This window comes from Mastigoproctus giganteus, chromosome 8 (genome assembly GCF_048544385.1).
Source record: "Mastigoproctus giganteus isolate SK-2022 chromosome 8, ASM4854438v1, whole genome shotgun sequence".
NCBI lineage: Eukaryota > Metazoa > Arthropoda > Arachnida > Uropygi > Thelyphonidae > Mastigoproctus > Mastigoproctus giganteus.
This window is the reverse complement of record NC_143582.1, coordinates 20,456,465-20,600,643: the sequence shown is the minus strand read 5'-3', so window position 1 is coordinate 20,600,643 and position 144,179 is coordinate 20,456,465. Positions and strand designations below refer to the sequence as shown.

The following is a 144,179-nucleotide window of genomic DNA, read 5'->3' as shown; positions in this document are numbered from 1 at the left end:
ACATCCTCTATTTTTCTTAACAGATCAGCAAATGAGAGATCAGCAGAAGTGACCATGATGAGCCTGTTGCCACTAAGAACATCAGATCTTATATGATTGATTGTATTATTAATGTATTGAAAAAGAATATAACATATCACATCTAACATCAAATGCTATCCCTTGTAGAGGAATAGAATGAATGTTCATTTATGTAATTTTAATATGGCTAGAACTGCAACTGACCACTGACATCTTTGAGCCTTGTAAAGAAAACTCTAGCTTGCAAAACATTAGTTACAAAATTACATCTCTACCAGTGAGGAAAACAGCTGGTCTGGAATAAGCCATTGGCTCTCTTATGTGCACATCCATCATATTGCTTACTTGTAGGAAAATTTATTTTAAAATAAAAGTTTCCCTAATCGTGACTTCAAATGAGTTGTTTACTTCACAGGTCATTTCAGTTTAGAATTAACTACTAAATAATACACTAAGCTTACTATGCTAATTGTCTATATTATTGGCGTCACATTCCATGATAGTGCTGAACATGTTGGTACTAACGATATCAGATCTCAGAACATACTGAATGATTACAGGGCAATGTTGAGAAAAAGTTGCAAGAAGTGTCTACAATTGTATCAATACACAATAGGAGGGAGTACATGAAGAGAGCCTTGTCAATTGATTCTGCCATAGAGACACTGTGCAAGGCTCATGAGGTACAATTTTTTCTCAGCATAGTCTGTACTATTAATGGGAGAGACTGTTTTCACAAGAATGGGAAAAACTAAAATAGAAGCAGTGCAGGAATATTTACTGATACTTTCAAGACAGTGTTAGATGGGTCAGAAGACTGCTAGCTTGGGAGGGAAGAATACACAGACTAATAGATTAACAACAACTGTAGGCAGAGTGTAAGTGATTCTTGTACTGCTTTTATTGGAACATGCTAATGTTCCAATAAAATTCCAACTTCTATGGATTTATTGGATAACTGTTTTCTATAGTTGCAAGAAGAAAGAGTAATACTCCTGATCTTTTTGTCAGCAGTGATTCTTCATAGATTAAGAATCTGCAGATAAGAGAATCACTTGATGACAGTGATCACAATATATTGACATGGTATTTACTTAAAGATGTAACTACCATCAAAGGTAAAGAGAAGGCCATTTGCTTTTGTAAAGATGACCAACTGATGATGTTACCAACAGCAAATTATGAATGGGATGCATTCAGGGAAGCAATCGTAGAAGCCACTCTTTTTATGCCAACAAAGAAATACTGTTCAACATTTAGACCTAAATGGATTTAAGATGAACTAATAAGACAGAAATAAAATGCATCAGATGCATATAAATTATCAGGTGATACAGAATTCTACATTACCTATAAACTAGTCTGCAATCAAGTCACAAAGGAGGTTTGGCAAGCTAAGGCATATTATGAGAGGACTTTGACAGAGGATTCCAAAAAAAAAACAGCAAAGAATTCTGTACTTACGTAAACATTAGAAGGAAGGAGATGAATCGTTCGTCCACTTGTTATCGATAGACTAACTGTTGATGATTCTGTTCAGGTTACTGACAAATTGAATGGGTATTTTGCATCTACATTCACACATGAGGAATTCTTTAAGGAAGGAGATGCCACTTTATCAAACTGTAACAGGGAGTTAAATGATATTGTGATAACTGAGAGGAAAGCAGTAGAGAAATTGTTGAAGCTAAATATAAAAAAGATGCCTTGAGTGGATGGATCTATCCAATTATATTTAGGAAAGCTGCAAAGGAGTTAAGCAAACACTTAGCCATAATTATGAGAGCATCTTTGGTGACATGAGCAATTACAGACCTGTTAGCCTAACTTCTGTTCCAGGAAAAATAATGGAGTCTCTGGTTAAAGAAGTAATGCAGAATCATCTAGACAGGAATGAACTTATACCGCAATCACAGCATGGATTCGTTAAGGAGTGATCTTGTCTGACCAATCTGATTGGATATATTATAATGAAGTAATAAAGGAACTGGACACAAAAAATAATATCATATAATTGGGTTCAGGAAAGCTTTTGATAATGTTACACATAAAAGATTACTAGTAAATTAATAAGAGGAGTTTATCTCAATATAGTACGTGGAACACTTCGGTATGATACCCTCCAGAAATTAAAACGGAAAAAACGAAAAAATCGACAACTTACCGGTACATTAAAGTAAAATACAAAAAATTAAATAATTAAAGTAAAATATAAATAATTAAATAATCAATTTAACACAACTCAAAATCAATTTAAAACAATTAAAATTCAAATTAACGCAATTAAAAGAATCTAACGAAAATATTCAAAACGATTTTCCTTCCTTGAATATTTTTGTTAGATTCTTTTAATTGCGTTAATTTGAATTTTAATTGTTTTAAATTGATTTTGAGTTGTGTTAAATTGATTATTTAATTATTTATATTTTACTTTAATTATTTAATTATTTGTATTTTACTTTAATGTACCGGTAAGTTGTCGATTTTTTCGTTTTTTCCGTTTTAATTTCTGGAGGATATCATACGGAAGTGTTCCACGTACTATATTGAGGTAAACTCCTCTTATTAATTTACTAATATTATTATCAACGTAGAACATATTGAGTATTACAGCTCTGATTCATACCATCTAATTAATTTTCAAACTCTTATTGACTATTTCATTCACTTCCTGTCTCTCCAGTGGTATACAATCCATACACACAATTATGGGAGATTTTTTGAATGGCTTGGTACAAAATTACATTAAATCTACACTAAGGTACTCGGCCCAAAGTTACCATATTTCTTTCCTAAAATATTGCCTTCAAAACAACATCGTTCCGAAGTTTGCCAGGGTGAATTTAAATCAAAAAATTTCAGGCATAAAACAACTATCACTGGCGACATCACGTAATATTGTTAAGCTTGCCTTAAAATCTCGATATTCGGGAAAAAAAAGGAAGGAAGGAGGGAGGAAGGGAGGAAGGAAAATCATTTTGAATATTTTCGTTAGATTCTTTTAATTGCGTTAATTTGAATTTTAATTGTTTTAAATTGATTTTGAGTTGTGTTAAATTGATTATTTAATTATTTATATTTTACTTTAATTATTTAATTATTTGTATTTTACTTTAATGTACCGGTAAGTTGTCGATTTTTTCGTTTTTTCCGTTTTAATTTCTGGAGGGTATCATACGGAAGTGTTCCACGTACTATATTGAGGTAAACTCCTCTTATTAATTTACTAATATTATTATCAACGTAGAACATATTGAGTATTACAGCTCTGATTCATACCATAAAAGATTACTGTAGAAATTATTCTGACATTAAGTCTAAGTTACTGCTCTGAATAAAGAGTGGTTGAGTGGGAGAAGACAGAGTGATTATTAATGAACAGTGCTCTTTGTGGGCTAATGTTATTAGCAGAGTCCTGGCTTCAGTGCTGAACCCATTGTTGTTTTCTGTATTTATTAATGATATTGATGAAGATATATCAGGCTGAATATCTAAGGTTGCAAACCATACAAGGGTTGGCAGGGCAATTAGCAACAGTAATCAAGGTATGCTAATGCAACAAAATCTTGAAAAATTAGGCAATTGAAGTTTAACATTGATAAATGCAAAGTACTTCACATATGTGTAACATTAATTCCAGAATAACATACCAACTATGTGGTACCACATTCAGGATAGTGGAGAACAAAAAAAAAAAAAAACTGTTGGTAGTTGTGCAGTCAGATATGATATTCTGTGAGTAGTGCAGACAGGCTGCCAGGATAGTGCATGTGGTTTTGTCAATGATATACAGGAATTTTGCTAGCAGGGATAAGGAGGTGATTATCCCATTGTGTAAAGCAATGGTTAGGTTACATCTTGAGTACTGCATAGAGTTCTGGAGGCCTCATTTTAGACTATATCTAGAACATGAGGGCATGAATTCAAATTTAAGAAGGATGGTTGCAAAATAGATGTGTGGAAGTTTGCTTTCAGGCAATGGGTAGTTGATTGTCGAAACAAACTTCCATTTGTTGTAGCATTGGGTTTAAATAAATTCAAGAACTAGACAAACTATTGGTTGGGATGGACTGTGATGTGGGATGTTTTTTTGTTGATGCTGTATAAGCTTGCTTTCTTGCATCATTTGCACCACTAATACTAATACTTCTGTTCATTTGTCGGCCACATAAGCTTATGCAACAATTTAAAAAAATGGTCATTAAACCCACTGTTAATGATTGGCTTCAGACTTCTGTTGCAAAACAGTGCTGGATCACTTTTGGCCTAAAATCAGCCGTCATATCATGTCTACAGCAGTTGTTCTACTAATTAAAATTTGTATGCTTAACTATTTTCAATTTTTATCATACAGATCTTTATGCTTCACACTGAAGACCATGGGTCAAGTATTCATCCGTAATGCTTGTGCTGATGTTCAATTTATAGACAAATGATGTTAGCAATGGTTCTGCTTAAGTTTCTAATAACTTTTTAAATTGTATTAGCATCACCTGAAATTATGAATCTGCTCTGCATTTAAATTCTAAGGCATTGCCACATCTATTTCAAAGCATACTTCCTTCACATCATATTTTTAATGAATAATGTATTTTTAAGTGAATAGCCAAACAGTGTGTAGAAGTAAAACTTCCATTTCAACACATTAACCTCATACGACCGGTGAATCTCATGGCATGAGATTCACCGGTCGTATCTGCAGTTTAACATGCCTCAATATCCACCTGCCATATCAGACACTGTTTATTCATTCAAATTCTGTGAGACAGCAGATACTTTCTCTTGTGCATTGTATCATACAGACGTTTCATGTAAGTGTCTTGCAGTTGTGTGCAACTAGATAATTAGGTTGCTTTTTGTTGATTGCCTCTTTTTATGTTTCCTTCATTATATTTTAGAGCTGCAGTGGCAAACCTTTTCCAGCCTGTAGTGAGCCAAAAACAAGCTGAAACATAAATATAGCTATTTTTATGTGCCATAGGGGAAAAAAATACTTTTCAAGCAAGCTCAATGCTGATCGGATTCTTCCTCTTACTCTGACTGAACACATAAATTCAAATTGAGGAAAGATGGTTGCAGAAATTTTCATTTAGCCAGCGGGTGGTTAATTGCTGGAACAAACTTCAGAATGGAATGGATACGCAGAATGGAAAGTGATATATATATATTTTTTTTTTTTCCACAGTCCTATCCTTTCTGTACACATACTTGTGCTGCAATTTATATTTCTGATTTATATATTTGTATATCATATGAAGCTGTATATAATACAGTGGCGAACAAAAAAAAAAAGTCACATTTGTAGTGAAACATATAAGATATTGTTTGATTACAGTCATTTTGTTTATTACAAAGCAAAGGTATTGCATCAGATAACACTTCTGTCGCATCACAGAAATTGCAAGGTATTGCATCAGCCATTTCTATAAATATGACGGAAGAGTATACATGCTCATTAGTATCCTGTTTTGCTCATTAGTATCCCGTGTATTAGCTTTATTTCTTGCATCATATGCCACTACTAATATTAATCATCTGGTGTTGGTTATCTGTGTCGATTATTCACTGAACATTGAGAATGACTGAAGTTGGAAATATTGATCATATAGTTCTGATCTCGATGATTCAAATTTCCACCTAGAGTATCTAAGGCTTTTTACTTTTTCTGACAATCGATTATTGATTGCCTCAACCACCATTAATCTCATTTGTCCTCATTCTCTCTACCATCCCTTCCACATTTAAAATGGTAACAATGCATCTACATCCATTTCTGATATTCCTTGTTGGAGATTTCCCAATCTCGAATCTTCTCTCTATTTTATCTCTTTTTGATCAATTAATTCACTATACGCCTCTATTTTTCTCTCAACTCGGCAAATCACCTGGTCTGGTCCAAGGCGTATATGGTATGTACACTGTGCAAGGGTACCAAGCGTGATAGGGGCATAATAGACCTAAACTTCTGCAGCAGCTGCCCTGGACATCTTAAGTCTAGTGTGCACAATGTATTAGATGAAATCAATGTAGATAAAAAAATGTTTGCTTCTGCAAAAACCACAAATTGCAATTTTTGAAATATTTTGTTAATTTTATTGTACTGTTTTTCTTATCTTTATTAATACACATTTTGTACTATTTATATTATGTTCATTTTCAAGTAATTTAATAAATAATTTAAATATATGCATTTGTAGTAAAAATGTAATTTGCATGTTCTTCCTTGCAAATTACATTTTTACTACAAATTTTTCCTGTGGAGATTTGGGGCGCCTTTTTTTTTTTTTTTCCACACTGGTGCCAAATATGGATGGGTCCAGCAAATCACTCAGAACATTTCGATTTTCTAGAATATAACTTTTCTAATAAAGCATTACAGCAACTCCAGGTGGATCCAGCACCTGGAGTTGCTGTAATGCTTGTTGTTACCAATCATTCTACACAGTTTGTTCAATTACCTATTGGAATGACAGTCCTATCCATACACCTTAACACTTGATTTTTTCTCACCAACATTTCAAATTAAATGAACATTATGTCTATAAAAAATGTCATTTGTGAGGTGTTGACTCATCTCTGGCTGCAAGGCAGAGATGAGTCAACACCAAGTGTAGTTGTCAGTTAAGCTGAAGTGGGGAGGGATAAAGACAGCACTCTATTCTAGCATTTCCTTTGTTTCCAGAGCTGTTCAGTAGGATAATACAAATCAACTCTCTGCACTGGCCAGGCTAGATATTAGGTATCATGTTCCTAAAAGCAGAAATTTATACCACTTTCTGTAGCAGAAGGAACAAGAGAATGAAGGACCCAATTCCTTAGAATGAACAATGTGGAAATGTACTGCTTGAATTTAAAATATTCTGGCCCAACAGCAAACGGTACAACTGGAAGATTCTTGCAGCTAGCATTAGTAGAAGCACATGATGCAAGAAAGTGAGCTTATACATCAGGCAAAAAAAAAAAAAAAAAAAAACCTTCACATTTCACCCATCCATTCACTCCAAAAGTTTATTCCAGCATTCAACCACCCGCTAGCTAAAAGCAAATTTTATACCTAGATTTTATGTGGTTCTTAACTAACAGCATAGCCTTTCTATGCTGTCTATCCTTTCTGTACACGTACTTGTGCTGCAATTTATATTTCTGATTTATATATATGTATATCATATGAATCTGTATATAATACAATGGCGGACAAAAAAAACTACATTACCTTAAAAAAAAGTCACATTTGTAGTGAAACATAAGATATTGTTTGAGCAGTCATTTTGTTTATTGCAAAACAAAGGTATTGCATCAGATAACACTTCTGTTGCACCACAGAAATTGCAAGGTATTGCATCAGCCGTTTCTATAATGGCGGAAGAGTATACATGCTCATTGGTATCCTGTTTTGTGGAGGTGTAAGCATGGCTCCATATGTTCAGTTGACACCAAGAAAAAAAAAGTGTAACTGTTGCTCTGTCTCAGGAAGGGCTTTCTACAATGCTAGCGCTGATTAAAAATTTATTTTATTTTATTTAAAATAGGTTGCTACCAGTCAACAGTATCGCGGGTTCTGAAATTAAAGTGTGAAACTGTTGATGTGAAGAGAAGACCTGGATTTGGCCTAAGATAATAACTATGCCTTCCCAAGATCGATATTTGAAACAGCTATGGCTGTGTAATCACCATGCTAGTGCTTCTGATCTAAAACTGGACTTTGAGATGGCCTCTGGTGTTGAAACAAGTGCACGAACTATCCAAAGACAGCTTTTGGAATGTGGTCTGCATGCTTATCAGCCCAAGAAGAAGCCTTTGTTGACCTAACAAATGAAGCGACTTACATGGGCTAAAACGCAAGTTTCATGGACAGAAGAGCAATGGGACACTGTCATCTTTTCTGATGAATCAAAATTCGACTGGCTCGGATGTCCAGCTCAGCCTTAATTCGCCCCTCCCATGTGGGGCAAATTAAGTTTATTAACGGAACGGTGAATGCAGAAACCTACACTGCTGTCCTGGAGGACTGCCTGAAACCCGTTATTAGGGATCACACAGATGTCCAAAACTACATTTTTCAACCTTGCCCACAGCAAAATTGGTAAGTTTTATGCTATTTAGATTTAATGATGAGTTTGTCTTGTCCCACAAGGCTTAAAACATACATCAATTTCTCCCTTAAGGCGCAGTCGTACCTCAGAAATGCTGGCATTACAGTGTTGGACTTGCCCTGCAACAGTCAGATTTGAACCCTATTGAAAATTGCTGGTACATAATGTTGTCTAAAATTGCTCAGAAGAAGCCAACAAGTAAGATTCAGCTGCAGGAGAGCATCGTAAGGGTGTGGTACCACAAAATTGGGCAACTGTATATCCAAAAGTTGATTAACTCTATGCCAGATCGTTGCAAGGCTCTAATTGCAGCTCGAGGAGGAAGAACAAAATATTGACTTATTTTGCTGATTTACAGTACATAATACTTGTCATTTCAGTTTGTACACGTAAATTCAATAAAATGTATGTTTGGTTGTCAAGATTGCAATTTGCATGATTTCTCATATTTCCATTAATTACGAATTTTACCCTTTGGGAAGATGTATATGACAATTAGGTATATCAGATGGAGTCTTTATTGGGTTTCATTCACAGAGATATATATCTCCCATCTAACAAATGCTTTCAAACATTTCTGAAACTCAATGCAGTGCAAAACACATTATTTGCAAAATTCACAAGTGATGCAGTTTTTTTTTTTTGTCTGCTACTGTATATATATATATATGTAGCGGAGTTGACAGTTTCTGGCCAAGGGCCACTTGCTAATAAAAAAATGAAAGTAATGTATGCATTGTGCTCAAGTTCCAATTCTGCATTTCTTATATCCGTGTGACACCATATATCTGATATCCCAACAAAATCTGCCTTTGATATTTCAAGCAGCACTTCAAATTCATCAATTTTTTTCTGTACTCCTATCATTGGTGTATATACAACTGATCTTACTCTTAGTTACCCTAACACAACCCATGTATTTATTTGTTCCATGATGACTCCCAAAAATCCTCAGCACCCTGCTTTCCAGGTTGCTGCTCATTCCAATAGAAGCAGTGCAAGAATTTCACCTCCTCTGCCTGTGGCTGCTGTTAATCTTTTTGTTTGTGAATTCCCTAGCAGTTTTCCGACCCACCTAACACTACCCAGATAGCATCAGCAAATAATCTTGCTCCCTTTCTGTTCTCCGTCCCTGTAGAAGCAGTCTCTCCTGTTACAAGCAGAGACCACGCTCAGGGAAATTATACCCCATGAGTCTTTTACAATTTCTCCAGTGCCGAACATCATGTACTCTCTCCTATTCTGTATTGGCAGAATTGCAGACACTCAAATTTAACCCTAACTCGTGACTTTTTTTTCAACAATGACATGTACTTGCTAAGAAATTCTGCAGATCTACTCTTAATGTCGTTAGTGCCAACGTGTACAACAATATCACCCTTTCTGCCCCTGAGTAGCTTGTGTGTTTGTGTTTTTTTTTTTTTTTTAGGAGCATTAGCAACTAAGGCCATATTGCTCTGGGATATGCAGTGGCCATTCCCTGACCTTTCCGCATCCTCCGTATTTGGTGGCGACGGGCTCGAATCCCGGACTAATCAAGAAGCGTGTGCTACGCACTGCTGCTCCTTCCCACCTGGCTATGGAGGCGCCTCCCTGAATAGCATTAGTAGAGGCATACGATGTAAGAAAGCAAGCTTATGCAGCATCAGCCAAAAAAAACCCCTCCCATTTCACCCCTCCATTCGTTCCAAATGCCTCTCCAGCTCAGCCTTAAATTTATTTAGGCTATTAGCTTCCACAATAAAAGATGGAAGCCTGTTCCACCAATCAACTACCCGCTGGCTAAAGGCAATTTTCCGCACATCTGTTCTACAACTATCTTTCCTCAATTTGAAACTGTGCCCCCTCAGGTTCTTAGTCTAAGAAAGAGGAAGAATCCCATCAGGAGAGTAGCACATTGATTATGATTACTTCTTTCCACACAATGTGTAAAACTCATTGGTTTGAAATTTGTTAAAACAAGTTCTGTACAACAAAAAAAAAAAAAAAAAAAAAAAAAAAACCGAACTACAATATTTTATACTAAGCAGCAGCCCTATTCTCTGACCTCGCCTCTTTCACAATTCACTCTGGGCACAAATACAGTACAATGGATGATATGAGCTAGGCATTCTTCAGTCTCACATCTCCTCTCGATGATGCGAGGAACTTTTATGGATTTTTTTTTTTTTCACTCCGTGGCTGAGTTAGTCGCTCTCAGGCGTAGATATCGAAGTTTTTCGTTCAGAAAAGCAGGAAATCGACCAGAGGACATGCAATTTACAGACACAGTACACATGGGTAGGTGAATTATCATTCTAGGTGACTCTAATTTAATAATATAATAATATATATCCACCCTCACACGCGACTGTCTGACCTGAAGGTTATATTGCAGGACTCATGGCTCCACAGAGGACCTAATTTTACTACTACATAGCTCCAGCAAGGTGGGCTCAGGGTCGCCCCGTGCAGGTTGTGCCCCACACAAAGGTGCCTGATCAGGAGGGCCGCCATTTCAAGACGATAAATAATAGTAAATTTTTATACAATGCTCTTATTCATGAAGTAAAACTTTACTGGCGCCTCCATAGCCAGGTGGGAATGAGCAGCAGTGCGTAGCACACGCTTCTTGATTAGACCGGGGTTCAAGCCCATCACCACCAAATACGGAGGATGCGGAAAGGTCAGGGAATGACCACCGCATATCCCGGAGCAATATGGCCTTAGTTGCTAATAATGCTCCTAAAAAAAAAAAAAAACTTTACTACATAGATTGCACCACTTAAAATAAACAGTAAGGCAATAAAAAATGAACAGTAAACTGAACAACCGATTAGCCGCTTTGCTTTGATGTACTGCTTCATGAGTGGTCCGTCAAAGCAGGTTTTAACATGTTCAGTGCATCGATATCAGTGTGTCGATATGTGATCCGCATTCTCAGAAACGACTTTTGTTTTGACTATTTTCAGTAATGCGAATAATGCCACGTGCCACGCCACTTTCGAGAACGGGTCAGCGCCAGTTGACCCGCAACATTGTTGAATGTCTTAGCACGCGATAACGATGTTTGGGTTTTACCGAAGAATGACATAAAGACAATATATTATTATTATTATTATTATTAGCCATATGGTGCAAGGAAGCCTGAGGCTTATGCTGAACCAGCCAAAAAAAAAAAAAAAAAATTGAGTACCCTGAGAGAGAGAGAGAGAGAGAGGAGGGAATCGCCAAAAGAGAGAAGAAGAAGAAGAATGATGATATCCAGCTCAAGACCCTGGGTGTGCCAAGCCCATACTCACCAGATATGAGCCCTGGGGTTACAATAAAGCTGGCATTGTATGATTTTTAGTTCGGGGATAGATTTAAACATGTGTTAAAGTATTAGAAAGGCATTCGATATTTACCCCTACGACTGTTCACTTGTATTTCTTTGGTTCTTCACAAGTATGCCTATTATTCTTAAATATAAATAAATTATATAAGTTGTATCGTGTTGAAACAAAGTGCAAGTTACTTCCCGGAATTTATAGAATAAACACTAAGTATGTAAAATTTTATATTTTGTAAAAAAAATATTTTTTGTTGCAAAAATGATGTATTTTGTGAAAAAAAGAAATATTTTGTTGAAAAAAAAAATATTTTTTCTTAGATAATATGTAATTTAAATCCTAGACATCGGAAAAAACGTCAAAGAAGTTATCTGTAGCTCAAAACAGAAAAAGACGATTACAACGAGAACAGATCGAACATAAATTAGCCGGATCACTGGACAAATTTCTGACTTCAATGCCACCAACAGCAACTGTTACGAATCAAAGAACGGAACGTTTTGACAAAGCAAGCACTTCGAGCACCTCTACTTCAAAGGAGAACACTGAAGAACGAACATACAACAAGATAAGTTTGAAGAAACTGATATATCAAAGGAGAAGAGGGCCAAATAGCCCTGAAACGGTGCCGTCTGGGTGATGGTGGTATCCGCTGAGAATAAGTAACAACAGTCTTCTCCTTTGGTGAAGCGTTACTTATTCGAAGTAGTGTAATTTTAAGGGCACAAAGGGTGATATAGTTGTACACGTTGGCACTAATGATATTAAGAGTAGGAGACCGGCGGAATTACTTAGCAAGTACAGGTCACTGTTGAAAAAAAGCCGTGAATTAGGGTTGAACTTGAAAGTGTCTGCAATTCTGCCCAGACACGATAGGAGGGAGTATATGATGAGAGCCTTGTCGATCAATTCGGCCCTGGAGGGATTGTGCAAGGCTCAAGGGGTAGAATTTTTTTCAGCCTGGACTGTACTTGTTAACAGGAGAGATTGCTTCTACAGGGATGGGATACACTTAAATAGAAAGGGTGCAAGAATTTTTGCTGATGCTATCGAGGCAGTGTTAGGTGGGTCGGAAAACTGCTAGTTGGGGGGGATACAAGGACTAATAGATTAACAGTAGCCACTGGCAGAGGTGGAAGTGATTCTTGCACTGCTTCTATTCAAATGAGCAGAAGTCTGAAAAACAAGATGCAGGATATTTCAGAGACTGCTGGTAGTCATTGCGTTACAAGTAAACACATGGGTTGTGTTAGGGTAGCTAAGAATAGAAACAGGTGCATGTATACCTGCGTGTACACCAATGCTAGGAGTTTGGTAAATAAATTTGATGAATTTGAGGTATTGCTCAAAACATCAAAGGCAGATATTGTTGGAATATCAGAGACATGGTGTCACACAGATATAAGTAATGCGGAACTGGAATTTGGGGAATACAATGTATATAGAAAGGATAGACAGGACAGGAGGGGAGGAGGGGTTATGCTATTAATTAAGAAACACATAAAGTCAAAGGAAGTGAAGCCAGTTGACATCGATGGACAGGGCAGTGTCGAGTCAGTTTGGTGTGACATAAGCATAGGGAAATCAAAATTGAGAGTAGGAGTGTGCTATAGGCCTAATGACTCTGATGAGTATAATAATATATTGTACAGGGAAATAGAGTGGGCCAGTAAATCAGAGAGTCTTATAATGGGGGATTTTAATTTCCCAGATATTGACTGGAATTTGTGGGTTGGTCACTCGCACACTAGCAAGGCTTTTGTGGATTTATTGGATGATTGTTTTCTACATCAGCATGTTCGTGAGGCAACAAGAGGGAGCAATACTCTTGATCTGATTATCAGTAGTGATTCTTCATGCATTAAGAACCTGCAGATAAATGAACCACTAGGTGGCAGTGATCACAGTGTGTTGAAGTGGGATTTACTCAAGGAGGTAACTACCATCAGAGGTAAAGGGAAGGGTTTTTGTTTTCGTAAAGGCGACTATGATGGTCTGAGACAGTATTTAAATTCTATACAGTGGGACCAACTGATGATGTTACCAACAGCAAACTCAAAATGGGAAGCATTCAAGGAACTAATATTGGTGGCTACCAGGCTTTACATACCAACTAAGAAATATTGTTCAAGGTTTAGGCCTAAATGGTTGTCAGATGGACTAATGAGACATGTGGCAGAGAAGAAAAATGCATGGGATACATACAAATTAATGGGTGACATGGAAGCCTATGATAGATATAAGTTGGTCTGTAACCAAGTCACAAAGGAGATTAGGCAGGCAAAGGCAGACTACGAAAAATCCTTGGCAAAGGATGCAAAGAAAAACAGAAAGGAGTTCTTTACATACTTGAACTCGAGAAGGAAAGGGATGAATCAGATTGGTCCACTGGATATTGATGGTTCAACAGTTGAGGATCCTGCTCAGGTGGCTAACAATCTAAACGAGTATTTTGCATCTACATTCACGCATGAGGAGTTATTCAGGAAGGAGAATGATGTAGGTAAAGTAAACATTGGCAGTGAGCTGGATGATTTTGTAATAACAGAGAGGAAATATGAGGAGAGATTGTTGAGGATAAACATAAAAAAGGCACCTGGGGTGGATGGGATCTATCCAGTTATATTAAAGGAGGCAGCAAAGGAAGTATGCAAACCCCTAGCCATAATTATGAGAGCTTCTTTGGACTCAGGGGAGGTACCCATAGACTGGAGATGTGCAAATGTAACCCCAATTCACAAAGGAGGATCAAAGGCTGACACAAGTAATTATAGACCTGTTAGTTTAACTTCTGTTCCAGGTAAATTAATGGAGGCACTGGTTAAAGAAGCACTGCAGGATCATCTAGACAAGAATTCAGTTATAGCTCAGACGCAGCATGGTTTTGTTAAGGGCAGGTCTTGCCTGACCAATTTGATTGGATACTATGATGTAGTCACAAAAGAACTGGATGCAGGGAATAACTTTGATATTATATATTTGGATCTTAGAAAGGCTTTTGATACTGTTGCACATGGAAGACTGCTGCACAAATTGGAGCAGTGTGGCATTGGAGGCAAATTGCTGCTATGGATAAGGGGATGGTTGAGTGGCAGAAGACAGAGAGTGGTAATCAATGGACACTGCTCAACGTGGACTAATGTTATTAGTGGAGTTCCTCAAGGTTCAGTGTTGGGTCCATTGTTGTTTTCGGTGTTTATGAATGATATTGATGATGGGATATCAAGTTTAATGTCTAAGTTTGCAGATGATACAAAGGTTGGCAGGGTCGTTAAGGACACTACTGACGCTATGCTGCTGCAACAGGATCTGGAAAGGTTGAACAGATGGGCTGAGAGGTGGCAAATGAAGTTTAACATTGACAAATGTAAAGTACTACATATGGGTAACAGTAACCCCAGAGCAATGTATCAACTCTGCGGTACTACACTGACAGTGGTGGAGAATGAAAAGGACCTGGGGGTAATTGTGCAGGCAGATATGAAGTTCTCTGAGCAGTGCAGACGAGCTGCAAGAGTAGCTCATGGTGTCTTGTCAATGATATACAGGAATTTTTCTAGCAGGGATAAGGAGGTGATTATTCCCTTGTATAAGGCAATGGTTAGGCCACATCTTGAGTACTGTATACAGGTCTGGAGGCCTCATTTCAAGAAGGATGTAGAGCTGCTGGAACGGGTACAGAGAAGGGCAACAAGATTAGTAAATGGAACAAAGGGTTGCTCTTACGAAGAAAGGCTTAAGTTTTGCAAATTACAGAGTCTGGAGACTAGGCACCGGCGAGGTGATCTGATAGAGGTGTATAAGGCTTTGAATGGTTTGAGCATGCTCAATGCCAATGGGATTCTTCATCTTTCTCAGAATAATCACCTCAGAGGGCATAAATTCAAATTGAGGAAGGACGGATGTCGGATAGATGTGCGGAAATTTGCCTTTGGCCAGCGGGTGGTTGGTTGGTGGAACCGACTTCCATCACTTGTTGTTGAAGTTGATAGCCTAAACAAATTTAAAGCTCAACTGGACAGGTATTTCGAACGAACGGAGGGGTGAAATGGGAGAGGGTTGTTTTTTTTTTTTTTTTTTTTGGCTGATGCTGAATAAGCTTGCTTTCTTGCATCATATGCCTCTACTAATGCTAATGCTAATGCTAATGCTAATATCATGGCAACTCGTTGTGAAGGTATTCACAATATGAGATATAACTTAAACGATGTTGCATATTTTTGCTAATTCAGAGTTTAGCTGCGTACTAATATGATGCGTTTGCACTAACTTGTACTTTGTCTAAATCTCTCGCAGCCTGAGGCTAAAACCCTTAACATATTTCAGTTCAATACAGCGAACTTAAAAGGTCGTTAAGTAATAAATGTACGATTGATTCAACACAAAGATTATACGAAACTGAGAAAAAATATTGGCAATCTGTTATACAGTAGAACGGTTAATCTATATAATACAATATTTGTGAAGACAGTGTATAGCTTTTAGAGGTTCCTCAAAGAATCTATTTGATAATGATAACGGTAACTTTTTAAAATTAGTGGAAACTGTCGCTAAATTTGACTCGATAATGGCAGAACATTTGCATCGTATCCAAACATCACAAAAACAGAATCATTATTTAGGTGACAGGATACAAAATGAAATCATTCATATTATTTCTGAAACCATAAAACAAAAAACTTTAAAAAAGTGTTAAAGAGTCAAAATACTATTCTTTAATTATAATTACACTGGTTTACAGTGTAACTAGGGTTTGAGTAAAAGTATGTGGCAGTTATTTATGCATGTTTACTGATTACTAAACCGAAGTCCGTTTGTTTCTATCACGTAAAGATTTTTCATAATTCAGTAACAAAATATTACCTAGGTATTATACGTAAATGTGTACATAACTATAGTTTCTGCAAGGGTTTACAAGTTTTATACCCCAATATTCCTAATCAGTATTAAATATTTGCCTCAAATACAACAGATTGTGCATGTTTAACCCGTAACTACACATACTGCAAGGTAGCCAACCTTGACCCAGGAGGTAGACAGCCCCCCACCCCACTCTTCCGGCCCATCTGTGATTCCCAGAATTTTATTTTTCGAGTGAAGTCTGGGAGACTCCTGTGTGTAGTTACTGGTTAAACTTGTCTGAGCATGCACTCACTTGTTTGTACAGTCCACTCAACCACAGAGCCTATATAAGTGGCACATCCCTTATGCGATCACAGTACTCCTGTGAAAACCGTCGTGAGCTCACATTGTGTGTTAGTCTTCTTTTAGTATGGCAACGAGAAAGTGTATAAACAGTCCCGACATATTTTGTTACATATGTAGTTGTTTTGTTCTTGTACAGCAGAGGCGAAATATTACCGATTTTGTAAAAAAAAATCGTATTATGCATACTTTGTTATAAAACTAGGCGATCAGGATAAATCGTGGGTACCGCATAAAGTATGCCATACATGGGTCGAACATCTTAGAAAATGTAGTCAAGGAAAAAATATCGCATTTGCTGTTCCTATGGTGTGGCACGATCCAGTAAGCCATGCGGAATGTTACTTTTGTGTCTGCGACGTTAAAGGTTACAATTCAAAAAATAAAAAGGACATCAAATATCCAGATCTACTGTCAGCCATAAGACCGGTTCCGCATGGACCTGATCTGCCTGTAAAACCTCCACCAGAAACTTTGGAGTCCACATCTTCCACCGAAGCAGAAGCTAAAGAGGTTAGTAAAGAGGAATATTATCAACCAGAAAATATTTTAACGCCACATCAATTCACGCAAGTCGAACTGAACGATTTAGTAAGGGACTTAGGTGTTCCAAAGTATGCTGCTGAAATTCTGGGATCCAGACTTCAAGCGAAGAACTTACTTGCTCCAGGTACATCATTTTCCTGGTACAGAAATCGTGAAAGGCAGTTTATAGAGTATTTTTTACAATAAGGTCCTCTCGTATATTGCAGTGATATCGCTGGTTTAATAAGTGCCTTAGGAGCTTCATCATATGTTCCTATTGAATGGAGACTATTTATAGACTCTTCCAAGACAAGTTTAAAAGGTGTTCTCTTGTATAATGGAGATAAGGTACACATCTGTGCCAATTGCTCATTCAGTCTACTTAAAAGAAACTTATGACAATCTAAAGTTGCTTCTGGAGAAAATTAAATATCAAGATCATGAATGGCAACTATGTGGAGACTTAAAAGTGTTATGTATGTTGTTGGGGCGACAGGGTGGGTACACTGAAATGCCATGCTTTATTTGTGAATGGGAATATGCCCCGCAAGTAGGATGTGGAAAGAAGAAAAGGACAGTTTTTGGATGGAAATGGATCAAGTGGTCATGGCAATACCTGAGAAGGAGAGGTTGATTGTTGGGGGTGATTTAAATGGACATTTAGGAAGAAGCCAGAGAGAGGAAGGAAGAGTGTATGGAAGGTGGAGATTTGGGGAAAGAAATAGAGAAGGGGAGAGGATAGTAGAACACGCAGTGGCATTCGACCTGGCGATAGTTAACACCTACTTTGAAAAGAAAGAAAGCCAGCTGATAACATTTTTTCTGCTGACCCCATATAAACGCGGGAAGAAGGCGAAGATAAAGAAGAAGATTTTTGAATGGGACAGCAGAGCCAAAAGCGCTGCATTTGACAAAGAAGCAATGGCCTCGGAGGTACAATCTTACACCGGGATATAAAATATAGTGTGCCCGAAAGTTTGATCAAGCCAGATAAAACACTTTTACCTCCACTGCATATCAAGTTAGGCATAATGAAGCAATTTGTTAAAGCACTGAATAAGGATGACAACTGCTTTACGTACCTTTTCAGTTAATTTCCCAGTTTATCTGACGCAAAAATTAAGGAGGGTATCTTCATTGGTCCCCAAATTAGAAAATTGGTTTTAGACGGTCAGTTTGAAGCTACTATGACGTAGCTTCAAACTGACGTTGAAAGGGAAGTCTGGATTGCTTTTAAAATTGTAATGGAAAAATTTCTAGGAAATCATAAATCACAGTGTTATGAGAAAATTGTTCAAAATATGTTCACAAAGTTTCGCAATTTAGATTGCAATATGAGCATCAAAATTCACTTTTTCCATGCCCATCTTGATTTTCCCCCCGAAAATCTTGCACAAATGAGCGAAGAACGAGGGGAGAGATTCCATCAGGACATAAAGGAAATAGAGCTGAGGTACCAGGGAAGGTGGAATACAAGCATGATGGCCGACTATTGCCACTGTTTAAAAAAAGAGAAACCTGGCACTGTACATAAAAGAAAAACGATTAAACGTTCTTTTCAAACAAAGAGACGAAGGTCTGATTAATGAAAGTTTCAGAATTTTAATTAATACTTGTTAGTATTTTCGTATTTTTTGATATATGAAAATGTAATCCTATCAATTTGTCATTACTAAATATAATAAAGTTATATACTTTCGTAAAAAACAACACTTTTTTTATTTCTTAAATTGTAATGTATCTGTATGTGATATAAAAAAATCTAAGTCATATTTGAAATCACAGCAACATATTTCGGCAGTAGGACCTATTGAAATTCAAACCCCAGTGAACAAACTTAAATTTGTAAACTAATGTTATTGATACTACCCTGGACTTGAGCCACACAGAACAATTGACTATAGTTATTAGATTTGTTTATCGTAATAAAGATACAAATATCGCAGAAATTCGTGAACATTTTTTGGGTTTTCAGTCTGTAGACGATACTTCTGGTCAGGGATTATTCGAATTTATTATAAATCTTTTAAAATAAAAATAAAATATTTCGGATATATGCGGACAAGCGTATGACAATGGTGCCAATATGCGAGGTAAACATAACGGACTTCAACAAAAAAATCATTGAGATAAATTCAAGAGCTTTTTTCATTTCATGTGCTGCTCATTCTTTAAATTTGGTAATTAATGATGCAGCTAAAATTTCATTTGAAACAGTTAATTTTTTGGGGTAATACAGGAATTGTACAATTATTTTTCAGTATCTGTGAAGCGTTCGGCTATATTAAAAAAACACATTCAAAATTTAAGTTTAAAACCGCTTTCTACTACTAAGTGGGAAATTAGAATTGAAGCAATAAGGCCGCTAAAAAAGTAACATCAGAGAAATTTATCAGGCTCTTTTAGATATTACGGAAGATGATACTAAAGATATCGATTCTAGGTTTCAGGCTGACAACTTAATTTCTAAAATTTGTTCATTTAAATTTGTTTGCTCTATTAATATTTGGTACAAGATCTTAAGTCTGGTAAATTTTGTAAGCAAAATGATGCAGAATCCAACATTTAATTTACAAACAGTTACAGAAAATCTCGATGTCAATATAAAAGATTTGAAGAATCGCAGGACCGATCAAAAATTTGAAATCATTATTACTTCTGGACATCTCAACATCGATCCTGTTTTTCCAGAAATTCGAAAGAGAACAAAAAAGAGAATGTTTGGACACGAAGCATCAGATGAGTCAATAAATGATGCTAAACAAAATTTTAAAATCCAATTTTTTTTCACCGTTTTAGACACCACAATATCATCAATTACAGAAAGATTTGCATAGTTGAAACAGCACCACGAAGACTTTAAACTTATCCACGACATAAGCAAATTAAAAGGATGGAGTGATGAAGATTTATTGAAACACTGCAAAGATATACATACATGTATAAAACTGAGCGACAATAAAAATTCGCACGATCGGGATATTGACAGTATGACTTTGTTTCAGGAATTAAAGACTTTGCAATGTTTTATAAAAAAAATGTCTCCTCACGATGTTTTAAACTATATATATGAAAATAAATTAACCGATACGTTTACAAATACTGCCATTGTATTGTGTATTTATTTAACATTACCTGTATCCGTAGCTTCCGGGGAAAAGAGTTTTCCAAAGCTATAATTAGACAGTATGAATCAGAGCTGTAATACCCAATGCGTTCTGCTGTTGATATTAATATTTGTAAAATATTAATATTTGTAAAATATTAATATTTGTAAAATATTAATATCAACATTAAACACTCAATATAGTACGTAGAACACTTCTGTATGATACTCTCCAGAAATTAAAATGAAAAAATTGAAAACTTACATTAGAGTAAAAAATAAATAATTAAAAAGCAATTTAACACAATTCAAATCAATTTAACGCAACTAAAAATTAAAAAGAATCTAACGAAAATATTCAAAACGATTTTCCTTCCTGAAGCTGGCAACGCTTTGCGACCGTATGTCATGATCACAGGAATGAAAATTAACAATAGGGTTGAACCTGAAATTTAAATAGTGATTATTTGTCTTTGCGCATGCGCGTAAAGGTACACGCATCGTAGATCAAATATGACCGCGGTACATTAACAGAATTCTTGTGTAATTTAATTTCTACGGTTTCTGCAATTAATAGTCGCATATAATTACGTTGAACATTAAGTATTTTAGCCTCGTTAAATAAAAAATTGTTTTTCGTTAATGGCATGAAAGGCTAATTCTGAAGCTGCTGAACGACAAGCACGAACTCAGGCTTCATGTTCATTTACACGAATATTCAGAGAAAATCGCGTCGAACCTTGGTAAGAAAAGTCGCAATCACCGCAAGAAATGTATACCAGATCATTAATTTGTGTTGCGAACGCGAAAAGAACCGACCGATTGTTCAGTATAGTGTGTAATTTCCGTATTGGCCTGGCCACAATTTTAAATTCGGTATCTTTAAAGAATCTATTAAGCTGTTTGTGCCACTGTTCAACATATGGGACAGAAATAAAGTATTTTTTTATATTACTATTGTTGGTTGGTGTAGTATTTTGTATCCTATCCTTAGCCTGTACCCTAATTCGGTTTATTGTGGCAAGGGGACAACCCCTGTTTAAGAACCTGCTAGTTAATATTTGAATTACAGAACCCAAAGCAGATTCCGTCGTTGAATATTTATAGGCATTTAGAAATTGATTAAAGATAATCGATCTTTTGTAGGTGAACGGGTGATAGCTATTATAATGTAGAAGCATATCGGTGTTTGTAGGTTTTCGATAGATGCTAAATTGGATTTTATTCGAGTCCCGAATAAGCGTGAAATTTAGAAAGTTTAATGACTTTGTATCCGTGTCCCCCTTTTCCAACATAAATTTGAGTCTAGAATAAATATTATTAAAAATGTAAAATGTCTTTAGCATTAGTAGAGGCATATGATGCAAAAAAGCAAGCTTATGCAGCACAAGCCAAAAAAAAAAAAAAAAAAAAAAAAAACACACTTCCATTTCACCCCTCTGTTCGTTCGAAATACCTGTCCAGCTGAGCCTTAAATTTATTTAGGGTATCAACATCCACAAAAAGGGATGGAAGTCTGTTCCACCAACCAACCACCCGCTGGCTAAAGGCAAATTTCCGCACATCTATCCTACATCTGGCTTTCCTCAATCTGGATTTATGCCCTCTCAGGTGATTATTCTGAGCAAGAGGAAGAATCCCATCGGCATTGAGCATGCTCACACCATTCAAGGCTTTATACACCTCTATCAGATCACCTCGCCGGTGCCTAGTCTCCAGACACTGTAATTTGCAAAACTTAAGTGTTTCTTCGTAAGAGCAACACTTTGTTCCATTCACTAATCTTGTTGCCCTTCTCTGTACTCGTTCTAGCAGCTCTACATCCTTCTTGAAATGAGGCCTCCAGGCCTGTATACAGTACTCAGGGTGTGGCCTGACCATTGTCTTATACAAAGGAACAATCACACACCTCCTTATCCCTGCTAGAAAAATTCCTGTATATCAATGACAAGGCACCATGAGCTACTCTTGCAGCCCATCTGCACTGCTCAGAGAACTTCATTTCTGCCTGCACAATTACCCCCCAGGTCCTTTTCATTTTCTACCAGTGTCAGTGTAGTACCACAGAGTTGATACGTTGCTCTTTCCCGTATGTAGTACTTTACATTTGTCAATGTTAAACTTCATTTGCCACCTCTCAGCCCATCTGCTCAACCTTTCCACATCCTATTGCAGTAGCATAGTATCAGTAGTGTCCTTGACAACCCTGCCAACCTTTGTATTATCTGCAAACTTGGACATTAAGCTTGATATACCATCATCAATATCAATTATAAATACAGAAAGCAATAATGGACCCAACACTGAACCCTGAGGGACTCCACTAATAACATTAGTCCACGATGAGCAGTGTCCATTGATTACAACTCTCTGTCTTCTCCCCCTCAACCATCTCTTTATCCATTGCAGCAATTTGCCTCCAATGCCACACTGCTCCAATTTGTGCAGCAGTCTTCCATGTGCAACAGTATCAAAAGCTTTCCTGAAATCCAAATATATAATATCAAAGTTATTCCCTGCATGCAGTTCTTTTGTGACTGCATCATAGTATCCAATCAAATTGGTCAGGCAAGACTTTCCCTTAACAAAACCATGCTGTGTCCGAGCTATAACTGAAGTAGTGTCTAGATGATCCTGCAGTGCTTCTTTAACCAGTGCCTCCATTAAGTTTCCTGGAATAGAAGTTATCTCACAGGTCTATAATTACTTGTGTCAGCCTTTGATCCTCCTTTGTGAATTGGGGTCACATTTGCACATCTCCAGTCTATGGGTACCTCTCCTGAGTCCAAAGAAGCTCTCATAATTATGGCTAAGGGTTTGCTTACTTCCTTTGCTGCCTCCTTTAATATAACTGGTTGGATCCCATGCACCCCAGATGCCTTTTTTATGTTTATCTTCAACAATTCTCCTCTACTTTCCTCTCATTTATTAAAAAATCATCCAGCTCACTGGCACAGTTTAACTCACCTCTGGCATTCCCCTCCCTGAATAACTCCTCATGGGTGAATGTAGATGCAAAATACTCATTTAGTTTGTTAGCCATCTGAGCAAGACCCTCAACTGTTGAACCATCAATATCCAGTGGACCAATATGATTCATCCCTTTCCTTCTAGAGTTTACATTGGTAAAGAACTCTTTTCTGTTTTTCTTTGCATCCTTTGTCTGCCTAATCTCCTTTGTGACTTGGTTACTGTTCCACAGGTGTTTCCGTTATAGTGTGTGCCTGCCAATCAACGTTCTCTGTAAACCACTCGGCTTCAGCAAGATGAGACACAAATATTTTCATCCAGAAAACCTGGGTTTAATACGATTGTCTAGCAATTTATATTAGGACAAAAAATCTTGTGCCCTCAAGGTCCACTCAGATTGATACTGAGGGCTAGCTCGCAGCATCGAAGATGCGTTGTGCCTATACTTTGGCTCCTTTCTATATGATTGGGCTCCAAAGCACTGCATAACTATGGTTCTTCTTCAACAATTTGTTCAGTGAGTTATGTGTAGCAGAGAATTGTCACAAGGCAAAATCAATAACAAAACAAGGTTTATTAAACATACTAAATTGTACAATTAATCATTAAAGAATTGGTCATGATTTGGGTAACACTTGTATAGTCTACTTGGGTACAAACTAAGCAGGTTAAAATATTGCTGCTATTGATATAACAAATTAACAGTGTTCTTCATGTGGGCTTTTCCCTCATTGCTCTCACAAGTATTCAAAATGATTGGTGCCTGTCATAACATACAACTGTTCTAATGCTAGAATAGGAAAATATGTCAACTAAACAGTTATAATTAGTATTTTTTACAACTAGGTTGACAAGTCACATTATCTGTTAAATCCTCATTACTAAGAGTTTATAAAACAATGGTCAGAGTGTGTCCATGAGGAGAGATGGCTTTAGATGCGAATAAAACAAGAGGAGGGTAGGTTCCACTTTGGGCAATTTAGTACAGTTTGTCGTTAAGCACAAGGGTTGACTTACCCGAATAATTCAACATCGCCTCGGGGGGCCGTAGTTCTAGAACAGCGGTTCACCATCGATTCTTTTCTATCTCTCCTCTTCTGATTTTTCCCTTCTTCTCTTCTCAGATCTCTAACCCTGAAATCTCACAAATCTCTCTTTGCTATCATTATGGACCAGCTTATATCTATCATAGGCTTCCATGTCACCCATTAATTTATATGTATCCCATGTATTTTTCTTCTCCGCCATAGTTGTTTAGGGTATTTAGGTTTACGGTGACCAGCAATCAGCGTAATCGAAATAATGACCCGTTTGCACGGCGGTACCCTTCTGCCATTCGGCGTGCAATAGTTCCACAGATTTTGGGTGACAGCCAGCTGATGTCACAGCTGGTTGGATGGTACCCACAGCTCGTTGAAGGATACCAGGACATGATATTCAAAATCTGGACGTCTGGTTACCCTACCTTTGACCAAGGCCAATGTGATTACTTTAGTCCAGGGACACAACTTATATTCAGGGATACCAAATATAGGCACTAGGGCCGCTCATTATCTAATTCCGATATTTGTCATCTTAATCGGGATTTTCGAAGATTCCTTATCACGACAAAGATATGATCGAAATAAACTAATATCAAAAATACTGACTATTATTTTCTTGGCAGCGGCGATTTCTTCCTTTCCTACATATTCCCCCGCTTATATAGAAAAACTAAAAATTACCAACGTAAATCATTGGTTTGCAACTTTGGTTTTATAACATACAAGTGTCTGCGTGTGTAGCACAGTGGTATCGTCACCGTCCTCCCCACACCTGGTGTGGGGAGGACGGTGACGACACCACTGGTGGAAAAAGCCCTGGTTCGAATCCCGTCGATGACGTGAAGAACTTTAATGGGCTTTTTTTTCACTCCGTGGCTGAGTTAGTCGGTCTCAGGCGCAGATTATTATTAGCCATGTTGTGCAAGGAAGCCCGAGGTTTATGCTGCACCAGCCAAAAAAAAAAAAAAAAAAAATTTCTGAATTACCCAGAGAGAGAGAGAGAGAGAGAGAGAGAGGTAGAAGGGAATCACCAAGAAAGAGAAGAATGATGATATCCAGCTCAGGACCCTGCCAAGCCCATACTCATGATGTGAGTATGCTATTAACCTTGCTATTAACCTTGTTAATAGCAAGGTTTTTTCCCCAGAAGGGTTTTTCGTCCAGCAAAACAGCAAAATCGACTACAGAACACACACAATATAATATATATATATATCTTTTTTTTTTTTTATAACATGCAAGTTGCTTAACAAATTGAATCACAAAAAGGATCATAATTAAAGGAATAAAAAATAAGCCAAACATATCCAGAATAACATCTGGATATGTTTTTTGTTTTTACTGGCGCTGTGTAAAGATTAGTACAATACTTAGTTGGAGAGTATGAGTATGCCACAGAGAAGTCTGTGGAGCATGCTCACAGCGTAGTAAGATATTTCTTGAGCATGCTCACAGCGTAGTAAGATATTTCTTGAGCATGCTATAGTGTGTTGTACTTGTTAGTTGTGTGTTTTTCGGCGGTCATTATGAAACGTCATGACGTTAAATATTTACGTTGCTTGTCGATTTTGAGGACTTAACATTTGAATTCCAAATCAAACATTTTGTTACACACTAATTGTACATGCTGTTCATCACGTTGATAAAATGAACTATATGTGCAACTAGTAAAGGCTTCATTTATTACATGTTTGCCAAACTGTTGCAAACTTGTATGATATATGCTGTTTATTACATATTTATTGTTTTGCAAATTTTTGTAGTATTCTCAGAATTTTCCTTTTGCAGTTGGACAAGCCAATCATTTTTCATAATACCTTCATCTATAATTGAATTGAAAGGTACTCGGTGTGTATTTATTTTATTTTTTTATGTACTGTAGTCAGTTATGTTGAATGTACTGCTGTTTTTCAGTTAGGATTCAGGGTAGTTGTATACCCGTCATAAACATGGGACCCTGAAAACGCCTGATATAAGTTCTGTTACATTATGGCGCATTATAGCCTTAGTTGCTAATGCCCCAATAAAATCCAAATCAAATGTTACATTATCTTTTGTGATTGTGTGTATAAGTGGTTGCTGTAGAACACAGTATATGCTGAAACCAAAGTCACTTTTAAAACTAAGAATTCAGTAATAAAGTCTTTTAATTTGTGAATCTTATCTGACAATTTGTTTGGAAATTAATAAAAAAAAGTTGATTATATTAATTGCATAATCAACTTTTTTTAATTTATGAGTTGATTATTGCATAATCAACTCAAATATTCTCAAAAGTGTCAAGTATCATTATTTGAAAATTTCCCCTGGTGTTCAAATAAAATATTTCTATTAAACAATTCTATTTGGTGTTCAATAAAATATTTGAACACCAAATAGAATTGTTCCCAAAATAGATGAATAAATGCAGAAACCACAGAATTTTAAATCTGCTTCCACCCTTCCATTGTGATAAAAGCCACTTCTAGCAGTGAAAAAGATAAAACCATGGATTTCTGATTTCTTTTGGGAATTAAACATTAAACTGTGCAACTAACAGGGTATTGTTCTTTTCTTAAATTTTATTAGAGAACATTGTATATATGTGCTGCTCTTTTTATTTGAAAGTGGTGTTATTATTATTAAGTAAGTGATTCGTAGAATAGGGAATTTTTAGACGTGAACAAAGTTTAGTGATAACTCAATACTAACATTTTTAATAATTATTTATTGCCATTTTGTTTAAAACCAACCGTGAACGTTCTTTTTTTGTTGTTGTTTTGTTATTTTGTAAGAAAAGAAGTTCAGTAACCATTAGCTTGTAGGAATAAAGAATTTATGTGTGTGTATATACATAGTGTGTTTTAAAATTGCAATGAACAAATGCAGGAGCATATCCTACAGCTAAAAATAAGCAAAAAAAGTTCTTGGAAACATGTCCCTAAAATCTTTATTTTTAGATATTAATCATAGTGAAGTCATTAATCAAATGACTCTCAATTTGTTTAATGTAGCATTAGGCACAACTAATCCACAATTCCCTGAAATGTCTTGTGACTTTCCAGGTGTTTCTGGAAAGAAGGGGTTATGTTTTATAGTAATTCCCACAAACTCTTCACAAAAAATGTTGGTATGCCAGTCCTGAAAATCTTGCTGATTAAAAAAAAAAAAAAAAACAAGGATCAGTAAGATTGTCCCCAGAATTACTACACCAAACATTAAAGAAAAAGGTATGTTAATAATAAGTACTGACAATCACATGCAGGATATTTTTTCAAAACACAAGTTTGGTATTTTGAAAGTGAGAATTCCATTTCTTGTAATACATAGTACATCTGTAACCAGAACGATTGAGAAATTGAGGATCATGTATACATTGCAAGGTGAGCTACTGATAGAAGGTTCTGCATTTATTCATCTATTTTGGGAACAGTTCTTGTACAGGAACACTGTGAAATGGATACAGTTGCTGCTCGTGTAATGGTGAAAAATTTACGTAACCCAACTACCTTCTGGTAGTTGCGATAGGAAATACTTGTACAGTGTGAAGTATTTGCTCTTCAACACTTACAGTTCATCAGATCTCCCTCTACCAGTGTTTACTCGTAATGATTTCAGCATATCAGTTTCTCTGTCATCTCTCCACAGTAGGAAATGTTTTGGGATTTGGTGTACTTGTCAAATTGAAAATTTTTGACTTATCTGTGAGCAGCAGCTATAGATGGTTGCAGGATAGATGTGCAGAAGTTTGCTATCAGCCAGCAGGTGGTTGATTGTTCGTACAAACTTAGATCTGTTGTTTTGGAAGTAAATAGTTTGAATAAATTTAAGGACAAACTATTAGAGGTGGGAACAGTTTTTTTTTTTTTTTTTTTTTTTAGTCAATGCTTTATAAGCTTGCTTTCTTGCATCATGTACCACTGCTAATACTAATAATACTGATATGACGTAGCCCAGTGGTCAGGAGTGCGAGTGCATAGCATGCGTTTCTTGAGTGGACCGGGGTTGAAGCCTGTGACTACTAAATACGATAAATATTTGTATTGACGATTTATTGTAAACTCTACTGACTTGATTGTCGTGCCGGAGTATAAACAGAAAATTATTATTATATTAATATCTTTAAAAACCATGCCAAACCCACTGTCAGGTTCTCTGATCCCTTTACACTGGTGTGCATGATAAAAAATGGAGGGAAGTGGAGGCCAGAAGTTTGATAAACTTCTGGTCTCCACTTCCCTACAGAATTCCTCATGGTGAAGTTAGATTCTAAATACTGATTCAGTTTGTCAGCCACCTGAGTAGGATCATCAACAGTCGAACCATCGATATTAAGTGGAACAATCTGATTCCCCTCCCCTTCCTTATAAAATTTACCTAAGTAAAGAAGGCTTTGCTGTTTTTCTTTGCATTCTTTGACAAAGATTTTTCATAATCTGCCATTGCTTGGCTAACCTCCTTTATGACTAGTTGATTACAGGCTAGCTGATATCTACCATATGCCTGATAATTTATATGCATGTCATGCATTTTTGTTCCCTGCCTCGAGTCCATTTGTTTATCTGACAACCATTTATGCCTGGTGTTTCAAGTAAACAAAGGCACACTGACCTATTTCACTTATTTTTAGGTTTAGGCTATTTTCCACCTTTTTTATCATATTTGGCTGAAATTTTTGATTCTGATGTTAAAATTTGACTAAGTATTATGATTTAGATGTTATGATTTTCTGAATTAAAAATTTGCCTAACTAATTGCTTTTTTCTTGATGGAAAAGTTGTTCCCAATCTGTGGTTTAGGCTAAAAAATCACTGGTATACTTCTGACACAAACCTAAATCAATTTTGTTTGAAGGGATAAACAGAACAGTGTTATGCAATGTTCAATCTTCAGTACATGTGCATTTGGTTGTCATGTCTCATCTCCATGTGCTGCGACCATTGTGTTGTTATTATTATTTTTTTCCTTTTTCAAATGAAATGGTTTATATTTGTTTCAGAAGGACACTGATGATGTTTGTCAATTAAACAAAGAGCTGGGAATGATTTTTCCAACTGAGAAAAAAGTTTATTAGGTAGCATTTTAATTTAGAAATCATAAAATGGTAATATTTAGCCAAATTTTGACATCAGATTCAAAAATTTCAGCACAAATATAACAAAAAGGGAATCAAGAAGACAAAAACCAAAAATAACTGTAATAGTCTCCAGTGCCTCTTAATTGAAACAGTCTGTATTATGCACTGTTTGTGTACTTTTTCAGTGTTCATTTTTTTTCAATAACTGTTCTTGTTGATTATTGTTTTTATTAATTAATGTTAATGTGACCACATCATATTATCCAATCAAATTATTTAACAATATAATATAATTGCACATGCATTTATGATTTGTTTATAATTTTATTGATGGGATTTTGCATTTTATGAATAGGTTCTCTCTAGTTATATATAATGACATCCCCTGGTAAAATAAGAAGGTTAGATGATATAGTTGTGAATAGAATTGCAGCTGGTGAAGTTATTCAAAGACCTGCAAATGCATTAAAGGAAATGATTGAAAACAGGTAATGAGATCTTAATAAATATGCACTCTACTAAATAGATAGCTATTTAAAGAATGTGCTAACATTTTTTATGAACTTCCTTAACATTATTAATTTTCTTATAAAATTTGACAAAGTTATTTTTATTAAACGGACAAGTTAGTGCAGTTGCATCATATTAGTACATAGTGAATCACTGAAGTAGGTGAAATGGCATCGTTTTTATTATATCTCATATTGTGAAACTTGTCCATTTATTGAATCTTTTTGTAGTTGGAGGCTTTAGTTCTAAAAATTGTCTTTGTTATTATTTTATTTTATTATTATATTATATTATTTTATTATTATTATTATTATTATTGTTTGGCTGATGCTATATAAGCTTGCTTCCTTGCATCATTTGCACTAATACTAATATTCCATATTAATGTTTTTCAACGAGCTGGCTTCTCAACATTGCTTAAAAGGTTTCAGTATACTGTATATTTTAATGATTAACAAAAGATAAATATCCCTTTATTGGTTTTTAGTATGTCATGTAATTTACACATGTTTAGGTGGCCTGTAGTATTAATAATGGTTGAAAAGTGCTGTTTTAAACTACTGTTTTGTTTTTTTTTAAATTACCATATCTTGTTAGACGAGGATTAGGCTTATATTTCAGAGTCTGCTGAGCAGTTATTGTTTAACACTTTAGAGAATTTTGAGAATTTCAAAATAATAATAGCATTTTATTTATTTGGCTTTCAAGCACAAAAGATTGTGGAAACTTCCTCTTTGTGGTGTGCAAGTATCGTGGGTGCATAGCTGATGTGATCATCAGAAGAAACATTAAGTGGAAAGAGAGGAAAACTTTATTTGATTTTTTTTGGAGATGAGCTTGAATGGACTTTGGATAATTTCTGCTTGTTGTCTTAAATGGCTTTGAGTAAAGTAAATAATAGTTAATATGAATTTTGTGAGAGAGGAAATAGTTGAATAATATGTTCTTACCGGCGCCTCCGTAGCCAGGTGGGCAGGAGCAGCAGTGCGTAGCACACGCTTCTTGATTAGACCGGGGTTCGAGCCCGTGACCACCAAATACGGAGGATGTGGAAAGGTCAGGGAATGACCACCGCATATCCCCGGAGCAATATGGCCTTAGTTGCTAATGCTCCTAAAAACCAAATAACAATATGTTCTTACCATCTTTTACAACTAGTTGATTTACGGAGAATTGGTTTTTTTGAGGGCTCAGAAGAAGAAAAATTGGAGAAGGTTTGTACAGAGATATTTAGGTGGTACGATCACTCATCGGTGAAGACAGGATATTAGAGCTGGAAAAGGAATTAGAAAATATGAATTGGAATATCATCGGTTTGGCTGAAACAAGAAGAAGAAATGAATCACTTATAAGTTTATCAAGTGGAAATCTGCTGTACACCAATGGAAACAGTGAAAGGAGTGAAGGTGGAGTTGGGTTTCTGATCCACAAAGATTTTAAAAACAACATTTTGGAATTCAAAAGTACATCACCAAGGGTGTCAAGACTAATACTGAAGATTTCTAAGAGGTACAAGCTAAAGATTATAATGATTTATGCCCCAACATCGAGCCATGATGATGAAGAGGTTGAAGAAATGTATACCGAAATTGAGAGTCTTCTAGATGAGCAGAAAACCCACTACACTATTATTATGGGGGACTTCAATGCTAAGGTTGGAAAAAGGCAAAACAGCGCAGAAAGAGGAACTATAGGAAATTTTGGAATTGGTGAAAGAAATAAAAGAGGTGAAAGACTTGTGGAATTTGCAGAATCTCAAGGACTGTCAGTAATGAACACTTTTTTCAAGAAAAGGGTGAACAGAAAGTGGACATGGAAGAGTCCAAATGGATTAACAACTAATGAAATCGATTTCATCCTCACTAACAGAAGATATATTGTGAATGATGTTACCGTCCTGAATAAGGTAAATGTTGGAAGTGATCACAGAATGGTAAGATGTACACTTGATATAGATGTAGGAAAGGAAAAAACTGACTCGAGTAAATAATACAAAGGTCTTTGAGATAACAGAGGAGGAGAAAAAGTAGTATGTACTGGAACTTAAGAACAAGTTTGAGCTTCTGCAGACTGCTCAGGACCAAGATATCGACGAGGAATATTACAACTTTCTGAAAGTGATAAAGCCCAAGAAACCTATAGGGAAACAGAAATCCAAAGAAGAAAAAATTAGTCAAGAAACACTTGTCATGATGAACCGAAGACGACAAATTAAGAGCAAGAAAAACACTGACAGGGAGAAAATTGAGTATTCTGAGTTATGCAAAGCCATTAGAAAGAGACTCAAAGAGGACATAAGAAGATTTAACACAAGAAAAGTAGAACAAGCATTAAGGGAAAACAAAGGATTGAAATCAGCAGCCATGAGCAGTAATACAGAAAGACAAATGATACTGAAACTGAAGAATAGTGATGAAGAACTTATAAGGCAGAGAAGGCATAACTCAATAAGCAGAAGACTACTATAGAGAATTATACAAGGAGCAAGGGAATGATACAAGCAGTGGGGAAGATGGATTGCAATGTAGCAACACATACGACATACCCGATATTCTTCCTGATGAGGTAGAATATGCATTGAAGAAAATGAAGAATCGGAAAGCCCCGGGGGGGGGGGGGGAAGATGAAGTTACTATAGAGTTGTTAAAATTGGGAGGAAGAGACATAACACAAAAACTGGCAAGGCTCTTCACAAAGTGCATTAGAAAAGGTGTGATGCCTAAGCAGTGGAATAATGCAATCATAGTTTTGCTGCATAAGAAAGGAGATAAATCAGAAATTGGAAATTATAGACCAATTAGCTTGTTATCCCACATCTACAAGTTGTTCACAAGGGTCATTACTAACAGATTAGAAAGAATACTTGATGAGAATCAACCGAAAGAGCAAGCTGGCTTTAGGATAGGATTCTCAACTATGGATCACCTTCATGTAATATCACAGCTAATGGAAAAAGCAAATGAATATAAAACACCATTATGCCTGGCATTTGTGGATTATGAAAAGGCATTTGACTCCATACAGCATAAGGCAATCTTTCGGGCACTGGAAAGACAAGGCATAGATACCCCATATATTATGATTTTGAAGAAAATATATGAGAGTGCTACCTCCTTTATTAGACTAGACAAAGACAGTAGGAAATTTAAAATCGAGAAAGGAGTTCGACAAGGAGACACAATATCTCCGAAGCTGTTTACTGCTGCCCTTGAGGAAGCTTTCAGAAGATTAGACTGGTTGCAGAAATGAGTCAATGTGAACGGAGAGTACCTAAACCATTTACGATTTGCAGATGACATTGTAGTCATAAGCCACGATCCCAAAGAATTAGAGGAAAATCTTAATCAGTTATGCACAGTTAGTAAGGATTTTGGACTAAAGATGAATATGGCTAAAACAAAAGTAATGATGAACAAGTATGCCACGGAAAGGGAAATAATGATTGAAGGAGCAGTAATTGAAAAGGTGGAGTCATATACTTATCTGGGACAAGTTATTAGCTGTAATAATGATAAATGGCTGGAAGTCAAGAGAAGAATAAATTTTGGATGGATAGCATTCAGGAAATATAGTCACATACTGAAGAGCAATATGCCAGTTTGTCTGAAACGTAAAATAATGAACCAATGTATACTCCCCACCATGACTTATGGAAGTGAAACTTGGGCACTCACCAAAAGAATGGAGGAGAAGCTGAGAACTACACAGCGAAGAATGGAACGAATCATATTGGGGATCAGACTGTTAGATAAGAAGAGAAACACATGGATTAAGCAGCAAACTCAAGTAAAGGACATTCTTATCAAAACTAAAGAACTAAAATGGTCTTGGGCAGGACACATAGCTCGAAGACATGATGACAGATGGACTAAGAAAATAACAGAATGGTACCCAAGAGGAGCTAGAAGAAAACCTGGAAGACAAAGGCGGAGATGGATAGATGAAATTCATGAGTTTTTGGTTAGTAAATGGATGGCCAGTGCTCAAAACAGAAGGAACTGGAAAGTTGCTGGAGAGGCCTTCATCCTGCAGTGGATTGAAAATGGCTGATGATAATGATAATGAATTAGGTGGTTTCCTTCATCAGGAAATCTTGGTGATATCTTTCCTCTGGGAATGATGGGGAGAAAACTAATTTTATGGATATAGAGAAAGTGATAATTACCATTTGTTTATGCCCAAAAATATTAAAGATACTTTATTTTAATTAAAGAATTCTACTGCTGTCTATAAAGCTGGGTATTATTGAAAATGAACATAGGTAAATCATGTTCTTTTATACTGTATTTAGACAGGATTGTTGTATGCTCCATTATAGAAGGGATTGGAGCTCAGAATGTAAAGTTGGTTATGGAAATTTGAGTAGATCTGCTTGTCTATGCAGTACACAGTTTGACCACTGGGAAAGACAAGTGAAGTATTCTGTCATCAGGAGAACTGTGGATTGAATTTCCACACTAAAAGAAGGTTAGTGATATATAATAGAAAAAGACCTTAACTTGGAGAAACTCCAGATTGGTTGAGGTGCAGTGAGTGATGAGAGAGGATACTGACTAACAAATACAAAAGACTGAAGATAAATAAATGGGTAGAGTATACTTAAATGGCCTTTCTGCCAAATCTGATCAAATTCTTTAGAAATATTTAGAACAGCTTTTGAATTTCTGCAAACATTTTCATTGTACATGTCTGAAGATGAATGAGCCAAAAAAGCCAAAACATTCGATGACAAATCCATACAGACAATCATTAATCAGATAGAAATGTTTCCAGTTAATGTAAGAGTTGGTAATTAATGGAATTCTCTGTTCAGGATTGAAATAGGGACAGTAATTGGAGGAAAAAAGATTTACTTTTTTCCAGACTTCACGGCTTGCTAAACTGTTCTCTCTCCTTATAAGAATACCAATATATATTTATATATATTCTTCCTAATTGATATTCCTCCTAGAACTAACTATTGCTATCTGGGAGGCCAAAATGTACGAAGCACTGAGTCAAATATATCAGTCACATATATACCCACACACGAATGGAAATTTTGAAACACTACCAAAAATAGCCTTGCTCTTTATATATGTCCTTAATAGGCAGTTTTATTTGTTCCAGTTTGGTTGGAAAACATTTTTGCTCACAGTTCTGAAATTAGGCTTTTTTATCCATCTTTTTAATCCAGTCATCAGCTTTATCCCCGCCGTCCCACTCACATAAAAAATAAGCAAATTTTGTGCAATTTTAACACCTTATTTTTTTGTAAAAGTCGGTAATTCTTTGTCTCTAATTTCATGTTGCAAAATTTCCACAGGTGAAGCAGAAGGAATCAGGATTGTTGACATCAAATAATACATTATCTGAAAAAGTTATATTATTAATAACAATAGCAACATTAATTAAAACACCTATAACACTTCATTCATCACTTGAAAATGAATTCATAGTATATTCTGTATATCAATTGTTTACACTGCAGTAAATGCAATTTTTGAAGACAAAAAATGACACTGGTTTTGGTAATCCCATTATGTAGGGAATAAAACATGTTTTTAGTCAGTAAAAATCATGTATACCAGTATAATTTATCCATTTTGTTTTATCAGTTTTGTTGAATCATGCTGTGCTATCCTTGGCAGACTTATGGCAGTTGTAATGCACTCGTTGGTATTAGTGGCAGATGATGCAAGAAAGCAGGTTCATCAGCTTCAGCTAAAAAAAAAAAAAAAAAAAAAAACCCATCTTATTTATTTAGACTACCCACTTCCACAACTTCTCTGGCTAAGAGCAAATTTTTTATCCTGCATCCACCACTTTTCAATTTAAGTTCATGTCCCCTTGTGTGTTGTCTGAGTAAGATTAAGGGTACCTTCAGCATTTAGTTTACTCAGTCCATTTAAAGCCTGAATACTTCAAACAAGTCTCTTCATAGGTGCCTAGTTGTTTTCAAGTGCTTAAATTGCAGAACCAAAGCCTTTTGTGGTAAGAGTACCCTCTTGTGGCCTGAATCAATCTTTTAGCTCTTCTCTGCACCTGTTCTGACAGATTTACATCTTTCCTAAAATGAGGCTTCCAGATGTAGCCTGACCATTGTCTTATATGATGTGATAATCACTTCCTTGTACCTGCAGAAAAATTCTTATACAGTAGGGCGTCAATAAACCGAACTAATTTGGACCAGGAGTAGTTCGGATTTTCGAACTTATCAAAAATACTGTTCTGGAGACTAAAAAAAAAAGTTTAGTAAGTTTAGAAATAAAATAACTAAGTTGTATTTATGTATTTTTATTTATAGATAACAAAACAAATGGAACTTTCAGCCACAATAATGCATATGTATAGGCTTTAATGAAAATAATTACTTATTTTTTGCTGCACCATTTTTGAACTTTGTTTCTTTACTTTCTCACTCTCTTTTGAGCAAGAGTAGTTGAGTTGGACAGCATTCAGTTTGTTGCCTGTACCAAGCCATCACAGTCTCTTGCACGGCGAATGCATCAGCATGTGCAGACCCAGTGTTGATGTCATTTTCTCTGTCATTGTCCTCGTCCGTATCATTTTCAGGAGCTCCAGTTTCTTTTACATTCACAATTTCGTTTTCACTTAAAACACGAAAGAAACCCTGTAGCATTAATATCATTTTCCATTCATGCTCTTGCATCATCTTCATTGCAATCTTCAAACCCAGGGATTGATTGAAACAAGCTGATTATCTCGTTCAGTATTTGTCCATCATCTTCTGCAATAGGCCACAGTTTTTTCCAAGCACTTTTTTTCTGTGCAGTGAGTGATTCTCACTTCCTTGCTCCTGCAGCAAAATTCTTATACAGTAGGGTGTCAATAAACCAAACTAATTGGGACCAGCTGCTAACATGTAGCAGCTTGAGACTAATTTTCGAAAAAGCTACAATACTTACTTCGTTGCTTTCTGCTAAAGGTAAATGAAACAAGACTTGCTTTTTGTAGATTCTCTTCAAATGTACAATGACTCCCTGGTCCATTGGTTGGAGTTGTCCGGTAATGTTTGATGGAAGAAACATGACCTCAAATCCATCGACTATTATGTTTAATGTTTCCACTGAAGGATGTGATGACGCATTGTCTAGGATAAACAAGCCTTGTCCATTTTGTCTTCTTGTTCACGATAATTCTTGACATTCAGAATAAAATCGTTGGTAAGCCATATCAAATTACAAAGTGTTGTGTTTAGTTAGTACTGTATGTGTATTGATTAAGCTATGTGCATAAGTGTAAATTTATTTTTATTTTGCTAACCTGTGGATAATCTTCTTCCAATTTTCATGTATCATTTAATTTTGTTAATTGGTAAGGTAATAAAATGATCACAATTACCGGCACTTACTATAATTATTGTATGGCACCAGCCTAAAAAATAAATAAATGCTGGCTGGTTCAAATTGCCAACATTTTGAATTATTGACGTTTGGATTTTTACACTCTACTGTACATCATTAAAAAAAAAACCCATGAACTGTCCTAGCAGTTCATCTGCACTGCTCAGAGAACTTTGTGTCAGACTGTACAAGTAACCTTAGGTCTCTTTCGTTGTCCACCACCCAAATGGCATGTTATTCTAGCATTACTGCTGTCCATGTGCAGAACCTTGAATTGATCATTGATAAACTCCGTTTGCCACTTTTCAGCCCACATGTCCAATTTTTTTAGGTCTCGTTGCAGTAGTACACCTTAATATCTGTTATTAACCACCCTGCCAACCTTTGTGTACATCTGAAAACCTTAGAAAATAGCTTGATATGCCATCATAAATATCATTAATAAATATTTAAAACAGTAAGGGGCCCAGCACTGAACCCAGAGGGACTTTATTAATAATATTAGTCCAAGAAGAGCAGTGACCGTTTATAACTACCTTCTGTCTACTGCTCTTCAATCATCACTTTATCCATAGTAGTAAGTTGCCCTCCGTGCCACACTGTTTCAATTTGTTCAATTCTCTCGTGTGTCAAAAGCTTTACTGAAATCTAAGTATATGATATCAGAATTATTTTTGCATCCAGTTCCTTTGTTACTGTGTCATAGTACGTAATCAGATTGGTCAGACAAGATTTCTCCTTAGCAGATCCATGCTGTGATTTTGATATAACTGCATTTGTTTGAACCTGATCCTGCAGTACTGCTTTAACCACTGACTCCATTATATTCACTGTAACAGAAGTCAAGTTTACAGGTCTGTAGTTATTCACTTCACCATTTGATCCCCCTGTGTGAATAGGAGAGACATTTTCACATCTCCAATCTGTAGAGACCACCCCTGAATCCAAGGATACTCTCATAATTATGGCCAAGGATTTGCTTACCTCTCTTGCTGCTGCTTGTAATATAATTGGATGGATTCCATCATCCCCATGTACCTTATTTACTTTTAGCTTCAGCAATTTCTTTCTTCTCATTTATCACAAAATCATTTAGCTCATAGTAGGGATATTAGGATACTTTTACCCTTGCCTAAAAACTTTTTCATATTGAATGTAGAGCCAAAATATATATTCAGTTTTTCAGTAACCTGAACAAGATCATCAGTAGTTATTACATTCATAATCCAGTGGGCCAGTATGTTTCATTCTTTCCTTCTACTGTCAGCATAAGCAAAGAATTCTTTGCCACTTTTTATTTTTATTTTTTGCATCCTTAGCCAACAACTTCTTTTAACCCCTTTAGTGACTTGATTGCAGACTAGTTTGTACTTACTGTAGGTTTCTGTGTTACTGTTCTAGTTTACTTTACAAGAACTCAAATTAAACCTGAAAATATAGCCCCCACTGAATTCCATGAACTGTTTTTGTGTAATGAAGCAGATGAACAGATTCTTGGGTTTGAAAAGGTGAGGTGTATATTCATATGAAAATATATATGTAATTAATTGTAACTATATTGATATTTCTGTCTCTTTAAGCATGTGTCTTTAATTCAAGTTTAGGATATTATAGGGAGAAATGGAAGTTTAGGAAGAAAGAGATGTTGATTTTTTAGTGCTTCAAAGATTGTGTATATACTGGCATATATGGTACTTGTATTTGTGAAGTGAATTTTAGGATATTCGACTTAAAGATTTAAACATTTTTGACTTAAAACATTTTTAGTATGTTTGATTTAAAGTAATATAATAATATAATTTAATATTTCTTTCATAGTTTAGATGCCAAAGCCACTAATATTCAAATTGTAGTGAAATTAGGAGGTATGAAGTTATTGCAGATCCAAGATAATGGAACAGGCATTAGAGTAAGCCTTTATTCCTTTTCATCAAATACATTCATACTTTCGATTTAATAATGAAGTGTTTGAATATATGATAAATACTGTATACAACTGCCAGTCTTGAGAATAGTTATATATTTTTTATTCCATTTATTAGTTTTTTGTTATATCCACACATTGTTGCTTATTTGATCTATTTAGTATTTCATCTGTTAAAAGAGATTAATCTAATAAAATCCACAACAGATAGATACAATACATAAATATTTGTATCTATCACTGTGAATTTTGTTACAGCTCAGAAATTGGTCAGTTTTTGAGGTGGATGAGTAACAACTCTTTCCAGTGCTTAGTACTTTTAATTAATCGATGATAAAAAAAATATATGTGCAGAACCGTAGTTTTTGTATTTTTTATACTTGTTGGCATTGGAAAAGAAATTAATTTAGAGCAATAGGGATTATCTGAGCCATTTAGAAAAGGGAACCAGCTTCAAGTCATATACATCACAAGCAAGTACAATGTCCTTTTATATCATCAGGTGAAAATCCACAAATTCAGAGATCATTAGCAAATGTTTTTCTTGTATTATGGGCAGTCATTCAAAATATAATAGGTACTTATGTCTTTTAAGATGGTATATAAGTTGTGTCTACAGCACATCAGATAATGGAAACAGAAAAATGATATCAATAATACATAATCAAGACAAATGGATCAGGCTTTATAACTTCAACATGGATCACAAAATTTTCTGTAACTAGTTGTTGAGTGCAGTTGCTAAAGGTGGAACATGGTTTGTCATGAAACTTTTTTTTTGAAGGAATTGATGAATGCTGTAGATTACTGTGTTGTGGACAAGCTAGAGGTATAGAGAGTAGCCAAATATATTAAAGTGGACTGTATATTATCAAGTTTATGTTCTAGAAACAAGGTGAATTAGCTATCAGGACTTCATTTTCAGCAGTTGCCTATCTGCAGCAGCATATAAATAAACTGAGTATTTATGCCACTCCTTCTGAGAATATTCCATGGATTTTTTTCTGTATTTCAGCTGTTAAAATGGGTTCTACAGTTGCTGTTACCTGGAATGCAAAGTGTTCCAGAAGGAACAGCTTTATTATGATGTCATCTTCTGCATTGGAAATTACACTGAGCATTATTAACTGAATGCAAAGCTTCAGGTAGAACTTGACTGAACATGGTGCCATCATTTAAGTAGGTGATTTGCTTGTACCATCTTTTTGAAACTACAGAAGATTGCAACCCTTTATATAGTGTCTGTAATATCAGCTGTTCAGTTTTAATTTGATTGCATTATATTGCTAATTATTTTATACCATTCCTTCATTCTTATTATTGAAATTTATTTGCTTACAAAAATTATATGTAAAATATTTTTATTTATATAGAAAGAAGATATGGAAATTGTATGTGAACGATTTACCACTAGTAAACTTCAGAAATTTGAAGATTTGAGTGCAATTTCAACATATGGATTTCGAGGGGAAGCGCTAGCAAGCATCAGCCATGTTGCACATGTCACTATTACAACTAAAACTGCTGATTCAAAATGTGCTTATAGGTAAAAATACTTTCCCAGTATTATAAAGTATAATTTTTTAATGGATCATTCCATTTGAAATTATCAAATTGATTTTGGCTAGGAGTTTTTAAAATCTTTTTAAAATGAACTATTTGTAAAAATTTAATCCATTACATTCCTTTAATATAGTTCCCTCTTTTTCAGTGACTGATATGCATCTTCTTGGAATGCTTGGAATGCCTGTCAGCGAGTATTTTTTTTTTTGTTTTAAGTCGTTATAACACCATGGCTTGAAGTACAGCAGAAATCAGTTGAAAACATTGTCCAGGTTTGAGGTATTTTCAGTTTTGGGAAGGCATGTCTTGAATGTAGATTTGGTGGATGACCTCCCACCTTATTTCCAGTAAATTTCAAATAATTCTTTCAAACACTTGGTAACATGAGGTTTGCATTGTTGTGTAAGAGGATTATGCTAGTGACAAGTGTTTCAGGTCACTTTTTCCCTCCCTCAAATATCGCTGTAAATTCTTTTTAAAAAAAAAATTGTAATACTGACTGGACATAGCAGTATCTTGGGCCACATAGTCAATTGCAATCTTGCCATCCACACTGTGTAGGCCATGATCACCATTTTCTTTATTTTGGTTGTCGTGGGCAGAATTTTTTTGAATGAGATGGTGACTCCACTTGCAGATTGAGTCTTGATCTCAAACTCAATCACAAATTCAGGATTCATCAATGGCTACTGTTTTTAAAAAATCATTTCCTTCATTTTCATATGTTAGAAGTTTCCGTGCAATTCATTTTTTGGTTGCTGTCTTATAAGCCATCTGAAAGATTGGAAGATAGAAGGTTAAAATTGAGTGGGTTGGTTCCCATCTCAATGACACTTCCCCATTTTGAAGGATTTCAGTTAAAATTCAGTACAATAAACAGGTTCTTCATTTTTATACTTGTTTGTTTTTTAATATGGTATTTACCAGGGCTATGCAACCTATTTTGGCTAGTGGCCAAAACAAAATGCTGAAGGTCTACAATAACAGTTCATTAACACTAATTATACATTTTTCAAAATGGGATTTAATATTTGTTGATCAATATTTATATTTACAGTTTAATTTGTTTATACACATTGACTAAATACAAAAATTCAACACTGTTGTTACATAACACTAATTAACATTCTTATTATTGTAAAATGGTAGCCAAAGCCATATTTGGTACATATAGCATTCAGCAAACTAAGTTTTCTGCTTAGTGTGCTAATCTCATATTGTGGAGTCACCTTCACCATGAGTTGTTTTGGTATTGCAGTACTCTAAATAAAACTTGTTGCTCTAGTGCAGAAGAGGATTGGGTTTTTATATATTTATTTTTTTTAATTCAAAGTGTTTGCAACTGCCCAGACTTGAGTTTTTACCCTGAAGTCTCACTAGTGAGCAGATAGGCAATGTGAAGACCTTAGCAACCCAGTGATGAAAAGTATTCACAATAGTACACTAATCTTTTAGCACTGGTGGAAGCCAATACTAAAAAAACATTATTGTAAGTGGTGGCCAAAGATATTTTTTCTTGAGTAGCATTGAGCAAACTAAGTAACAAACTTGGTTTGCTCAATGAACTATATAAACAAACAATATACTTCTCCACTGTTCAAATGGAGAAGTATATTGTTTTATTTAAAATGTTTGCTTCTGCCCAGACTCTAGTTTTATTTTTGTTTTTACTTAATTTTGTTGCTTAATTTTATTTTTGTGCACCCCCTTGCATCCAATATACAGTGGATCCCTGCTTCACGATTGGTTCACTGTACAATCAAATCACTTTACGATTGATTCCCCTTAACAAAATACCATTCACGATACGATATGTAGTAAACGCCAGTCATTGTGATCATGTTTGTGAATTGAATTTTAATTCTATAAAACAGCGATTCTAATAAATGAAAATGGGAGGAATATTATCCACAGGCTATAAAAGTAAAGATATAAAGCACAAATTTACACTTTGTCTTACCAGTTAACAAAATTAAATATGTGAAAAACAGAAGTATATTTTCCACAGGTTACCAAAATAAAAACAAATTTATTTTTTGATATACAGTATCAAAACTGTTCTTGAATATATGTTTGTTCATGTTATTGGCCTCAAGTTTTGCATTTACAAAGATATATCATTTGTGATATTCAAAATATCACAAATCAAAATGACTGTAGCTCACCCATGTTAGTTAGTCACCTCACCAGCAGCATGCCAGGAATATTTCATTTCTCTAGTAATGAGAGGAGGAGGTGCCACATCATAGTGATATAGGCTTTAACTCATATTCTTATGCTTTACTATATGCACATGGTTATACTCAAGTGATGGATATTATGAAAATATGCAAATGGATAAACTGGCATCTGTATCAAAGAGGAAAAAGGAAAATCTTGTACCTAGGTAAGAAAATTTCTTATTTTTAAGTTTACGCATAGTAAACTTTTGATATATCAGCAAAAAAAAAAATAAAAACAGTATTTTACCCTTCTCGTAGTCTGATCCATCTGAGCTTTGAATTTCCCAAACTGTTGGTTACAACTTATTCCAGTAATTAACAACTCAATTAACATGATGAACCCTCGTGTTGAACTTTCTTCCCTATTTCAGATAATGGGAACAGCTGATTTGGTCATGCACAGAGAGGGTTCAGGGGACTAACTGACATGGGTGAGCTGTACTTTGCATATCATAGAAGTATGTAAATATGTAATCATAGTACTGACTCTTAACATTTATAACCCTCAGTCTCAAATATCTTTGAATACACTTGACTTTGCAAAATATTTATAACCAAATTAAATTGTCATTCACTATAACCTAAAATCTCCTCTCTCAGGGAACTTTATTTCCATATTAGTATAGCCATATAGTGCAAGGAAGCCACAGGCTTTTGCTGCACTGGCCAGAAAAAAAAAAAAAAAAGTAAATAATAAAATGCAAATTATGAACTTCCCTCCAAAGGTCAGGTGGATAGATAACTATCCGTTGACCTTTGAATTTCTCTCGGCCTGTGGATGCAACTACCTGTGGATGCAACTTGTTCCAGTAATCAACAACTTACTGTCTAAAAGAAAACCTTCTACAGTCTAGTCTAAACCTCTTCACCTGTAATTTGAATTTATGCTCCCGAATTCTGGAATTATTTATAACAATGAAAATTTCACCTTCATTCATTTTACTTGCCCCTCTCAAGCCTTATAAACATCAGTCATGACCCTTTAAGGTCATGACTGAGGTCCTGGTTGCAAAGCTGAGTGGCCCACATAATTGAGTCTCCTTGTACTGTCTCCCTTTTGCCAATCTCACTATGCGAGTTGCCCAGCTTTGGACCCTTTCAAGAAGCTCATTATCTTTTTTTTAGATGAGGTCTCCATACTTGGACACAATATTCCAAAAGTGGCCGTACAATTGCCTTATACATGAGGTTATCACCTCCCTATCTCTATAGGGTAATATTCTATAAATCATCGATAGGACACCATGGGCTTTCCTGGCTACCTGTTTACACTGCTCAGAAAACTTCATATTTGCTCATATCACAACTCCTACATCCATTTATTCCTTTGCTGTTTTTAATTCAACCCACCAAGTGTATAATTTATTTTCAGGTTGCTATACCCCCAGGTGTAAGACTTTGTCTTGCTGCATTAAAACATAGTTGCCATTTTTCTGACCTTTCTTGAAGCCTGTTCAAGTCATTCTGAAGGAGCACTGTTTGGCACTGATCATTAATGACTCTCCCAAACGTTACATCATCTGCAAATTTTGACATCACACACTTGATCCCTTCGGTGATGTTTTTTATGAAATCAGAAACAACAGTGGTCCAAGAACCGATCCATGAGGGACTCACTTCTGGTGGTTAACCAATCTGAAGAATATCCATTGATCTCTGCCTTCTGTCCTGCAGCCATCCTACAATCCATCTTAGAATCTTTCCAGTAATCCTAACTTAATCCAGCTTATACAGTAACCTCTCATGAGGTACTGAGTCAAATGCTTTGTTAAAATCCAAACAAGGTATGTCAAAATTGTTCCCTACATCCAGCTCATGAGTAACTGTGTTACAATAGTTTACCAGGTTAGTTAAACATAATGTTCTCTTAACAAAACCATGTTGTGTGACCTTCAGAATGCCATTTATTTCTAAATGCCTCTTGATTGCACTCTTAATCATTGCCTCTAAGACTTTCTCTGCCACTGAAGTCAGACTATAGTCACCAACTTCACTCTTAGAACCACCTATATGTATTGGCAATATGTTGGCACTTCTCCAATCCAAAGAAATCTCATTCGATGATGCCCTTATAATTAACCTCATTGATTCCATATGCTCTCTGGTCATCTCCCTCAAAATTACTGGGTATATGCCATCAACTCCAGGAGCCTTACTTACACAGCCCCTTCTGAGCATGAAGGGTCTTTTTTCAGTAAAGACCGATGCAAAGTACCTATTCAATTCATCCACAGCATTAGCTGGGTTATCTAAGACTTTCCCACACCCATTACACAAGGGTCCAGTCTGGTTAATTTTCTTCTTTGTATTCAAATACATGAAAAATTCCTTGTCCATATCCTTTGCTCTCTTAGCCAGTGCTTTCTTACACTCAGCCTTTGCTTCCCTTACCTTATCTGTGGTACTTTTACAGATCAACTTGTAACTGTTGTAGGCTTCAGTACTTTTCACTGCTCTGTAACTTTCTTGTACTCTCTTTTCTTCTCTATTATACCAGCCAGCTCCATATTCATCCATTTCAGTGTCCTCCTCCTGAAATATTTTCTTAATGGTACTTAATTTTCTTAATAGTTCTTGTATTTTAAGCTCTGTTATGTCATGATTCGTGAGTAATGATGAAGTCAAGAATATTCTTATCCATAGTATTATCTCTGACATGCTGTACAAATAATAATCTAGTTTATTTAGAAAAATTTTTCCTCAAGGTGAGTTTCCCTCCAATTATTCCAATCACTCTGGGGCAAATTGAAGTCACCCATAATAAGACATTCACATTTGCTTTCCCATTCTATCTGCATGAGAGACTATCCATACTCTTCACAATCCTCTGCTCTGTAAATTAATCCCATTCTCATTATACCATTACTTTCAACTAATTCACACACACAGATTCTATGTGGGCAGGTGTAACTTCTGACTTGGTAAAAGCTCTTTTCACATTCAGACTACTTTTGATAAGCATGACTCCACCACCCCTTCTGTCTTCTCTATTTTTCCTTAATACATTATATACACCTTAGTGGAACTCGTCATCCCCAATTTCCAGGTGGCACCACATTTCTTTTAGCCTTGTTATGTCAGCATTAGTCATCATCTTAACCAGGAGTTCAAATTCAGCCATTATTGTCCTGCTTATTTGAAGGTGTACTGAGGGTAGCAACCCTCAGTACACCTTGCCAACATTAGCTGTTGCGGCAACAAACCAGAATTGTTGAGGTGGGTGCAAGCATTACATTGATTCATATCACCAGATAAACATGGATCTGTATTACCCTTCTCTCCCTCCCTTGGTGCCTCTGTAGCCAGGTGGGAAGGAGCAGCAGTGTGTAGCACACGCTTCTTGATTAGACCGGGGTTCGAGCCCGTCACCATCAAATACGGAGGATGCGGAAAGGTCAGGCAATGACCACCGCATATCCCGGAGCAATATGGCCTTAGTTGCTAATGCTCCTAAAACCCAAATAACAAACAAACAAACAAACCCTTCTCTCCCCTAACTAGTAGTTTCTCTGAACCCTTGTGAGGTATCCTTGAAGATGCTGGAAAAAATCCTTGCACCACCTTTGTTCAAATGAACACAAAATAGATTCCTTCTACCAAATATTATAATACAGTACTTTAAATCTTAAAATCTGTCAATTTTATTGACTGATTTTTATTTCTTACCTTTTATGTGGTTTGATATTTCCATATCAGAAATTTTAAAAGTTGTTGCAAGATAGAACTGAAATTATTAGTTCAGTTAATACACATAACACAGTGATTCACATGTTGCATGCATAATATTACTGACAAAAAAAAAAAAAAAAAAAAATCTGTGTTTCTATACAAAAAATTAAAACTTATTTATTGTTTTTTTTTCTTTTTTTTTAGAGCATGTTATTGTGATGGCAAACTGAAAGGCCCAATCAAACCCTGTGCTGGCAACAATGGGACCCAGATAGCTGTATGCCAATAAGTGTTTTTCCATTACCTTCATTATTTCTGTAATATACAGTATTGCTAGTTTGATCTGGATTGAAACTGTGGCAAAAGAGCAATGATTTTTATGTTTGGTAAATCTTTTAAAAGGGGGGGGTGGGGAGAGAAATGACACATTTTTGCATATACAGTGGATTCCGGTTATTTAGGACACACTGGGACTGGTGCACTTTGGCCTGATTAAACAACTGCCCCAATTATGCAACTTTTGATAAGAATTCCAAAGAAATCTCATTCGTTAAAGTTTCACATAAATAGTTAAAATACAATGGACCCATGTTATGACGGACTTTCCATAATAAAATACTGTTCGCTATGCGATATGTAATAAGCACTGGTCATTGTGATCACATTTGTGAATTGAAATTTAATTCTATTAAACGGCAATTCTAATAAGCAAAAATAGGAAGAATATTATCCACAGGCTATAAAAGTAAAGATATATTAAGCACAAATTTACACTTTATCACCTTACAAATTAACAAAATTAAATGATACGTGAAAATCGGAGGAATATTTTCCACAGTTTTGCAAAATAAAAATAAATTTATGCTTATGTACATAGCTTAATTAATACTGCAGTATATACATACTAACTAATTGATATTTCTGTTCACTGAGATTTTTTTTTTTGGATTGTAAAATTTAAAACAATAAAAAAGATAAGCAATGAATAACAGAGAACACTGCACGCAATTCAAACTAACACAATATGCGCAAGTGAGATATGGGGTAACAAGTTTACGATGCTTAAAAAATAGGAATGAAGAGCACATTTTGAAAATTTATTTATGTTTATTTATATGATTGAAGATTTCAATGAAGGGGAAACACATTTTGCCATAATAAATTAAAAACCTGCATTAAAAACCAGCTATTGGTATTATCATAAATGTAATAAGATCAAGTTTACTACCTGTTTAGAGTAGATTGCAATAACATAAAAGCCCAATAAATTGTTTTATTGTTGTTACCTCCAGAAATCTGACCAGACCACATGGTCTAGTTGGAGACAATTGTAGGGTAATCTCAAGTTTCCTGCCCCGATTAAACTGCATGTTGTCCCAATTAAGTGAAGAAAATCTTAACTATTTTCTCAATTAGGTTCTGTTCTTTGTCTTAAATAAATGGCTGTCCCTGATTGACTGTGGCCCAAAAAACAGGAATCTACTGTATATACAGGCACCTCCGTAGCCAGGTGGGAAGGAGCAGCAGTGCGTAGCACACGCTTCTTGATTAGACTGGGGTTCAAGCCCATCACTACCAAATACGGAGGGTGCAGAAAGGTCAGGGAATGACCACCGCACATTCCCGGAGCAATATGGCCTTAGTTGCTAATGCTCCTAAAAACCAAACAACTACTGTATATATACATTTAGGCACTTTCGCACATATATACATGCATGTGTGCCTATTGTCTTTGCCATGTCTATCTGTCTGCATGTTACAACTATTCTCAATGGATAAATTTTCATTAAATTTTATATTTGAGAATTTTAAAAATATTTGTCGAGCCATTCCAAATTTCATTAAATTTGGACAAATAGAAATCAGGCAATTATTATTTCTTTTTTCCATACAAATTGTGTGTAAAAAAATAAATTCATAATTCATAGATTAAATGTAGTTTTAATGCAGTATTGTTAGCATTAGACAGTTCATGCACACTTCACATGTAAGACTTATGAATGTAGCATCACTTGTGAAGTGATATATATATATATATATATATATATATATATATATTTATAATTATATTAGTGATAAAAAAGAAAAGAAAGTTAAAACGACAGTAACTGTAACTAATATTTATGGATCAATGCAGTTGCAAGCAATCATGCAATACACCCATAATGTCTATAAAATATTAAGGATAATAGAAAATAATAGAAAAAGTAAATCAATCAAATAATAATACTATCAGGGACTTAAGAAAACGCAAAAAAAAAAAAAAAAAAAAAAAATATCGCTTTTTACCGACAATCTAGATGACTTCAACTGGGGCCAACCACCCAGACTGAAGGCAAAAAACAACTACTATCAAGAGGTTCTCTGTTTCTGTAATGATCAATATATGCTAAGTAATTTAAATCTAAACAAAATATAAACCAATATAGGCTAAATATAAATCAAATGTAAATAAAAAGTTAAGAAATTTTAGAATTATTAGAATCAAATGTAAGAAATATAAGTAAAATATAAATGTAAGCATTATTAATCATCACTGACCCGACAGAGAACGTAATTTAATGATTAAAATAAGATTAAATATATAATACATACTACGTATTTACTGTATCTAGGACATAATGTAATAGTCGTCAAAATATTATGTGGTGCCCCCTATGTGATGGATATGATAAAAATAAATATAAATAAATAATTAAATATAAGCTAACGCAAAGAGAAACATGCAGATAGTAAGAAGAAAAACTAAAGGAGTAGGAATAATAGAACCTGAATTCCACAAAGGCGAAAAATAGTGGTATGGATAAGAAATAGTTTCTCCTTCATCCTCGGATTGCCCTAATAATTTCGGAGAAATAAAAATAAAGAGTGTAGGACAGTTTAAAGACATTACAAGATATAAGTTGTGGCTCGGGTATGCCCGGGATCACAAACCCGTTCCTATAGTAGGACCCTGAGCTGAATTTGCATGTTACCTCAGCGTGAACTTAAGTAAATTTAAATGTAAAATTTATATTTTACTTATATTTCTTACATTTGATTCTAATAATTCTAAAATTTCTTAACTTTTTATTTACATTTGATTTATATTTAGCCTATATTGGTTTATATTTGGTTTAGATTTAAATTACTTAGCATATATTGATCATTACAGAAACAGAGAACCTCTTGTCGTTTTTTGCCTTCAGTCTGGGTGGTTGGCCCCAGTTGAAGTCATCTAGATTGTCGGTAAAAAGCGATAATTTTTTTTTTTTTTTTTTTTTGCGTTTTCTTAAGTCCCTGATAGTATTATTATTTGATTGATTTACTTTTTCTATTATTTTCTATTATCCTTAATATTTTATATATATATATATATATATATATATATATAGAGAGAGAGAAAAAAGAGACTTAAAAAAAAAGAGTATATGGGAGAAGGGTAATACTATTACACAGTTTTAATTAAACTGAATGGCTAAGTTTGGAGAACATAAAATTGTAGAGTTTTATAGTGTTATAATTTTAGTAATTGATAAAGAGATAATTATATTCACTTTTCACTACTATCAATCACAGAGATAGGAAAAAATTCATTTAATTTAAGAGAAAAAAATCAAATGTGCCTTAAATGTAATGCTTACCCTCATGTATTTGCATGTACCCTGGTGTTCAAAGAAAGTGCATCGCCTAGGAATTTCACATTTTTAACCCTTTTTTTGCAATGGTATGTTACATTAATGACTAACATCACAAATAGAAATATAAACAAAAGATATTTATTAATAGTTAAGGCAAAGCTAAGTAATATTTGACAGGTGCTCTCAAAATATTCCAAAATGAGCATTTGTAACCTTTATACAACAGTTTTGGTAAACATGACAATTATGGCTGAAATGTTATCAGAAGCCTTCAGTTTGAAAATGAAAATTCAAAATGAAAACAAAATGAAAAGTTCACTAGGTGCAAACTAATATTTAGTTGAACCGCCTCTGGCCCTGATGACAGCAGCACACCGTCGAGGCATTGACAAGATCAATTTCTGAAGATAATCAGTTTGTGGTTCCAAACACGAATTATAGCTTCCTGAAGTTCACGAAGGGTCTTTGGTTTCTTTCTGGCAACAGTTCTCTATAGGATTCAGGTCCGGGTTGCTTCCTGGCCAGCTAAGAATTGTAGTGGACCGTTCTTCCAACCATTTTTTCACCTGTAACAAATGTAAACACATTACTGTCAAACCTCTAATGCAGAAATGAAGCTAAAGTAACTACAGATGACAAGGAGCAGAGTCGTTCTGAAAGATGCAGTTACTTGGCAGGTTGAAATGGTCTCTAATGGTTGGCAGCAATTTGCCTTCCAACATAGCCAGGTATCCATTGGCATTTACGGAACCTTTTATAAACTGCAGGTGACCTACTCTGCGATACAAAATGCACCCCCATATCATTTGGCTGGTAGGGAATTTCACTGTAGACGCCATACAGTCTGGATGGTATTCTTCACCATGTCTACGGCGAATCGTTTGTCTCCCATCAGAGCCATGAAAGTTGAATGTCTTCTCTTCCGAGAAAATAACCGACTTCCACTGCTTGGGGGTGCATTTGACATGCTCCTCACACCAAGTTAATCGGGCCTTTTTCATTTTTTGTGTGAGGGGTCTTCTTCTTAGGATGACGGGCTACAAGTCCATTTTTGAAGAGGCGTCTTCTGACTATTACTCCACTTGCTACCACTCCTCTATGTTCTTCCCATTCTCTTTTCAGCTCAGACGAAGAAGCTTTATGGTTTTTAAGGCATAAGCGCTTCAAAACGCGGTCCTGTTTTGGTGTAGAGATGCTCTGGTTCTACTGATGGGAAAAAAGGAACTGTGGTTCCTTTTTTCCCATCAGTAAAACCAGGGGCCTCCGTAGCCAGGTGGGAAGGAGCAGCAGTGCGTAGCACACGCTTCTTGATTAGACCGGGGTTTGAGCCTGTCACCACCAAATACGGAGGATGCGGAAAGGTCAGGGAATGACCACCGCATATCCCGGAGCAATATGGCCTTAGTTGCTAATGCTCCTAAAAACCAAATATACAAAACAACAAACAAACAGTAGAACCAGTATTCTTGAGTTTGGAAAGAAATCTACTCACTGTCAACTGATTACAAGACACACTATAAGCAATATGACAGGAAGAACATTCTTCCTCACATAAAGCAACAATAGAACTCTTTCTTCGTTGGGTCAACTGCACATAACTCGCCATGCTGACACAAGCAAGGAATGACTCAACTCTTGCAGAGCGTGCTTATGTAGATGAAAGTAACAGCTGATGCAATATTATGTCATCACCTACACGCGTCAATCTTGTCTGATGCAATCTGTAAGAAATATTGCCATATACTTACGTTATTCAGACGACAATTACAATTTTAAGGGGTGATGCACTTTCTTTGAACACCAGTGTATGTGCATATGCACAAGTATTTTCACACAAAAATTAAATTAATGAAGGTAGTCAGTCATATGTATCATAATTATATTTTTGCATAGGTATATGTATTTCATAATACAGGTATGAAATTACTGTGCTTCATTGATATTAAGTAAACATTCTTGAGATGCAGTTTTTGTAAATAAACTAAATATGTAGGCCAGCAGTACCCAGATTTTGTTCAGGTGGAAAAATACCTAGAAGTGAGATTACTTGTTGAAAACACCATGAAATATTGTATTTAATCCCATCATATGAACAGAAACAATTTTACTAACAGATAATAATACTATGTTAGTAGTGGTAGTAATGGCAAATGATGCAAGAAAGCAAGCTTATATAGCTTCAGCCAAAAAAAAAAAAAAAAAAAAAACACTTCACCTGTCTCTACCCTCCAAGAATTTGTCTAGTTCTCCCATGAATTTTTTTAACCCATTTACTTCCAACAGATGGAAGCAAATTATACAAGCACATATTATATATGTGCAAGTCTCCATAACTCAAAAAATAATAATACATAAAATATTTTTTAAAAAATCACATTCTAGCAGGACAAAAATAAAGAAAAGTGCCTTATCAAATGTCATGTGAAGGATGCACCTCACATGGTGAGCAGATATGCTTAATATCAAGTGTGATATTTGACAATTGAATATACACTTCTGGCTCTGCATTTAGTTTATTTTTGCAATTGGTTTTGTGGAGAAAACTGGAGATGTAGTTGGAAAAGATATAGCTTTTTGGATTTAGTGACCTTTTTTTGTTGGTTGCTAACACTTGTTAACAGATAAGTAGCAGCAGGTGACAAAGGCTTAAGAAACGTTTGTGGCAGAAAAACTTAAAATTAAGAAAATTCTATCTGTTAACTTAATTTTTTATGGGAAAAAATTAGGAAAAAACTGTCATTATTTGAATTTAGCAATGGACTACCATTGTTTTATGAGAGAACAGTTTGAGAACCAAGGATATAGGCAATTTGGGTGTACCATCCACATTTAAATGATTAAAATAAAAGAGATAAGGTCAGTTATAGGTTCCTACTCTGTGTGCATATATACAGGGTGTCTAAATCAACATCAATATTTATTAAGGGAATGGTTCATTAAAATACAAGAAGAAAAGTCTACACTCAGTTTGAAGTAGGTGCAATGTTTTGATTTACAGCATTAAAACAGATTAATAATGTCATTTCTGCTTCTAGTGTTTTGCATACTCCACTTCGTGATGTGGAGTATGCAAATCAGATTGTTGCGCAAAATGTTATGTAAATTGTATTGTTTTTTTTTATAAAAACGTGATGAAAATGTAAAGCTGCGACAAACAGATTGTTGCTGTGGTACATTAATTTCTTTACATGTATGGCAAAATAAGAGTAAAAGAGCATTAACATTAGCAGAATATGCAGATATGTGAAGGAAATGCTAGAGCTGCAGCCACCGAATACCAGCGTCATTTTCCAACAGGGCGACACCCTAATTGGCATGTGTTTGTCAACATCCATCGTAATTTGAAGGAATGGGGTACAGTGAAAGGGCCTCACAACCAAAGTCAGCCCTGGTCATATTCTACACAAGCAGAGGAAGAGGTGTCGAATATCGTGATATTACATCCCTCCACCAGCACACAAAGAGTTAATAAAAAGATAAATCAATGTGCAATATATCACAGCACAATATATAACAGAGAATGAACTTTATGCTACCAGTTATGTTTTCTAAACATTTTTCACTTCTGTTGTTTGTTTTCTTTGTTAATCTTTATTAGAAAATCCAAAGAGCAGGTTGTTCTTGAAAAGTACATACTGGAAGTTACAGTTGGGTGAGCAACATATAGAAAAAAATTAGTTTTATATTATTGATGACTAAAAAAGACTTCATGCATCTGCCTACAATTTAAAATTAGAATTTTCCACTTCAGCTCTTAGAATTACCTTCTCTTTTTAGTATTTCTTGTTTATTTATTTAATTCTTTGCATACTTGATATATGTTATTCTTTATAATTTTACATTAATCCTTGCTTTATTTATATAATATGGTACAATATTACTTTATGTACTGATAGATTAGTCATAAAATTAAGGTCTGCTGTTACTGTTTTCAAATCTGACAGTCCAGTAGTCCATTTCCATGGATCCTTAATGAGTTGTAGTATTGTGTATGATATCACTTAAACATTCTGCATGCTCTGAAAAAAAAAGTGGACTTTGCACATCATGGCCTTTAGTCACCCATGCGCCATGAAAACCAAACCAAAGCTGTGAAAAAATAAAAAATGTTCATTTTTTTTTTTTTTTTTTTTTTTTTTTTTTACACAGATGGACTCAGTATTTGAGACCTGCTAATCCAGGAGAACACCATGTAGTTTTCAGTAAATTTGTTTCTTATGAAGTTTATTAAGACTGGTATATTTTGTGCCTTTTTGCTAGTAGTTTGCTTAGTTTAAATGAATTACTGGTATTATAGCCACTATTAATTAGCTTCTTAATCAGCTAATTTTCTGCTTTCATTTTGCATATTAGTTTTTAATTTTTTCATTATTTCAAAATTTCTTCACAAATGTAATGTTTAATATTCAGTAGTTTTTCAGTAACAAACTGAAATTATCATTTCAGTTTGCTACTTCAAGGCCCTCACTTACTAGAGATGAGCTGAAATTAACGTATAAGTTCCATAGTAATGTAATTTGTTCTTCTTTCTTTTAGCTTTTTATTATTTTTATTTTTTACTTCCAAAGCTATTAAATCATTTGAGGATTGGATACATTTAATTTTTTTCTTTTTGTTGTAATATAATTTCTACTTTTTAATATTCCTTCCATCCCCTCCCCATCTACTACTTAAATTGGTAGCTCAGTTTAGGTTTTTACCTGGAGTTATGTTGTAATGGTATCCAATGCAATATATCACAAGTGCTTCCAGTTTATTCTATTTAGTACTGAAACTGGGAAGTGTATTTGGTGTTCATTTTAGATATTAATGGATCTCAGATATTGAAGCATTTGCCCATATGTGAAGTTTGAAGTTTATTTATATATATATATAAATGAAGTTTATTGAGACATCAATTCCTTTTTTTTTTTTTTTTTTATTTACTTGTAATTTTTCCACATCTCAGTTTGAAATCACCAGATTTTAGATAATAGATATTTATTAATCAATTGCATTTTCTAACAATTATTTATTTATTTATTTTCAGGCAGAAGATTTATTTTATAATATGGTGACTAGAAAAAATGCCTTGAAAAGTTCTGCGGAAGAACATGCAAAGATTTTTAATGTAGTTGGTCATTATGCTGTACATAATGCCAAAGTGGGCTTTTCACTAAAAAAAGTTTGTAAAATATTTTTAGTAAAACTTAATAATAAACAACATTATATTTATAACATTTATACTTGTCTAAAGAAAACTATGTTGTGGTTTAAAACAAAATCTCTTAACTCAAATCATGTTAATCCTTATTGTGCATTATATGATCATTGTATATATTCATTAGTATATCATCAGTAAATGTTAATCGATTAGTGCATCATCATTAATAGGTACTGATAATATTAAACGTAGACAATCTGAGATCTTAATTCATAGTTGTCAGGTGATGAAGAGAAAAAGCTACAAGTTAGGGCTCAACATAAAATTATATAGAATTTTAATCAAGCATAAAAAAAAAGAGGGAGATATGGCCCAAGAAATAGGAACTTGTAGAAATAGGACACATAAATAGAAGAGGTGCAAGAATAATTGCTGATGATATTGAGATGGTATCTATTTCAGGAAGCTGCTAGCTGTGGGATAATACAGAGATCAAAAATTTCAATGTGGTTAGAAGCATAGGCTGATTTGATTCTTGCATTATTTCAAACAATATTCTTGGGATGTGCAATAATTTGCAAAGTAGTGTGGAAAGTTCATGTCCTGCTAGGGTACTTATAACGCTATGGCTCTCACTGTGGCGCCTCTGTAGCCAGGTGGGCAGGAGCAGCAGTGCATAGCACATGCTTCTTGATTAGACCGGGGTTCAAGCCTGTAACCACCAAATACGGAGGATGCAGAAAGGTCAGGGAATGACCACCGCATATCCGCGGAGCAATATGGCCTTAGTTGCTAATGCTCCTAAAAACTGAACAAACAAACAAACAAGCTCTCACTGTAAGATTATGGGACTACAGAAAAATAATTGGAAATTACTAAACAGTTGCAGAGAGAGAGTGCTAGAACTAACCAAATATTCAAATGGAAAATTCCTTGGGAAAGAACTATTATACAAAACAACATGGGATGTATTGGAGATAATCTATTAGAAGAGGCACCTCCATAGCCAGGTGGGCAGGTGCAGCAGTGCGTAGCACATGCTTCTTGTTTAGACCGGGGTTCAAGCCCGTGACCACCAAATACGGAGGATGCGGAAAGGTCAGGGAATGACCACCGCATATCCACGGAGCAATATGGCCTGAATTGCTAATGCTCCTAAAAACCAAACAACTATTAGAAAATAGATTATCTCATGTTTCTGTACTAATGCTAGGTTTATAGTTAATAAATTTGATGAATTTGGAGTATGGTGAAATCTGCATAATAGGAATATCAGAATGCATTCTGATATACTGGATGCATAATTTGAATATGGTTACCATATTCAAATTATGTATAGGAAAAATGAACATAACAGAAGGGGAGAAGACTCTGAGCTGAGATGAAAATGTCTACAGAGATCATATGTCTCTATCTGCCAGCTCAGAGTTTTGCTTTTAATTTTGAAAGACATTGATTTAAGAAGAGTATGTCTTGTATATTACAATTATTGAGGTATTATTGAGTTTGTCTGGCATGACATGGAGTGATGGAAAGCAAAAATGGGATTTCAGGTGTGCCACAGACCAAATAAGTGAATATGATGATAATTTATATGGGCATGTGATCATAATCGGACAGTTAGTTAACTGCTTCTTATACAGTATGATGTTAGAGAGATGCCACTCAGGAGAACAGTACTGTTTTCTTCCCATTAGCAGGTAATGATTATAATTTTATATAGATTCCCTATGGTTAAGTATCAAAATGTTCTTAGAAAAATTTGTTTCTCACCAGCCTAAACCAGAAATATGGCTGTAGTGAAGACATCAGAAAAAACCTTGCGTGAAAACCTCAAAACGTCAGCAGAGATGATATGTCTTTATCTGCCAGCTCAGAGTTTATCAAAAAAAAAGCAATGACAGTTTGAAGAGATAAAAAGTAAGGTCTAAAAATCATATGAATGAAATACAATAAAACCTCATAATTTGTAATTTGGACTATCTTCTGTTGTGTGTGTGTGTGTGTGTGTGTGTGTGTGCGTTCACGTACGTGCAGAATGGAGATTTTTCCTAAACAAAAATTTAATTATATAGTTTCCAGCTTCCTGTACACTTTGATAAGTATCAAAATTTGCATATAGTATCTGATTTGTGCTGTAAAGAAGACAATTTTCCATTTTAAAACATACACATTCAGCAAAAAAGGGTTTTATTTTTTTGTACTTGCACTTTTGAAGTAGGATTACCATGCTTAAACTAAGTTAAGCAAATCAACTAACTGATTTATTTTATAAGATCCTATATCAGAAGGAAATGTTTCTTTCCTGATCCACAAATTCATGTGGAACTGTGAATAAAATTTCCCAGTTCCATGTGAATTTGACATTGATGTTGAATGTTTATTTATTTATATTTTTTCCTGTTGCTCTGTAGTTGTCAGTTTAATTTCATAGTGACAGCATTGTCTTGAAAGTTTTTACTATTCATTGTCTGTTTCCCATATAATCCTTTCCATTTTAATTGTCTTTAAATGATCTACTAAAGTAAAATAGGGATTTTATAAAGTATATGAATGGTATGAGCAACAGTGAGCTTTAGGTGTTCCTGTTACAGGAGTCAACGTCAGATGATAGTGGTGGTGGAACAGTTTGCTCAGTGATTTTTCTCACTCTGTATTCGAAGCAAGGATGGGTTGCCTATTTAGATTTCAAAACTGCCGTGGTTATAGCCAACATAGAAATTTGTGGCGAGTCTCTTTAGTGCAAATTCAGTGAGCATTGTGCTGTTTTAAAAGCTAAGCTTATTAAAATAATTGAAGATTTACAACTTGAATCATGACAGATTTATAATGCTAATGAGACCAGGTTATTCTTGAAATCTCTGCCTGAAAATACCCAGTTAAATAAAAAAATTAAACAGTACACTGGAGCACAAAATCCACATTATTATGTGCAAATTCTGATAGCTCCCACAAATCGATATTGGTCACAGTAGACAAATCAAAAAAAATTGAATGCTTAAGGATGCCAAAAAAAGAAAATGAAGGGAACTCATTTGGCTGCAGCCATCAAGTGTTGAACTACAAGTCTAATAATGAAAGTAGTTGCTGTGTGCAACGTTCTTACAAGTTAGTGTAGAAATATTATAAACAAAGAAAATGAAAGAAATAGAAAAGGAACAAAATTAAAAACAAATGTATAAAAGTAAAAAAGAAAAATACCAGCTGATTTTCCCAGCTGTTTCTGAATATAAGGTAATACTGCATAGTTGTTTTGCTTCATTTAAGAAATATTTTATCTTCGTGAACTTTAAAATAAATCAGAGGTGACATGATTTTGCATTTCCCTTGTAAGAACATAATGGTCAAAATGTATTAATTGTGAGACATATCTAAAGAAGCAACTATTGTCAAAGACGAAGGAAAGGGTTTTAATTTTCACAAGGGAAATTATGACAACCTTTAAGCATTATTTTAATTCTGCTCAAAGGGAGCAGTTGGCAAATGCAACAGGTACAGTTCTTGCTTTTGATTTGTGCTACTTTAATCAATGAATCAGTGCACATTGGAATTGTGAAATTAATATGTTTAGAACCCTGGATACATAGTTTGACTTAAAATCAGAGTGGTTGGTTATTTAAGTAAACTTTATATGTTCCATTGAAATGGCTTTATTTATTTAGAATTTAAATTAACTGTTAATAGCAGTGATGTCTCTTCTTGGTAGGCTGGAGAAAACTCTGATGATATTCATACACCTGTTAATTCCACTTGTCGTGATAATATCCGTATTATTCATGGTGCAACTGTAGCAAGGTAATTAGGTGTAGTATTCTTTCTTATATGTTGTAAAATGTGTTGTATCCACTTAGAGAAGTAATAAACTTTTGCATAATTTAATGTAAACAGTGTGCCACTTATTACTGAATTTTTATCATAAATTATAAATACTGTGAATATATCTATATCCTGTGTTTCCAGTTTTGATAGTAATGTAACATATCATTTTAAGATTTCAAAATACTTGTTTTGAAACATTAAAAAAAATTTTTTGAGAAATTTTATGAGAATGTTCTGCAGTATCATGTTTCTCTTTAATTAATTTTCCCAAATTTAAATGTGACCATTAGCCTTCTTCCAGGGACTTAGGCCAGCTATCCTTTTTTTCACTCTCACATCATCTCTTTGTTTTTCCTTTTACCTTATTTTTTTATTAAACTTGGTAAACTATCATCTCTCATTTTATCTATTTGTTGAATACATTTTTGTCTACATTAATAAACTGTTTTTAATATTAGTTGTACTTCATTAAGTATTTCTTCACTTGTTAGCTGATGTTTTTCCAAAATATTTCATTTATTATTATTGTTTTTTTTTTGTTTTTTTTTAGGCAGTGTAGAAAATACCTATGTCTTCCTTGCACTCCAGGGCCCCAATACTACTGTTTTTGTACTCCAAATCCTGTCCTCGTGTCTTTTGTTGATTGTCCATGTTTCACTTCCATATAATAATATAGGTTTGGGGTGATAATTTAATTTGCAGACTGGTGCAAGATCTTATCTTAATTGTCATCATCTGAATCTTCTGTGGATGTCTCCCCTCTTGAAATACTCTCCCTTGAACTTTACTCACTTTTACCACCATACTTTACTCACTTTTACCACCATCATCCCATGCATTAAGTGCTTCTTACAAGCCATTTTTTGAACACTGCTTCTGTTGTGGCTCTGCAAGCATCGTGTCAGACACAAAAAGCTTGCCTTTCAGAGCTTTCTTCAGATATGGAAAGAGGAAGAAATAACACAGCTAAATTCAGTGAATAAGGGTGATATGGCAGAACCTCGGCACCTATGGTAGTGATTACTATCATAGGTGCACAATATTAGCCGGATGGGGTCTGTCATTGTCTTGAGGGAGAAACCACTTCACACTGAATCGCGCGGTCATACCAGATATGGCCATTCTACCAAGACTCTCATTACTATATGCTTTATTCATCTCTTTAACTGTTTCCGATGCATTTAAGCCCCATCTGACACAATAATGAATCACATATCACTGTTTAATCTGTATGTCTGACATGATACTTGCTTCAACATGATTGTCAGCGACACGCAGCTAAAAAAAGACTCTTTATGCATCACTAGCTCAACAAGTACTGGCATGTGCACACAGAGTCTGCTCAGTAACGATCAGGGAGAGTGCCTCTATCGGCAGTTATGGAAAGTTCGCATGGTAAACAAAATCTTACACCAGTCCGCTAATTAAATGATCAGCCCTAGCATATTGTATACTTTTATTCTGGTTTATTTCTGAACTTTAGATGTTCTAAATATATTGTTTATCATTACCTGTAGCCTGTTACCTGGCTGCCTCCATGTGGCTTGGGATGGGAGTCAGGGGACCAAGTGTTCCATGCCCCTGGTTGCAAAATTCCAGGCGCCAGCACTCAACACCCAACATAACAAAACGCACACATACATTATATGACACATACACACAGTTGCCAGCCTTGGCCTAGTGCCTTCAGAAGCTACAGTGGTGTATAGGGGGAAACCCTGGAGGCCACAACAAAGTACAAAAAAATAAATAAAATAAAAAAATAAAATTACCTGTAGCCTTGATAAAATTTTTGATTTCAATGCCTTTTCCATCTTCATATGAAAGAGGAAAGAGTGCAGCCAGGATACTTAAAACTGTTTACTTGTTCCAATATTTTATTGTCCTATACAGTTTTACTTGTAAGTGGCTCTTATTTAAATGCCATTACTTTTTTTTTTCTTTAGAAATATATACTCATCTCAAAATTTTCTATCGTCCTTTAACATTTTTACAGATCATGTAAATCAACTTCTTTTTCTGCTATTATTGTTTAATCATTAGTTACAGTGGTGGAAAAAAAAACTGCATCACCTTAAAAAAAAGTAACATTTGTAGTGAAATGTATAAGATATTGTTTGATTACAGTTATTTTGTTTGTCACAAAACAAAGGTATTGCATCAGCCATTTCTATAAATACGGCATTAGTATTCTGTTTTGCGGAGGTGTAAGCATGGCTGCATATGTTCAGTTGGCCCCAAGTGCCAAGCAAGTGATCATAGCAATATTTCCAAAGTGATTTAAAAGCGTCTTTTCTCTAAGCGACAGATTATAGATTGTTAAAACCCTTCCTTTATAAAGTTACTTAATTTTGGCTTTCTAAATAAAGAAGTAAGCTTCGTATCAAGAAAGGAAAGACACCTTTCTTTTGTATATATATATATACATATATATATAAAACTAACTTCTCTAACACACTAACCACTAATCTCTTATCGCTTGGTCACTGGTGGCACCACTCCTGGCTCCATATGGCGGGCCTGGTAACCTGAGTATAAATTCGATACTCAGGGTGAAAAGCAGCAATTATGGATCCATTAATATCACCGACTGTAGAGCCTACGTGTTCGCATGAACTTTAAGTCATATCAAGAAAAAGAATTAAAAAAGTTTCTTCACATGACCTGCCTGCTTTTTTAATTTTACACTCTTTATCAACAAAATCTCTTAGCAGCTTATCTCAATTTCTTGTACAGAAAAGCATAGAGGCTGTAGCAGGTACTCCCAAAATTGTCAAAATGACTTTGCTCAGGAGATCTTCTAATAGAAACTTCTAATCCCAGTCATTCTAGACAGCCCCTCAACCAAACAACCTTTGGATATCTTCCCATTTCTGTAACCCCACACAGAACATTTAACACCTCAAAAGGGGTCATTTCAGAATGGGATCTCCTTAATGTTCCTGATGAAGAAATTGCTGAAGAACTTAAGGCACAATGCATCATCAATGCCAAAAGAATAATGACCAAACAGGATGGTGTCCTTACACCTACCAGAAATGTTATTCTTACTTTCAACACTCCGAATCTTCCTGCATCAGTTAAAGCTGGCTGCCTTTTCTGTAAGATCCATCCATATATTCCAAATACACTCAGATGCTTTAAATGCTCGAAGAAGTATGGTTATTCTCAAACAGCATGTCAAGGTAAGGCCATTTGCCTCACGTGGGGCTGACCAGATCACTCGCAAACTGAATGTACAGCAGCAGCGCCAAAGTGTCCCAACTGCCAGGGTGCTCACCCTGCATATTCCAGAACTTGTGAATCATGGAAAACAGGAACTTGAGTACAAGGTAGAATGTCTCTCATACTGAGAAGCACAAAAACATATTAAATGTGATACCACCCAAATCTTATTCTGATGCAGTCAGAAACACTAAAGAGTTCTCAACACAGACCAATATTACAATTCCTCCTAAAATTATCTCTTTCTCAATGGTTTTTTCTCAATTTCATCCAGCCAAGCCAAGATCTTTCCTCATAAATGATGAGATATTGACAGCAACAAAGACAAAGAATACATCAAATTCTGCTAATACAAAGCTAACCAAGCAGCACCAAGACAATGCCCCCCAATTGAGGAACTTTTAACTAAGGAAAATAATACAAATGCTACCCAGAATAAACTAACTGATCAAAGTATGGAAATTGACGAGAAGTTGGATAATGAAGATACAGTTCTCCTACTACATGCAGAAGACGAGACAGATATTGCTCATCTGGTATTTTCAAAATGAGAGAAATATAAACAGGATCGAGGGAAAACAAAGCGGTCAGACCAATCCACCTAACGTAAACCAAAATAATGCAGAAAATCATTCAATGGAATTGTAGAGGCCAAAGAAGCAGTCTAGATGAATTAAAATATTTAATGCACCAGCACAATTCTGCAAGCATTTGTCTACAGGAAACATATTTACCATCAAGTTATACTCCCCACTTCTCAAGATGTACACTATACAGACAGGACAGATGTTCTGAATCTCCAGCAAGAAGAGGAGTAGCAATTTTAGTTTGTAGAAATGTACCAGCCAAATCTATCCAGGTTTGCACCACTCTAGAAGTAGTAGCTTTTCGCATTGTTCTTGGCATTACTTTCACTCTTGTCTCTATTTATATTCCACTGCAGAACTTGATGATTTACTAAATCAACTGCCCCAACCTGTATGCTTTCTTGGTGATCTAAATGCCCATCCTTTGTGGGGTTCCACGAACATGGATCAGAGAGGACGGATAATCGAAACCATACTTGACAACCATCACTTAACATTGCTGAATACCGGTGTATACACATATATTCACCTGCCTACAGGATCAAGTTCCGCTCTTGACCTGTCCATATGTTCCTCATCCATTTATCCTAGTCTTGATTGGACAGTATTAACTGATCTTCACAACAGTGACCACTATCCTATAACGGGTACAAACTATGCCTCCAGCCAACAAATTATGTGGAATTTTCACTGAGAAAACTGGAAAATGTTTTCTAAAATAATTCAATTTGATAGTCACTTGATCCTCACTACATCTATTAATAATGCCACTAAGCATATAGTAGGAGAACTACTTGGAGCTGCTGCCAGTGAAATACCAAAAGCAAACATTACCAAACAAAGATATAATGGTTGGTGGACAAGAGATTGCTTTCTTGCTAAAAGAAAACAAAATAAAGCGTGGAACATTTTTCACCAAAATGCTACAGTGGAGAACCTAATCAACTATAAACATCTGATAATGCTGATAACTTGGGATAGCCCAACTGGGTTAATTACTCCCATGTATTTTCTACTAAAATATTTATAAAAAACACAAATTATACAATGAGTATTCGCATGATGCATACTTTTAATCTGTAAAACAAAAAAAGTCGATCCATTATGGCACATTTTCTAGAAAAAAATGTTCCGGGAAGGGGTTAAACTCCCATATAAATAGAACTACTTAATAATTGGTGACACCTCAATTCCATGTTGAAACTTGACATCGGGGATCTAATTAGGAAAGATTTGGTGGCTGTTTCTAATGCTTTACAGGGTAGAAGAGTATTCTACCTTATAAACTTAGGTAAGCCACCCTACAATAGCTGGTTGTAGGGTGGCTTACCAACCCTACAAATGTTTGTTTCTGTCAGTTTCTGGTGTAAAATTAGTAATCCTCTGACATTCTTATATTTTTTATATCCATACTGGAGAATGTAATCATTTAAATTCTCACCAGTACAGTTGCTAGAGGATAATTAGCCTCTTTTTGAACATCAGCATAGAAAGTTAAGGGGAAACCTGCACAACAACAGTCTTGAGACAAGTTTTTTGAGAGAAGTAATGTATTGGTGACAGTTGATATCCACTTGTTTTTTGCCAACCCCTTCTGTATTGATATGAAGTAGAAGAAACAAACTTCATCTCGTTGGTATTAGTATTAATCCTATAGTGGAAACCATAAGATTAATAGGATAAACCAAGGAAACTACTTGTTTTTTTCTGCACTCAAAGTATCTTCTGCTTTGTGTAAAATTTCATATCTGTATTTGATAGTTAAATAAAAAAATTGGAATTAATGATTGAAATATCTTAATTTTTCAGAGAACTATTAGATCTAGAATGCAAAGATGAAGCTTTAAAATTTACAGCCAAAGGACTTATTTCAAATGCAAATTATAATGTAAAAAGATGTGTTTTCCTTCTCTTTATTAATAGTAAGTGCTTCATATTTCTTTTTTGACCAGAATAAAATGTCTAGAATTCACTTTTAACAATATATACTGTTTCTTTTTTATGCAAAAGTAAACAGGTATGTTATTTAATTCTTTGTTAACATGCTCTCTGCTCCCATTCCTTCCCCCAGTTCTTTTGCTTTGGCTGACTAAAGATCAATTCAGAAATTAGGAAGTACCATTTTAATTTTATCTTTTCAAAATGTACTTGCATTACAGTATTATAACAAACTTTACTTGTTAATAGTTATTACATGTTAAGAGAATAACAAAATAGCATGTTCATAAAGGAACCCATAAAAGAAGTTGATGTAATATTACTTTGAAAACAGTAGCTGTTCAAAGTTCCTTACATAAGTGCACATGAAAAATCACATTGGAGAACACTTCTAATGTGTCTGTCAGTGTAATCTGCTTCATGTTGAATCTAACCTGTGGAGCTTCAAGTGACTGAAGTTGATTTGAATATGCAATGTCCTTTAAAAATCCTTGTAAAAGTAAATAATCAATTTGAAATCTGCTGCCCATGAAACACAGATTGCAAGTACACCAAGGAAGTGCAAGAGGGGAAAATAGTAGTGTTTACACAAATTATAGGATGATTACACTTTCATTGTGTGTAACAAGGAATTAATTAATTTAAATAGCTAATTTACATTTAAAATTTAAAAACAACCTTATGTGTGATTTCGCATTATTGTCAGGCACAAAATAACATGCAGAAATTAATTAAACTCTATTAACTTGCATGCAATCCCACTGCCTTACAGTCCAGTAACAAAGTAGTGTCCTTTGTTCCTGTGCAGCAGTCTTTCTGCTGCTGCACAGGAACAAAGGAAAACTTAAGTTTTATTCATTTTTGCAATTCCTCAGAGCCTTGCCGACCGGGCTAGCCGAGTGGGTAAAGTACCTGCTCAGCAACCCCCAAGGTCGCGGGTTCGATTCCCGCCTCGGGCTTGGATCAAAGTACTGCATAAACCTTGGGAGGTGCAATATGGCCACAGAAGCCGATGCGCCAACAACTACCAAATCAAAAAAAAAAAAAAAAACCTCAGAGCCTTACAGAACTCAATAGTAAAATTTTTTTGTATATCACTGACAGAACCCCTAGAGCTGTCCTAGCAGTCCATTTGCACCACTCAGAGAGCTTCATTTTGGACTCTGCAGTTACCCCTAGGTCTTTTTCATTATCACTACCTTAGATATAGTACCACCCATTTGGAATGTTATTCTGGGATTATTGCTGCCCAAATGCAGTACTTTGCATTTATCAATGTTAATTTTCAGTTGCCACTTTTCAGCCCATCTTAATTTATTCAGTTCTTGATGGAGTAGCATATCCTGATTACTGTCACTCACCACCCTGCCAACTTTTGTGTCATCAGCAAACTTGCATGTTAAATTTGATATGCCTTCCTCAATATCATTAATGTATACTGAAAACAAAACAATAGAGGACCTAATACTGAATCCTAAGAGATTCCACTAATAATGTTAGTCCATGAAGAGCAGTGGCCATTTTAATAGTCAGTCCCTTGCCACTAAATTGTCTCTTTCTCTCTTTTCATATTTTTGTTGGCAAATTGTTAATTACTGGAATAAGTTGTTCTCATGGGTGGTTAAGGCTGACAGCTTAGGGAGATTCAAAGGTCAGTTGTATAGGTATTTTTGTAAGGAGGGAGTTAAATTCGTGGTTTGTTTTATTTCATTTTATTTTATCATTTGTTTATTTATTATTATTATTTTATTTTTTGTTTAATGTTTTAGCTAGTGCATCATAAGCCTCTGGCTTCTTTGCACCATATGGAGCAGGGTTGAGTGTACACCACTGCATTGTAAGTATGGTTAAGGAAGGAATAAAGAGATACAAACAGCATTTGCTTAAAAAAAATTATGTATCACACTGTTTCCATATTACTGAATGATTATACAATTTATTTTTTCACAACAGTATTGCATATACCAGCACCTGTTTTCATTGAATAAATAATCAGATATTGTGTATCTTTACTCTAGCAATTCATTTGTTTAGAAAAAAAAAAAAAAAAACATTAGAATTAGTAATCTTATTCAATTTTAGTCTGAATTTGTACCTATTAAATTTCACTAAAATTGAATTTTTGAATTTATATCTAAAAATAAAGTTGAACATTAAAAAGAAAAATTAACTTATCTATATATATATAAAATCCCCGTTCCTCCTATTGTTGTGATTTAGCATGGACAGTTTGTGTGGACATTATTTAGTCTGTGCCAAGTTTGAGATGGAAAATTTATTTTAACTTTTATTATTTTTATTTTATCATCTGAATCCAGATCAGATATCTCTTTTGTCAGTTTTAGTTTAGATTAAGAAAATTTGCCAAATTTATTCAATTTAGAAGTTATGTATTGGTGAAGCAGGTATTTTTGTACTATTATTAGGAACTGAACTTGCTACACAGGTAGCAAGTTGTTTTCATTGAGTATATATCTTTTCTGATATCTGCATACTGGTTACTTTGATATGACTATATGACTAGTCTGTAATTTAATTGTTTTGGTGCGTAATTTCATTTGTTGAAGTTGTAAATTTCATATGGCGAATTCTTTCCTCCCCAACCACTAGCACATTCAGTAACGTATCTATGACCGGCCATGGTTCTTTTGTCTGCATAGTAGGATTTTTCTAGTAGATGTGATATATTCTGTGCAAATATACACTATTTTTATTTTATTTATTTATTATTTTAAAGTTGATAAGTAGTGGAAATTACTGCCCCTTTATTCAGTTGAGCTTCCCAAGTGTGGCAGTCTAAGGACACCTGACCTAGTACGGTATAAGTGGTACTATACAAATGTATCCTGTGTCGAAAGTTTCTGTACCTCATATGAGAAGATATACACTAATACACTACAGTTAAAAACATAATTATCTACCCTTCCAAAATGTACTGTACAAGTCAGGGCTAGATTATCCGTTGCACACAGTATCCAGGGCCTATGCAAAAGTTTTAGGCTCTAAAAAATCTCAAATTATCAAAAAAAAAAAAAAAAAAAAATCTGAATAAAACTTAATTTGTTTTAATTAAATTACTTCACAAAACCTTTTTAAAAATTACAATGATATCACATCTACAAATGTTGAAGACCTTTAATTATATTATGGGACCTATATATTTTATACAATGCAAATATGTTTTCTTGCCTCTGTCTTGTAGCCTAAAATTATGAGCATACCCAAAGCCTACAAAGACTTTAATATGGCTCTGGTACAAGTAGATGAATCAACAATACTAAGCCTTCCCAGTTGCTTTACCAAAGTCTCATTGTAAAGTTTTGGTAACAATGCAGCCTTTTTTCCACAATAGATAACAAACTATGTTTGCGTGAACTACTGCGGTTATTGTCTGGGACACTTGATTTTCTTTAGATGACATATCTAATTAGGGATAGATACAAACAGATAAAAGTTGCTCTGCCGATATTAAACAACACTGACACAGCTTTTAGATTGTCATGTTTACAAACATGACAAGGCAAAAGTTGTTTAATGTTAATTGAATGAGCTATGAAAGCCTAATGCAAGACTGAGAAACTAAATAATCCATTACTGGTTAATTATTGACAAGTTAACAAGTTACCAATCTTGTTCATGAATAGCAGTAAACGATCCCATGACTTTTAACAAATTTTCCCATCTGTGGTTAGGTGCATGGTAATATCTTTATGGCTCTGAGCTGAAATCTCCAGTCTGCTGCAGCAGAATTTGCTTAAACAAATAATCTAAGCATTCTTTTAAAATAATTCTAAGCAGTATCATTAGAACAAAATTTCAGTGCAACAAAATCATTCCTGTTCCCTTGTGAAGTTCATTGTAACAGAATTTTATCACTATTTCTTGGCAATGGTTGTGCACTTGGAAACATTCTTGCTAAAAATATTTAAATATTCCCAAAAATAACAGTGGTTCAAGTTCCTAGTTTCAAAAAAAAAAAAAAAAAAAAATGACATTGAAATTTCATAACGAAGCTTTGAAAATATTTTTTAATGCAACTTTATTATCATTCTGTGGAACTGTAGTTAACTGATGTGTTATTTATTTTTCAACCAGATCGTCTTGTTGAATGCTCCTCTCTAAGAAAAGCTATTGATTCTGTATATAGATCATATCTACCAAAAAATTCGCATCCATTTCTTTATCTCAGGTAACTATAAGAATTTTAATATTTATTTCATGTTATCTGTTAATAGATCAGAAGGAATTTTTTTTATATTTTGTATTTTATTATTTTATATTTAATAAAATAAAGCCAAAAAAGCTTTTTTGCTGAGGCAAATGTTAATTGTCCATCATTGTCCTTGACTATTGTCAGTTGGTTTATCTGCCATTGACTAATGGGAAAGGCAAATAGGTGTTCTGTGCTGGCACTAATCTTTCATTTTGTAAGGCTGTTGTTATGAGTGCCACATACTGTTGTACTGCAGTTAAGCACCAGAAATGTTCGGGGTGATGTAAATGACATGGTTCTAGCTGTTACTATTGATGAAATTATAGGGAAACACCATAGCATGTGATATTAAAGTTTAGTTTATTCGTGTTAAGACAGAAAGCAAAATATAAAGTCAGCTATATTTTGATCATCAGACAAACATTGGGATTAATCTAAACAGTCAATAATTAAACGATTAAATGTATGTGTTGTGAAAGTTATGTAAGAAGTTTTTTTTTTTTTGGGTAGTTGCTAAAGAATAAATAATAACTAAAATCACTAAAATGCATGTTAATATAAAGTATCTGTTTGCAGATTTGTTAACCAGATTAATTTGTGAAAGCCAAAAATACACCCATAAACTAAATTAATATTGTATGAGAATGTTTCATTAATCTTGAACTGTGTATGAACCTTTCATATTTTTTGTAATATATATATTATAGATAATTTACTGAATATATTTAACATTATTTTATAATAGTTCCATCTTAAATTTAGAATTTAAAATGTTCTGCTGTGTTGCACTCTACTGCCTTTATATCATTTTGTTCATATTTTACCCTATATTAGCATGCATTAATTGAACTAATGGTTTAATTAATTATTGTTTAGACTAACTGTATTATTTGGCCTGATAACAGAATTCCAAACAAGAATTCACAAATGCACTAAATTAGTTTAGTAACTTGGATTGTTTTGGGCTTCAACTTTGTATTTTTCTTTCTCAGTTACAGGAAAACCTCATTAATTTGAAGTTGAACAGAACAAAATACATCTGTTTCAGTTTACACAGGTTAAAAGTAACCATGAAAGTTCAGAGCATATTAGTATTATTTAATCAAGAGAAATTTTTAGCCACTCTCATTAACATTGCAAAATTTTTGTAATTCCCATATAAATAATCATTTAGTTTCATTGTGGTGGGTAATTGTGAATAGACAGTTAATGAATTAATTTATTAGTCAATATGAAAATGGTTACGGTTGTGCTGTGAAGAAACTAACTAAATTTCTTGCATTCAATAACAAGATTGTTAAGTTTCATTTTTGCCCATTATATAGTTTGATGTACAGAAGCTATACATTAAAATAATTGCTATGTTGTTTATTATGTATAATTGTACTTACCTTCTAAAGAGAGTATTCACATTTTGGGATATTTGTTGTTTGATACTTGTAATCCTACCAAAAAAAAGGGACATTTCTTTGTCTTTTGCATTATTGCTTTTGGTAAATTTTGTAACTAAGCACGAATTGCTCTTGCTGTGTGTTAGTGACCAGATGATGTCACTTTAGAATAGCTGAAAATGGTAGGTGAAAAATGCCTGATATCTGAGTATAGCTATGTTTGATTGCGCTTTTTAAATTTTATCTTGATTTCAGAATTAAATCTGTCCCCCACTTCCTTTTGTGTGTGTGTGTGTGTGTGTGTGTGTAAAAAAAGTCACTATTTATGGAAAAGATCAACCATAGAAGCTCCATGAAAGGAAAGAAAACTCAATTATATACTAAAATAAATAACCCGTAAAAAAAAAAAAAACATATACAAAACACTGATTTTTGGGACATTAGAACTGTTCAATTTGAATATAGGGGGTTTTATATCTTTTAATTTGGCTAGGCAGATTTTTATTGAAAACAAGAGAAAAGCTCTTTGACACACTTCATGGTTAATCTCTTCCATAAATAGTGACTTAATTTATGCACACAAAAGACAAGTTTAATTCTATGCAACAAGGATAAAACTACACAACAATCAGTCATGTAAATTTACAGGTCTACCTGTCTACACACTGGGCTCTCTCTCTCTCTCTCTCTCTCTCTCTCACCCACCCAACTACTCTAAAACTAATCAACAGTTCGTGCAAGTGTTCTGTGACAAGCAGTGTAGCTGTAATTAGTAAGAGTACAGTTAATCTCCGATGTACGTAAGTCCGAGTTATGTAACTTCGGACTTATGTAAATTTTTTTGGTAAAATCGTAAAGATACTTTCTGTATAATTTTTAAGAGTGAAGTTGAATGAAGGAACAATAAGTATAAGTTTTTATTTTCTTTCCCATACAAACTATGTTGGATAATAACCTACAGCATAACTAGAATCTAGGTAAATAACTAGAGTTAACATTTCATTTTCTGCTTTAAAAATATTGAAGAAATATTTGACATGTATTTGAGACAGGTTGAACTCCGTCGAAGCACTTCAGAGAAATCCCCACAATGTTCAAGCCACGTGGACTGTGTCCCATCAGCTATTTCTTCAGAGAATTACACTGTAGCCCTTCGTTTCTACGTCCTTTCCTTCCTTCCTTTCTGGATTTTAGAGTCAGTTCAGTTTTGTTTGAGTGTGAAGAGGGAGCTTTCATTTGCATTTTGTATGTAATATTTGTTATGCATGCTGGGTTAATTCATGTTGTCCTACCATTTTCAACGACTTCGCATCAAACTATCATCATGTAGTGCTTGCTTCCTTAGCATGTCGTAAGGTGTGACAGCATCTCTTGTAACTTAACCCTGTGAAGTTCTTTACAGAAAATTTCATTTTGACTATTATCATGGTAAGCGAATAAGTGAAAGCAGTACTACTTCACTGCTGTCCCCAGATAAGTTTTTAATTGTTATGGTATATATCTATTTTTCTTCATTCTTCTGAGGATATTATGTTTGTTTGTAATTTTGGCATATCAGGGATATAGTAGCAATATTTTATTAGTAATTTCCGAGTTGCGTAAAACTTGACGTAAGAAGTTTTATGTAGGAAGTACTATGTAAGAAGTCCTGGAACACATCTCTTATGTATATCGGGAAGAGACTGTAGTTATTACTATGTTATGAAGAAGTAGCAGTTGCTAAGAGAGGTGTTACCCTTTTTTGCATGAATTACAAGAATTAAACAGCAAATAGTATCTCAAAATATGAATATGGTGGCAAAAATGAAACTCGGCAATCTTTGTTATTACATGCGAAAAATTGAAAATGTTCTCTGAATCACATTTATTATAATTCTCTCTCTCTCTCAAATTGAGTTCATACATGCAAACACTTGAAGATGCATATCTGTGTTGGGAAACCATGCATTTTTTGTCATAGGGATTAGTGTGACCATAGTGATCACACTGATCTCTCCTTCCCTACGGTGTAAACAAAATGGATTACGTGTTCATTCTTAATACTAGTTACATGAATTCTCTATGATTCTGTACCTGTTCTTGGGAAATGCAAATATAAATTTAAAGGTGCCATATATTGCATAACAATACTATGTACAATACACTTGCAAATTTTTATTATAACGATGTTTGCCTGAAGCTTTTCAGCACTATTTTCGAACAATATAAGCTATTCACAAGTTGCTGAACCCAATTCAGACTTAGAATTTCATTGCAGACAATTTTTAATAATCTTTACTGCTTTCAGCCTTTGTACAAAATATGTTTCAAGTAACTACATTAGCTAAGACTTCTTTTTTGAAGTCCTAATGTTTTTACTAGTTGTTTCATTACATCAAGGGATAAATATGGAAATGCCAAAAAAACAGAGTCAAACCCTTTGTTAAACCTTAAAATGAGCCACTTGTCTTATTTTATGACAACATAGTGGTTTCACCACTTGTCACTCATTTGACAAGGTCTGGATTCAAGTCCTATCAGTGACTGACTAGAGGGAAATTCCCAGCAATATCATATAAGTTACTGATGCTCCTAAAAAGCAATAACAATGACAACAACAACAACTTGCCTTGTCTGGTATCATTCCCTTCCACACCCTGGATTTTAATCCTGTCTATCAAGAAGTAGATAGGAATATCTTTCTACCCATAGTGAGACTTAGAGAAACAGTGGTTTTGCAGTAAACCACTGGTAGATAACTTCAGACAGTGGAGGATGATTCATGATGTGGATAAAAGTACTGTTGATAATGCACTTGGATTAATACTGAACATGGGTCTGACTTGTAGCTGACTGTAACCAGCTACACCAGCAAAGTGACACACAGAATTAGTTATGTATGCCAAGTTGGTATATTTATTTGTGTGTAGAAGTAAGTAATATTGCTGTATAGTAAATAGATTATAGTAAATTACTGAGTAAGTAAAATAATTTATAATTATATACAAACTTCATTTGATTTTAAAAAAAGAAAAGAAAAAATTGGTAGTTGTGCAAACTTGCAGGCTGGCCACAGGCTGCCGCTACTTTTAACAGCACTATTTTATTTTTAAGTAATTGAAAGTCTTGTATCTGTTCCAACTAGCTTGCTGGTTGGAACAGATGCAAGATTCCAACTAGCTAGCTGGTTGGAACAGAAGCAAGACAGCATTAAACTTGGACAGAAGTCCTAGTTTAGTCCTCAACAGTAGGACAGAAGTTCTGCCCTGCTGTTGGTTCAGTGTGTGTATATGGGTTAGTATTCTTTTAAAGACTGAGTTATTCAATCTTAATATTCTGTAGAACAACTGCGTTGTTTTTTTTTTTAATTTTATTATTTTTTAAAATTTTAATACTGTTTTTTTGCAGTTTGTATATTGAACCACAAAATGTTGATGTTAATGTGCATCCGACAAAGCATGAAGTACACTTTCTTCACGAAGCTGAAATATTAGACAAGATTCAAGCAGCTGTGGATTCAAAATTGTTAGGATCCAATACATCGCGTACCTTTCTCACTCAGGTATATTATTAAAACTCCTAAGAATGTGTGAAAGTAGAAAATATCTTCAGTTAAATATATTTTGTGGCTGGACAGTGGCTTGATGTTATCTCTATATTAGGTGATGTGTGAGGTGTTGATATTGCCTCCTTGTTTTGCATATGTGTATATGTATGCACACTTGTGCTAATCCAGTTCATTTACATGTGGAAGGGAGAAAATTTTTTCACTTTATATGTAATAAACTTCAGCTATAAAGTTTTATTTAATTACATTAAAACTCCATTAATTTCAAATTCAGACAGACTGTAAAACCTTCAAATCTTATGTGGTATCTACTACCAAAAATAAATAAATAAATTAATTAAAATAAAAATGAAGTAAAGAAAATGTCTCCCTAGTTTTATATTTTATCTACCAAGTATTTATCTAATCCCTATTTAAATCTACATAAGTTTTACAAGGTCAGACGGTAACTTGTTCTAGTAGTTGATTACTCTTTAACTAAAGGGAGATTTTCTTACAACCAGCCTACAGTTCCCTTTAGTTAATTTGAATATGTGTCCTCCTATTTGCATTTCCTAGATGGGGAAAATATATCTTATCATTAAAGTTTGCTAAACCGTTTTAGGACCTTAAGCACCTCAAGCCGACCGAGCTAACTGGGTGGGTAAAGTGCCTGCCTGGCAACCCAAAGGCTGCATGTTCGAATCCTGTCTTGGGCTTGGATCAGAGTAGTGCAAAAACCTTGGGAGGTGGATTGTGGCCACAGAAGCCGATGCGTCAACAACTAACAAAGAAAAAAAAAGCACCTCAATCAGATCATTGTGCAGATGCCTGCTTTCCAAACTTTGTATTTTACATAGCTAGTCTCTGCCTGTGTGAATATCTCTTTGCATTCATGACTAGTCATTGTGCCCCCCAAATACCCTTTTAAGCAAGTTGATATGGTCCTGAAATGAGAATCTCTAGACAAATTAGTGGTCTCACTGTTGATTGAGATAATTACATCTTTATTTCTATTTGAAAAATTCCTGTATGTCATTGACAGTTCACCATGTGCTATCCTTGCATGCTTATACAGTGTTGAGAGAACGTTGTTGCACTGTATTACACAGATCCAGGCCCTGTTCATCTTCACTAGTATTGAATGAGCAGAATTTGATAATGGTTGATAATTTAAGTCAAAAGCAGAACATTTATTTACTATTATTTTAAGGTTTAACTTAAACCTTAAAATAATAGCAAATTATTTTAAGGTTTAACAGTGCGTGCTCACATGACCACTAGATACAGTTAATGATAATATTCTTGTTAAAATGATAAGTTGTGAAACTCCTGACCTATGTGGTTGTGCCAGAGTATAACTTTACTTATTAGCATTAGCATTAGTAGAGGCATATGATGCAAGAAAACAAGCTTATGCAGCATCAGCCAGGGAAAAAAAAAAAAACTTCCACTTCACCCCTCCATTCATTCTCTTAGCCTTAAATTTATTTAGGCTATCAACTTCCACAACAAGGGATGGAAGTCTGTTCCACCAACCAACCAACCACCTGCTGGCTAAAGGCAAATTTCCGCACATCTATCCTACATCTGTCTTTCCTCAATTTGAATTTATGCCCTCTCAGGTGATTATCCTGAGCAAGAGGCAGAATCCCATCAGTATTGAGCATGCTCAAACCATTCAAGGCTTTATACACCTCTATCAGATCACCTCGCCGGTGCCTAGTCTCCAGACATAATTTGAAAGCCTTTCTTCGTAAGAGCAACCCTTTGTTGCATTCACTAACTTTGTTGCCCTTCTCTGTACTCTTTCCAGCAGCTCTACATCCTTCTTGAAATGAGGCCTCCAGACCTGTATACAGTACTCAAGGTGTGGCCTGACCATTGCCTTATACAAGGCAATAATCACCTCCTTATCCCTGCTAGAAAAATTCCTGTATATCATTGATAAGACACCATGAGCTACTCTTGCAGCCTATCTGCACTGCTCAGAGAACTTCATATCTGCCTGCACAATTACTCCCAGGTCCTTTTCATTCTCTACCACTGTCAGTGTAGTACCACAGATTTGATACGTTGCTCTGGGGTTGCTGTTTTCCCATATGTAGTACTTTACATTTGTCAATGCTAAACTTCATTTGTCACCTCTCAGCCCATCTGCTCAACCTTTCCAGATCCTGTTGCAGCAGCATAGTATCAGTAGTGTCCTTAACAACCCTGTCAACTTTTGTATCATCTTCAAACTTGGACATTAAGCTTGATATACCATCATCAGTATTATTTATAAATACAGAAAATAATAATGGACCCAACACTGAACCCTGAGGGACTCCACTTATAACATTAGCCCACGATGAGCAGTGTCCATTGATTACCACTCTCTGTCTTCTCCCCCTCAACCACCCCTTTATCCATAGCAGCAATTTGCCTCCAATGCCACACTGCTCCAATTTGTGCAACAGTATCAAAAGCCTTTCTAAGATCCAAGTATATAATATCAAAGTTATTCCCTGCATCCAGTTCTTTTGTGACTGCATCATAGTATCCAATCAAATTGGTCGGGCAAAACTTCCTCTTAACAAAACCATGCTGTGTCCGAGCTATAACTGAAGCCTTGCCTAGATGATCCAGCAGTGCTTCTTTAAACAGTGCCTCCATTAATTTTCCTGGAACAGAAGTTAAACTCACAGGTCTATAATTACTTGTGTCAGCCTTTGATCCTCTTTTGTGAATTGGGGTCACATTTGCACATCTCCAGTCTATGGGTACCTCACCTGAGTCCAAGGAAGCTCTCATAATTATGGCCAAGAGTTTGCTTACTTCCTTTGCTGCCTCCTTTAATATAACTGGATAGATTCCATCCACCCAAGGTGCCTTTCTTGTGTTTATCTTCAACAATTTCTCCTCCACTTTACTCTCAGTTATTACAAGATTATCTAGCTTACTGCCAGAGTTGAATACACCTCTGGCATTCCCCTCGCTGAATAACTCCTCATGTGTGAATGTCGATGCAAAATATTCATTTAGTTTGTTAGCTACCTGAGCAGGATCATCAACAGTTCACCCATCGATATCAAGTGGACCAATCTGATTCATCTCCTTCCTTCTAGAGTTTACATAAGTAAAGAACTCTTTGCTGTTTTTCTTTGCATCCCTTGCCAAAGATTTCTCGTAATCTGCCTTCGCCTGCCTAACCTCCTTTGTAACTTGGTTACAGATCAGCCAAGGCTTCTGTCATAGGCTTCTGTGTCACATGTTAATTTATATGTATCCCAAGCGTTTTCCTTCTCTGCCATATATCTCATTAGTTCATCTGACATCCATTTAGGCCTAAACCTTGAACAATATTTCTTAGTTGGTATGTAAAGCCTAGTAACTTCCAAGATAAGTTCTTTGAATGCTTCCCATTTTGAATTTGCTGTTGGTAACATCATCAGTGGATCCCACTGTATAGAATTTAAATACTGTCTCAGACCATCGTAGTTGCCTTTACAAAAGCAATAACACTTCCCTTTACCCTTAATGGTAGTTACCTCTGAGTAAATCCCACTTCAGCACACTGTGATCACTGCCACCTAGTGGTTCCTCTATCTGCAGATTTTTAATGCATGAAGAATCACTACTGATAATCAAATCAAGAGTATTACTCCCTCTAGTTGCCTCCCGAACATGCTGATGTAGAAAACAATCATCCAATAAATCCACAAAAGCCTTGATAGTGTGTGTGTGACCAACCCACAAATTCCAGTCAATATCTGGGAAATTAAAATCCCCCATTACTCTCTGATTTACTGGCCCACTCTATTTCCCTGTACAGTTTCTTATTATACTCATCAGAGTCATTAGGCCTATAGCACACTCCTACTCTCAATTTTGATCTCCCAGTGCTTATGTCACACCAAACTGACTCGACACTGCACTGTCCAGTGATGTCGACTGGCTTCACTTCCTTGGATTTTGTGCATTTCTTAACTAATAGCATAACCCCTCCTCCCTTCCTATCCTGTCTATCCTTTCTGTAGACGTACTCCCCAAATTCCAGTTCTGCATTCCTTATATCTGTGTGACACCACGTCTCTGATATCCCAACAATATCCACCTTTGATGCTTTGAGCAATACCTCAAATTCATCAAATTTATTTACCAAACTCCTAGCATTGGTGTACACGCAAGTATACATGCACCTGTTCTTTTTCTTACTTACCCTAACACAACCCATGTGTTTACTTGTACCGCAGTGACTCCCAGCAGTCCCTGAAATATCCTGCATCTTGTTTTCCAAGCTTCTGCTCATTGCAATAGAAGCAGTGCAAGAATCACTTTCACCTCTGCCAGTGGCTACTGTTAATCTATTAGTCCTTGTATCCCCCCAAGCTAGCAGTTTTCTGACCCACCTAACACTGCCTCGATAGCATCAGCAAATATTCTTGCACCCTTTCTATTTAAGTGTATCCCATCCCTGTTGAAGCAATCCCTTCTGTTAACAAGTACAGTCTTTGTCATTGTCTTATCTTTGTCATTATAAGAAAATTTTTATATGAAATTTGTAATATATCAATGATATCATTGAAATGAAAATTAGGAACAAGGACACATGGAATCCTGAGAGACCTCATTTCTAATGCTCTTACTTTTTGTGCATTTCCCATTTATAACTAGTATCATAACTCTTAAGGTTCTTTACCCTGTATGAGTTAACCATTCATTTAACTATGTAATAGCCTACCTCTAATTCTATACTTCATCTTATGCACTTGTGGACTGTGTTAAACAGTGGAATATTATTAGCTATACAGTACAAGGAGCCCAGGCTTTTAGTGTAATGGAAAATGGTGCAAGGAAGCAAGTTTGTTAACATTTAAAAAAAATAATAATAATAAAAAAAAAAATTCCTTCCCTCACTTCATTTACCCATTTGTTTCAAGAATTGGTCTACTTCCTCATTAAATTTAGATTAACTTTTAACCTCCACAAGGGAAGGTGAGAGTTTATTCTATCAGCTAGTCACACTTTGACCAGAGGAAAATTTTCAGACATCTGTTCTACAATTATCTCCCTCAGTTTAAATTTGTCTTATCTGTGTATGTCCCATGACTGTGTGTGTAAAGATGACTTGGGTGTTTAGTTTAGTTACTTAATCCTTTTAAGACCTTAAATATCTCAATGAAAGTCACCAAGTAATATCTAATGAACTGGAACCATAATAGGGAAGAATTAGAACTATCTAATTCTTATGTAAGGATACCCCTTTGTGCTCATAACCAGTCTTGTCACTCTTTTCTATGCTCTCTCCAACAGGTCCCTATCTTACCTATTCCTAAAATGGTATCTCCATGCCTGTATGCATTACTGAAGATGTGGCTTAAATATTACTTTTCAAAATGGAATAATCACTTTATCTCTTCTCTCAAAGTTCCTGTATATCATTGACTGAACCTCACAGGCTATTCTAGCAGCTTGTCTGTTAGACAAAATAATAATAATAATCCTGTTTGAAAAGTATCTGTCATTTGAAAGGTTCATTAATAAGGTTCTTTACCTTGGAATGATCTAATTTATGGCAACCATAATTTTGATATTTATTCCCACCTGTTATGTAATTAGCTTCTTTCAGCTCTGTATATCAACAATTCTAAAATGAAGATTTCTTTGACACATACTTTTTCTCAGATATTTTAAATTTATTGTGTTCAAGTAATTCAAATAATAAGATTTTGTTTTCTTTTACTGATAATTACCATGTTTTAGACCTTTCTACCAGGAGTCTCTAAATCTGGAGCATTAACTGAAATAGATTCATCTCCTAAGAAGAATCAAGGAGGAAAAGTTTATGATCATCAGCTAGTAAGAACAGACAGTAAAGATCAAAAATTAGATGCCTTTTTTCATCAAAGCAATCAGAAGAACAGTGAAGAAATAGTTGAAATGGATACTGATAAAAATTCAGAAATCAGGTAGGTGATAAGTTTATACATGCAATGCAATGTATAAACTTGTATTTCAGATAAAATCTTCTATTTTATCTAAAATATATTGATATAGTATTCTGTTATCACTGTTATTATACTGCATATAAAATTCATAAATAGATTATGGGAAGGAGTAAGATACCTCCATTGGCATAAAGCAATAGTTATTCCTGTTTTTCTAAAGGGAAACAGTAATGACTACAGTAATTATAGGAGTATAAACTTATTAAATTCAGAGTATAAATTTGTGCAAAGAGCATTAAAAATAAACTGAGTAACTTCCTTGAACCTGTGATAGGTGAGAAGCAAAATGGATTTAGACAAGGATGTTCCTGTGCTGATGGCTATTTCTCCATTGAAATTCCAATTGAAAACAATAAAGAATACAATGGTGAAAGACATTTAGCTTTCGTAGACTACAAAAAAGTTTTTGGTCATATAAGCAGAGATAAATTATTAAAGAAGGGATGCTGCCTCTCACCCTGTCTCTTTAATATTTACATAAATTCTATGAAAAAAAATTGAAGGCCAACTAACCATGGTAATATTCCTCCAAAATGAACATATTTAGATACTCCACTGTTCACATGTGATCAGGTTTTAATGGTTGGCTCTGAGAATGATTTACGTCATTCAGTCTATCATTTAAACTTACTCTCAAAAAAAAAAACATGGAGATATCACTAGGAAAAACCAAATAAAGCTCATAATGAGCAAAATCTGCATAGCCAAATCCTAGAACAAGTAAATAGTTTTAGATATCTTGAGTACTACTTAACATATATGGATAAAAAAAAAAGGACTCCAAGATAACAAATTACAAAGAGCACTAAGGATCTTAAATCAAGTTTTTAGGCCTTCATTTATACAAAAACATATAAGAATAAAAACTTAAAACACACTAACCAGACTCACTTAGACCATGTGTGTATGTAGAATGACAGCTGCAGAAATGCTGGATATAAGGACATAATGGAAGAACTAAAGGAAAAAGAAATAATTGAACATATACAACCAGAGGAGAAGATGAAGAGATCATGTACAGAAATGGATAACCAGGGAATTCCTTGCTGCTTTTCTTTGCATTCTTAGCCAAAGACTTCTCATAATCTACCATAGCCTACCTAACTCCCTGATTAACTTGATTACACATTAGTTTGTATCTGCTGTAGGATTCTGTATCCCCTGGCAATTTATAATCATCCCACGAATAGTTATCCTTGACAGAGAAGACTACCTCTCCTAGATCACCATCATCTTACAAGACCAAAAAACATACATTATTCTCAAAAAAGACCTATGAAGTCTCTAGAAAGAAAATGAGGATCCTCAAGACCCTCCTGAATGCCAAGAAGGTTGATCAAAAATTAAGAATTTTATAACTTTGAAAACCCCCATTTACACTGATGAACCAAAAACATTATGACCACCTATCTAATATGATGTTGTTCCTCCACGTGCAGCCAAAACATCTCGTACCTGGTGAGGCATGGACACTACAAGATTTCTAAATGTGTCTTGTGGTAAAAAAAAAAAAGGTAAAGTGCAGCCATTATCAACCCACTGCAGGATGGAAGCCTCCTCAACAATTTATGCTGAGGGAAATGGACCATAATCTGCCACACTGGTCCATTGTGGGTTGGCAGATCGACCGTATTCTGTAGTCAGGGGCTTGAACCCTGGTCTACTCAAAGAGCATGTGCTACTGCACTCCCGCTCCTGACCACTCGGCTACGGAGGTCTTGTGGTATCTGGTACCAACACATAACCAGCAAATCCTTTAACTCCTGTAAGGTCCATGGTTGAGACGCCGCAGATCGGAGTTGCTGTTCCAACACAAACCACAGATGCTCAATTGGATTGATGTCTGGGGAATTTGGAGGCCAGGGCAATAACTGGAAGTCTTCCTTGTGTTCCGCGAACCAGTCTCAAACAATCTGGGCGGTGTGCCATGGTGCATTATCCTGCTGAAAGATGGCACCACCAGAAGGGAAGACCGTTGCCACGAAAGGACGTCCTGGTCAGCAATGATGTTTAGGTAGGTGGTAGACATCAGAGTACCCAGCACATGGATGACTAGACCCAGAGTATCCCAGCAGAACATTGCCCAAAGCATGACACCACCGCTACCGGCTTGTTTTCGTCCCATGGTGCATCCAGGCGCTTCACTTCCCTAGGTAAACGACGCACACGAACCCGACCGTCCACATTGTGCAACAGGAAACATGATTCATCGGACCAGACAACCTTCTTCCAATTACTCGAGGTGCAGTTTCGATGCTCACATGCCCATTGTAGGCGCTATCGCCGGTGAACCATGGTTAGCATGGGCACTCAGAGTGGCCTGCAACTACACAGCCCCATTTTCAGAAGGGTTCGATGTACTGTGTGTTGTGGCACATTATTCCCGTTACCAGCATTCCAATTACCAGTGAGTTGCACCACAATTGCCCTTCTGTTGCCACGTACCATCTGGGAGAGCCTTCACTCACCTCGAGCATTGATGAGCCATGGTTGTCCAACACCTCGCCGGCAGTTCGTGGGTTTCTCCTCCTTGGACCACTTTCGGTTGGTACTAACCACGGCTGACTGTGAGCATCCCACCAGCCGTGCTGTTTCAGATATGCTCTGACCCAGTCGTCTGGCCATTACAATTTGGCCTTTGTCAAACTCGCTTAAGTCCGCTGCCTTTCCCATCTGAAGAACAAGAGTAACACTGATTAACAGAGCTCAGTATCAGGTGTTTTTTATACTGTGTCCCGCACACACCGTAGTTAACCTGCAGTTTCTTTGATTTGCATAACAACTCGCTGGTCATAATGTTTTGGCTCATCGGTGTATTTTTTTGGAGTATCAAACTACACAGTGAAAGCCTTCCAGTCATTCCCATGTGAATGGCATCCACCATTCTGGGCAGGCTATAGCTAAATGGCTTATCTCTTTTCTGTTCAAAGTTATCCCCCTCTCACCCTTTATTTCTCAAAAATTCTGAAGATCACTGACATTCTTAATTGTTTCTCCTCATAGCTTTGCAAAATAATTTAATAGTGAAACACATAGGCCACCATATACTGTCTGTCAGCAATATCATGCTTCTAACAGACATTAGTGCCAGGAAAATTTCTATATAAAAAAAATTAGTTAAGCAATGGTATCCCTCTCTCCCATCTTCTTGCAAAAGTGTTTATTTCAGACTTAGAATTCCTCACTATTCAACTACACTTGCACACATAATTTATTTCTGTAGTATATAAATCAAGGTGTGCTACTGCAGCAAGACAGAAAAATTAGGCTGGTGAGCCAAGGAGCAGCAGTTGAGGTTTAACATTTTTAAATGAAAGGTACTGCATATGGGCAGCAGTAATCACAGAATAACATACCAGTTAGTTGGTGGAGAATAAATGAGATCTAGGGGTATAGTCTGACATGAAGTTCTCTGAGCAGTGCAGAGGGGCTACAAGGACAGTTCATGGGTTTTGCCAGTGATATATAGGAATTTTGACAGCAGGAAAAAGGAAGTGATTATCCCATTGTATCAGACAATGATTAGGGCACATCTTGAGTACTGTGTACAGGTCTGGAAGCCTTATTTTATCTTTTTAAGAAAGACATAGATCTCCTGAAATGGGTATAAAGAATAGTAACCAGATTAGTCAAGGACACAAAAGGGTACAAGATCTTGGGTACTTGGTACTGAACAACATATGTAAAGGGATGGTCCTCTGGGCTCTACCTTGATTTGCAACTGCCACATGCTAAAAATTGAAATTCTTAACATCCATTTGACAGATCCTGCCACAGAATAATTACCACCTGAAGTTCTATCAAAAAATTATATCTGCCATTGTTGCTGGGTTCGACACACCCCTGCACCACAAAGTGGGATGGTGGTGGTCAGCAGTGTATCTCTGTCTTCACTTTTACCCACCACTCTTTATGGGTGACAAGATATTGAGAATTTCTGAGAAGCATATTGTTAAGTGTTTTATGCTTCCTTCACATGTTCAACAAGTCATGGGCTCAGTTTACAGGATCAGTTGCCAGTGACAAAGTAGTTGTAAAATAAGCAGCTTATTGTACAATTGCTTTTTTCTTAAATTTCTTTTTAGCAAATTTAAAGTGCATTTTTGGGATACCAGGTTGGGGAATGTGGCAAGAAATAATGTAGCTTTTCATAGCATCGTGGAGAACTACCCTTGTTCTGCAACCAGTATTTTATCCTTATTTCAGTACAACCCTATATAGTTCAATACCCAGTTCAGTCTATCAGGGAACTTTTTGTCCAGAACCATTGCTCACCACCTGGTTGGCCTTTTTCAAGCATACAGCAAAACCAAGGCTTCATATCCATGGCTGCCACACAACTTCTTAGTAAAACCTTAGAATTAACACCATTCCCAATCGAGAAGAACCTCCACTTCAATTCCTGAAAGGGACATAATCTAGCTTTTCCCCAACATCTCTTAGGATTAGGTGGTTAGCCAGATTCCTAGCAGGTCACAGCATGATAACAGCTTTCTCACAAGTACAGTTATCCAAATAACTAAACCAGATGATGCCATAACGAAACAGGCCTACGCGCTCTGGATTCATTGAGGAATTTTATTGTGGCTTAAACACAGAGCGTACAGATAAAGCAGAAATATATGAGCTTTCGGCTATATGGTAGCCTTCGTCAGAATTAAAATACATGAATGGCAGTTGGAATGAAGATGTGCACTGCCAGGTGCGTGAGACGCGAGGTTTAATTGTTTGTTGACGTCTGTGGCTGTGACGCATGATGACGTGGCCAGCGCTTGTCCAATGACAGAACTACTGACTCTGTGATCGGGTTGACTTGGCAACCACTGTTCCTGTTTAAGGATTTATCCGAAGATTTTATATTTAATGATTCCAACCAGGTACGCTTTAGGTAATGGTGGGATCTGTCTACCACCACGACATCGCGGTGTGGGTCGATGTCGTGGTGGGTTGTCCAGACATGTTCGGCGATAGCTGAGTGTTCTATATCCGCTAAACGGATCGCTCTTTTGTGCTCCGAGAGACGTTTCTCGAGTCGACGTCCAGTCTCTCCGAAGTAGCAGCTAGTGCAGTCACGGCAAGAGATGCGGTAGACTAAACCGCTCTGCAGAAGGGTGGGGACAGGTGTTTTCACGTTGGAAATGAAAGAACGCAGTTTCCTGCCTGGGAGCTGGATGCACTTTATTCCGTGCGTTCTCAGGATTCTACCGATCTGTTGTGACAGGTTGGGGTAGTATGGGATGAATGCCCTTGTGGATGGCTCGTCACTGTTGGTGTTGTAGCTGGTCGTCACGATGTCACGTGTCTGTAGATCACACCTGTCGAGGACGTCAATGGGGTAGCCACACCTCGTAAGGTCTACTTTGACCCTAGTGACCTCTTTGCGTCTTTCATCAGCGGAGCTGGAGTGTGTCCAGGCACGAGTAAGCAAGGTTCGGGCCGTGGAGAGGAGGTGGCCTCGCGCGTGTGCTGACCGGAAGTTGGTAAACTGGCCAGCACACATGGGCTTACGATAAACTGTAGTCCTCAGGTATGTGCCTTCACGTCGGACAAGTGTGTCTAAGTATGGTAAAGAGCTGTCTTAATTAGCTCGTAAGCTGTCAGCTTACGAGCTGTCTAAATTTGTCTCGAGACTTCTTTCTCCTCTGGTTGGCAAGACCACCCACACCGTTTCCAACAGTGTTGAATTCATAAAGAGGATTCGCACTGTATCCATCTCGCAGAATCAAGTTATGGCATCGTTCGACGTCATATCGCTCTTTACCTCCATCCCTGTGGAACTTGCCATTTCTTGTGCAAAACAACTCTTGGACAATGATAGAACCCTCAACGAAAGAACTGGTCTCACACCCGATGACATTTCCACCGCCCTCAGACTGTGCTTAACAGGGGGTGCGATCATATTTAATGACTCAGTCTACCAGCAGATACATGGCACGGCCATGGGTTCCCCGGTCAGCTCAGTCACAGCAAACATCGTGATGGAGGAGTTAGAGGGACGTGCGTTTGCACACGCACCTGATCACATCGCCTTTTGGTGTCGCTATGTTGACGATGTGTTCGTGGTCATCCCTAGAGACTCAGGTCAGCGACTTCTATCATACCTCAACTCACTATCGCCCTTCATAAAATTCACGATTGAGCTGGAGTCGAACAACTCTTTACCATACTTAGACACACTTGTCCGACGTGAAGGCACATACCTGAGGACTACAGTTTATCGTAAGCCCATGTGTGCTGGCCAGTTTACCAACTTCCGGTCAGCACACGCGCGAGGCCACCTCCTCTCCACGGCCCGAACCTTGCTTACTCGCGCCTGGACACACTCCAGCTCCGCTGATGAAAGACGCAAAGAGGTCACTAGGGTCAAAGTAGACCTTACGAGGTGTGGCTACCCCATTGACGTCCTCGACAGGTGTGATCTACAGACACGTGACATCGTGACGACCAGCTACAACACCAACAGTGACGAGCCATCCACAAGGGCATTCATCCCATACTACCCCAACCTGTCACAACAGATCGGTAGAATCCTGAGAACGCACGGAATAAAGTGCATCCAGCTCCCAGGCAGGAAACTGCGTTCTTTCATTTCCAACGTGAAAACACCTGTCCCCACCCTTCTGCAGAGCGGTTTAGTCTACCGCATCTCTTGCCGTGACTGCACTAGCTGCTACTTCGGAGAGACTGGACGTCGACTCGAGAAACGTCTCTCGGAGCACAAAAGAGCGATCCGTTTAGCGGATATAGAACACTCAGCTATCACCGAACATGTCTGGACAACCCACCACGACATCGACCCACACCGCGATGTCGTGGTGGTAGACAGATCCCACCATTACCTAAAGCGTACCTGGTTGGAATCATTAAATATAAAATCTTCGGATAAATCCTTAAACAGGAACAGTGGTTGCCAAGTCAACCCGATCACAGAGTCAGTAGTTCTGTCATTGGACAAGCGCTGGCCACGTCATCATGCGTCACAGCCACAGACGTCAACAAACAATTAAACCTCGCGTCTCACGCACCTGGCAGTGCACATCTTCATTCCAACTGCCATTCATGTATTTTAATTCTGACGAAGGCTACCATATAGCCGAAAGCTCATATATTTCTGCTTTATCTGTACGCTCTGTGTTTAAGCCACAATAAAATTCCCCAGATGATGCCAACTGCAATAAATGCTAGAAGATGCAACTACATTATTCAGAGCATTTCCTTCCATGCCATCTCATTTGACCTTTTTACCAGTAAGCAATCTTTGGAACTTTCTGTTTTAGGAGAAACCCAACCATTTGAAGCCAGCCACATGGCCACTAAATGCTGCTGGACTTAAGTGGTTGCTTTGTAGTAGCCTCAGTAGGATGCTACACTACTGTAGTCATTTACATGTGTGCCATGTAAGTGTTTTTCACATGCATTTAACTTAAATTTAGTGTAGATTTTTTTATGCCACAGAAGAAAGGCATGAAGTAGAGTCCAAAATGTATGTTCTGAGTTCTAATTTAACTGTAAACTGTCTTAAAATAATTTTGAGAATTCAGTCAAAGATGACATGAAGTGATCTGTTATATCGTTAAGGTAAAAAAAAAAACTTTGTGTTTACCCCATAATTAAGGACAATTAAAAAGGTTCTATAAAACTACTCATTTTAGAACATAAAGTATACTGAAATTCACTCTATTTACTTTATAATGATCTTATGGCATAATCATGTTATAGTTATATAAAGCTTTTAAAAGGATTAAGAAATTTTTTCCAGTTGTACGTAATATGATTGAATTCACCCTTATATATTATTAGAATTAGTAACTTGTTTGTCAGGCCCGGGCAAACTATGGTCTGCGGGCCGCATGCGGTCCGCCGCACATTTTTGTGCATCCCGTGAGCTTTAATTGTATTTTCGAAAAAAGTTTACTTATTTGTATATGTAATAAATTATAGAATTTGTCGACTTGTAAATTGTTTTATCATCTCTGTATTGTTCAAATTGAGATGGAATTTGAAATTGTGCGTGAACCGGAGCGAGCCAATGGGCGATTTTATAACGGTATAATTTGCGATTATAAACTAACCGCACAAAACTATGGTAACAGACAACCGGTGATGACTACAACGGCTTTGCTGCTGTGGCGTAGTAATACGATAGGACTGCTGATCGGACACAGTTCCAATCTGTTTTCTCTGACGGTCATCCTGCAGTTAGTTTTTTTGCGTTATCATCTTGGTGCCAGTAGCGATAAAAATAATATTTACGCCCTTTTAAAAATGAATGAAAAACGAAATATTCAACGAGAGCATTGTATCTTCAATGAAGAGTGGAACACAAAATATTTTTTTGCTAACATAAATTAGCATTAGCATTAGTAGAGGCATTTGATGCAAGAAAGCAAGCTTATGCAGCATAAGCCAAAAAAAAAAAAAATAATAAATAAAAAAATAAAAAATTACCACTTCCCCTTTACCCCTCTGTTCGTTCGAAATACCTGTTCAGCTGAGCCTTAAACTTATTTAGGCTATCGACTTCCACGACAAGGGATGGAAGTCTGTTCCACCAACTAACCACCCGCTGGCTAAAGGCAAATTTCCTCACGTCTATCCTACATCTGTCTTTCCTCAATTTGAATTTATGCCTTCTCAGGTGATTATTCTGAGCAAGAGGAAGAATCCCATCAGCATTGAGCATGCTCAAACCATTCAAGGCTTTATACACCTGTATCAGATCATCTCGCTGGTGCCTAGTCTCCAGACACTCTAATTTGCAAAACTTAAGCCTTTCTTCGTAAGAGCACCCCTTTGTTCCATTCACTAATCTTGTTGCCTTTCTCTGTACTCGTTCCAGCATCTCTACATCCTTCTTGAAATGAGACCTCCAGACCTGTATACAGTACTCTAGGTGTGGCCTGGCCATTGCCTTATACAAGGGAATAATCACCTCCTTATCCCTGCTAGAAAAATTCCTATATATCATCGACAATACACCATGAGCTACTCTTGCAGCCCGTCTGCACTGCTCAGAAAACTTCATATCTGCCTGCACAACCACCCCCAGGTCCCTTTCATTCTCTACCACTGTCAGTGTAGTACCACAGAGTTCATACATTGCTCTGGGGTTGCTGTTTCCCATATGTAGTACTTTACATTTGTCAATGTTAAACTTCATTTGCCACCTCTCAGCCCATCTGCTCAACCTTTCCAGATCCTGTTGCAGTAGCATAGTGTCAGTAGTGTCCTTGACAACCCTGCCAACCTTCGTATCGTCTGCAAACTTGGACATTAAGCTTGATATACCATCATCAGTATCATTTATAAATACAGAAAACAATAATGGACCCAGTACTGAACCCTGAGGGACTCCACTAATAACATTAGTCCACGATGAGCAGTATCCATTGATTACCACTCTCTGTCTTCTCTCCCTGAACCACCCCTTTATCCATAGCAGCAATTTGCCTCCAATGCCACACTGCTCCAATTTGTGCAGCAGTCTTCCATGTGCAACAGTATCAAAAGCCTTTCTAAGATCCAAGTATATAATATCAAGTTATTCCCTGAATCCAGTTCTTTTGTGACTGCATCATAGTATCCAATCAAATTGGTCAGGCAAGACTCCCCCTTGACAAAACCATGCTGTGTCTGAGCTATAACTGAAGTCTTGTCTAGATGATCCTGAAGTCTTGTCTAGATGAACCCTTCTTTAACCAGTGCCTCCATTAATTTTCTGGGAACAGAAGTTAAACTAACAGGTCTATAATTACTTGTGTCACCCTTTGATCTTCCTTTATGAATTGGGGTCACATTTGCACATCTCCAGTCCATGGGTACTTCCCCTGAGTCCAAGGAAGCTCTCATAATTATGGCTAAGGGTTTGCTTACTTCCTTTGCTGCCTCCTTTAATATACCTGGATAGATTCCATCCACCCTAGGTGCCTTTCTTGTATTTATCTTCAACAATTTCTCCTCCACTTTACTCTCAGTTATTACAAGATTCTCTAGCTTACTGCCAGAGTTGAATACACCTCTGGCATTCCCCTCGCTGAATAACTCCTCATGTGTGAATGTCGATGCAAAATATTCATTTAGTTTGTTAGCTACCTGAGCAGGATCATCAACAGTTGACCCATCGATATGAAGTCGACCAATCTGATTCATCCCCTTCCTTCTAGAGTTTACATAAGTAAAGAACTCTTTGCTCAATTGCTTTTCTTGCATCCCTTGATGTATCTCGACGAGACTATTTGTCTCATCTGCCTGGAGAATGTCTCAGTGTTGAAAGAGTACAATATTAAAAGACATTTCGCTACTAAACATTCCGAATATGGTGCTAATTTAACTCTGGAAGCGAGAAAGAAAACTGCTGGTGGATTGAACCAAAATTTATCTAAACAACAAAATGTGTTTACGCAGGTAACTAAGGAACAAGAAGCTACTGTAGAAGCAACTTTTGTTATTTCTCATATAACTGCAAAAAGCAACGAGCCTTTTACTGATGGAGACTATATTAAAGAATGTATGACTGAAGCTTGTGGAATTATATGTCCTGACATTAAACACAAATTTGAGAACATAAGTTTATCTCGGCGAACCGTAGTAAGAAAAATTGAATGTATCGATACAAATTTGAATGAGCAATTATTATCTGTATTAGAATCCATAACATGGTACTCGATAGCTCTCGATGAAAGTAACGACCAAATGAATACTGTGCAGTCATTAATTTTCATATGTGGATGTACCTCTAATTTTGAAATTATTGAAGAGCTTCTTTCAATGGAATCTCTTAAAGACCAAACAACGGGAGCAGATATATTTGAAAAAGTTGAAAAATGCTTAACAAGATATAATTTACAATGGAACAAAATGGTAAGCGTAACAACTGACGGAGCACCAAGTTTTACAGGTAAAAATGTTGGAGCGTTAAAGAAAATTCAGGATAAAATTTGTGAAAATTATCCTGATTATAATTTAATTACAATTCATTGTATTACACATCGACAAGTATTATGTAAAAATGCATTAAAAGTTGAACATGTCACATCTTGTATTATTAAACTAGTAAATTTAATACGATCGAAGGGCCTGAAACACAGACATTTCATTAATTTTCTTCAAGATATTGAATCCGAGTACACAGATATTCCTTATAGCCAAATTCGATGGCTCAGCTTAGAAAAAGTTCTTCGGCGAGTATGGGATCTTAAAGATGACATTTTATTTTTAAAACTGAAAAATATTATGGACTTTCCCGAATTAACTGATAATAACTGGATTTGTGAATTTGCGTTTACCCTGGACATCGTGACACACTTAAATACTTTCAACACCGTGTTACAAGGGAAAAATTTATACGCCCATGATATGGTAAAAAGTTTGAATGGATTTAAATTAAAACTCCAGTTGTTCCTTCGACATTTATTAATTAACAAGGTAGACCACTTTCCGACCATGAAGTTGCTGAAGATTCCAGAAAATAAATTTGAAAAATTTATTTTCTGGAGTTGATAATTTCACAAAATATTGTGAAATTATCAACGCTTTGAATGATGACTTTTCATGAAGATTTGGCAACTTCCGAAAAATTGAGACAAGTTTGGCAATAGTGCACAACCCATTTTCAATAGAAATTGATAGTGCACCGAGTGAACTACAGCTTCAGATTATAGATATGCAGTGTGATACCGATTTAAGGGAATTGCACCGTCGTGAGGAAATCTGTAAATTTTACAATACTCTTAATTCAGACAAATTCGACAAACTTAAGATTTTGCCTGAAAGATGTTGATTATTTTTGGATCAACCTGCATATGTAAACAAACATTTTCCATCATGAATCTAAATAAAAATTCTTTACGATTAAGCATCACCGATGATAATTTACAAGCAGTTTTAAGAATCTCAGCTACAAAATTAACACCCGAAATTTAAAAAAAATGGTAAAAGATGTAAAACAGTTCCATTCATCTCATTAAATTCTTGGTTGTTAGAGAATAATTTTTTGTTATATTTCTTCTTCATGATAACAAATAATATATATCTAAAAATAGTATTTTACATGCGGCCCGCCTTCTTTTTGAATTCCTAATGTGGCCCTTCAACCAAAAAGTTTGCCCCGGCCTGTTGTTTGTTAATGTCTTGGCTGTCTACTTTTATGCATGTGATAACAAAATTTAAATTTATGAAATAAGCAAGATTAATAGTGTATATTTAATAGGAAATGAACCATGTTATCCATAATAGCAACAGGTTTTATAATTAATTCAAATGGTTTTTGCATGTTTTAGATGACTTTTTTTTATCAGTTCTAGTAATATTCAAACAAGGCGATATATCCAGTTAACCAGTGTGCTTAATTTGAGAAAGAAAATTGAAGAAAGTTGTCATGCTGGTAATGTAGAAAATTAATTTCTTTTAATATATAAGGGTGGACAAAATAATGAAAACACCCATCATAAGAATTACAGGTATGCACTAATATGGTTTTGGGCCACTATTTGCTTTTAAAACAGTTTGTATTCTATGTGTAATAGATTCAAATAAATCTTGAACAATCTTAGTAGAAATACGTTCATTCTTCATGGAAGAATGTTTAAAACTCCTTGAGTGATGAAGATGGAGGAAATTTGCCTATCACCTTCCTCTCCAAATATGCCCATAATGACTCAATAGCATTTAAGTTTGGTGATTGTGCTGGCCATGGGAGATGCAAAGTTTCATGTTCCTCAAACCAAGATTGGACACATCTGGCTGTGTGTTTTGGAGCATTATTATCTTGAAACATGCTATTGTTTGTGATAAACAATGTTTGCACTATGGGATGAACCTATTCACTTAGAATATCAAGTAATTAGTGGCAGTAATTTGCCCATTCAGGGGGATGATAGGACCCAGAGAATACCAAGATATTACTGCCCAAACCATTGTCAGTCCTCCATGTTTGAGGGTTGAGACAAGACAGTCAGGCTGATGCACTTCCTTTGGCAGCCACCATACATAAACTCTCCCTAATTGTGGAAAAGTGTGAATGATGATGCGTCTGAAAATATGATGTTTGAATCATCAAGTGTCTAGTTTTTGTGCTCCTTATGGCTGTGCCATAAATTTCAGCTTTATGAAGCTCTCACTGAACTGTTTTGCTAGAAACTGTATTGCTGAGACAACTTACATTAAATTTTACAGTTATTTTTGAGGCAATAGTTTTATGTTTATGGGCTACAGTCCTTTGCAGTGTCAAGCAGTCTCTTTCGGTCAGCTTCAGTTTTCTGCCACAATCATCCTATCAGTTTTGTTCTTCCATACTTGGTGAATGCAATACAGTTGCTCTGTATACATTAAACAAATCAACAGTTTTAGTCACCAGTGCTGCTGCTAAATGTACACCAACCGTTTTTGACCTCTGGAATTCAGACAGTCATTTTCTTCAGGTACCTTTTTCATATTATCTCTAAATAAAAATCAGTTTTTATCGTCTTTCCTTCACATCTGGAAGAAACCAAAAAAAAAATTCATGTTCAAAAATACCTCGTACAGCTATCTACTACTTTCATATCAGGTGCTTCAGTTATTTTGTCTCCCCTTCCCCTGTATATCTCACATTAGATGACTTTTTATATATCAGTGATTCACATTGCTCTGCTCTGAAAATATTTTTAGAATTAAACTGAATAAGTAAAAATACAAATAACTGAAATCTCATTGTCTAAACTGGATATAGCTCTGTTCTCAAGAATGTTAAATTTATAATTGTAAAAGTGCAAAGAAAGAAACATGGCATCTATCATTGTACAACCTATAAAGTACCATAGTTTAAATGATGCTAAGCAGTGCTAGATTCAAATATATGTACAGAGTATTCTGAGACATATTTTAGCATCCAAAATATAAAAAAAAAGCTATAAATGTGCTGAATGGTTTTGTTGCTATGGTTGTTTGAATTTTATGTAGGTAAAAGGAAGCTTAAATAGATCTTAAGAGTGTAAAGCACCAGATAAAGTAATTAATCATAAAATGTATATACATGTACCCCAAGAATTTTATTTTCACTTAAAACATATACATTTGCATTCACTTATATAAAATCAGATGTACACAATTTTCATTTGTTTAGATGATGAAATGTGATGTTTTACAGCATAGTCCCTCAACTGCATGAAAAATGACTGGAATTAAGGTAAAAACAACAATATAAAATATAAATTAGAATAAACAGACACATACCTAGTTATGAATAAACATTTTATTCCATGTGATCAAGAGACCAGTTATGTTCCAGAACATGATGCTATTTATGAACATAATTATCACAGATTAATTATAGTTATCTCTTAATGGAAATAACCTACAAAAATAACAACTAATTTATTGTCCTAGTGAATGGATTTTCATAAAAGTTTTATATTTGGTTCTTTTAAAAAGATTTGTCAAGCTATCCTGAATTGAAATAATATTGGACCAATAGAAATCTGGCAATTTTTATTTCTTTGCCTGTTTGTCTGCATGTAATAATTCTACTCCTAGTGGAGTTGAGATGATTTTATAAAATTTTAAATTAGGCTCTTTTAAAATGATTTGTTGAATTTTCTCAAATTTCATTAAAACAGGACCAACAGAAATCTGATAATTATTATTTATTATTATTTTTTTTTCCATACATATCACATAGGCTATCCATATACCATATATTATTGTAGCTGAAGCTCTGGATGTTATTTTTGTTGGTGTGCCTTGATTGGTAAAACGAATGGACAATATGGTGGCTGTCCTCCATAAATGTTTGTGCATAAAAGTTGTTGCTTTTTTCTTCATGATTTTTTATGAAATTTAACACACCACACACATTAACTAACTTGTTTATTATTTTTTACAAATCAAAACCCTAGCCCTCTTTTAAATAAACATTCAGAGTACATGTTTATATGACTTTTTTTATTATTATTTTGGACCCTAGAATACATCCAAAAAAAATTAAAAAAAGAATCAAAATAAACAAATAATGTTGAACAAACTACTCAGTTGAAATGAGGCTGGAATTTCTAGTTAGATTGTACAGCTAAAATGAAAGCATGTTCTCTTCTATTAGCACCTTCCTTTTAAAAAAAGACCAATGGGTGATCTTCATCAGCAGAACTTTAGCTTCAGAAGATATTTTATCACCATTGTCATCTGGAAAGAATCCTTCCAGCAGGCAGAAAATTTCACATCAGACAGAGGCCTATTACTAGTCATAATTACTACAAATAAAAAAAAAAAAAAACAATCAAAATGAGCATTTTAATTTTTCAAAAACATTTATTAAAAAATAAAGTATTCTTCCAAAAAAAAAAACCCCATAAAAATACCAACATTTAAATGGTGGTGGGATGCAATGGACCCTACACTACTTCTAACAAGACAATCAGACAGAGGCCTATTACTAGTCATGATTACTACAAATAAAAAAAACAAAATGAGCATTTTAATTTTTCAAAAACATTTATTAAAAAATAAAGTATTCTTCCAAAAAAAAAAAACCCAGAAAAAATACCAACATTTAAATGGTGATGGGATGCAATGGACCCTATACTACACTACTTTTAACAAGACAAGATAAATGGCACCTCTGTAGCCAGGTGGGAAGGAGCAGCAGTGAGTAGCACACGCTTCTTGATTAGATCAGGGTTCGAGCCCTTCACCACCAAATACAGAGGACGCGGAAAGGTCAGGGAATGACCACTGCATATCCTGGAGCAATGGCCTTAGTTGCTAATGCTCCTAAAAATCAAATAACAAACAACAACAAACAAGATAAACACTTCAAAACCACAAAGTAAACTGACAGCTGAAGTACTATGGAGAATACCTAGATACCCAACTGGCTAATATTGCTAATATTATGAGGAAAGGATCAACTGCTAGAGTACAATAGATGACACCAGTGCACTTAAGGGTTAGATGAAATCTCTATCTGTTTTCTCGTACAGTAGAAGCACTCTTACCTGACATGATTGGAACCAGTAGTTAGTTGGTTAATTGAAAAAGTAGTTAAAGTGGGGAATCACAAAATGTATATAGCCCAAGAATTTTATTTTCACTTAAATCATGTACATTCATTTACATAAAATCAGATAAACATAATTTTAATCTGTTTAGATGATGAAACGTGATATTTTATAGCATGGTTGAATGCTGTAAAATATCACATTTTTGTCCCTCAACTTTTTTATAAATACCACGTCACTGACTGTTGAATTGAATCTGTTCAATTTATGTAAAGCTGTATCTGCAGCATATTTGGCCCTAGATTTGATTCAGTTTCTTCTTTTGCATATCTAGAAAATGCCTCTGTGGTCAGGAAATCTATCCATAATTGATGCCGCCAACTCTGACCAATTATAACTTTATAAACATAAATAAATAAAATAAATAAGTAAAATCGACTGTAAAATGTAGTATAATTTAAATACCATAAATCATATAAAAACTTTTGAAATACTATACATTAAACCCGTACTATTATTTTATTTGTAATTTTATTTTATTTTATTTATTTATGTTTATAAAGTTATAATTGGTCAGAGTTGGCGGCATCAATTATGGATATCTAGATTCACCTGTTTCTGTTATGGTGTGTGTGTGTGTGTGTGTGTGTGTGTGTGTGTGTGTGTGTGTGTGTGTGTGTGTGTGTGTGTGTGTGTGTGTGTGTGTGTGTGTGTGTGATTTCTTCATAGTTGGTAATTTCATTTTCCAATGGATTTTCCAAGAAATTTCCAGTGGTAATTTCTTGGAAAACATTATTGAATCCACTGTGTATCTTCTTGCTGCAAATCTTTGGAACCTTCAATTTGACTGAAGTCAATTAATAAACTATATTCTTCATTATCTTCTTGTAGTGTAGGATTTTCATGAGCATTGTCAACCTTGGGCCAAATTTTTTCCAAGATTTATTAAATGTTAAATTTGAAATTTCATTTGATGTTAGTGCTATATTGTAAATATGCCTTTGATGCTGATAACTTTTAACAGTTTTATAAGACCTGTTCATGTCTTCTGTTTTAAATAAAATTGAACAAAAAAAAAATGTTGATCCATAGACTTCATCAAGGATATTACATTTGTTGGTAAAAATGTGGCCTTTATGTCCCCTTCTTTTAGTTCCTCATTATTGAGAAGTGGAGTGTCAGAAATACTTTAAAGAAACACTTTTCAAGTGTTTCTTTACAGAAGGTTCAAATTCATGAAAACTATTAGTTCATGATCTGATTTTGAAAAATTGTCAGATTGCATTACAGTATATGTACTGTAATGCAATCTGACAATATGCAAACTGCAAAGACACTAAATATGTGTGAATGAGTCATGGTATTGTCCACAAAGAACTGTGTATATAAAAAAATTTCAGAGAAAAAGTGTACTAATTACAACTTCCCCAGAAATTGACTTTAGGAAGGGATAAAACGTAGCAACTGGTTGTAAAAAGAGATCTCCACCAACAAAGGATTGAAAAGCTGCATGTGGCCTAGAAAAACTAAATAAAGGCAGTAACCACTCCACATGACTAAAAAAGGGAGAAGTTTGGGGTGGGGAGTATAGAAATCAGAAGTTTTGCATAGAAATCAGGAGGTGATTGGCCCCTTGCATAAGGCCACACCAAGGTCAGGTATTCAGTACCCAAGGTGTGGGTACTGTATTCAGTACCCACACCTTGGGTACTGAATACAGGTCTGGAGGCCTCATTTTAGAAAGAATGTAGAGCTGCTGGAACAAGTACAGAGAAGGACAGTGAGATTGGTGAGTGGAACGAAGGGTTGCTGTTACTAAGAAAGGCTTAAATTCTGCAAATTGCAGCATCTGGAGACTAGGCACCTGCAAGGTGATATCTGATTGAGGTGTATAAGGTCTTGAATGGTTTGAGCAAGCTCAATACTGATGGGATTCATCTGAGGGGACATAAATTGAAATTGAGAAAAGACAATTATAGAATAGATGTGTAGAAATTTGCCAGCAGGTGGTTGATAGTTGGAACAAACTTCCATCTGTTGTAGTGAAGGCCAACAACTTAAATAAGTTCAAGGCAGAACTAGACACACATTTGGAGTGAATTGATGGGTGAAATGCGAAGGGATTTTTTTTTTTTTTTTTTTTTTTTCTGATGCTATATAAGCTTGCTTTCTTGCATCATATGCCTCTACTAATTCTAAGTAATATTAGATCAATGCCTGAGAGGAGAATGATAATAAAACAGAAATTAATTAAATTACAATGCAAATTAGAGGAATAAATAAGGGATAGATATGTGGGGATGGGCCATTCTGACAACCAGGATTAAATTGACTAAATGGGTCTGTTTACTCCTGGGTTTTGTTTAAATGGGAAATTAAACAACATGACAAGTAAATACGTCTAAACAAGTTGATAATTTATTTGAGCTGATGGCACTTATATAAAATGTCCCACTTCATGGATGAAAATTCAAACTAGGTCCTTTTGGTGAGGGGTGTACAAAGATTTATTATTTTTATTATTGTAATACTTTTGATAGTTTCCATTGTTCATTTCCTTTCATCTGGAAATTCAGTGTGAATTCTAATATTTATCTGAGTCATAGGATGGTTTTGTATTATATCCCCCATGACATAATTCATGCATCCTTTGTTGAATTTTCAATTTTCATATTGTTAGATTACCTTATTGGTACTAAAATAAGCTGCACTTTTTTCCTAAATTCAGCAAATTAAAAATCAGTTTGTGTCTTTACTTGGCACCTTAAAATAATTACCATAAGTGTGAGAGTATGGAATAAAGGGATTTATCAAAAATTGTCATTCAAATATGAGAGTTTTAAGAAAAATAAATGTAACTAACAGTTGAAATAAATAGTAAAAATATTACAAATAAGAAAATAAGCAAAAATTGTGATAAATACTGGGTGTACCATTTACTTGGAACCACCTTAGGGAAATATGTCATTTCACAAGGTATGTTCTGCATGGCTCCCATTTCCTTGGATACACTTTCATAAGTGTTTGACGTTGTCACTTACCACATTCATGCAGGCCTCTGTGATTCGGAGTTTCAGGTGGTTCGTGTCAAGTATACCTTGCTTTTCAAATGGCCCAACAAAAAAAAAAAAAAAAAAAAACCAAGGGGGACAAGTCCAGGAATCTTGGTGGCCATTTCTGTGAACCCTTCAACCTATCCAGTTACCCGGGAACTGTTGATCTAACCATTCATGAACAGTAACAGCATAGTGAGCAGGTACACTGTCTTGCTGGTACCATTCTGGAAATACACCCTGTTCATGCAAAATGCTGAACATGATTTCTTCCAGTATTGCCAGTTAATTTTCACTGATAAGTCTATTCAAAGAGGTGAGGTCCCATGATTGAATCATTCCATATTCCACACCCACACCATTACTTGAGGACCTTCTTGTTCCTTTCAGGGTCAATCCATTGGGGATTATCTGTTGACTAGTAATGGAAATTTTGTTTGGTTACTTCACTAGAGATGTAAAAATTAGCTTCAGAAAACAAAATCTTTGACAGAAAGTCTGGGTCTTTGTTAACCTCCTCAATGGCACATTCGCAAACTGTTCCCAAAATTATGTAGGAATTTTCCTGTTGTACAAGGCAGTGGTCAGGCCACACCTTGAGTACTGTGTACAGGGCTGGAGGCCTCATTTTAGGAAGGATGTAGAGTTTCTAGAATGAGTATAAAGAAGGGCAACAAGATTGGTGAGGGGAACAAAGGGGTGCTCTTACCACGAAACGCTTAAGTTCTGCAAATTGCAGTGCCTGGAGACTAGGCACCTGCAAGGCAATCTGTTTGAGGTTTATAAGGCCTTAATTTTCAGGAAATACGTATGAAGGAAGGTTGTTCCAGAAAACATCAGTTGAATTAATAAACAAGGAAGATGAAAAGTTGGTTCTGTGAGTTTGAAGTTGGACAGTAAATGGATGTTGGCTGGTGGCGGCATGTGTTCGGGCTATTTTGAAAGAGAGAGCAGGAATTATAGAAGCCAATTCAGAAGAACAGTGCCCATGGAAATATCTGTAGATGAGGCATGCAGCAGAAACAGTACGTCTATGAGACACCGAGTGGAGAGACTCTGTTAGAGATGAATCATTAAATAACCTAACTGCCCTCTTCTGAACGGAATCAAGAAGCCTGAGAGAGGTTTTGGGGGCACCACCCCAGATGTGGGAACAATATTCCATGGTAGGGCGGATTTGCAATTTGTACAGAGTGATTAATAGCTTTTGGAAGAAAAGTAATGCCGAGAGCGAAAGAGAAAACCAAGTTTTTTAGATGCAGAGCAAGCAATATTTGTAATGTGCTTGTGCCAAGAGAAATTAGAAGTCAGGGTAATTCCCAAAAGAGATATATCATTTTGCCTAGAAATTGGAGTGTCACCAATGATAAGCATAGGAACAGAAGAATCTTTTTTGCGAGATATAAGACAGGACTGAGTTTTAGAAGGATTGAAATCAACTAAGTTGTTTTTCGCCCCACTGGAGAATTACCTGGAGATTGGCATTTAAAGAATTGGTAGCAGATTTTCGAGAAGTTGAAGCTGATTGTGCAGGACAAGGCTTCTCAAAATGGAAAGTGGAATGCAATGTGCTATCATTGGAAAAACTATGGATAGGATTTCCAATCAATGGAAGAAGGTCATTAATATACAAGAGGAAAAGAACTGAACTTTGGGGGGAACACCAGCATTAGTGGAAAAGTTAGAAGACAGAGAGCCATCTACCATCACTCTCGGTGAGCGATCAGAGAGAAAACTGGATAACCAATTACAAAAAACAGTTGGCAAACCATAAGATGGAAGCTTGTTTACAAGACCTTTATGCCAAACACGATCGAAAGCCTTTGAGATGTCAAGAGCAACTGCTTGTGTTTCACCGAACTTTTCCATTGAATTAGTCCATAAATGGGTAACATAAGCCAGAATATCACCAGTGGATTGGCACTGAGGGAATCCATACTGGTGTGATCGTTGATCAGACAGTAGGTTTCTAAGTAGTTTAAGAGTTGGCGGTTAATCGATTTCTCCATTACTTTAGAAAGAGTAGAAGTAATTGCAATGGAACGATAATTGGATGGGAGGGATTTGTCACCCTTTTTAGGAACTGGCTGGATATGAGCAAATTTCCAAGCAGAAGGAAAAATACCTTTGGAATAAGAAAGTGAAAAAAGGCGGCAAAGAATAGGAGTAAGTTCAGGAGCACAGGTTTTGAGAACAAGTGGAGAAATACCATCAGGACCTGGAGCTTTCTTAGCATCAAGATTCATCAAAATCCTTCTGATATCCTTTTGACGGAAGACCACAGGAGGCATTGAATGGAGCATGTTGGGAATGGTGGGAGGTGTTTTACCAAGATCATTAATACATGAGCTGGAAGAAAAATGGGATGCTAGCAGGTCAGCTTTATCCTTGGCTGAAGTGACAACAGAACCATCTGGTTTGGACAGAGGTGGGAGCAGAGATGGGCAAAAGTTGCGGCCAATAGCTTTGGCAAGAGATCAGAATGCTCAGCTACCATTAGGGCAAGAAGCAAGTTTTCTATTCTTAGCCTTTTCAAACTCTAGTTTTGACTGATTAATAACTGCTTTACAATTGTTGAGAGCTTTAGTGTAGGCAGAAAATGAAACTGAAGAATTAGAAACAAGCTAATTATGGTATGCAACGTTCTCTCTTGAACAGCCTTAGCACATTTATTGGAAAACCAAGGTTTGGATAAAGGACGAGATTATAAAGGATTCCATTCCTGCAAGAATAATTTCACTGACACGATCTGAGCAAACGTTGACATCAGAAGTTTTGAAACAGTAATCCGACCAAGGAAAAGAAGAAAATAAATCTCGCAGGTCATCCCATTTTGCATTCTTGTAATGCCAAACAATACGAGGTTGGGAATAGCCATGAGATAAAGGTTCCATTGGAGAAGGGATAATCACCAAGTTATGGTCTGAGGTGCCTAAAGGACCTCTCACTTCAACTGTGTACTTAGAAGAGTTGTTTGTGAGAAAAAGATCAAGTGTGTTGGCTGTATGGTTGGGATTGTCCGGTATTCTTGTAGGTAAATGAACAATCTGTGCAAGGTCATTAGTAATTCAAAGTTGATTGCTGGAACAGACTTCCATCTCTTGTTGTGGAAGTTGATAGCTTAAATAAATTTTAAGGCTGAGCTAGACATGCAATTTGGAGTGAATGGGAGGGTTTTTTTTTTTTTTTTTTTTTTTGGCTGATGCTGCATAAGCTTGCTTGCTTTCATCATATACCTCAACTAATGCTAAAATGAAGGTACTCATCTCCTCATTGGTCAATGCAGTTTCTCTCATGGGTTTACTCCAACATAGATTCTGTCTCTTTTAATTTCTGTATCAACCTTATGATGCAGTTGTAGGTTATGGGTTCATGTTCCCAATGCCTAGCATTAAATTCCTCCTTGTCCCAACTTTTTTAATCTGTAAATATAATTTTGATACATATCACAAAATTCGTTCCCTATTATTATTTAGGATATTTAATTTTCCATAAAATGTTCATTAAATTGTTGCACCTATTAGTAAGTTCAGTACTCTTTACTCTTTGAATAATGATTACTATTTGTTCTATTTTTAATTTCAGATCTTAGAGAGATATTGCAGAATCATACCTTTGTAGGTTGTGTTAATCATAAATATGCATTAATACAACACAGTACTAAGTTGTATCTGGCTAATACACATAATCTCAGGTAGGCATTGCACATTTTAGATAAAACTTAAATAATATTAACTACATTATAGTCAGAGAGAGATTATCCTATGAATTAAAAACACAATGATATATACAATACATCTCACACCTTCAGAATAATATTAGTATTAATTAACATCTATCTTCACTGAAGTTTTTATTATTATTATTAGCAAAGTAATTCATGGAAATTCATCACAATAATATAAATATTATGAACTACATGTTTCTTTTCTTCCATGTGGAATTTTAAATAAAATTAAAAACAGATAAATTTTTAGAATAAAATGAGATGAAGAAAATACCATATCAGAAACCCATAGTAGCATATCTATAAAGTTGGACATTGGTGCTTATAATTTAAAAAATTGCTGTTGTCTAAGACATTGCTGCTGTTTAAAAGTGAAGTGTTAATCAGTTTTCAGTGCCTAGAGCTAGATGAAGTGAAAGCTATTTTAAAATGAGTGCATAGTAAAATTTAGACAGTTCTTCATTATCAAAAATCACATGGGACAAACATTAGAAATAATTATCAGTAGATAAATAATGGCCTAGTAGACCTTTTAGATTATAAAAATTAAAAAAGTTTTTGCTGATCTGATCTTTTAACCTAGTGTGAACTCAGGAAAACCTCTGAATATTTATGATGAATAAACCTTAACCAACAAGTTGATTCAACTGTTCGTGATTCAGTAACAAAAGTTATTTTTTAGTAGGAGGGAACTCGTCTTCACGTTGCCCGTTCCCTGAGATAGAAATGAGATGTACAATTTTGTTGGATTCCACGACATTCAAGAATTAAGACATGAAGAAGATCGAGCAGCAAAACTAACCACTTATCTTCCAAAAGCAGCCATTCCTTGCTCCATTATAGTAAAAATAATAACTATAAATCAATAATTTGTAGAGGCTGCTAAACTTATTGACAACAAATCATAATTCATTAATGCTTTACCTGTGTTCAGTTTTGATCATGGAGAGACTTTCTTCTCTCACTGAAGATGGAGCACTAAGGCTCGGTCTTATGATCAAGTTAGAGACAAATATTGTTGTCCTTGGTTCTGCCTAAGTTTTTAATATCTTTCATAAGCTGTATAGCATTACCAGAACAGGTGAATCCCCTATTATGTTTAAATATTTGAGACACTACCAAGACATTTATTTCAAAGCATAATGGCTTCTTGGCAGGTGGTCTCTATTAGCAAGTGTTCGTTGAACTGTGAATAATATACTTTGTCTAAGTGAACAGCCGAGTGCAGTGTAGAAGTAAAATGCAAAACTTCCATTTATAACATAGCAGCTGTTATTAGAATTGGGCTGTAATTATCCTACACACTGTAATGTTGCTGGAATGCAGGGTTATTTCAATGCAGTAGTTGAAATCAGGTCAAAATTCATGTGCTTCACCTGCATTTGATTTCGATCATGGAGCGATTTTCTGCTCTTACTGAAGATTGAGTACAAAGTCTTCAATGCTAAGGCTTGGTGTCTGTGTTCAAGTTAGAGACAAATACCATTATCCACAGTTCTGCCTAAGTCGCTAGTATCTTTTTAAATTGTGTAGTATCACTAGAATAGGTGAATATGCTAAACATTTAAATTAAAAATATGAGACACTGCCAGGACATCTGTTTCAAAGTTTACTGGCTTCTTATCAATATCATTACTTGGGTTAAAGGTAAATGTAATGTGTAAGTTTTACTTCCATACATTGCTCAGCTTCACTAAGACAGTTTACATTATTCACATTTCAGCATGCATTTTCTAATAGAGATTACCTGCCACCTAATGGGAAGCCAGTAAGCTTTGAAACAGCTGTCTTGGTGGTTTCTCAGATTTTTAAACATAGTGGCCTCAACTATTCTGGTGATGCCATACAATTTAAAGAAGATACTAGCAACTTAGGCAGAACCATGGACAATGGTATTTGTGTCTAAGTTGAACATGAGCCCTAGCCTTAGCACTGAGAACTCTGTGCTCAAGGCCTTTAGTGAGAGCAGAAAGTCTTTCCATGATTGAAATCAAATGCAGATAAAGCATATGAATTTTGATTTGATTTCAACTACTGTGTTGAAATAGCCCTATAATCCTATAGTATTATTTGTAACAAAATTCAAACCAGTTATATCAGTCCAAAATGTCTCCCCCGTCAATAGCTCAGAAGCATGACACACACACACACACAGCTCTGTACATGTGGAATGTTATCACCCAGCATGGATGATAACATTCCATTATGCAGCATGAGTCTTGTCTGACCAATTTGATTGGATACTATGATGTGGTCACAGCATTCCGTTACGCAGCATGGGTCTTGTCTGACTAATTTGATTGGATACTATGATATAGTCACAAAGAAACTTAATGCCAAATATAATTTTGCTATTATATACTTGGATTTCAGGAAAGCTTTTGATATTGTTGCACATGGAAGACTGCTGTACAAATTGGAGAGGTATGGCATTAAGGGTAAGTTGCTACAATGGATAAAGGAATGGTTGAGTGGGAGATGACAGAGAGTGGTAATCTCAGTGGACACTGTTCTTCATGGACAAATGTTATTAATGGAGTTCCCCAGGGTTTGCTGTTGCGCCCATTGTTGTTTTGTATATTTATCAATGATATTGATGAGGGTATATCAGGTTTAATGTCTAAGTTTGCAGATGATACAAAGGTTGGAAGGGTTGTTAATAATAGTAAAGACAGTATGCTACTCCAACTGGATCTAGATAAGTTGGGCAAATGGGCTGAGAAGTGGCAACTGAAGTTTAACATTGACAAATGCAAAGTACTGCATATGGGTACAGTAACCGAAGAAAAACGTACCAACTGTGTGGTACTACACTCAGGGAAGTTGAAGTGAAAAAGACCTGAGGGTAATTGTGCAGTCAAATATGAAGTTCGCTGAGCAGTGCAGATGGGCTGCCAGGGCAGGTCATGGAGTCTTGTCAATAATAGGCCTCATTTAGGAAGGATGTTAGAGTTGCTAGAACGAGAACAAAGGTCAACAAGATTGGTGAGGGGGAACAAAGGGGTGCTCTTACCAAGAAAGGCTTAAGTTCTGCAAATTGCAGCATCTGGAGAGTAGGCACCTGCGAGGTAATCTGATTGAGGTGTGTATGGCCTTGAATGGGTTGAGTAAGCTGAATGCTGATGGGATTCTTCCTCTTGCACAGATTCAAATTGAGGAAAGACAGTTGTAGAAAAGATGTGCGGAAATTTGCCTTTAGCTAGCGGGTAGTTGATTGGTAGAACAGACTTCCATCTTTTGTGATAGCCTAAATAAATTTAAGACTGAGCTGGACAGGCTTTTGGAACGAATGGAAGGGTGAAATGGGAAGGTTTTTTTTTTTTTTTTTCTTCTTTTTTTTTTTGACTGATGTTGCATAAGCTTGCTTTCTTGCATTGTATGCTTCTACTAATGCTAATGCTTTTTGTATTCAGTGCTGCATTAGGTAACTTTACTTGATAATTTATGTGATCCATTTACCTAAAAATCATAGTCCTAAAACTGGCAACCTCCATGTTTTAAAATTGCTAATTATGAGATGATACCTGTACTGATTTTCATTATCTTGTTGTGTATTAGCAACTTACGTATCCAATTATATTAAAATAACATAATTTGACAATATTGGCATGATTTTGGGGTCAAAAATTTTCCACAAAACCATTTTTGTGGTCTTAATTTGGTAAGCAGAATATCTGGGATATTCCAAAAAAAAGCTGCATTATTTTTTTGAATATTAGGATACAAGATATCTGGATATTCATACAAATATCTCATTGCAAAATACTGACATATATATAATCATTGTAAAGTTTTTTTCACTATTGTGAAATACAAATTGCTCATAACTAAGATAGTAGGATCTTCATCTGTAAATCTTTATTAGTCTGTTTTTTTATATATATATATATTTTTTTTTTAAATTTTTATTTATATTTTTATTTTGTATAATTATTATTAGAATTCGGTGATTGTGTATATACAAAGCTTTTTATATACAGTGCTGAACTCTTCTACCAAATGATGATAAAGGATTTTGGTAATTTAGGAACATTAACCTTATCAGTAAGTGAATATTCTTCATTTTTTCCTCATGTAATAAAAAAATCATCATTAGTGTGCAGTAATTATAGAATTGTGTATTATAATAATGACATTAATCGAAATAAGTTACTAATCTACAGGAAGTAGGTTCCATTATTATGAGGATAGCCTATAACAAGAAACCTACTGTGAGCTTTGTTAATATATCGTCAGTTTAACAAAAATGTTAAACATAGGAGAATTCTGTAATAACGATTAATGAAATATCTGTAAATATGAAACTTGTTATAATAAGTGCTTTAAAATGTTTATTACTGGAATTTTTCTCATATATATTTTAGAAAATGTGTATTTTGTTTAATCTTTAATCTTTAACTGCTGTTCGCTCATTCCAGGAAAGAGAAGGAATTTCTAGGTGCTAAATCAATTGTGGTCTAGCCACGTGTGTGATATTCATATGCAATAACTTAAAACTATTTTTCTTTCATCATCCTATTGTTTTGTTGCAAACAATTGGATAATGCCCCAACCACGTTGACTTGGCACATTACGGCCTTAGCTGTCAATGCACCATTAAAAACCAAATCGAATCAAAATTAAAACCCCCAACCATGTCATAAGTACAATCATAATACTTCTTTCATAAAATTCAATGACATTTCCATTCAACTAGGTTTCATCTGTTCATCTGTGTTTGAACAGTTTCTGTGGGTATGTTTATATCTTCAGCAACACTTCTACTTAGCATTAGCATTAGTAGAGGCATATGATGCAAGAAAGCAAGCTTATTCAGCATCAGCCAAAAATAAAAAAAAAAAAAAAAACACACCACTCCCATTTCACCCCTCCATTCGTTTGAAATACCTGTCCAGTTGAGCCTTAAATTTGTTTAGGCTATCAACTTCAACAACAAGTGATGGAAGTCGGTTCCACCAACCAACCAACCACCCGCTGGCCAAAGGCAAATTTCCGCACATCTATCCGACATCCATCCTTCCTCAATTTGAATTTATGCCCTCTGAGGTGATTATTCTGAGCAAGATGAAGAATACCATTGGCATTGAGCATGCTCAAACCATTCAAAGCCTTATACACCTCTATCAGATCACCTCGCCGGTGCCTAGTCTCCAGACTCTGTAATTTGCAAAACTTAAGCCTTTCTTTGTAAGAGCAACCCTTTGTTCCATTCACTAATCTTGTTGCCCTTCTCTGTACCCATTCCAGCAGCTCTACATCCTTCTTGAAATGAGGCCTCCAGACCTGTATACAGTACTCAAGATGTGGCCTAACCATTGCCTTATACAAGAGAATAATCACCTCCTTATCCCTGCTAGAAAAATTCCTGTATATCATTGACAAGACACCATGAGCTACTCTTGCAGCTCGTCTGCACTGCTCAGAGAACTTCATATCTGCCTGCACAATTACCCCCAGGTCCTTTTCATTCTCCACCACTGTCAGTGTAGTACCGCAGAGTTGATATGTTGCTCTGTGGTTACTGTTTCCCATATGTAGTACTTTACATTTGTCAATGTTAAACTTCATTTGCCACCTCTCAGCCCATCTGTTCAACCTTTCCAGATCCTGTTGCAGCAGCATAGCGTCAGTAGTGTCCTTAACAACCCTGCCAACCTTTGTATCATCTGCAAACTTGGACATTAAACTTGATATACCATCATCAATATCATTCATAAACACCGAAAACAACAACGAGCCTAACACTGAACCCTGAGGAACTCCACTAATAACATTAGTCCACGTTGAGCAGTGTCCATTGATTACCACTCTCTGTCTTCTGCCACTCAACCATCCCCTTATCCGTAGCAGCAATTTGCCTCCAATGCCACACTGCTACTTGTTGAGGGTCATTCACTTCTTGGTTTATCTGCAAAGATTGTTCAGCCTAGTTTGAGCTGATTGTACCAAAAAATAGACTTGTTTCTTGAACATGAGTGTTGAACCATATATAGCTTGCAGTTGCTGATGAATATTTATGGATGGGCTTAGTTGCTGTGAGTGCCGAAATTGGATAATTGCACTTACCTCTTCATTTGTCCACATTTTAAGTAGGACAGCTATTTTGGTTTAATCACCTAATGTCAAAAAAAAAAAACATACTCTAGCAAGAAGAAAAGAAACATTATATATGTGTGCCTTTATTCATGTGATGTTTGCTATTTGGAAAGGCATGGTTTCTACACTAAATCATCTTCTTCTTCTTCTTCTTCTTTGGTCCTTAGCTGGCAGCTGGGGGAGGCGGTTGGCCACGCAACCAGTATGCTGCTGTAGGTGCCGCAGGGTTTCGGACTTGCTCTGTGATGTTCTTCCATACCTTACGAACCATGGCGTCAGTCCTGGCCTGGTTAAGGTCGAGACGTCGGCTCTTCAAATCATGTTACCTTACTTTTCAAATAGTCCTTGCGTATACAAGGGTTATTTGATAAGTTGCTAACCTCCTATAGAAGGGAGATGTATTTTTGAAAATAAGTTAACATATAATTTAGGGTAGAAACTATTCTTCAAAGTTATGGAAATTAAGTATGTGATTGGAATACAGGAAAGCGTGACTATGCATTGTAACTTCTCTCTGATTTCCATTTTGCAGGCCAGCACATATTTGTTTGTAATTGTGAATCAAGCAACCCTCACATATATGAGGGTTGATTAGTTTTTAGTCTCTTATAGAAAGGAGATATATTTTTTGTGCATATATATAACAATACCCAACATTTATACAGGGCCTTTTCTGGTATTTATCCTCCAGAACTTACTCTGGAGAGAACAAATAACAATGACTGTTCAGCTAATTACTTAGACCTGGACATCAATATCAGTGGCCCTCAAACTGCAATTAATATATATAATAAAAGAGATGCTTTTAACTTCAAAGTAGTAGTCAGCTTCACCCATTGGCACTCCTACATTTCAAAAAAAGTGCATTCAAATATGATACTTCACCAATGCCACTATTTGCAAGAGCAACATTCTCTTTTTAGACAATATCAAATTACTCCATAATAAACTTCTCAGTAATAGTTTCCTTTCAGCCTTCCTTTACCATCATTTTAGGAAAGCACTGAATATCATGAAAGCCTACCGGGCTAGCCAGGTGGGTAAAGTGCCTGCCTGGCAACCCTAAGGTTGCAGGTTCGAATTTTGCCTCGGGCTTGGATATCATGATGGCGCCACACTATCCGGTTGGATCTCGTGGCCATGATACACGAAGGAAGCGGGAAAAAACTGGTTCCTTCATTTATTGCTCACATCATATGATAAAAGAAAAAAATCATGAAATTTAAAAAAAATTGATAACAATATTGATATTAACAACGTAATTGCTGGTTGATATCTTTTTACATTCAGGCTTTGTACATAATGTATAGTCATATATCCCCTAGCCTCTGTCATGTCTCACAATGTAGAAAGCCTGTGCCCACAGATTGGCTAACTATGGGGGTATTATGTTTTGTCTTGTCTTACTAACTTTTTGTCTTTATTTTTATTGTTCTTTTAATACATTGTTCAATCTGATATATTTGTAAAAACGATACCATTACTGACTTAAACACGGGGCATATATCCAGGGACCTACTTTTGGTATGGGTACGCAACCTCAGACTGCCCAAGCACCACTATATTCCTCTTCTTCTAATTACTTTTTGCTGTTCTTAAACACTACATTTTATATCTCATGTGCAATTAGGCTGGCCAAAAGCAATATTCGAGATACTGTGTTTCTGCTATCACTACTTTCTTCGCCGACCAGGCTAGCCGAGTGGGTAAAGTACCTGCCCGGCAACCCAAAGGTCGTGGGTTCGATTCCCGCCTCGGGCTTGGATCAAAGTACTGCAAAAACCTTGGGAGGTGCAATATGGCCACAGAAGCCGATGCGCCAACAACTACCAAATCAAAAAAAAAAACACTACTTTCTTCCTCTACAACAAAGTTGAGTCTTTTCAGTGCTACTTTGTTAGTCTAGATTTCTCCCCTTTTCTGGTCCATTTGCCTCATTTGTTTAATTGCCAACTTCCCCATTACACGGATATAGTTTGCTTTGATCAATTTACACCTTTCCTCCCAATAGGGGGGAAAGGTGTAAATTGGTAAAAATTCGCTAAAAATTGTAAATTGTTATAAATTCACTGGGAACTATCGGCTAACTCCTTTGGTCTCTATTACAGCCCTGTTGTGTTCGCTTCCCTTGGCTCGACAGTTAATTGTCATATCCTGACTATATTCTTTGGTCCTGAAACTTCACTTTCTTTGTTAAAATTCAAGTAGGGCTAGTTGCTATTCATTCATTTTTCATTAACTGGAATCAATTGGTTTTGATTTTTACCTTTTATTTATTTTAGTACTATATTGGTTTTGTTTTTTTATTATTCCTTTTCTTTTTGGTCTCTGTCAGGTTGGCTGTGATGTATACGTCTGCTCACTTTTTCTGTCTGCTATGTATACGTCATAACAGAAACAGAGGCCTTGCTTATTGCGGCGTTTCCTTTGGTTCTTGCTGCCAGCCCTTGATGTTGTGGTTAAAAATCTTAGGACCTACAGCATTAAGTACCATTTATATATTTGCATTTAATTTTTTCCATTGTTACTACACCTGACAGGTTAGCACCCCTACCCATACACTTATCTAATCAATTTGCCTATATATATATATATATATATATATATAGATAATAATATAGACTATGAGTATGGGGTAAAGTATAGTCTAAGGAACCATCTGTCGAATTCATAGTAAAGATGCAAGTAAATACCTGTAAAGAAAATATGTTATGTGAAAGCACTCAGTGTTGCAGTTATGATGATTTTGGCATTTTCTTCAGGTTCTTTGGGAGTCAGCCTCCAAAACAAAGGGAAATGCAACAACAAAGCAAAGTCTCTATTTCGAACATGAGATGAAACGGTAAATTACAGAGTTTAACAAAAGCGAGGAAAGAGTATAATAGCTGACACGTATCTCGTGCCTGACCCTACATAGGCGGAGATAAAAAGTAACAACTAGCTTAAAAAGGAAAAGTATAAGGAAATAATACCTAAGTAAATAAATTTCGAATCAAGAATGAAATGAAATTAAAATAAATCAGTTGGCCAAAGTGGTACATACTATCGTGCCGTGCCGCGGCTTGAATGTGTGCCATGAGGCGAAAGCCAACACGCAGCATACGTGAATCAGAAAAAGAGAATTTCCTGCTTTTAAGATAGAATATATGTGCAGAGGAGAAACGACCTCATGTGCTGGAAGGTGGAAAGAATAAAAAGTAGAATTATGATTGGGTGAGAACGAATTAAATGCATGCTACATGTGCTACATGTAATTCGTTCTCACCCAATCATAATTCTACTTTTTATTCTTTCCACCTTCCAGCACATGAGGATGCTTTATCTCTACATATGTACTCTATCTTAATAGTGGGAAATTCTCTTTTTCCGATTCACCTACAGTGTGTTGGCTGTGTAGGTATGCCAATGTTGGAATGTGGCTTCATGTCACACATTCCACCATCGGCACAGCACGATGGTAAGTACCACTTTGGCCCACTGATTTATTTTAATTCCATTTCATTCTTGCTTCGAAATTTATTTACTTGGGTATTATTTCCTTATACTTTTCCTTTTTATGCTGGTTGTTATTTTTTATCTCCACCTCTGTAGGGTCAACTATTATACTCTTTCATCGCTTTTATTAATTTCTTAAACTCTGTAATTTACCATGTACTGAGTATATCTCGTGTTCGAAATAGAGGTCGTGGTCTTGGCAGCTGACTCCTGAAAAAAACACCAAAAATCATCGTAATTGCAACACTAAGTACTTTCATATAACATATTTCATAATATTTTCTTTATAGGTACTTACTTGCAATTTTACTATGGATTCAACAGATGGTTCTTTAGAATATACTTTTCCCATACTCATAGTCCATATTATTATCTACATTTCTTATAGTTGCTGGGTTCTTTCTACTATTAATGCAGTAATCCTCTATATATTTCATTCTCTTTACCACTTCTTTAATTAACATTATATTATATATATACACTGATGAGCCAAAACATTTTGACCAGCAAGTCATTATGCAAATCGAAGCAACTGCAGCTGAACTACGGCACGGGTCGGAACATGGTATAAAAAAACACCTGATACTGAACTCTGTTAATCAGTGTTACTCTTGTTCTTCAGATGGGAAAGGCAGTGGACTTAAGCGAGTTTGACAAAGGCCAAATTGTAATGGCCAGGCGACTAGGTCAGAGCATATTTGAAACGGCATGGCTGGTTGTTGTTATTTGGTTTTTAGTAGCATTAGCAACTAAGGCCATATTGCTACGGGGATATACCGTGGTTATTCCCTGACCTTTCCGCATCTTCCGTATTTGGTGGTCACGGGCTCAAACCCCGGTCTAATCAAGAAGCATGTGCTACGCACTGCTGCTCCTGCCCACCAGGATACGGCACGGTTGGTGGGATTCTCACAGTCAGCCGTGGTTAGTACCTACCGAAAGTGGTCCAAGGAGGGGAAACCCACGAATCTCCTGCAGGGTGTTGGACAACCATGACTCATCGATGCTTGAGGTGAGCAAAGGCTCTCCCAGATGGTATGTGGCACAGAAGGGCAGCCGTGGCACAACTCGCCGGTAATTGGAATGCTGGTGAGGGAAGTAATGTGTCACAACACACAGTATATCGAACCCTGCTGAAAATGGGGCTGCGTAGCCGCAGGCTGCTCCGAGTGCCCATACTAACCACAGTTCACTGGCGACAGCACCTACAATGGGCACTTGAGCATCAAAACTGGACCTTGACTGATTGGAAGAAGGTTGTCTGGTCTGATGAATCACGTTTGCTGTTGCACCATGTGGATGGCCGGGTAGTTGTGCGTCGTTTACCTGGGGAAGTAATGGTGCCTGGATGCACCGTGGGACGAAAACAAGCCGGTGGCAGCGGTGTCGTGCTTTGGGCGATGTTCTACTGGGATACCCTGGGTCCAATCATCCATATGCCAGGCACTCTGACGTCTACCACCTACCTAAACATCACTGCTGACCAGGTACACCCTTTCATGGCAATGGTCTTCCCCTCTGGCGGTGCCATCTTTCAGCAGGATAATGCACCATGCCACACCACCCAGATTGTTCGAGACTCGTTCATGGAACACGAGGAAGACTTTCAGGTATTGCCCTGGCCTCCAAATTCCCTAGACATCAATCCGATCGAGCATCTGTGGTTTGTGTTGGAACAGCAACTCCGATCTGCGGCATCTCAACCACAGACCTTACAGGAGTTAAAGGATGTGTTGGTTATGTGTTGGTACCAGATACCTCAAGACACATTTAGAAATCTTGTAGTGTCCATGCCTCACCAGGTACGAGCTGTTTTGGCTGCACGTGGAGGAACATCATATTAGGTAGATGGTCATAATGTTTTGGCTCATCGGTGTATATATATTTATTTATTTTTATTTTTAAGTTAATTGAGCCATAAAATATTTTTACAAAAAATAGTTATCAAGGAAGGATATTCATATAGATATTCAAACATGAGAATCTGTCCCAATATATGCAACTGTTAAAAATTGAGAACCAGCATCGAAAATGAATGGCACAATGGCTGTCCATCAACAGAGCAACCATTCCTGAAAACTTCAATAAAGTTCATAACATGGTGATGATCAGCAAGTAACTTTTAGAGAAATAGTAGAGACTATAGGTATCTCACTTGAATGGGTGTAAAACATTGTCAAAAGTAAATTAGGTATATAAACATTATCAAGCAGATCCCTGAAACTTTTCTGACCAGATATGAACCATGGCTTCATCATTACTAACCAGAGTCAAAAGTAAGATTAAAATAATAGAAGTATACTGATTCACAACTCCCTAAAGAAAGCCAAGTCACTTCTATAATGGTAGATAAGGTTATGTTAACTGTCTTCTGGGATTTAAAAGGGATAATAGATTATCTTTCAAAGGAAATAAGCAATAAATGGACAATACGATGTTAACTTAGCAACTAAATTACAAGATGCATTGCAGTTAAAGAGGCTAAGAAGGCTGAAATGTAATTTATAATCTTAGAACTATGATACCTCTTTATATTTTTGATCAAATTGGATAGGAGCACTATTGGCCTGTAGTTCCTGACAGTTGTCCTACAATCTAGGAAGGTTAGTTGGGAGATCTATTAGTGATCTCCTAGTAAATTAGTTTCAGGCCTTCGAATATACAAAGCGTTGACTTTTAAATTCTTCAATATTTGGTACTAAATAAAGTAATTAATTTTATCACAAGTGTGGTGTCAAGTGTTTTTCATCTAAAACAATTTAATTATTGAAATAATATAATTATGGATTTATTTTATTCATAAACTTTATCTCAAAGTTTTAATTTTTACAAACAACACTAATCATTAATAAAATATTCAAATAATGTTTAAAGTATTATTTTTCTAGGATTTATTTAGTTATACATTTTTCAGCCGCCGGCTTCACTCTATGAATTAGCTATGTTGGCACTAAACAGTGAAGAAAGTGGATGGACAGAAACTGATGGACCCAAAGATGAACTAGCAAAATACATTGAAGAATTTCTGAAATCAAAAGCAGAAATGTTGGAGGATTATTTTTCCTTTGAGATTGATGAGGTCTGATTTTTTTTTTTTTTTTTTTCTGTCATTATAAGGAGTACAGATGATGAATTCAATATTTAATTTAACTTAACTTGAAGTTTACTAGATTTATTATAAATACTTTTTCTATGATATTAGACAACAATAGGTAGCACAGGGTGATCATTTTAAATTAGTACCCATGAAAATATCAGTAACTTCAAGTAAAAAAAAGTTAGAGACATGATTTGGTAGGTCTTTTTTTAATACAGTACGCGCCGGTTATAGTGATCATTTGTTATTAGAATCAGCCACTTTATAGAATCAAATTTCAAAAAACTGATTCAAATTAATAAACAATAAAATGCACTACACTTTCATCGTTTATTAGAATCACATCTTTGGTTATAAGAATCAATTTTGAATGTTTCTGTGATATTTTTCTAAAGCACATTTCTGGAGGTCACAACCATAAAAAAAAAAAAACAATTTGCAGTTTTGGTTTATTGGGCTTTTTTGTTTGTACAATCTGTTATAAATGGGTAGTAAACTCAATCTTATTGCATTTGCGATAATACCGATACCTGGAATTCTGTGTGCTTTTATGTTATTACAATGAAATGTGTTTCCCATTCACTGAAATCTTCAATTGTATAAAAAACAAATTTTCAGAATCCGCTCATTCCCCTATCTAAACTTCGTAAACTTTTTACTCCATAAAAAAGTTGCGCATGTAATGTTAGTTCTAGTTTGTGTGCCATGTGCTTTGTTATTGATTGATGCTTATCTTTTTTTTACTGATCTTTTTTTTCTGCTTTAAATTTTTTTAACCAAAAAAAAAAAAAGTCAGTGAACAGAAATGTCAGTTGAGTGTGTGGAATGAAGTTTCCGAAACCTGCATTAGTAACTGTTTCAAAAAATGTGAATTAATTATTTGTGATGGTTAACTAAGTCATGATACTGATCACATAGAAAAGCCTGAAGATGTGGGGGTTAATGATTGGGTGGACATAGATGGTGATCTACAAGTAAATTGCCCAGTCTGATAATTTCGCCAAGGAGGAGGAAAATGAGGATGAACCCAAATGAATTCCATTTACAAAACGGCAAAATCGTGACACTATAGCCATCCTGAGGAGAGCATTGGAAGAAACTAGTGCAAGTAATCATGGATATACTGTTATAGAATATTGAAAAATCTATAAATAGACTCTGTAGTGATAATTTAAAGCAATCTAAAATAAGTGACTACTGTATTTTAAATTATAATCATATTACAAAGTGTTATGTTTAATTAATATGTATATTAATTAAGCTATGTACATAAGTATAAATTTTTTATTTTGCTAACCTGTAGATAATATTCATCTGACTTTCGCATATTATATTTAGGACAATAGCCTCGGGTTACGTAGAAGTTAACTTTTATAACCTGCAGATAATATTCGTTGATTTTTGATTATTAGAATCAAAATTCAATTTGCAAATATTAGCATTAGCAGAGACACATGATGCAAGAAAGCAAGCTTATACAGCATCAGCCAAAAAAAAAAAACCCTTCCCATTTCACTGATCCATTCGTTCCAAATGTTTGTCTAGTTCTGCCTTGAATTTATTTAAGCTATCAACTTCCACAACAACAGATGGAAGTTTGTTTCAGCAATCAACTACTTGCTGGCTAAAGGCAAACTTCCGCACATCTATTCTACAACCGTCTTTTCTCAGTTTGAATCTATGCCCCCTCAGGTATATGAGTACTATAACCATGCTTACTGTATATCCATCTAGTAATAGTTTATATCCAGATTAGTATCACTGTATTGCTGTACAAGATTTTCAAACAGTTAACACTGTTTTAAGAAATTTATCTTTCAGATAAATGCTTTGACATATATACTCATCTAGATGTTACCAACTTTCTGAGCTGGTCAACCCCTTGAGAAAACTACTGAGCTTTATCAACTGCAAAATAAATTCCCACTATGTATAATATTAGTATTATATTAATAATTTATAAAAGAGCAAAAATGAATCAGTGCAGCATACCTTTTATGTTAAGTCTGAAGATGTTAAGTCTTAAGAAGTTTAAATTGTTAATGAGGAGTTGGGCCTGATGGGCAACAAGAAGGATATATATTAGTCTAAGTTTGTAAATTTGAGCCTTAGATCACCACAACTTTGATGTTCAGCTTGTTTCTATTCAAAAGTGCATTCACACGACTGAATCCAGCTTCAACCATCATAAACTTAGAAATTTCAACAAAAATAGATCAACAATTGCACAAAGCTTTATATGTTTAGTAGCAGTATTTTCACTGCTTCAGTAATTATGGAAGCCTTTACATTTGAATTGGTTTTTCCTTGATTTCCAGGCTTATATCATTGAATTCTTTCCATGAAACAGGAATCTAGTCCATCCACGATGATTAATATTATCCAGTGATAATGATAATGTCATCCAATCCAAACCACCATGATTTCAAAATCTTGAAAATAAACTTTGATATCATTTTTTGCTTCATGCTCTAGACACAACAAATTTGTGAGGTAATAAAAATATCAGCAACCCAAAGGAGACCTGTACAGGCAAGTTTTTGTTTCTAATTGTAATATAGAAGTTCAAGCCTGAATGAAATATAAATCAGCTAGATAAAAATTTTTACATATCTACAATTCATTTAAAAACTGCATGAAGGAGGAGCTGATTGAAACTTTCCTCATTTTCTTCACATAACATTGCAAAGAACTGAGAAATAACACAAGTACCATGGAGTTCTTCACTAAATTTTTTGCAACAAGATGCTGTCCATGTAAAACACAATTCCTAGTGCATACATTAGGAACTTGCTACTTTAGAAAACCTGAAAATCCTCAGTAACTTCCAATTGTTGCCAGTGCAGAAGCAACTGCCATAATGTTACTAAAAAGATTGTCATATTTTTAAAAATGCTCCTTTAAACATGAAAATTATCTCACCATCCAAGTCAGCTTTTTTTAAAAATTTGGCAAATAGAAATTCACCAAAAATACATTTTTGTCTAGGACTACAGTACCTTATACAGGCTGTAAGAATATTTGCACTTCTAAATGTCAACTCATTCACTTGAATTGCAAACTTGACCTGTTGCAATTTTGAAATGAACATTCATTAAATATTCACTGCTATCCCATCAATAAGACATTGCACTGTATTGTTACTTATTGAATTACACTTTAATATGGGCACTCTTCATCCATATTTTTTGGTGACCATTTATTTAAGGCTAGTAGAGTAATCTCCTATGTGGCTTTTCTTTTTTTTATATTAAGAGAATTATTGTACAATGCCTGCATTCCTTCAATAGAAGCCACTGTTCATAATGATAAAAGGATTTAGGGTATTTGTATGCTTTCTGAATCTTTTCTTCAGCATTTTAAAAAACTCAATGTTCTTGCTTTTTTTATTAGAATGCATCTTCACAAGATGGTTTTTTACCTTAGAAAGCTTCATTGCATCATCACTGAATGTTTTTTCATAACAGATATGGATGTTGTTTCATTACTGTTTGAAAGTATGTATGAATCGGAATTTCAAATATTCTTGTGAATATTGGTGGTATTTTTTCTTAGCATCATTGAGCAATTTGGTGGAGGAATATTTGTCACTTTTTTATTAATAATATGCAGAAATTTGTTGTTAACAAATGATCTCACACAAATCACTTAATCCCACAAATGATCTCAATGCATCACTTAATCCCACATGAAATTTTAGAAACAACTGAATCTGTTTTGTATGATGTTTCATTTTATCATACACAGTGAATGGTTGTTATATTGCTTTGTTACTGTTTCATACATCCTCATTAGATCCCCAAGTATAGTATGGTGTACATGGGTTATAGATTCATAAAATCTTTCTAATTCCTTTTTTTTTTTTTTCCTTTTCTGTTTTATCTCCAAAAAAAAAAAAAAAAAAAAAAATCTACATCATTTTGGACATTTGATCTTAAGTTTATTTATTTATTTATAGTGTATTTATTTATTTATTAGTTATGTCATGCATGAAATTAAATTCATTTTGTCTCAAGCTAAGGCATAAAATCGAGGCCTGAGATGATCCCTTATTACTCCTTAGATATTTATCAACTCCCATGGACCACTTTGAGAAACCTTATTCTAATTGGTATATCATAACACTAACATAATCCTATTCACTAACTTTGCACGCTTCTGTGTTCCACAGGAGTTTACTTAAGTACCCTAGCAGATCCCACTTAAAATTACTACCATTGACAGATTTTTAAATTCAGTATTTTAACAATATTCATTTCAGCTAATTAATAATTTTTATTTAGTATTTTATAACTTTCATACAATTTAAAATTATTGTTTGCTATTGGAGCAGCCAGTAGATCCACACATTTAGTAACTCCACCACCCTGCCATCATTAAAAATATAGTATTGCTGTACTAGTACCAAACTATTTTAGTAGAAGCCACCAAAGAAACTTCATCTATTGCCAACTTTGGCACAGAGTGCATCTTTCCTGGCCTTCTTGCTAAAGATTGCAGTAATGTATTGTATGTTACTAAACTGTTTTTGACCATATATCTTTTGTCCACCCTGAACTTTGTGCCTACAAAAACACATATCAATCTTTAAAGGCCTTGGTGAGAAATAGTTTGTAATATTAACCAGAATTAAATATATTTTTTTTAACTATGAAATTACAAAACTGAGTAATCACTTTGTCACTAAGTTGTGACGTAGCAGTAGATTTCAATAAGGATATTAAATTTAGTTTAGCTTGTAACATATCTGTGACATGGTGGATAAATGACTTGTGTGTGCTACTACCATTTTCTGATCTTTAAACAAAAAATAAATAAAATAAGCAGTGTTCTCCCCAGGACCTATTGAATGGGCGCACCGCCCGGCTAAAATTTAAGCGATTCTTGCAGTACCATATGGTACTGCTCACTGATCTCGATCAATATTAATTCTAATATACTATGCGATCGAGGTCAATGCGACAAGAGCATGTAATGTTAAATAATTATGCAATTAATTTTTGCTCTGGATTGCTTAAAACACATTTATAAATAACAGAAAATTTTATAATATTGCGAAGTATTACACTTCCCCACCTGGCTGGCAAAATTTTCTGGGGAGAACACCGAATAAGGAAGTGATATTGTAGATTATAGAAACTAAGCCATTTCCATATTCCAAACTTGAAATTGATGTGCACAAGTAGTTTTGAAATATCATCTAAAATTATCCAAATTGTTGGGTTATCGGAATGTAAATTGTTAAGTCAAAAACCTTTCTTTTGTTTAAATAAACTTAATTGTTTGCTCAAACTATGTGGACAGCAATGTTTTAATTGCTATAACTGGGATTGCAGTTTATAGTTTATCCACTGAACGTTATATATTGCTTGCAGCTTAATAGCTAACCTTCTGGGCAGATTTCTGGGGATTTTGCATCCTTTATTGATCAATAATAATTACTCATATGTTTAATTTGGTAATAGAATGTTTCTGAAAAGTTGAATGCATGCAAAGATATTTTACATGTGTTGGTAACTGTTAAGATTTATTATTGTTTTTATAAGTTTAACATTCTTTAAATGCAAGCCATATTCAGGGAAGTGTGAGAGGAAATTTTTTTTTATTATTATTATTAATTGGAAATTATATAATCCTATGTAAGATCATTATCTATTAAATAGCATTATCTATTACATAGCATTATCTGTTACTGTGCAAAACAGTCATATCTACTAAAGTTTGTCATAAATTTATCTGAATATTGGAAAATAAATTTATCATTTGGGATTGATTTAAATTTTTTATCATTAAAATTTCATCACTAAAATTAGAGGTGTTCTAATATAGATTTTTAAATTTTTTTAATTAGAATAGCAATTTAAAGACTCTTCCTTTGCTGTTAGATGATTACATTCCTTATTTGGGAGGTTTACCTCTGTACCTGCTTCGTTTAGCTACTGAAGTTGATTGGGATAAAGAGCAGGAGTGCTTTGATACATTTTGCAGAGAAACAGGAAGGTTTTTTGCTTTTCCCGTTGACGACTATGAGGATAAACAATCAAGCTATTATAAACAGTTAAGAAAGGTTAGTTGAATATTTATTTAAAATGGCATAAGAATAATGTAGTGATAAACTGTAAATGTTCAGTTTATTTTTGACACCACTACTTAATATTTGTCATGCAAATCAAAAACATTAATTGCAAGATTTTAACATTAGAAATATATTTCATTGATCAGCTTCTTTATTTTAACAACTGCTCTTCAGAAATAAATGCACCAATTTTGGAAGTAGATCAAAAAAAGCCATGCAGTGCCTCACTTAACTCACTCATGACTGAAGGCCTTTCTTTCAAAAACTTATGGAGCTTTACTTCATAAGTTTTCTGTAGAATTATGCTAATCACCATGTTGATCATTCATGTCTTAAGAGTTAGTCTATGTTGATAAGGAGCACCCTTCTGGAAAATCCGGCGCCTCCGTAGCCAGGTGGGAAGGAGCAGCAGTGCGTAGCATACGCTTCTTGATTAGACCGGGGTTCGAGCCCGTCACCATCAAATATGGAGGATGTGGAAAGGTCAGGGAATGACCACCGCATATCCCGGAGCAATATGGCCTTAGTTGCTAATGCTCCTAAAAACCCAACAACAACTCTGGAAAATCCTGTCCAGCCATTGGCAGCTAATTACTTTCTGGCACTATTGTGTAATGTTTCACAAAAATATACTTAATTGTTAATGTTGATTAATAACTGTTTAAGAAGAGTGCTTAGGAATCAGCATCTGCAACATCCACCCTAGTCACATTGACCACTGCTTCAGAAGCTGCAGTGCATTGAATTCTGTTCTGTTAGAAAGGAAAACCATAACAGCACTCTGTCATATAATTTTGTTTTCCTTGGCTACCCACTTATGTCAGTAACAAATCCATTTTAGAATGTCTTTTCACATTGTGCCATTACAAGAAAGCATCCACATGGTGCATCTGAAATAATTTGATGTAGGCAGTAACTATTCATTCTTGAAAATATTTTTTTATTTTGCTTCATTAAAATGAAAACTACACTGGTTAATCCTGTTCAATGCTGCATATACTACAGGGTGCTATAACTAATATCTTTATACACCCAAACAGTGGATTAGAATGTGCACAACATTAGTAAGTCATTTGATGAATGTTCTGTGATTGGTCGGTAGACAGTATACACTACATTGCAAGAAGTAACTGGACACCTGCGTCATTTTTCGAATAGCCATTTATTGAAACAATATTTAATAATGTGTAGGTCCACCTTAGTTACATCAGCAGACTCTAAACCAGTCTTTGATAACTGGGAGGAAATAATTTGTTCCGTATTACCTACTTCAACACAGCAGTTAATTCATCTACTAATTGCAAGTTGATGTTCAACAAAGTCACTGAAGGCTGTGCAGTATGGTATAGTGCATTGCCATGTTGGAAGAGAAAAGGGCCCTTTCTATATTACTGCTACAGTGTAGGAAGAGCAAAATTATCCAGAATGTCAGTGCACTACTACATGGCACTGACATTTCAGAAATGACGACCCCAGACTACAAAAAACAACCCCAGTGCACTTCCGCTGAACATCATAGCTTGGAAACACACTCTAGTAAATAATAATATCTGGGAAACCATGTGCCATGATTTGTCACTTCACAACACACAACTATCCAATGTTCTAAGGACCAATTACAATGGGTTCTACAGCGGGCAAGTCAATGTTGTTCATTGCATGCTATAAAGTTTGGTTTGTGTGCTGCAGATTTTCCATGAAGTCCAATGCTATGAAGCTCCCTATGCATTGTTCTTTTGCTTTAATGTCAATAATTCCTGTGGCCTCTTTGAACTCCTGGTTGATAGTATTCATTGAGGACTGATGGGATCTCTGTACCACCTTGTGGTCTACGTGAATGTTTCCATGATGTTTTCATTTGGTGATTGTGTCCGTCACTATCAGTCTAGGGTGTTGTAGTTTTGCTACAATGGTATAAACAGATTGGTTGCTAATATGGCAATCTTGTGATGTCTCCTATAAAAAACCACTAAGCTCAATGCCCTGACCCATTTACTCTGTTTTGTTGACCTGCTTACTTCCAGCATGAACACACCTATTTCTTATATGTGTGGACAGTGCATATGGTTTATTTTTTCCAAATCCTAAGGATCCATATACTCTTTTTGCAATACAGTGCATGCCTTAATCTATAAAGCTATGTTTACGTATGTCAGAACGTGGAAGATCTACCTGTCATAACATCTTTTATCAGCTCATATAAATGAGTAGCTTCCTACACTGACTTTTATATATCCATTTTGTATGTGGTGATTTTAGCATATACATGAAAGTCAAGAACCAGTGCATGTGTAGTTTTTACATTTAATCAGTCTTTTCCAGAACAGAATGGAATTTGCCCGTGTTTGTGTGTTTACAGCAACTGTGTGGATATACAGTCAAACTTGGTTATAATAAAATCTGGAGGACCAAAGAATATTGCTCATTATTATCATTACTCATTATATTTGTTATTATAGCTGTACATTATTTTTGCTGTTACTCACTTGCAGGTATACACAGTTCTTATGACAAAGAGATGAAAACTTAGCTCATGATTAAAATTTATTCAATATATTTATGCACTGTGTGGTCCTTGAGGTTGTCACAGACATTCTCTCAGATATGCCAGACAAGCTGTATGTGCTACCTGGGAGTCTAAAACACTGATGGAACTGATATTCGGGTGACGCTCAAGTCAAGTGGACCCAATTTCGGCGAAGTCCGGACGGTCTGTGACAGCCAAATCCTCTGCTTGCACCTTCATGATGGTGGGACTGTTAGTAATCCTGGGTATAACCTCCATGCACAAGTTCATGGTGGTGACCACCCAGGTATGAACCAACATAAGCAGGGGTCGAGGTGTGGCGCCCGCCCCTCTATGTTACCGGGCAGTACTAGGTGGTAGATGACTCTCATCAACTGGTGCAATACCACCACTTTGCTTATTGGAGGCTTGAAGTGGTGAAACCCATGTTTAGTCTCTAGAGCTAAGTTCCGGTCAACTAGAGCTAAGTTCCGGTCAATCATACTGCATGATGGAAGAGGTGGTCTTCCCCACCTCTTCCATCATGCAGTATGATTGATGACTTTTAAGATTATGATGAACATCGTGGCGAGATCCAATATTCCTTTCATTTCGAGGGTACAGCTCTAAAACGGTGTTCACAGGCCGGCGACTAGTTAGTACACCGGACCGAACCTATTGGTAACTCTCTAGGAGGCTTCTGGATCAGCTAGTGTATAATCTTGCTACCTCTACTCTGCCAGATAGTGACTGGAGGGAGTCCGAGTAGTGTCTATGTGGGGAGCATTGTCGAGGCTACGTTATGTCAAGGATCTGGGTATATTCTTACCACGTGTACCCCAAATCCAAAAATTTCATTACTTCATACAGCATGTCCCACCCACTTTTTCTTACTATTGAATACACCATGATTTGTCAAACTAATAGAGCAAGCTTATCTGCGAAAAGATCTAAACCTCCCAAGCACTTCCTAATTCATTTCACAAATATATGTGGTCTCAACTCTAATCTGAACAATGTTCATTTCCAGTTGCAATCTGCCAAACCCCATGTACTTTTTCTGACAGAATTTCAGTTATCGGTTGATTCAACTACTGCTCATCTCAGATGCCCAAATTATTCGCTGTATGATTCCTTTCGCCTCAAAGGTGGTACTTGTGCATATGTCTGTTCTGATATTCCCTGTCAAAGACTTAGAATTTGGAATCTTCTCTGGCTTAAAATCTCTCTACCTCATTGTGTCAAATTCATCTGTTGTCTCTACCGTTCTCCCAACTCCACTAATCACTTGGAGCTCTTTGACTTCCTCTCTTTGCAACTTGACTTTCTCCAGTCCAACTTTCCTAACAGTGAGGTAATTTTCCTTGGTGATTTTAATGTTCACAACTCCAGCTGGCTTCCGTTTTCTAGTCACACCGACCCAGCTGGTCGAGATGCTGAGGCTTTTACAATTACTAATGACCTTGCACAGATTGTTCATTTACCTACAAGAATACTGGACAATCCTAATCATACAGCCAGTAGGCTTGATCTTTTTCTCACAAACAACCCTTCTAAGTACACAGTCGAAGTGAGAGGTCCTTTAGGCACTTCAGATCACAACTTGGTGATTGTCTCTTCTCTAATGGAACCTTTATCTCATCATCATCATCAGCCATATTCAATCCACTGCAAGATGAAGGCCTCTCCAGTAACTTTCCAGTTCCCTGTTTTGAGCACTGGCCATCCATTTACTACCCACAGACTCATGAATTTCATCTATCCATCTCTGCCTTTGTCTTCCAGGTTTTCTTCTAGCTCCTCTTGGATACCATTCTGTTATTTTCTTAGTCCATCTGTCATCATGTCTTCGAGCTATGTGTCCTGCACAAGACCATTTTAGTTCTTTAGTTTTGATAAGAATGTCCTTTACTAGAGTTTGCCGCCTAATCCATGTGTTTCTCTTCTTATCTAACAGTCTGATTCCCAATATAATTCGTTCCATTCTTCGCTGTGTAGTTCTCAGCTTCTCTTCCATTCTTTTGGTGAGTGCCCAAGTTTCACTTCCATAAGTCATAGTGGGGAGTATACATTGGTTCATTATTTTATGTTTCAGACAAACTGGGATATTGCTCTTCAGTATGTGACTATATTTCCTGAATGCTATCCATACAAAATTTATTCTTCTCTTGACTTCCAGCCATTTATCATTATTACAGATAATAACTTGTCCCAGATAAGTATATGACTCCACCTTTTCAATTACTGCTCCTTCAATCATTATTTCCCTTTCTATGACATACTTGTTCATCATTACTTTTGTTTTAGCCATATTCATCTTTAGTCCAAAATCCTTACTAGCTGCGCATAACTAATTAAGATTTTCCTCTAATTCTTTGGGATCGTGGCTTATGACCACAATGTCATCTGCAAATCGTAAACGGTTTGGGTACTCTCCGTTCACATTGACTCCTTTCTGCGACTAGTCTAATCTTCTGAAAGCTTCCTCAAGGGCAGCAGTAAACAACTTCGGAGATATTGTGCCGCCTTGTCGAACTCCTTTCTCAATTTTAAATTTCCTACTGTCTTTGTCTAGTCTAATAAAGGAGGTAGCACTCTCATATATTTTCTTCAAAATTATAATATATGGGGTATCAATGCCTTGTCTTTCCAGTGCACAAAACATTGTCTTATGCTGTATGGAGTCAAATGCCTTTTCATAATCCACAAATGCCAGGCATAATGGTGTTTTATATTCATTTGCTTTCTCCTTTAGCTGTGATATTACATGAAGGTGATCCATAGTTGAGAATCCTGTCCTAAAGCCAGCTTGCTCTTTCGGTTGATTCTAATCTGTTAGTAATGACCCTTGTGAACAACTTGTAGATGTGGGATAACAAGCTAATTGGTCTGTAATTTCCAATTTCTGATTTATCTCCTTTCTTATGCAGTAAAACTATGATTGCATTATTCCACTGCTTAGGCGTCACACCTTTTCTAATGCACTTTGTGAAGAGCCTTGCCAGTTTTTGTGTTATGTCTCTTCCTCCCAATTTTAACAACTCTACAGTAACTTCATCTTCCCTCAGGGCTTTCTGATTCTTCATTTTCTTCAATGCATGTTCTACCTCATCAGGAAGAATATTGGGTATGTCGTATGTGTTGCTACTTTGCAATCCATCTTCCCCACTGTTGGCATCATTCCCCTGCTCCTTGTATAATTCTGTATAGTAGTCTTCTGCTATTTGAATTATGCCCTCTCTGCTGTTTATAAGTACACCATTGCTATTCTTCAGTTTCAGTATCATTTGTCTTTCTGTATTACTGCTCATGGCTGCTGATTTAAATCCTTTGTTTTCCCTTAATGCTTGTTCTACTTTTCTTGTGTTTATCTCGTGGCTATTCCCAACATCGTGTTGTTTGGCATTACAAGAATGCAAAATGGGATGACCTGCGAGACTTCTTTTTTTCTTTTCCTTGGTCGGATTACTGTTTCAAAACTTCTGATGTCAACGTTTGTTCAGATCGTATCAGTGAAATTATTCTTGCAGGAATGGAATCCTTTATCCCACACTCCACTTTAAAATCTCGTCCTTTATCTAAACCTTGGTTTTCCAATAAATGTGCTAAGGCTGTTCAAGAGAAGAATGTCGCATATCGTAAATGGCTTGTTTCTAATTCTTCAGTTTCATTTTCTGCCACACCGAAGCTCGCAACAATTGTAAAGCAGTTATTAATCAGTCCAAACTAGAGTTTGAACAGGCTAAGAGTAGAAAACTTGCTTCCTGCCCTAATGGTAGCCGAGCATTCTGGTCTCTTGCCAAAGCTATTGGCCGCAACTTTTGCCCATCTCTGCTCCCACCTCTGTCCAAACCAGATGGTTCTGTTGTCACTTCAGCCAAGGATAAAGCTGACCTGCTAGCATCCCATTTTTCTTCCAACTCACATATTAATGTTCTTGGTAAAACACCTCCCACCATTCCCAACACGCTCCATTCAATGCCTCCTTTGGTCTTCCGTCAAAAGGATGGCAGAAGGATTTTGAAGAATCTTGATGCTAAGAAAGCTCCAGGTTCCGATGGTATTTCTCCACTTGTTCTGAAAACCTGTGCTCCTGAACTTACTCCTATTCTTTGCTGCCTTTTTTCACTTTCTTATTCCAAAGGTGTTTTTCCTTCTGCTTTGAAATTTGCTCATATCCAGCCAATTCCTAAAAAGGGTGACAAATCCCTCCCATCCAATTATTGTCCCATTGCAATTACTTCTACTCTTTCTTTTAAAATAATGGAGAAATCAATTAACCGCCAACTCTTAAACTACCTAGAAACCTTCCATCTGATCAACGATCGCCAGTATGGATTCCGTCAGTGTCGATCCACTGGTGATATTCTGGCTTATGTTACCCATTTATGGACTAATTCAATGGAAAGGTTTGGTGAAACACAAGTAATTGCTCTTGACATCTCAAAGGCTTTCGATCATGTATGGCATAAAGGTCTTCTAAACAAGCTTCCATCTTATGGTTTGCCAACTGTTTTTAGTAACTGTTTATCCAGTTTTCTCTCTGATCGCTCACTGAGGGTGATGGTAGATGGCTCCCTGTCTTCTAACTTCTCCACTAATGTCGGTGTCCCCCAAGGTTCAGTTCTTTCCCCCACTCTTTTCCTCTTGTATATTAATGACCTTCTTTCATTGACTGGAAATCCTATCCATAGTTTTGCCGATGATAGCACATTGCATTCCACTTTCCGTTTTGAAAAACCTTGTCCTGCTCAATCAGCTTGAAGTTTCCAAAAATCTGCTACCAATTCCTTAAATCCCATGTAATTCTCCAGTGGGGCAAAGACAACTTTGTTGATTTCAATCCTTCTAAAACTCAGTCTTGTCTTATATCTCGCAAAAAGGATTCTGCTGCTCCTATGCTTACCTTTAGTGACACTCCGATTTCTAGGCAAAATGATATATCTCTTTTGGGTATTACCCTGACTTCTAATCTCTCTTGGCACAAGCACATTACAAATATTGCTTCTTCTGCATCTAAAAAACTTGGTTTTCTCTTTTGCTCTCAGCGTTACTTTTCTTCCAAGCAGCTGCTCACTCTGTATAAATCGCAAATCCACCCTGCCATGGAATATTGTTTCCACATCTGGAGTGGTGCTCCCAAAACCTCTCCCAGGCTTCTTGATTCCATTCAGAAGAGGGCAGTTAGGTTAATTAATGACTCATCTCTAACAGAGTCTCTCCACTCACTGTCTCATAGACATAAGTTTCTGCTGCATGCCTCTTCTACAGATCCATGGGCACTGTTCTTCTGAATTGGCTTCCATAATTCCCGCTCTCTCTTTCAAAACAGTCCGAACACGTGCCGCCACCAGTCAACATCCATTTACTGTCCAACTTCAAACTCACAGAACCAACTTTTCATCTTCCTCGTTTATTCATTCAGCTGCTGTTTTCTGGAACAACCTTCCTTCATGCGTATTTCCTGAAAATTACAGTCTACAGAAGTTCAAGTCCAATGTCAACAAATATCTTTTTTCGTCTTCTCAACCTCCAACCCAAGCACAGTACTAAGTACTATAGGTTCTAACACCTCTCGTGTTTGGGGTTTACATTAAAAAAAAAAAAAAAAAAAATGTAAATAATTCACTAGGAAAATAATTTCATTATTAAAAATTCTTGATATAATACATTGTTTTATATTTTTTAAGGCGAAATTTTTGAGAAATGTCTTTCATTTTACTGAGATAAAATCAGAATTTGGGATCGATATCATTGGTTTCATAAAACAAAGAAAGAGTTTTTGATGGTCTATAACGTGACCTTATCCCATGCTTTGCTGAAAAATCTGATGGCATCAAGAACTGAAGTTTTTAATTCCCCCCCCTTCTTTGAAATGGATTTTATAGTTTCCAGTATTAAAAGTTTTCTAAAATGGCATTAAATGCTTCTAATAACATCTTAAACCATAGGTCAGAGAACAGAAGTTGAATTCGGTGGTAAAAAATACAAGTTTGATGTTGGTTAGATTGAGAAGAATGGGATGTGATGAGCAATTGTCTAAAATCAGCAAAATTTTCCTGTCTTTTTTTTTTTTCTCAACTCTGTCCCAGTTATACACTTCGTCAAAAATAGACACTGTCATCCAGTCTTTTTTGTTAGCTCGATATATTACTGGAAGATTTTTAATGTTTTTAAAGCATCTTGGATTTGCCTATTACTAAGAGTTTTCTTTTTTCAGTTCCACTCATATTTGAACAAATTAGAAGTCAGTCACTTATTGGATAATTTTCTGCCTGTGCACTTTTCACCTTAAAACTTGTGTGTCATGTAGAGGGCAATCTGTAAAATACATCAGCTTCGTCAGCATTAAAAATATCACTTTCACAGAAACCTTTTCTTATATCTGACCACACATTTTTAATCGTGGAAAATGATAAGGGAGAAATGTCATAAATGGACTTATCTTACCATAAACTTTTCTTTTTTTGAATCTGTCATCAAGCCACCTGTTATTTCAAACAAAATCTGCATATCCAAGTTGATGAGCCAGGTTTTTCAGCTTGTAGTTTCAGTAAAGGGCCACTAATAGGAATACAATTTCTTTTCAATTTAAACCAACTCAAAAGAGCCTTATCCAGATCACTTTTATCACTCACACTTATGCAACTTTTTTTACGTTTTTTTCAAAAGCACTAGTAATCCTTTCCCGATTTTTCCAAATGATTGACACAGTTGATGAGTTTAGTCTTAACTCATTGAAAATTGATGCACTGCTTTTTCCATTCTCTAAGTCACGAATAATTTTCACTTTCTCACTGATTGTCAAAATTTTTTTTGTCCACACTGGCATTTCAAGGTGAAAAAAAAAAAAAACTGAATTTAATTCAGCATAACAGAAGTTTCCAAGTGTTTCTCCCAAGTTTTAAAAAGACATATCTTCACATATAAAGATATGAAATTGCACTGAATTCTTCATTTTGACTGAATCTGAAAGCTGAATACCGACACAGAAAAATTTTATTGGTTAATCTGCCGGGCAATTTCTCTCCTTAGATCTTCTGAGAATTCATAACAATAGGGAAGAAATACAGTACAAAAGAGGATTAATGAGATTGGGAAAAGAAAACAAAAAGCTAAATGCAGACATGCTCTTTTCAAATGGGGTAGAAGTAGCAGAATCACCCCCCCCCACTCCTCCTTACAGATAAGGATGATAGAACCCCCTGTACGCTTTCAGCACCTCTCATCACACAGGGTGTTTGGGGATTTCCGTTTTGCCACTCTAACAAGGACTACATTCTCTGTGGTAGCATACCACACTAAAAAGAGTCTGAGAATCATTAAAAGGGTTATACATAAATTGCTATCAGCAGGGATGTGGAAAATGATAAGGGAGAAATGTCATAAATGGACAAAGCAATGATAGATCATAGTCCCTCATATGGCAGTTTGGCCACTGCTCTTTGTAATGGCTTAAAGATTTGCTCATTATGTCTGTGAAGCACTTAACTATCATGATCGCTTTAACCATGAAATGTTGCTCGTGAAATGCATCATTTCCAATCAACTCTTCTCTGTTTGCTCACAATAGCTGAACTCTTTGTTATAAATGAATTTGACTGTATATTTACAATAAAATGTTGCTGATTCAGACTTGATTAATTTGTACCTTCTATAATTGAAAACTGTCTTCTTACTGAGATCTCTCCTAAACAAGAATTTAATGATACAATTCTGAACTTTTGTCAGAACGTTGGGTTTATAACCACTTTATAAAAGAAGTAAAACCATACAAATGAAACATTGTCATAAAGAATGGCAATACAATGCAGGACTTTTACTTAACAAAAAATTTCTGATTTCTTCAAAAAATCAACAACACAATTCGAGAGAGACCATGCACATTTTATTAAATATATGGTCATTAATTTGGGCAGAACTAATTACTTTAGTTCTAATATCTCTTAAAAAGTTTCTCCACTCTGTTTTACAGAAGTTCAGTTTCTGTTGCATGCCTTTTCTACAGATACTTCCATGGAAGTTGTTCATCTAAATTGGCATCTGTAATTTTCCCACTCTCTTCCAAACCATTCTGTACTTGTCAAACCAGCTGCAACCAGGCAGCATTCATTCACTGTCCAGTTCCAAACTCACAGAACCAACTTTTCCTCTTCCTCATTTATCCCTTCGGCCTTCTGTTTTGTGGAATAGCTTTCCTTCACATTTTATCCAAATTACAGAAATTAAGGTCTAATGTCCACAAGTATTGTTTAGTTTCTCAATCTTTAATCCATGCATGCTACTAAGTACTGTGGGTACTTATTCTGTAAATTAAAAATATAATAATAATAAAGGAACTTAAAAGTAAAATTTAAATAAATGTGTGTGTATTTATTTATTTTTGTAAAAGGACTATGTAATTTTTTTGTTGCATATAAGAAACTTTTACTCTTGAATAAACTTTAACTCTTTCAGTTTTAAAAGATTCTCATTCACTGGATGTAAAATAATGTTTTATAATGCATGATGTCACCACCAGGAGAATTATTATATTTTAGTATGGTACATACTGTATTTACAATTCAAGAAATCTATAGTTATATAAATTTCAGCAGAAACAGTGGAGAATTTATCTTGCCTCAATTTTTTTGCTTACTGAGAATGTGCTAATGCAGTGTATTACTGAGCTTCATGTAGTTTTAATTTTATTTCAAGAATATTAATTCCCCACCTTGTATCTCAATAGTAGTTTCATAGTTGACTCAGTTAATATGTATAATTAAATGCCAATTTTCTAAGCTAGAATGTTAGGATAGAAGCAAGTAATCCTCATATACAATAATCATCATAAATCATGCCACATGGTGGATCTATGACTGAACTCATTTACAACTCCATCTCCCCCCCCCAAACACACTAGCTCTCTTCAATCTATAATACCCATTAGCCTCTATCGAACCATCCAGTGTTTCAATTATCCCTCTTCCTCATGGTCTTTTACCCATCACTTTCTCTTCAATTACATCTCTTAAGAAACTCTCCTCCTTGGTAAATGTCCAATCAAGGTTTTCTTTTCCTTTATGGTATTTTTTATGCTTCTTTTTTTTTCATAACCTCAATACTTATATCTAACCCTATCTGTTCATTTAATCCATTCACATCTCAGAACCTTCACTTCTAATATCCTCCTCTAGCACCCATATGTAAGCTCCATAAAGCATAACATTCCATATAATTTATATCAAACATTTAACTGATTTTTTTTTTAACTTGACATCTATTTGCCCCGTAAATATCTGCCTCTTCTTCTTAAATGTTGTCTCGTCCATTGCAATTCAAGTTCTAATTTCCCAACTCCTCCTCCCACCACTTGTTAGAGGACTGCCAAGATATCTGTATTTATCCACTGTTGGGTTGGAAACTTTTAAATTGGATGGGAGGATAACATTAACTTTTTTTGCTATGAAGATTTCTTAAATCTATGCTAATTATATGCCCTGGAAAATTTTAATACAATTTACATCCAAAAATAGTGAAACCCTGATTTAAAGCTTTGCTTGCATTTAAGATTGAGTTGAGTTGACAATTTAAGATTTAAGTTTGAGTTGACAAACCCAGAATAGTCTCTGCATTCTGACACTGCAGTTATCCTGATATTGGCTAACTGCAGTTCATTAAAGAAACCTCTAACAATTCCTCCTGTCTCTCCAACAGCAATATGCATTTTTCCAAGCATTTGATATCATTAGATGTAACTTAAGATGTACTGTTTGATACTGTAATTTCACTTAAATTCATTTATATTATTGTGCTTTGTGTACTTTATTTGGGCATAACTCTCATTTAAGGTTCAAAAATGGTTTCCTCCAGATAAATATTAAATCAAGGTTCCATGTAATTATAAGGGGAAAAAATGCAATTCTCATATTTAAAAAAATATATTATGAGGGCTGTTCAATAAAGAATGATCATAATTTTTTTTTCACAATATCTTTGTTAATCATCCATATTTTGATTGTCCTCTTCAAAGTAGTCCCCATTTGATGAAATGCACTTACTCTTTAACGTTTCTACCATTCTTTAAAAACATGGTGGAAGCCTTGTTTTGACATGCATTTGAGAATTGCCTCTGATGTCTTTACAACTTCTGATGATGACTGGAAATGTTTTCCTCACAGCTCCTTCGGAAATGGAAAAAGCGACTTTGGAAATGGAAAAAAAAATATATCACAGGGTGCAAAGGTCAGGGCTGTAGGGCAGATGAGGAACTCATTTGACATTAATGCTGGCTAAATACGCAATGACAGTATGAGCAATGTACGGTCTTGCTTTGTTGTGATGCAGCATCCACTACTTGCCGGTAGTTGTTTGTGATCCCACAAAGTGTGTGGTATAGTTCTGTAGTGAGATCTTACTAACAGACATGGCACAACATGCTGGTAAACCATTCCTTGAATGTCAAAAAATTTGTTTTTTTTTTGTTTTTTTTTGATTTTGGCAATTACGTAGACTTCCAAACAGAGCTTTGTTGTGTTAACTCTCCGGGTTGAAATTATGAAGCCATTCCCCCCCCCCCACTCCCGGTTATCATCTTATGTAGAACCTCACCACCTTCAGTAACCATCCATTGCATCTCCTGACAAACCTCCATGCAAACAGTAGTCTTGGAACCCAACATGTACACACAAGTGCCATATGCAAATGATCGTGGAGAATACTGTGTGTACTTCCTACTGATATTCTGAACATCTCTGCTGGTTGCCTTACTGTTATATGACTTTCTTCTCTCATGATTAAAGAAGCAATGTTTATGGTGACAACAGTGGTTGGAACTTCAGGACTGCCAATTTTTGTGATTGGATCACATTCATCTTTAAACATTCTAAACCATCTGCAAGCAATGCTATATGGAAGAATAAATTAACCATAAGCCTATTTTAGCATTTCATACGCTTCAGCTGTTTTATTGAGATGGAAACAAAATTTAAGAACAGCATACCGTTTCTTGCATGGAATAGAAAGGGGCATCTTCCCCCAGTGTTGTAACCATATTCTCATGAAATGTGATGGTAGTCCTTTTTTTTTAACCAAATGGTGGATGACTGCACGGTGACTGATTTTATCTATCTTTCTTCATTCACACAAATTTGTTGACTTCAGCACCTGTAATTAATTTTAAAAAAGAGAGACATTATTGAAATTGCATGAAACTTGGTGGGTTACTATTTGAAATTATACATTAAGTACAGAAATTTTTAACACTGTACCACTACCCTTTCACACTCAGGTCACAAACTTTTCAAATACCCCTTGTCTATGTGCCTCACTTGGCATAGGAATTTGTCTGAACTTGGAAAATGTGTCTAATTGACCAACAGCAAGAGACTAATTGTTCCACAGCTAAATTGTGATTTAAAAGCTATTTTTCTCAAACTAAAGTTAGTACATGTGACTATGAACAAGTTTTGTTCAAAACTGAGATATGAGATGAAGCTTCTTTTACTTCCCTAAAACCAGATCAACATTATACCTAAAGTATATTTTTTTAAATGTCCAAGCCTCATTCAGGATGCCCAAAGTGGAAGCCAGTGGCTATGCACAATTATAGTCCATATTGAAATGAATAACAGTTAAGAGTTTAATAAAATGTAATGTTACCCCATTGACTTTTAATAGTATATACTCAAAAACGTTTCTTGTTGGGGGGGGGGGGACTTGCTATCCACATCAACAGATTCAGCCATGGAGTGAAAAAAGCTCATAAAAGTTTCTCACACCATTGACAGGATTTGAATCTTGGCCTTTCCACCTGATTTGGGGAGGACATTGATTATAATCACTGTGCTACTTGCACAGACTATTTAGAATTACAGATATAATTCATATCTTTCTCTGACTATTTCTGTTCATTGTAGAACATTCTATTATGACAGTTTTTCATTACAGACTGATACAGCTGCCACTTGGAAATGGGTTACTGAACATGTGTTATATAAAGCCTTTAAATCCACCTTAATACCTCCTCATCACTTTGAAGAAGACAAGACAATTCTTCAAATAGCTAATCTACCAGATTTGTATAAAGTATTTGAAAGATGTTAATATTTATATAATAAAGATTTTATTAGTAAATTATACAGTTTTACATTAAATGTTTTTTGCCTCATTAATTCAATTGACAACTGAATTTGAACATATTGAATTAAATTCCATATCTCTCACTATTATAGCTCATAATAAATGATAGTTTCACAAAGATTTTTTGAAATCTCATATCTCCAGATACTTAAAATGGCTTTAACATATTAACTGAATCTTGATGCACATGTGCATTGGTGCTTTTAATCCACTCAGAGGGGAAACCACCTGATTTTACAGAAGAAAAACCATATTTTTGTAAAGCAACCTTTGTTAGCAGCTGACTAATTCAACCATAGTGAGAAGAAAGACAAAAAAGTGTCCCTATCCTGTCCAATCCAGATTGTCTCAAAAAGACTGTCCAAAGAGCACACAGTGAAAGTGCATATCATGTCATTCTCTCTCTCTCTCTGCTGTAATGATAGTTATTTAAATAAATAATATCATTACAGCTTTTTAAACTTTCTGCAAGCTCAGTGGTTTGTTTGATAAGTTAAAATGCTGCCCATCTCCAACTTTTGATTAATCAAAAATGCAAAGACATAAGGAAACATAAGGTTATTAGCATATGGTACATTAACCAAACTATTAACTGTATTGAAAAGCTCATTGATGGAAGAGAGAGAGAGTAGAGTAATGAGCCCAGAAGTAAACAAAGGCTTTAATCTGAATGTAGTGGAAAGTGGCAAAACCTTCATGGAGGAACCAGAGAAATCCAAAATCTTCCAAGAAAATACAGAAACAAGCTCCTTTAAGCAATCAAACAATGATACAAAGTGGCCATATTTTAGAATTATGGTATTAAGAAAGTGGAGAGTTTGTGATGAGGTAGAATTTTCCAGTTTCAAATTGAATTAGGAAATACTTTTTTATTGAAAATAAAAGCAAACCTGGTTGTTTTATCTTTCAAAAAAAAAAAAAAAACTTGTTTTGAAAGAATATAATATCAAACATTTCAAGAGTGAACGTAAAGCAAATTTGATCCTCTTGTTGGTGACCTTAAAAAAGATTAAATCTGAAATTTTAAAACCTGGGTCATCAAAACTATCTTTAAAAGAGTTAATGCATTCAAAATGAATCAGAAGTGCATGTTAACTGTGTAGTGGTTGAAATAACTGCAAAAACAGGAAGGCTTTTTGGGAACTCTGGATTTGCAAAACAATGTATGGTAGTCACAACTGAAGTATCTAGATGAGAAAAAAACTTCTGTAGACAGCCTCTAATCCAAACTTGTGCAAGAGAAAATTTATTTGAATGACTTAAGTTGAAAACAAAATCTTTTTGTCATACACTCACAATGGGTGAAAGTAATAACATCACAGATATTGTGCAGTTGTTACTTTCATCTGTGGAATTAATTTTGTCTTTACAGTTCATGAAGAGGTAGCTGGTTTGTGCAGTTTGAAAGGCACTACTACTGGAAAGGATTTACTACCGGAAGTAAATACTTTTTTAGAAGTGAGCTGGATGAAGTCAAAAAATATAACAGTTAAGAAAAACATGAGTGAAGCCTCTAGGGGTGACTCTGCAGTGAGGAAGTTATGCAAAATTAGCACTAAAAACTAGTGGAATTTTGCTGCATCATTCATCAGGAGATGGTATGCAGAAATATTTTACCATGGAAGGGCATTATGGATTTGATGATGTCTGATATTGAGCTGTGAGATGATTCAATACAGGTGAAAAAGACTTTTTCACTTTTTATCTGAAATGCATGTTTTCAATACAGAAAAGGGGTAATTCAGTACAGTCATCAGGTTATAAATGGATCTTAGTTTTCACTTTCCTAGTAGGTGTAAGTTATCTTAATATGAAACTTCAAAGAAATGGTTTGGGGTTTTCTGACATTAAAGTCTTTTGAAGTGAAACAAAATTGTTGTACTGAACAAAACTTTTATCTTCTTGCAAAATGGCTATAGAATCTTTCATGAAATTGGTTGAATAGTTAATGCTAAGAAACAAATTTGTCACCATCATTCAGCAACACCAAAATAAATTTCCCGACTTATTGAGCACTTTCAGAAATGATATAAATATTTTACCTTTCTGTTTCGAAGCAGACATCCAAAAACTAGCCGAGAATATCCAACCTCAGCTATTCCATTAGGCTGATTTTAAAATACATCATGGTATGGTACTAGTGACATACTTATTGATTTTACAGTGATTATCAGTAAATATACAAAATGGAAAAAATGACAAAAAAACTTAATAAGCAGAATGATTTAAAAATAATGTAGTTTAAGATATCCCTACTCTGAAATATAGAACATCAATTATGTTCACAATTGGGATTATAAATTTATGACCTGCTTTCATGTATTTTTTTTTACTCATTCTGTTCAGTTTCAGGTTTAGTTCATACAGCGATATTAGCTAAAACTAGTTTAATGTGGAAAGCTTCAGTAAACATTTTAGAATATGTTGACATCTCATAGCTGTGCCACTCACATCTTGAAAGAGTCTGCATTCAAATACTATCAGCAACATGAAAAATGTAAGGCATTTTGTTTACAGATTGAATTAGTTGGTATCAGGCAGAAATGTAGGACATTCCTTAGATTATTTCATCCTGGAAATGGACAAACCTGTTCTCATGTTTTATAAACATGACACACTGATAACTTAAGTTACCCTAGAATTAATTCAAAACCCACCCAACTCTGATTGGCTGTTTTGGGGTTTTCTTTGACATGTTTTACAAGTTTATATTCATGATATGCTGGCTGACAAATCCAAAATAAGTCACGAGTGAATTTTACTCCTTTCACCTGAGTTTGTTAACAACAGGTTAAATTAAAAAATAAACTTTAAAATATCTATTAGAATTACTTCAGTGTGAGTATTCCTCCAGTATCAGTTTTCATCTGCATCATTCTTTTAAATAAGTATAGCCAGAATGCAGAGTGACTTTGATTTTTCTTACTGTGTGGTAGGAATTTTTTTTTAATAAAAAGGACCTTTTTGTACTCCATACATTACATATGGGCTCAGGTAACTTTTGGTATGTTTGCCTGCTGATTAAGGATTCACTAACAGGATTTGAACCCAAACTGCTTTTTAGAGATGTGACACAGTAATTACAGCCCTGTCAGTTTAACTTCTGTTCTGGGGAAAATAATGGAGTTAAAGAAGCACTGCTTCTTTAACCTAGAAAAGACTGCAGTATACACCGATGAACCAAAACATTATGACTACCTTCTTTAACCTAGAAAAGACTGCAGTTATACACCGATGAGCCAAAACATTATGACCACCTACCTAATATGATGTTGGTCCTCCATGTGCAGCCAAAACAGTTCGTACCCAGCGAGGCATGGACACTACAAGATTTCTAAATGTGTCTTGTGGTATCTGGTACCAACACGTAACCAGCAGATCCTTTAACTCCTGTAAGGTCTGTGGTTGAGACACTGCAGATCAGAGTTGCTGTTCCAACACAAACCACAGAGGCTCAATCGGATTGATGTCTAGGGAATTTGGAGGCCAGGGCAACACCTGAAAGTCTTCCTCATGTTCCGCGAACGAGTCTCGAACAATCCGGGTGGTGTGGCACGGTGTATTATCCTGCTGAAAGACGGCACTGCCAGAGGTGAAGACCGTTGCCATGAAAGGGTTTAGCTGGTCAGCAATGTTGTGGTAGGTGGTAGATGTCAGAGTGCCCGGCACATGGATGACTGGACTCCGGATATCCCAGCAGAACATTGCCCAAAGCATGACACTACCACCACCAGCTTGTATTCGTCCCACGGTGCATCCAGGCACCATCACTTCCCCAGGTAAATGACATACACACGTACCTGGCTGTCCACATTGTACAACAGGAAACGTGATTCATCAGACCAGACAATCTTCTTTCAATTGCTCAATGTCCAGTTTCGATGCTCGTGTGCCTATTGTAGACACTGTTGCTGGTGAGCCATGGTTGGCATGGGTACATGGAGTGGCCTGTGGCTACGCAGCCCCATTTTCAGCAGAGTTCAATGTACTGTGTATTGTGACACATTACTCCAGTCACCAGCATTACAATTAACAGCTAGTTGCACCACAGTCACCCTTCTGTTGCCACGTGCCATAGGGAAAAGCCTTCGCTCACCTTGAGCATTGATGAACTGTGGTCATCCAATACCTCGCCGGCGGTTCATGGGTTTTCCCTCCTCGAACCACTTTCGGTAGGTAATAACCATAGCTGACTGTGAGCACCCTCACCGGCCATGCCATTTCGGATTTGTTCTGACCCAGTCATCTGGCCATTACAGTTTGTCCTTTGTCAAACTCGTTTAAGTCCACTGCCTTTCCCATCTGAAGAACAAGAGTAACACTGATTAAAAGAGTTCAGTATCAGGTGTTTTTTTATACCATGTTCCCACACGCACCATAGTTCACCCGCTTCGATTTGCATGATGACTTGCTGGTCATGTTTTGGCTCATCAGTGTAGACACAACATGGGTTTGTTAAGGAGGAGTCTTATCTGACCAATCTGATTGGATACAATGATGTGGTCACAAAGGAACTGGATACAAAAAATTATTTTGATATCATATACTTGAATTTTAGGGAAGCTTTTGATACTGTTGCACATGGAAGACTACTATACGAGTTGGAGCAGTATGGCATTAAGGGCAAGTTGCTGCTATGGATCAAGGGATGGTTGAGCAGGAGAAGATGGAGTGGTAATCAATGGACACTGCTCTTCATAGACTAATGTTATTAGTACAGTCCCCCAGGGTTCAGTGTTGGGCCTATTGTTGTTTTCTGTACTTATCAATGAATAGAGAATGAAAAGGATCTGGGGGTAATTGTGCAGTCAGGTGTGAAGTTTTCTGAGCAGTGCAGACAGCCTGCAAGAGTAGCTCATGGTGTCTTGTCAATGATATACAGGAATTTTTCTAGCAGGGATAAGGAGGTGATTATCCCCTTGTATAAGGCAATGGTCAGGCCACACCTTGAATACTGTATACAGGTCTGGAAGGATGTAGAGTTGCTAGAACGAGTACAGAGAAGGGCAACAAGACTGGTAAAGGGAACAAAGGGGTGCTCTTATGAAGAAAGGCTTAAGGCTTAAGTTCTGCAAATTGCAGCTTCTGGAAACTAGGCACCTGCGAGGCAATCTGATTGATGTGTATAAGGCCTTGAATGGATTGAGCAGGCTCAATGCTGATGGGATTCTTCCTCTTGCTCAGATTACAAACCCAAGGGGACAGATTCAAACTGAGGAAAGACAGTTGTAGGATAGATGTGCAGAAATTTGCCTTTAGCAAGCGGGTGGTTGATTGCTGGAACAAACTTCCACGTGCCATTGTGGAAGTGACAGCTTAAATAAATTTGAAGCTGAATTAGACAAACGTTTGGAGTGAATGGATTGGTGAAACAGGCAGGGTTTTTTTTTTTTTTGCTGATGCTGTATAAGCTTGCTTTCTTGCATCATATGCTGATGCTAAATGAATTAAAAGTCATTCTTGTGGAAGTCTTCTCAACCCTGTTTGCAGTTTTTTTTATGTTGGTTTCTATTATCACATTAGATTGCAACTATATTCAAGAAATAGATTGCAACTATATTCAAGAAATATAGTTGCAATCTAAGCAGTTCATATAAAACTAGCTGAAAAATATGTAACTCTCGCAGAAGAATCACTAATTTCCAGTTATGATCTCTATACCTGGAATCTTTTGCTAGGCTCAAACTGTATTTTTTAAAGAAGCAGGGAAAAAGGTAACCACAATCTTAAATTTCATAACATCTCGTAATAAATTTTAAAATCTAAAAATTCAATTTTTTGTTATTAGCTATTATGATAATAAGCGATGTAGCATTAAATTTATTATGATAAACTCACTACACTGTTCTGACATGTAATCTGAATGACATCACGTAGGGATAGTAACAAATGATAAAGAAGGCATGCTTGGCTATATGCAATTGTTTATTATTGCAGTAGAAAACTGACATTGATAGTGCAAAACTTACATCCACATGCAGGCACTTATGCTGATAAATAAACTTGAAAGGTAACGATAATTTTTTTTATCTGAAACTAATCTGACATTTTGTGGATTCCACGACTGCTCCACTTCAGATACGAATATAGATATATATTTATATACATAGTTTTAAATACATGTACATATATTAATGATGACACAAATGTAGTTGCACATTTGCAACTGTACATGAATTGAAGCTCAAACTGCAATAATAAACATAGGAGAAGGCTGTGATCCTTAAGGATGCATCCCATGGAAGGCATGGGTTTGTTGCACTAGCTGTTTGATGCCACAGCTCTGAGCCTTTGTGCTGCAATTCTCGCTGATCATCTAACTGCAGTTGTCAGTAGATTTGATTCTGTGAGATGGTTGGTGTTTGTTGAGATGAGTGGTCTTCTACTTTGGCAAACCCATCTATGAAGTTGGGTCTGGGCCAGTATCTCCTCTTGAGAATGTGGATTTTGTCGTTGTTGGCCATCAGGCCTTCTAAGTGGTTATTCGTGTTCAGCAGCTCTCTAATATAAAATTCTTCCATCTAGAGTCTTATTTCAATGTATATCTAGTGTTAGAATGCTTGTTTTGGAAAAATCCCACCTGTGGGCCTTCTCCCACACATAATTCAGGGTCCAAGGCTACTGTATTATTTTCCTTGATGCCTGTCTAGTGGTCTTTGAGCTGACGTGCCAGTATCCTCTTATTCTGACCCATGTAGCATTCCTCATAGTTTTGGCAATTAATCTTGTAGACTACTCACTCCTTTGCCTGTTGATCTGTGGTTCTCTATGTCTAAGCAGCTGTTTTGGGGATTGGAGGCAGCAAACCTAGTTTTGATGGTGTACCTCTTAACTAATCTATTTGGTCACTGATACCTGGCAGTAAAAGGGATCATTATGAATTGTTCCTGGGATGAGAGGACAGAGGGATTGTTTGTAATGAGAGTGCACTTAATTGTTGCAGGACCTTGGCTGTTACATGTCAGATGAAAGATTTGTGGAAGTTATGGAATGCACGAAATGTCAGATTAGTTCCAGGTAATTATTGATACCTTTCGGTTTGTCAGCATAGCCACCTGAATGTAGATAAGTTTTGTAGTATGTTTTTTACTGCTATAATAAACAACCCACCCATAGCTCAGAGTGCCTCTTTTTTTCACTTAGTATTAGTAGTAGCAAACAATGCAAGAAAGCAAGTTTATATAAGAAAAGCATCAGCCAAAAAAAACAAATTTCAAAATCACCTGTCCTCCCCCCCCCCCCGGGTAATTTGTATATAGTTCTTCCTCAAATTTATTCAAAACTGCCTACTTCCACATCAGACGGAATTTTTTGTTTGTTACAACAATCAATCACCCATTGGCTGAAAGCAAACTCCCACACATTTATTATTCAAATCATACTTCCTCAGTTTGAATTTATGGCCCTGTGTGTAGTCTGAGAAACAGGAAAAGTGACACCAGCATTGAACAAGCTTAGTGCCTTAAACAGCTTATTCAGATTGCCTCACAGGTGTCTATTCTCCAGAAGTTGCAATTTCCAAAACTGAAGCCTGTCTTGGTAAGCCCACCATCTTGTTCCCTTCACCAATCTTGTTGCTCCTTTCTGCAACCATTCCAATAGACCTGTAATGTACTGCTCTGGACTTTTTGTCTCTCTTTCTAAAACCTCAGAAGTTTGAAAATTATGGTGGGGTGAAGAACTGGTGTTCCATTTAGGCTTAAACTATAAAATTATTTAGGAAAACAAAAAAAAAGTGAGGGATACTACAACTGTGCTAGAAGATATGCCTTTGTCTCCTTAAAAAAAAAAAAAATATTTCCAAGTATATCTCACCTGGAAAGAATGGATTTTCAGAATTCTCAGCCATGTTCCTGATGATCTCAGTTGCTCAGATTTCATTTGTAAATTTGAAAGGTAGTCTGATTGTCCCACTTTGCCTCAGCTCCCTTTAAATCCTCTTTCCAAATTCCCACAACCTTCAATTTTTTTTTCTGCAGCTGAAATAAAAAAACTAAAACATGATCTTCCTCTGTCTAA

The 144,179-nt window shown here is 35.7% G+C and overlaps 1 protein-coding gene across 1 annotated transcript; it reads left to right on the top strand.

Moving 5' to 3' along the window:
- Nucleotides 1–26,098: 26,098 nt before the first annotated feature.
- Nucleotides 26,099–136,124, top strand: Mlh1 (DNA mismatch repair ATPase Mlh1). The gene is made up of 17 exons (XM_090380163.1): nucleotides 26,099–26,115; nucleotides 29,686–29,818; nucleotides 39,005–39,095; nucleotides 40,484–40,656; nucleotides 46,769–46,841; nucleotides 55,214–55,348; nucleotides 59,034–59,122; nucleotides 64,768–64,880; nucleotides 68,992–69,085; nucleotides 73,888–74,041; nucleotides 79,775–79,980; nucleotides 92,316–92,401; nucleotides 102,629–102,737; nucleotides 106,751–106,814; nucleotides 115,276–115,440; nucleotides 121,310–121,525; nucleotides 135,969–136,124. Exons 2-17 carry the CDS (start codon nucleotides 29,706–29,708, stop codon nucleotides 136,122–136,124), a joined length of 2,037 nt encoding a protein of 678 aa, XP_090236289.1. The 5' UTR covers nucleotides 26,099–26,115; nucleotides 29,686–29,705.
- The last annotated feature ends 8,055 nt before the right edge of the window (nucleotides 136,125–144,179 follow it).

Bases quoted from the DNA above. Each gene is read 5' to 3' on its own strand.
- Mlh1 (XM_090380163.1), top strand. From the start codon at position 29,706: ATGACATCCCCTGGTAAAATAAGAAGGTTAGATGATATAGTTGTGAAT. The intron at 92,402-102,628 runs GTAATGTAGAAA...TTTTAATTTCAG, and splicing joins TGAAGAAAGTTGTCATGCTG to ATCTTAGAGAGATATTGCAG. The intron at 106,815-115,275 runs GTAAGTGAATAT...TACATTTTTCAG, and splicing joins TAGGAACATTAACCTTATCA to CCGCCGGCTTCACTCTATGA.